The following is a 143,452-nucleotide window of genomic DNA, read 5'->3' on the forward strand; positions in this document are numbered from 1 at the left end:
AAATGTTTTTTAAAAAAGAAAAGAAAAAATAACTTCTCCCTACTTTCTTTCCTTGAAATATGAAAAGTCCAGTTTCACACGAGCTGGAAAAAATAAACTATATACATATATATATATATATGTGAATCCTGATTGTGTAGGACCTGCTATTATGGAAATAGATTAATGGCCAGTTTTGGGGGGTTTTTTTAAGCTGTTTTTTCTCCTTTGACACTTTGGAAATGCTCACTAGGAGGCTGTAACAAACTACCCACTGTGATGCACAGGGACTGGTGGATATGAGTGCAAACTATTGTCTTCTCATCAAGTGTGTGATGAGAAACCTTAAACTATAACATCTCGTGCCACTCTTCAGCGGTGGTGTTGTCCTTCAAATGCACACAGATCGTTTCCTCCCAAAGCATTTCTCTCACACAGACAACTACAATGTGGAGAATCACTGTCGCTGCGTTCGTCTGTATTCAGGACCGACTTGCAGCTTTTTCCTGCCACCATCTTTACTTTAAAGGAGGTGAATCTTTGGATGGTTTCTGTGGGTTATGAAAGCTTTTTAGTAAATCCTTCCCTGTTGTGTTTGCATCAGTTTTGTGTTGTAATGTCTGAATATTTAACTGTATTTCATCTTAACATAGTATAGTTAAGAGGCTAGTTGGTAGAACTAATTCAGGGAAAAAGGTTTCAGCTCAAATAATCCACTGTCACTGTTTCCAATAAAATAACCACAAACTCACTCTGCTTGCTTCATTATTCCACCCCCCCCCCCCCTTTTTTTATAGCACGTAGTTCCTGAGAAGTGATTTATCTCGATAACGTGACCTTTTATTTGCACAAACATTGTAATAGTCCTCCAGTCGTTACTATAAAGTGGCTCAGGTGACAACGACAACAAAAGAGATAAGAAGCTATTAAAACCTTTTCCAGGATACTAAAGCTAATAAATATCACGTTTTACTGCTGGTAAACACTTCCACAGAAATCTGCACAGGGACGGTTTGTTTATGCGACGGTTCCAGGTTATATTTGCTTTTATAACCAAAGTCACACTGAGCCACAAGATCACCAGTAGTTGATACGCTATCTTACTAAAGTATTGGAATTGTACAATAATACGTATTTACTCAATTTTCTAGTAATTGTTTTTGCGTAGTTGAACGTGAGAGCAGTGAGACGCTTAATGAAAGGCCGAAAGTCAACGAGCTAAAATGATTTTACATTAGTTTGAATGCACTGAACTCAGTCCAGAGATGTCCTTCAGTGTTTAATATAGAAAGACTTTGTTGATAAGCGGTGTGTGTTTTTTGTTAACAGTTGTATTTTTTTTAAATGCACATAATGTGATGAGATTAAATGTATCTAACCTGAAAACAATAATGTTTTATATTCCAAAGTAATCTCAGCATTCAATAATGAACACTGAAGCGTTTAATCTTCGTGTTTATTAAATGTGAAAAATTTTTAATTTGTGAATAAACATTATGTGTAAAGATACACATAATGAAGCTAAATATGCACATAATGAAGCTAAATATGCAATATTAGATCAAAAAGTCCACGATTGTAGGTCAGTTGAAGTATCAAAAAACAATGAAGCCACCATGAGAAGTCTTCCATCTCTGAGCACACACAAACAAAAAAATGAATGATGCAGAAATCAGGAAGTGTTAAAGGTCCGTAATCCGTGTATGGTTCGCTCATACACGGATTTTCCGTGTACGGATCTGGTAATTGGATTTTCCGTTCTGAAACGGGTACTGAAAAACAAAAAACGAGTGGTTATTTGATGTTCGTTCTAAAATACAAAAATTAAAATTGAAATACAAGGCGTTTTTCCTTTTCATGATCAAAAAGGGATATACGAAATTTTAAAAATGCTTTGATTTTCATTTTATATTTAGAGTAATAAAAAAATAAAATCAGTAAGAGACAGAAACGAAAAAAGGCCCGTTTTTTTATTTTCTGGGACCGGAAGTGGTCATCAGCAAGTGTGGAGCCAAACGACAGCAAGATTCTCAGAGGGCGGAGCCAGAGAGCAGTGATTGGTCAGACTGACTGAGAGCCAGAGAGCAGCGATTGGTCAGACCATAGATAATATAGGAGACAGCACGCTAGCGTATCTAGTCTATGTGTATCTGTGGTCGGCACGTCTGGTAGCATCTCTGGCTGCTGTTGATCTTGTTTTTGGAGTAAAACACGGTAAGAAGATAAATACTTATAACCTGTAGCGTTGTTTTGTTGTACGTTAAGTCAGCGACTTGTGAAGAGTTGTGTTTTGTCGTGTTTGAGCAGTTGGTCCGGACGCGTTAGCTAGCTAAGCGGCTAAGTTAGCTAGCGGGCTAATTAACACAGGTGGCTAACTTACCTCTGAACACTTGTGTTAGTTGCTGCAGCAGCTGTCCGTCATTAGTAGAATGACCTTCTCAACCTGTATTTTTCTGCTGTGTATTTTAGCTTTTAAAAAAGATCGTTGTTGACTTCAGGAGAGGACACACCCAGCATGCTCCTCTCAACATCAATGGTGCGGCTGTGGAGAGAGTGAGCAGCACCAAGTTCCTGGGTGTGTACGTCTCAGAAAATCTCTCCTGGACCAGAAACACAACATCACTGGTCAGGAAGGCACAACAACGTCTCTACTTCCTGCGTAAGCTGAGAAGAGCCAGTGCCCCAGCCCCCATCATGTCCACCTTCTATAGAGGCACCACTGAGAGCATCCTGTCCAGCAGCATCACAGCGTGGTACCGCTCCTGCACCTCCTCCTGCCGCAGGATCCTCCAGCGCGTCCTGAAAGCAGCAGAAAGGATTGTCGGTGTCTCTCTCAACTCACTCCAGGACATCTACGGCACCCGCCTCACTCGCAAAGCGCTAAGCATTGCAGGTGACCCCACACACCCGTCCCACAACCTCTTCAGCCTGCTGCCATCAGGGAGGAGACTGAAGAGTCTGAGGGCCAGGACCAGCCGACTGAGCAACAGTTTCATCCACCAGGCTGTCAGGAAGCTGAACTCTCTCCCCTCTCTGCCCTCTCTACCACCCCTTTCCACCGCATACACAAACTCGGGTCAATAACCACTGATCTGCACTGAAATAGCACATTCAACCGTCAAGCATATTTGCACTTCTTGGACTGTTACTTATTTGCACTGTTCTGAGTATTCTGCACTAAATCTGTCACTTTATCTCATGGTCATGTTTACATTTCACTCAGTTCTACTTTTCTTAGTTGTTGCTCGGCTCTAATTTTGCTTCCTTTGTTCTTTTTGCCCTTTAATATCTTATTTTTTGTCTTTATTTAATGTCTACTGTTGCATGAAGAGAGTAACGGAATTTCGATCCTTGGTATGTCGTGTACTTATTGAAGAATTGACAATAAAGCTGACTTTGACTTATTTTACGTTAAGATTAACTGAAACCCGTTGAGCTGCACTGAAGTTTAACATTCAGCTGGTTTGAATTAAACTGCGCTTAACTTAACATTGCGCAACATTACCTCTCTGAATCTCCATAATTTCATTAAATTCCTTCTCTCTTCCACTGCTCAAGTTCAATCCAGTATATAAAATGACATTAATAGTGAATAAACTAACAACCAGCCATTGTATTTATTTATTATTGCATGTATTTGTAGTAAAACATGAGCTGAAACATCCTACTTTTGGATCTAGAACTGCACAAGTCGTTCATTTTCAGTCACCTGATGAGTTAAACTCCCCTTTTTATGTGAGGTTGAAGCAGAAAGTCTGAGTTAACAAAGAAAGTTGTGTATAATTTGCGATACCTGTTATGTCTGACTGAGGCTTTAGTTTTTGTTGAGCTGATTTACACGTAGAAACTTTGTTCAGGAAAATTGCTCAGTCGCTCAGAGGACAGGCTGCTTTTTACACAACCTTGTAAGAGAATGTCTGTCAATGCTTTCAGCAGAATTTAGAAACACAACACTTCCTAAACAGATATTTTGAGGCTGTGAGGTTGAACGTTTGAGAGTATATCAGTGTGTGTGTTTGTGGTCTTTCTGTTTTCTAGGTGGAAGCTGAATTAGTGAGGATGACTCCTGCTCCTGTCATCTCTAAGCTCCTCACACATCTTTACCTGCACATGAGGAAGATCACTCCTGTAGAATGCAGGTATGTTTGTCATTATTATAAAAAGATGTTGCCTGGTGACCTGTCAGAAACCCATTATACAGAGTCAGCCAAAATAATGTTTACACACATCAGGAAAAGAAAAACTTCCATAAATATTTCAATACCAAATTTATTCAGACATCATGAGATTAATAAAAGTTATCTTTGGCCTCTACAATTACAAGAGGTGCTCAAAGTGGTGGCCACTGGCTTCCAGACATTTCTGTTCTGTTGGAGACGTCACTTGTTGATGCTCCATTCATGAGGGTAGCGCCATCTGTTGGGAAAACATCGTACAACAGGACACAGAGTTGTCATGATTTGATCAAACTTAGAAAGAGGAATCTATATGTATAGAAGTACTTATACAAATGAAATATTTATAAAAGTTTTTCTTTTCCTGATGTGTGTACATTATTTTGGCTGACTCTGAACTTAATGAGAACAAAACTGTCATTTAATTGTTGCTCTGAAAGCTTCTTTAGTGAAAACCAGCTGGTGTTCTGCTTTGAAACAAACTGCTGTTGAGGTCTGTGTTTTTAGGTTTAACCCCACAGTTTCTGAATGAACTGATAGTTTTTTTTTTTTCCTGATCAATGTGGATGTTATAATTGATGGTAACATTTACTGATCATATAATCAGCATGACAATATAACAGTATAACATTCTGACCACCTGACTAATACTGTGTTGGTCCCTTTATGCTGCTAGAACTCCTCTGACCCAGTGGTTCATCAGAACCTCTGGGGATGTCCTGTGGATTCTGTGGATCCTGTGGGTTGCAGGGTGGGTCCTACCTAGACCAGGCTGATCCTGGACCATCCCACAGATGCTCCATCAGATCTGGATGTGGGGAGTGTGGAACCCAGGTGAACAGCTTAGCTCTGTCGTGTTCCTCAGACCACTCCTGAGCAGTTTAGTTTGTCCTGCTGAGGGAGGCAGCTGGCATCAAGGACTGCTGTTGCCATGGAGACTAGGGGGTTGTTTGTCCTGCAGTGTTTAGGTGGTGGTACATGTCAAACATCCACATGAACGTCAAGGTTTCCCAGCAGAACGTTACATTAGAACAAGATGATGGATGTTGTTCTCTTCAGCTGTCAGTGGTCAGAATGTTGTGGCTGATCAGTGGATCTGTCTGCCTTTACTCTGACATCCAGAGTTATACAAAAGTGTAGTATGTGTGCAGTGCAGAAGACATTTACTTTATTGTATGCTTTTTTTTTTTTTTTTTTAAAGGGAGAGCATTTTTTTTATCCACCTGAAGAAGACCTAATCTTTCCCTTCAAAGGATAGTTAATAATTACCATGGCTTCCATAATGGTTCCATCAGAGAAAATCATATCTATATACAGATTTTTATTAATTCCAGGGCTGGTTCAGTAAAGATTATAATAATAACTACATCAGATAATTCTTTGTCGCAGTTGGAATTTTGCAGACTGAGAGATGGTTGAGAAGGTTTGCAGTTCTTGTTTAAGCAAAATATGTTATAATAGAAGATCTTTATTTTCATTGTACATGAAATTATCTGCAAACCAGCAAAGTGCATCAGTCTGAGGTATCTAAAAATAAATAAAGAAAAATGCTTCTAAAGCCAATAATAAACAGAATATTTTGAGGGAATATTCTAAAAAGGAAAGAAAAGCTCCATTCTCACTCCTCTCAGGATAAACTGTCATTAAAATTGACTTTAAATTTAGCTTCAACACGAGATAAAAACATTTACTTTCATTATTGATATTGTCAAGTTTTAATAAAGTTCATGCTACTTTTATAAAATGATGAAAGTGAATAAATTGTATTTCTGTGATCTGTGTTTGATTTCTGTCTTTTCTCCTGTCATCCAGATGTTCAGAGGGAGATGATGCCACATCTGGTCCAGCTGATGGAAGGTCTTGAAGTTCTCTGACTGGCCTCGACTGAAGATGGTCGTCTCACTGGATTTAAGGTTCAGATGCTCAGTAACAAACTCCACCAATGTGCCAACAAGGAAGCTTTAGGTTAATTAAATGTTGCTATGAAGGTTTCACTGTTTTTCTTTGTGAATGCAATGTGCTCCAACTGAAACTTGAATTAGAACTTAGAAGTAAATCCTTCCATCTGAAAGGATTTAGTTGCATTAATAACCTCATAACATTCTAATTTTTATTCCAGTGTTGGTTGGAAATAGAATCTCTGTATTGATTCAGGTAAAAACTGAACTTCACAGCATGTTGGAGCAAAACAACCAGATGAAAACTGTGATGGTGTTGGATTGTCAGACTGTAATGTTGCAGCTCAAAGCAGCTTTTCTATCTCAGTTCATTCTGACATTCAGCTATGAATCAACACAGCAGATGGTGATCCATGCTGTGGAAGTCTCACATCTCCTGATTTAATGGAGCTGCTTTGCACTTTTTACACTGTTTATTCACCAACACTTTATTTAATAAAAGTCCCATCTAGTTTTTATGAGGAATGTGATGTTTTAATTTCTCTGTGAATAACTGCAGTCTAATGCAACAGCTGGAGTTGTAACATCTGTCCTGATATTGATCATGAAGTATTGATCAGAATACTTATGGTTAGCAGTCATCCCTGAAGTTTTACATTAAAATCTTTACTTGTGTTGTGAACTTTGGTAAGAAGCAGAAATGTTAGCGTTGCCATGGATACATGAGTGTTAAATTCTGTCCATGTTTCCATTTTGGGAAATTCAGTCCAGTTCCAGAATGTGGAGGAATTTAGTCTCACAATCACAGACAACAAATATTCGGGTTATTGTTGTTTATCAGCACAATACAAAAAGATTAATGTTAGAAATATTCCAGTTAAGACTCTAGAATATCATGATTTATGTAAATTTACCTCAATAATATGAATGTTCAGGTTAAGATTGTACAGTGATATTTATTATGTAAGTTTAGCTGATTAAAGTTTATGACTGCACTAAAATATTATTTAAATTGACATCATTATTATAATATTTAGGGTCAGACCCTACAGTATTGAGATTAAGAAATCAAATATTCTATAAAATGTAAATACACTGAACTCATTTGGATATATTTAAATGAGACTCTACAATATTATTTGACACAAATCTATCTAAATCAAAATTTTAATCATTTTTACTCCAAACATTTACTGGACTGATTTAAATATTAAAATCACTCCTTTCTAATCCTCTGCTGTACGTTCAAACCTGAGGCCTTAAATAGAAACACACAAGTATCTGTTTGAAGGAACTTCTGCAGAGTCCTGGTTCCAGAACATGATGATAGAATTATAGACAAACTTTAACAAAAGCTGCCTGAGAGTTTACAGGTTTTTATGTTGGATTTCTTCAATAATTTAATGAGTTATCAGCAATAATCAAGTGTTCATTTGATGAACTTCATTTCCTAAAACATCCAGAATTGGAGCTCATATCTTTGACAGCTGTAAAGTTTCTGCTCCTTCAAAGTTCACAACACAATGAATGAATTCCTAAAACACTCTCAATGCTGGAGAGCGTTTGTGATGCTGAAGCAGTGATCAGTTTTTCTGTTTCTTCTCTGGAGATGCACAATGAGGGACGTCTGCAGAGACTGAGAAAGAGTCTCACCACATCCTGACATGAGGAAAAAGACTTTATTGAAGACTACAATGAGAAAAACTATCAGACAGCAGACGGCTGCATTCAAGGTGGACTCTGAACATTTAATCTGGAACAGGAATTCAATAACGGCAGCATGAGCTTCATTTCAGTCTGTAGCTGCTGAATTCATGGATGAATCATCTGGCACTAGAGAAGAAGACCATCAAACATCCACGTCAGCTGATGGAGGTCCAAGAGTCTCACCGAACAAACAACCTACAGAGTGAAGACCTCGAATCTGATTGGACGACCTCCTATTCAGCCACATGTGAACAAATGCCTCTAAGTTGATTTGTTTTCTAAAATAAATCTAGTTTGAGTCCTAATCTATGTCTGTGTGTTTGCTTCTTTACACCGCTGTTAACAGTTTAGGCTGTTAGATTGTTCCAGATAAGACAAGTACAAGATTCTTCAGAGCCGTTCTACCACGAGCCTGACAGGAAGAACTCCAACAGCTACTGAATGTTCCTGTGGTCCCCTCAAGGCTACAAGAGGAGCCCTACGAGGACGAGCCGGTCCACCTGATGGCGGCCAGTCACTGCGGTTCAAAGCCAACACCGACTACGTGGACTTCTACTGGACCACACGGAGGCCTTCAAACCGGACCAACAAGTTCACCGACTCCCCGACTCGTGGGTCTGAGGACGCCGCCAAGCCTCGGCCCAGCCGGCCTCCTGTCTGTGGGTGTTTGAGTGCTGAGAGGTTTGTGGATGCATGTGAACGTGTCTGTGTTGAAACAGCAGCTTTGGACTCAGTAACGCTGGGAAAAACCAAGAGCTCCTTTATTTGTGACTTCCACTAAAAAAAACTGCTGAAAATAAGTTTGCCAGGGTTCTGACCAATGTTCCCTGTAATTTTTCATGAGTGTGAGCAAACACACAAACTCCCTGAGCGTCCCTTGAACCACTGTGACCAACATCAGACGTGTGCACTGTGGTCACACCAGCATCACATCCATTCAAGTTACATGGTTCATTAAAAGAATCAAATTACAGCATTTACATTTCTGTTAAAACACTCTGTCAACAGGAGCCAGTTGAAGGCTGCAGTGATTTTAGTGACACTACAATGTATAAGAGTGAAGTTATTGAATATTTGTCTCTCTTTACTGTTGCAGTGGTTTTGCAAATTGCAGATGGACCCTGTTCACTCCATAGACACCAATGTTATTCCTGTAGCTTGAAAGACAGCTACTTTTGATAAAACTGGGCTTGTAGCACATTGTCTGCCTTGCAACAATGGGAAAGAGGCACCGTTTATGTTTTGACAACCTGTATTTAATGAGTTATTGATGCTGGAAGTCCGAATCTGTGAATATCTTTCCAACTTTACTGAACTTGGGGCCACTACCACCTAAGGAGTGATATATTTAATTTTGAAAAAAGCATTTAGCCATACTTAAAGCTTTAAGTGCTTTATTAAGACGGAACTAAAAATTTTGTATTGTTTTATTATCACAGGTTCTGTCTGAAAAGAGGTGGCATCATTTTAAACAGTGAAATCAAACTAACAAAATGTAATGACCAACCAGTGAGCAATACTGGATTCTGCAAAAACATAAACAACTTTTTAAAAAAAATCTAAATCTTATCTTAGCACAGTTAATGTATTAACTTATTTATGTGTGTATGCATGTATTTATTGATTTATTTAGTACTGTTAACATATCAGAGTTCTGAGTGAGTTTTTCTTAAGATAGGCAAAGGCCATTTATTGATTACATATAGGCTCTTAAATGTTTATTAAAAACTAAAAAGCATTAAAAAAAAAAAAACAACTTAGGCATTTATTGAGTCACTAAAATACTGTAGAGTACAGACCACATCAGCATGATTATAAGCATCCTCTGGTAAATTAACAACCAGATACTGATGTCTCTCACCATATGGACTTCAGGAGATGACTGGGGGATGATAAACTGTGACCTACTGGTTGGGTTCTCTCTGTTCTCATGTTTCTTACATGTTTGTCCCCTGACAGCCGGGTCCTAATGTTTTTTGAGCAACACACCATACTATGATGTTTTTACAATGATGGTTCTACTATGGAACCAGTTTGACATGTTCAGGTGTTCTTTGTGTGAAAACTCAGAGATTTCAGGTATCAGAAGGTGGTTTTCAACTTTCTTTGTTAACTTTCTGCTTCAACTTTAAACTAAATTTCCTTCACTCAGCCAGCCCTCTGGACTCCCAGTAAGCTGTGTTCCTATTGGCTGTCCAGGTGGCTGCTTGGTGTTATCAGGAACACCTGAGCAGCTCAGTGTCTTCCTGCTTTATTTAGCTGCAGACAAACATTTCCTCTGCTTCTCTTCACCACAGAACCGGGTTTAGCTCCATTGCTTCAGTTTGTTCTTTAGGCATTGGCTTGCAGCTTCCAGCAGTAAAATAGGCTTTAATGTGTTTCTTGGTGTGTTTTAGGGCTTTGTACCGGATAGTTGTCTTGGTAAATGTGGTTCTTTAGCCACAGTTAGGACATGGTGCTAATGTGTGCAGTGATTAGTGGATTTGGTGCAGCTGAGTTGTGTCTTTATCTTGGCTATAGTGAGTCTTTAGAGGTTTTTGGTCAGACACATTCTGTGTTCTTGTTTGAGAACCGATGTTGATTGTCCAGAAGGTAAGAGTTCCTGTCCTGATTCTCTGTTCTCAGAGGTTCTCTGGTAGGTTGCAGGAGACTTTAGCGTTTGGGTTGTGCTAGTTTGGTTTTTGTACGGTTTCATTTGGATGACTATCTTGAGGCCCCTCCATGTGGTTTAGTGAGGTTTTCTGGAACAGTTCTACAAAGCAACCTGCAGCAGAAGAGACTTTGAGAGTTTTTAGGAAGTTCTGGAGACCAGACTTTAGAGCAGCAGAAACATTTGCCAGCAGTTTGAGCAGGAGAAGGTGATCTTCAGAGTAGAAATGAGACGGAAACCTTCTTGACCCGTGTGGTGAGGTCCTGTACCAAGAGTTTGAGCAGGTTGTGAAGAATCTGTAATTCTTTGGTCTGAAAGCACAAGAAGAGTCGACTCATTAAAGGAGAAAACAGGAGATATTGTTGGTTCTTCTGTCACTCTGCAGTTTCCTTAGACTGAATATCAAGTTTATGTTTAAATGATTTACCATGTGAGCCCAAGAAGACTTCAATAAACTCCCTCCATCCCCTGGACACAACATATTTTATTACCATGTCAAATTTTTTTTTTTTTTTTTTTTTTTTTTTAATGTTTTTGAGTTTTAATCATAGTTTTAGCATAGTTTTTTTTTTCTCTTAGCTTGTTTAGTTTTGTCATCTGTGTAAAAGGTGCTAAACAAATAAAGTTGAATTGATAAACTGAATAATTGACTAACTAATGATTGTGACAACAGAAGTATTTTCATTGTGATTTAAGAGTTTATTTAATTTTTAAGGTTGGGGTTAAAATCTTGACAGAAAAAGAAGATTAAAGAAATAAACTACATTTAAAAAAGCAAATCAAAGGGGAAAAAATTTAATACCATAAAACTTTTAAAAAGGTTTATTATTAAAAAGCATTTTTTGGATGATTTTAAACAATTTTGTTTAATTTCATAATTACATGTAATGTATCTTGTTTAATTATCTAATTCAATATTTTGTCTGTTTAATATAGTTAAACATTAAATACAATTAAATTCTATTAAACAGACAAAATATTGAATTAGATAATTAAACAAGATACAATACATGTAATTATGAAATTAAACAAAATTTAATGTTTTTTTCTTTCCCAAACTTTAATTTTTTGATTAAATCTTGAAGTTTTTTCTTTTTAAATATTTCACCACTTTTTAATGTTTAATTTTCTTTTTAAATGCTTCATTGTATTTTCTGTTTAATTCCTATTTGAAGTTTTATTGTCTTTAAGATGTAATTTTCTAATTAAACATTTATTTTTTTAATTAAATATTTTGTATTTTTTTAAATGTTTAATATTCTTCTTGTTTAATTGTATTTTTTGAATGTTTAATTATCGAAAATATTTTATCTGTAATTTTGAACATTTGTATTTGAAAAATTCTGTTTAATTTCATAGCTACATGTATTGTATCTTGTTGAATTATCTAATTCAATATTTTGTCTGATTAATATAGTTAAACATTAAATACAATTAAATTCTATTAAACAGACAAAATATTGAGTTAGATAATTCAACAAGATACAATACATGTAACTATTAAATTAAACAGAATTTTTCAAATACAAATATTCAAAATCGTCACAAGTTTTAAGGCTTCTGTTAACCAGAAAGTTCAAACTAACAGAGAAGTACTGAGAAACTTTTAAAATTTCAGTCCTCAGACTGTCTGAAGGTTCAAATGAACAGAGAAGTACTGAGAAACTTTTAAAACTTCAGTCCTCAGACTGTCTGATGGTTCAAACTAACAGAGAACTACTCAAGAACTTCTAAGATTTCAGTCCTCAGACTGTCTAAAGGTTCAAACTAACAGAAGTACTGAGAAACTTTTAAGATTTCAGTCCTCAGAGTGTCTGAAGGTTCAAACTAACAGAGAACAACTCAAGAACTTCTAGAATTTCAGTCCTCCGACTGTCTGAAGGTTCAAACTAACAGAGAACTACTCAAGAACTTCTAAGATTTCAGTCCTTGGACTGTCTGAAGGTTCAATCTAACAGAGAACTACTGTGGGACTTAGAAAATTTCAGCCCTCAGACTGTGTGAAAGCTCAGGTCCTGAGGACTCGGGAGGTGTGGAGGCTTTGGAAAGTCTTGGAAGTGAGGGTTCCACCCTCCAGTACAAAGGCTGAAGCCCAACCTCCTGAGAAAAACGGTCTCGCCGAGACCCGAGTTAAAAAAAAACTCGAAAACGACAAAAAATAGATGATAAATGCGCAAAAAAAAGAAGAATTAGTATCTGAGCGAATAGCTCAGGGGGATAAGAGGATGGACTACCAAGCGGAGGGTCGCAGGTTCAAGACCCACCACCGGCAGTTTTCTTTCTTTGTCTTTGTCAGGATTTTGAGAAAATTTAAGAAGTGTCTGGTCTTGAACCAGCGACCTGCAGCTCCATAGGCAAATCCTTAACTCACTGAGCTACAGATCAGATGAAAAGAAATAAATTCGTCGTCCCTTTGACATCGTAGTTCGTGAAGTGACCACATGGGCAGGGCCAAGGCGGAGTCTGGGTGGAGTCAGGGCGGAGAGTAGGCGGGTAGGTGGGTGGCGGCCTCCCCCCTCTACTCCCCCACCACCCACCACACCTTCCCCCACCCGACGAGTTCTTCGAGTCTCCACGAGTTCTTCGAGTCTCCACAGATTTTCCCGAGTTTCTGGAGTTTCCAGGTCGGAGGCAGAACAAATTGTCATGAAGAGGTGTTGAAGTCGGCCAGGATGGACTGACTTTTTACAGCAACTAGAAGGACGACGACTAGAAGAGCAGGTCTTTAACCACCATCCATAAAATCCATGGAGTCGCTCCAGAGAAATGAAGGAGGGTCAACTTTTATCAACCTCCATCCAGATGTTCAACTTCATATCTTTACTTGGAGATTTTTAGCACCACAAACCTTTAGTATCACACTTTATTATCATTTATTAGGACTTTAATGGAATCCACCAGCAGATTTAGTTTTTGTTGAGAAACTTTATTCTTGTCGTCGTGGGACTGCAGTATTTAAAACTGTTCCTTCTATTTGACCTCATGTTTATTAGTTTTAGTGGAGAAAGTTATTTTAGTTGTCGATTAGTCTCTTAAAAAACAAATAATAAATTGGATTAGTCAAGAGGTTTAAATTTCTTACATTGTCATATTTTAAATATGACAAAAAATATAAAAATAAAGCGTCTTGAGACAATTTGACCTGTATTTGGCGTTATATAAATAAAATTGAATTAAAATTGTATGTATCTTGTAATGTTGGAGTAATTCAGCCATATATGTTGGAAAACACATTTTCTTTGACCATTAATCTGTTGATTGTTTCCTCCAGTAATTCATTTCTTGTTTTGGCTTAAAAAATGTCAAACCCAAATATATTTAGTTTACTGTCATAAAAACCAAAAAGATTTACATTCATGATGCAGGAATCAGGCAGTTTTTCACTTTTTATCTTAGTTTAGTCAGAAAGATAGTTAATAATGTGTGAATTGTTGCAGTTTGTGAGCCGTAAAAAGTTTTAATCTTTGGGGCCAAGTGTCAAAAACACTTAGAAACAAACATCAGCAAAGTACTCAAAGATTTGAACATCATTTGCATGACAAGGTCAAATTGAAGGACATTTATTTCCAACGTAAATGTGTGACATTCATCCTCTGGAGCTTTCTCTTCACATCGTCTTCCACCTGGACTGGTTTGGTCGGGAGCATGTGCAACAAACATTTGAAAAACTGCACTTTAACATCAATGAATGACACTGAAGTTTAATCTCTACATAAATGAGACTGAGTCTGGATGTGTTGCTCTTTCATTAACTCCTAAGTTTAGGGAAAGTTAAAACAAAAGAAGACAGTTCAGATAAGACTTGAGAATGAGCTTATTTTGAACAAACATCTCAGACTTTCAGCACCTCTAGCAAGATATTTTAACAACAAGCAACTCAAGAGATCCAGAAACTGGAGAGAGTTAGCTTTAGCTGAGCCAAAGAACATGTGGGACGCTAACCTAGCAAACATTTCAGACTTTTCTCTGTGAATTCTGAGAAATAATTTACTATTTAATGACAGAGCTACACATCTTAACTCAGTCTCATGAAAACAGACTCTAATTCAGTGTCATCCATCCATATTAAAGTGCAGTTACCCAAAATGTTTGTTGCATGAGCTCCAACAAAACCTGTCCAGGTAGAAGGCCACTTTGACAAACAGGAAGTGGACGATTCCAAGCAGATTTATAGAAGGGGGAACCGGACTGTACTAAGTGTGGTCCAGTATAGAGGGGTGTTTTGTGGGTTTTTAAGGCTGATAATGATTATTATTGAGACATTTGGAGTAGATATTCATTTGCAGTAAATGAAAGTATTTAAAATCTTGGAGATAAACTTACAAGAACACAAACTAACAGAAAACTCTGTTGATAGGTTTTTGTTTTGTTTACAGATGTTAAGTTAACCCTTAAACATCCTCACCAAGAAAAAGGCAATGAAAAAATTATTTCTTTATATTTCTTATCTCTTTGGGGCGCTAATAACAACAATCAATGGTTTCTTTATGAAGAGACCCAGCGATTTTTAAAATATTGACCTCTACCAAACGGTTGAGAAAAATTATTTTACCCTTTTAAATCTTTTTTTTTTACATTTCAAATGACACGTTTGTGTTCAGCAACTCCTTAGGCACCATAATATGTGAAAAGTATTACTTTACCTTTGAAAATCACAGCAAACAGAGGCCTCATGTGAGGAGTGATTTTGCTCGTGCAAACTTCCTGTGAGCAGACTAACTTGCTCTGCATGCTATTTCAAAACACAGTGACATCTACTGGACTTTTTTTTGTATAATGTACCTTAGAGTGGTACCTAATGAGGGGTAGAGATGGCTGAAACAGGTGGACTTAAGTAAAATATTTTTCAATAAGATTTAGTGTTCAAAAATGACATTTTTGGCGTTCTATGGCGTTTTTTTGCGCCAAAATTCGTGATGATTTTTTTTTTTTCAAAGAAAACCTTTCTGGAGTGTTTTTCACGGCCTCCTTTACATTACTTCATCATATGGCACGTTTTTACAACATGTTGAAAAATCGCATTTTTTTCCGACATAGTATACTATGGCGTTTTTTTGTGCCAAAATTCATGATGATTTTTTTTTTTAAAGAAAACCTTTCTGGAGTGTTTTTCACGGCCCACTTTACATTATTTCATCATATGGCATGTTTTTTACATGTTGAAAAATCGCATTTTTTTTCGACATAGTATACTATGGTGGTTTTTCTGCCAAAATTCATGATTTTTTTTTCAAAGGAAACCTTTCTGGAGTGTTTTTCACAGCCTGCTTTACATTATTTCATCATATGGCATGTTTTCACAACATGTTGAAAAATGACATTTTTCGACATAGTATACTATGGCGTTTTTTTGCACCAAAATTCATGTTGATTTTTCTTTCAAAGAAAACCTTTCTGGAGTGTTTTTCACGGCCTCCTTTACATTATTTCATCATATGGCACATTTTTACAACATGTTGAAAAATGACATTTTTTTTCAACTCAGCTGCGTGCCTTCGTCCACCCGGCCTCCGTTGACTCGTCCCGCCTGCCGTCTCTGGAGCTGAAGCTGGATTGGAACAGACCAAAGTACAGTCCAATCACGATGCCAGCTGCCTCTCAAAAGGCTCCTTCATCTGGCAGGTGGCGGCACTTCTTCTGAGGGGAAGCTGAGCTGGCCCGGCAGAACTTTGGAGATGTGTTCCAGTGGTTGGTGGATGTGTGGGGAGATAGAGAGGGACATTTGAATTGTTCAGAAAGGAAAACAGGGAACCCATTGGTAGTTTTAGTTTAGGGTGCTACTGCGGTGTGTTTTTGGGTTTTAAGAGGTGAACAGGAAGAGTTTTTTTCGTATTGATTATCTTTTACTTGGTTCCTGGTTGGAATGCCTATCAATGTCAACGTGAAGTTCACTTTTAGTTCTGTTTATTTATTTTTATTTTACTAACACCCATTTGCTTTTAACCCCCTCACGTTGTGTTGTTGTAAACTTACTCTTTCAAATAAATACTCGTCTAACCCTCTGAAAACCAGCGTTTGGACTGTTTTGGTGTTGCTCCTCACCTACTTCAGACAGCCGGGACATAAAAACGTTTTGTGGACTAAAGGCTATACTATGACGTTTTGTGAGCGACATGCTATACTATGACGTTTGTTGAACGACATGCTATACTATGACGTTTTTAGAGTGACATGCTACACTATGACATTTATTGGGCGACATGCTACACTATGACATTTCAAGAGCGACATGCTATACGATGACGTTTTTTGGACGACATGCTATACTATGACGTTTTTAGAGCAACATGCTGTACTATGACTTTTTAGAGTGACATGCTATACTGTGACGTTTCAAGAGCGACATGCTATACTATGACGTTTTTAGAGCAACATGCTGTAGTATGACGTTTTTAGAGTGACATGCTATACTGTGACGTTTCAAGAGCGACATGCTACACTATGACGTTTATTGAGCCACATGCTATACGATGACGTTTTTAGAGCGACATGCTATACTACGACGTTTTTAGAGTGACATGCTATACTATGACGTTTTTTTGGGCGACATGCTAAACTATGACGTTTTTTGAGCCACATGCTATACTATGACGTTTTTAGAGTGACATGCTATACGATGACGTTTTTAGAGCGACATGCTATACTACGACATTTTTAGAGTGACATGCTATACTACGACGTTTTTAGAGTGACATGCTATACTATGACGTTTTTTGGGCGACATGCTAAACTATGACGTTTTTGAGCCGCATGCTATACTATGACATTTTTAGAGTGACATGCTATAGTATGACGTTTCAAGAGCGACATGTTATATGATGATGTTTTTTGGATGACGTGCTATACTATGACGTTTTTTGGGCGACATGCTATACTATGACGTTTTTAGAGCGACATGCTATACTATGACGTTTTTAGAGCGACATGCTATACTATGACGTTTTTAGAGCAACATGCTATACTATGACGTTTTAAGAGCGACATGCTATACTATGATGTTCTTTGGACTACATGCTATATTATGACGTTTTTTGGACCAAAGGCTATACTATGACGTTTTTAGAGCGACATGCTATACTATGACATTTTTAGAGCGACATGCTATACTATGACGTCTTTAGATTGACATGCTATATTATGATGTTTCAAGAGCGACATGCTATACTATGAGGTTTTTTGGGCGACATGCTATATTATGACATTTTTTGAACCACATATCATACATGACAATTTTAGGCAACATCCTATCATTTTGCACTTTTTGAACCACATAATAATCAGTTGGGTTTTTTGCCAACATGCTATACTATGAACTACAGGCCATACTATGTTATTCTTCAAAAGTATACTATACTTTGACATTTTCTGAACTACATCCTACACTATGGCGTTATACACAGAGTGCTTTGGTTACATGTTGATTTATAATCTAGATTTTTTTTCTGTTTGTTTTTTGACGGGATTACCACAGACCTGACCGTGAACACTGTTGACACCCACCCGAGGGAGACGCTGCCTAAGATCTCATGGCTGCTTGGTCGTGGTCTTTCTGGTCCTGCTCCAGAACGCCTTCATCAACTACGTCTTCTTTTGAAGAGGCCCTCAGATGCTGCAATCTCTGACCTTAAGGAGGAACTGCCGCTTTCACTCTGTAATGAGACGGCGGTTATTTTAAAGACCCAGCTCCTGGCAGCTTTGAAAGAAATTTTAATATCCATCAAAACAGAACTACAGACAGTTAAATCTGAGCTGTCGGTCAGTATTTCAAACATCAAGTCCGACCCGGATGCCCTAAAGCACGCTGTGGGTGAAACGGAAACTTCACTCTCCACATCACCAACGACATCGTCACACTCCAAAGCAGAGCACCTGTCTGCTGAACTTTTAAAAGTGGACTATAAATGTGAAGAATGTTAGCAGCAGCAGACTGTGAGCAGCGGAACAGATGTGATCAGAAAGACGTCATTTTCTTTTTTCTTTTCTTTCTGGTTGACTTGATGATGTTGGAGCTGATTCTGATCTTTCAGGATAAAAAGCTGCTTTTCCTTCACAGACTTTTCAGGAAATTATTCTCTCAGGTTTTCTCTGCTATTTATATTTTTATTATCTGTGATTATTTCATAATTTCTTTATTGTAAAAATAAAGTTTGAGGCATAAAGACTAATTTAGTTATTTTAATCCTGAAATCTTTGATGTAGCAGAACTAAACTTCCATTTTCTTTGTTGTACTTCTGATACTAGAACTAAACGTGTCTTCAACACGGATCATCTGCTTTTAATGAATCAGCAGCAACATCACAACAACAAACGAGACAATTTTCAACAAATTAATTAAACTGATGTCATTTAAAACTATCAGAGTCTGTTTTAGTGTCAAATTAAAGCTGATTACTGACAACTAGAACATTAACATTACCGTTTTAATCACATTTAAGTTTCCTGAACATTACATTAATGTCAACCAGCCACAGTTTTATGAACTTAATGAACCACATTACAGGCACACAACACACTTCAGCTGTTTACATGAAACTCAACACATTAGCTTGATGCTACGTTAGCTTTAGTCAGGCTACGACTGAGCAGCTAGCTCGGTTAGCATCGCTAACATTAAAGCTAATATTTACTATGCTAACTTTCTTCTCTGGTCAACACACACTGAAACAAACTCCACCAACATCTGGAGTGCATGGCACACATTACATCTGACACTAAAGCTGCATATAAAGTGCATTAAAGCGGCACTGATACGAAAATAAACATTTATTTACCGAACTATTAGAGTCCTTTCAGTGTCTCCTGGTAGAATCAGCCGAAGGTAGAAAACTGGTTAAAACAAGCCAACGGGCAGGAAAACTGTCTGTGGAAAATGTTGTGCTGCTCCGCCGATAAATAAACCAACAGTTATTATATCAGAATTAATCCAAACAAGGAGAGCAAAGTCTGCTGCCGCCTCCATAGGACCTGTCAATCGTTCCAGACCGGACTGTCAATCAAGTACCCCCGCCCCCTGGCTTCGCAAAACTTTAACGCTCTATTAAAAAAAATCAATATTGATTTATTTTAAGATCGGCCACCTGATCTCTCATTTTGACCATGAAAACTCACCAAAAAAATGTATGTACAGTCTATGCACCGTACTCTGTTTGGCTCCACACTTGCTGATGACCACTTCCGGTCTCAGAAAATGAAAAAACGGACTTTTTTTTTGTTTGTCTCTTACTGATTTTACTTTCTTGTTATTCTAAATATAAAACGAAAATCAAAGCATTTTTAAAAAATCGTATATCCCTTTTTGATCATGAAAACGAAAAACTTCTTGTATTTCAATTTTAATTTTTGTATTTTAAAACGAAAATCAAATAACCACTTGTTTTTTGTTTGTCAATACCCGTTTCAGAACGGAAAATCCAATCACCAGATCCGTACACTGACCGTTAAATCCAGAACCTGTTGCTGTTTGTTTTTGTGGCACAACTTGTCACATCTGCGCAGTCAGTTATGAGAGTTGAGCAAAAATAACTTTTTTCCCAAGTTTGTAGGCAAGTTTTTAATATTAAAACTATTCTGTATGTTTTGTATTATTGTGACGTGCAATTAAGTGTGGTTCAGAAAATATCCCTCTTTAACTTCTGCTTTGTGATTGTTTTTGATAATTTGAGCACAAAAATGAAACCTTTTATGATGGGTTCATGTTTCCTTCATATTTCAACTCACCCGTAATCAGACAATATTTGATCTGCTTTTCCGGTATTGCAGATTCTAAATGTCAGGATGAGAAATAAGAGTAATTATTTCAGGATTTTATTTTTAATAGTGCAACACTGTCATTTAAACATGGATTCAAATTTCAATGTATTGTTTGTTTGTTTTTTAATTATCTTTGGAAAATATCAGGCTAAAATTTCATAGATATCTTAATACATATCTATAGTTTATGATAATAAAAATGGCTCCATTGGAAGTCTGCACTTGATCTATTTAATCTTTTCTTTTCATGCTTAAGTCTTATGAAATCAATAAAAATGTGCAAGTTTCAATTTGTAGTTTTCCATCTGACAGAATCAACAAAGAAGCAAACACTGTTTCTTTATGTAGTGTATATGCTTTTCTTTTTCTCAAATAAAACAAACAAAAAAACAAAAACTGGACCCTAGCCGAAAAATACTTTTCAACAGCTTTTAATAAAATCGCTCCCATATTTGGATAAAAGAACATTTATTCACTGATGACATTTGTTAAATAGTTTCGAAATGTGCACAATTGTCTGTGACTCAGACAATGTTCTAGACAGTTCACAGTTATGATTCCATTTATGCTCATGTTACACACCTGAATAAATTTAGAGTAGCTTTGATGATATGAATCCTTCATACCAACGATACAGTTACAGACTTCATATGCACATCAGATCAGATTTTCTTTCAGAAGCTCAAAATGCATTTGGTCGAAGTGACAAAGCAGTTAACAATACATTGCAACTGTACAATAAATACTATAATACATATCTATAATTATTTATTTTTTATTTATATATATATATATATATATATATATATATATATATATATATATATATATATATATATATATATATATATATATATATATGCATAGAATTTTATATATATTATAATAATAAACATTCACAGCAGGCCTATTACTACTGAATGACTTACTTGAGAAGACTTCAAGATGAACTGAAAGTTGATTTGTTGATATTTTTCATTAGTTTCACTGCAGTAAATCATAGATTCACAAGTCAGAACTTGTATACTTAAAGTCAGTGCTGTCCTTGTAGAACCACCTCCAGGTTCAACACAAAAAGGACTTGAAACTTCACATGAAGCTGTTCTGGACTTTGCTCCTCACAAAACACAAACGTAGCCAGTCCTTTACTTTGAACCGTGATCATACACTAGTCCCTGAGTCATGCTCATATTCATCAGGTCTGTCAAGTTAGGCATGTCAACAACGGTGAGTGAAGCTGGAATTTCTTGTGGCATTAAACTGTCAGCAGCCGTCCATGTTCCCTCTTTGCAGCAGCACACAGCTGAGCAACTTTTGGAGCGTTGATGTGAAACCAGTCGGCCTTGAAACAGGCCTAAAGAGAAAAAGAGGGAAACAGTTTCTTTAGCTATTAGGCTTCATCAGTGACTAGCAGGTACAGTACAGAAACTGCAGCACAACTCCTCTCAAAGACATAAACTAGCTACTTACAGTGTTGGTGTGATGAGGGGTGTCTTTGTGTCTTTCAGATCCTCCACAGATCCATTTGTCCTCGCCCTCTGCTCCTCTGCAATCTGGTCCCAGATCTCAGTGTTGACCCACAGGGCTCCGGGTAGGGTGAGGCTGGCTCGGGTGCAGGTAATCCAGCGGCACAAGGGGCAGGAGACGGTGTAAATGACGCCCTCCAGCTTGGACATTTTTTCCAGGCAAGGGGCGCAGAAGGTGTGGTTGCAGTGGAGGACCCGTGGGATCCGGTGGCTGCGCGAGTACTCGTAGCAGCACACAACACACTCGAGCTCCTCATTTTGTAACATGGTGATTTCAGCAGAGTGGAAGAGTCCTGGTGATTTATCAGAAGCCTGCAATATAACGTGACAGAAATAGTTTAGTGAAATAGATAAGAAATACTTTTTAAAAGTAACTGCCCTGCAATAACATCATCATAAAGCACATTAGTATTAACTACACACCTAAGAGCCATGTTAAGACACTTACTTGGTTGCAGGATTGAGACTGCTTTGTTACTCCAAGTGAAGCCTCTGCTGCTCTGTGAGGTCTGCCGTCACCTCGTCAAGCTCAGCACTCTTAAAAGCACACTTTCCTGACGCAGTCACATGGGGAGTTGCACCTTTCCAAAGAAGGTTTGCCTTCAGGCGTTCTCTGGAATTCCACTGTTTGGCTTGTGCACAGTCGGTTCAGGAAGTAATGAATCCACATCTGCATTTCTTATGTAGATAAGAATTATAACCTTTGTGGGCCAGACTGATGATTCAAATCGCATTTTCCTTGGAAGTAAATAAAACATAATCTCTTGTCATTGAGTGAGACTGAAGCAGGGTTTTATTAAAGGCCCTGCCAAGCAGGGTAATTTATTTGCATTTACTATGAAAACATACAATGTCACACAAGATTAACTGAAGCATGGAGATTTGGGCATTTGCTGTATAATCACAGAAACACACTCCCATCATCATCAGTTTGTCTTTTTTTTAAGATGGTGCCAAGAAGAGCAATAGACAGGAGAATCTTCCGCTTTCCGACCGTTTTTCTGTTGAAACATTAGATACACAGTAGAACCAACTTTACTAAATGCAATGCACAAGAGTAAATCAACTGCAATTATGTGAGCCGGAGCTGCCCCCATGTTTGACTGTACTGTCCTGTTTAGCAAACAGACTTTTCCTTAGAACCATGGCAGCCAAGCCAGCTGTTTCTATAAATAAAGAGAACAAAAAAACACAAAAGAAAAAAATTATCAAAAAGAAAATGTAATATACAGAAACAAAATGTTGGTTCTCGTCATGTGTCTGCTTATTTCGACCTATATAGACTGGAACTATACTGGTCAGCTAAGCCAATTTCAAAAAAGGTACTGGTCTCTGTTTACTTCTGTGCAGACATTGCTTGGCTCATGAGTTGACTCGAGAGAACATCTGGACTCAGATCAGACTCCGTTTCAGAGACTGATATACCTAATTTGCATTTTATTCATATGTAAGAAGAAAAACAGGTATTAATACACCCATCAGTACTCTGTTGAAGGCAGACTACTTATGTAGCATCATCAGTTGCATGCACTGATGCAGAAAATAGACCCTACCGATGAGATAAAGCAGTACTGACAATTAAATGAGGCGTAATTTGTGCCACATAGTTGTGTACTAATTTTCACTTTTTGTGTATTGCTGTTGTACATTGGCTTATCGTTTGATCCCGATTACCAAAGAGCTCTCTGATCTTACATAGGTCATCAATCACATGATAAATTTTAAATGATTTAGAGCGCTTTCCAATGAGACTCAGCTTGTGCTAAAAATACAAAGATGTATTCTTGGCACCTATTAAAAAAAATAAATTAAAAAAATGGCCTGACAGTCTTGGACATTTATCTTGTATACAAATGGGTCACGTGAACTTTCATGTTTTGTGGCGTCTATAATCTGTGTGACTAACTGCTGCATTTCATGTGGAAAACCATCTCTTTGAGCCAGATATTCTTACATATGCAAACTGCTCAACACTGTATACCACCTGGGACGGGAAATTCCAAGAGCAAAACTGGTTTTTGATTGGCCATTGCAGATTATGAAACCTGATGCCCTGAAGCTCTCTCATGGAAATACATGAGTAACGTTGTTACAGGAGAAAAATGGTGCTGATTATTTGTCCTCAGTAAAGCAGATTTCCGGTGTGACAGGCCCATCAGTATGTGGCAACAAACTATGACCTTTTTGCAGTCCACAGTTCTATACTTTTTCACAACCCATGAGCCAAGTTTGCTCCTACGACTGATATAAACCACTGAAGCACTGAAGATTGATCACAACCGTTTTAATAAACCCCTCCAATTCCCCAGCCCTACATCCACTCCCATCCACCACCCCACCTCCTCCTCTCAGTCCTTCGTGGGTGGGTGGTCTTTGAGTTTCTGTCTTCCAAAGTCCATGGTGGTAGTAGGTGTGGTGGTGGTCGTGGAGGGGTTTAACCCAGGACTGAACATCCCTCCCCCACATAGTGTATTTGTAGAATGTGGAGTCCACTAGCTGGCTCACCGGGGGTGGGGGGTGGGGTGGGAGTGTTGCCCTACCACACCGGCTCCTCTCACTCCTGGGCTATGCTCCTCAGCACGTACTTGACCGTGTAGGCAAACGCCGCAAAGCCTACAATCACAAACAAATTGGCTAGAGCCCCTCCTAGAAGTCCATGGTTACGGTTGGCCTGCTGCAGGCCCGGGGCGGGGTTGGCTCGCCCCAGGGGGACAGGACCTCCGTTGAGGGCTGGGAGGCCATAGTGGGCGTGTTGAGGGTCACCGTCAGGCACCACATCAGGTAAGGGGAGGGGCTGAGTGCGAGCGCTTAATTCCTCCTGTGCCTTTTGCTTCTGCTTCATCTCCTGGTGGAGAAAAGAGATCACAGAGTATTAGGTCAAAAGAGAGGAGAAATTCCTGAACAGCTTCACCTACTTCCAAGCAGCATAGTCCCTGATGAAGGCCACAAGACTAAATTTGTTGCTCAAAGTGTTACCAGAGTTGTACTCTCTTCAAAATATCAGACCAACCATATGAAAAAGGAGTGATCTCCTCACACTTACATCGACTACATCAGGAAACAGCTCACAGAACACTTTGTCTTTGAGGTTGAAGGCCAGGCTTTGGGCTGACAGCTGTCTTTTCTGGAAAAATAACAAAAAGCACATTAAATATTTGAGGCATCACAAGTGGTGAGGTTCTGCATCTGTGACACTTTTTTTAATCTCACCGTGTAGTCAGAGGTCTCGATGCTGCCTAGGGTGGGTCCTTTTTCCACCATGAAGCTGAGCAAACCTGTGAGGATGGTAGAGACGGACCACGCAGGGTTCCATGTATCCGGATGAAAATCTGTGATGGACAAACATAACCTGCAGGGACACAGAAAACGTTTCAGTAGAGTTCTTAAAAAGCAATGCAAATCGTTGAATGAATAGCAATTCTCAAGTTGAATTAATTTGAGAAATCAGGAACTGTATCCTTACCTTGTGTTGCACTTAAATCTCCCATTTGGTGTTATCATATAGATACTTGGCGGTTTAAAAGGAAACTCCCGAGGAAATATAAGTTTTCCATGATAATATCCTCCTGAGAAGCAGGTATGATATCACAAGAGAAAGAGCAAGAATTTAGACCGTGTGACTCAGTAAGGTGAGTTCACTGGTGCCACCTTTGTGATGATCAGGAGGTATTAACTTGTCTAAACTTGCTCATTAACAGATTCATAGGTGTTTATTAACTGTCAGGATGTTTTACCTTCATATGGAGTTTTCTCAGGACCTCTGACTACATAGTGCCTAAAGAAGACAAAAAAGATTTCCATTAGTGACGTTTTTACAGATTTAAAAAAATGACACAACAATACACATAAAGAATTCATTCAAACTCCACTCACTGGTTTACAGCTGTGCTTTTTTCATTGGTCTTAACTTTTTTTCAGGCACAGTCACAGTGACTGGGTAGTTAAGATTTCTATTAAATGACTACAAAATATAAGATATCGACTTTTCTGCTCTAGATACAGGTATGTATATCACTGTTTGAGACATGGAAAACTTCTAAACCAAAAATGTACACATTTACTCTGTGTATACGTATATATGGCATTGATAACCATTCGAAACATGACTGCTTAGTTTGCAACATTTGCTGCCACCTTGGCACAAATCACGATCTCAACAAGACTAATGTGCCCAAATAAAGAGTAAAATAAAAGCTGTCTATAAACTGAATCATCTGTCTCTTTTATTTTTTTAAAGCAATTAAATATAACGTAAGTGTAGAACAGACACATAAGGTCGAGAATGAGGGTAGCAACCACCACAGCCAAATACACGAATACAGTAAACTACACAGAGAATTATTGTCCAAGGTTAAAAACAATAAGAAGAGAAAATACAACCTCATCAGTATTCATTTCTTGTAAGTAACACTCATATTTCTCATCCTTGCCATGCTGTAGACAGGTGATGTAAGTCATCTTTTCCCTGAAAGTCTAGACAGTTGCAACACCGTCGTCTCACTGTTAACAGGACATGTTCTCCTCTTTCTTAAAAAGGCTAAATATGTGAACAATAACAAAATAAGAGGGCACAATCCACTACTGCTCCACCCTAGCAATATTCACTGAGCAGACAGATAATCCCTCAGGCATGGCCAAACCAGGCCCCATCCCTCCCTCGGCAGCTGTCAAGCCTTTTAGTACTTCAGTCTCAATATTAATGAGTAGGTTTATATCTATTTAGAAAGAAGTAGCTTACTGCTTCCATTCTCTTAGTCAAGCTTAATGCATACTACTTATAATCTGTAGTCAAAACACTTGCCTCTTATGGTTCACCTTTATTTGGTATCAGTATGATAAGGCTGATAAAGCGCTACCTCCATCCGCAAAAAGACAAAATACCTCAATGACTTCACAAGAATTCCAAAGAAATTACTGAATCAAAAGGTAAGTGGATGATGAGGTAAAACATAGATTAGGCACAAAAATACAATGGCTAATATGTTATATTTATTTAAATATTAAAACATATACTGTATACTACATATACTGAGTGCTTTTCTTGTTTATGAAGGTATAGGCATAATTAAGGGATAGCATGCATATGCATGAACATGTTAATAAAAAATCTGCTTGGCACAAATCACAACAGGAAAATAGAAAGGAAGAAATCACGATGGTAACATGACAGCTTTTATAAGGTATCATATCCTTGTTAATAAACAACTACACAATGCAATTGTAATTTTCCTTAGAACAGGAAGAATTGCCAGGCTATAAACTATGATTTTTACTACTAGTTTTATTTATTTTATTCACGTGTGAAGTGATATACACACACATCTCAGTGTTTTTTGTGATGTCCTCTACTGGTATGTAGTATATTGATTTGGTTTTACAAGTCAATACTTTTTAGAAATCAGTCACCCCTCACAAGTGGTTACTGAGGATATCCAAAAACAACACAATGTTTGGAGTTTTTATTTGGGCTACTTTCTGACAAAGAAATTGCCTGAGGACACAGCTGACAGTGTGTGCTGTCAACACTAAATCTGGAAAGACGTGTAATTGTTGAATTCTTTTGTGTAAAAATTCAGTGCAGTGGGTAGTACTCAGAGCGTCAAAGACAGCTATCTTCAAACATGGGCATATATAATTAGAACTGTGCCGACAGCTAAATGCCGCTAGAGATATGTTAAAAATATTTATTAAATAAGAAAAAAAAGTTATCATTTGTAAAAAGAATCAATCTTGTAAAAAAAGGGTCCTAAAATGTTTAGATATCCACTATTTTATCAAAAAATGCATATATTAGATGGAATGAGAGAGAGAGAGAGAGAGAGAGAGAGAGAGAGAGAGAGAGAGAGAGAGAGAGAGAAAAGTTGTTTTTGCAAAAATGTGACCTGTTTTCAAGCAGTGAAAATAACTCCACTAATAACACAAAACAGTCCAAGTTAGAGTGCTAGAACTGTGGATATTTCCTAGTGATGGTATCTGATGATAAATCCTGCCAGACCAGAGCCCTTACCATTCTAGGATGTTGGAGGGGAGAGGTTCTGCACAGATGTAAGGCACAGGGTCTTTCTTTATCCTGAGGTAATCCTGCTTAAGTCGCTGAGTGGCTGTAGTCGGAGCTCTCTTATTCCCGTTGTTGTTCATCTGAAGATTGAAAAGGGATCAAAAGGGAAATACTGAAATTACCACTATCAGGATATATTCCCTCACAATACTAGGTTAAAGCATATCCTTCTGTTACTGCGAACATTTCAGCTCTGCAAATATTCCACTTGGACATAAACTCAACAGCGTGCGTGATGCTGTGGATCTTTAACACACTCAAACTATGTGCGCTGCTTCTTTTGAGATGACATTTGGTAAATTTTCAAAAGAAAGAGAAATACAGCATATTACACATTATTGAGCTTTGGAGAATGTATTTTTCATTGTACCGATAATTGCCTCTTCAATTACAAAGCAGTCATGATGTATCAATGTCGGTAAACTACAGTTAAAGACAACATATTGTGGTTTTATCACACTGGCTGGTGGGATGCTAAAATTGTGAAACAACAACTGGAAAATGTAACTGCAGCTTCAGAGCAGGTCAGAAAACTGTGTCCGCAGCTGGTACTGTAACCTGACTGTCAGCTGAAGGTGACTGCTTGGTAGAGACTTTAGTTGTTATTTATTTATTTTTTTTAATTATGGTAACCGGAGTCATCTTACACAGTGTTGCTGGTATGTAGTGACCATAACAGATTTTATTCTCAAGCAAAACTGCTGACAACAAGTTCTGCGGACTATTTAGATTACACAGTGCACAAGAATCCTAAATCAGCACATAACTCAATTTTGACATGACAGTTTGGTAAGTTATTAGTGCAATTAAAACAAAACACATAAAATTAAACATGTTTTTCTACAAAAATTAAATAAATAAATAAAATGCCGATTTACAATAGCTGTGTCTTTTCTTAAAAAGATCACCAGTAAAGAAAGTAAAATTAGATAACAAATAAACACTATTCCAAATAAATAAAAATTCATTAAGGTGTGTTAGAATATTAAGTGTCTAACTTAATTTTAATGCATCAAGTAATGAACTCATCTTACGTTTTGCACTGAAGTTGTCAAATTAATGCAGTAAGAATCCCCAAATTTAATACGATTGAATCATATCTCTCACTGTACTAATATGGCACTGCAACTTCTGTTTTGTTTGTTTATTTTTACATTTCAGCTTCTTCTTTCACATTCATCTATATTCTATTCAACATGCCCAAATGCTTCTGATTTTGTTTAGTCTTCATTTTCTTCAACATCATCTGTAAAACATTTTGAATTGTGTGATAGTACTTAATGTACAATACCATGCCATTCCAATACAATATATAAACCTTGCTCTCCTCTCCATTGAACTATGTTCCACCTACTTCATGTATATAAAGTGGAAAACACCCTGTATTTATTTTTTTAAACTCTATTTATCTGTATCATCAGGTCCTGCAGAGTTTGCACTTAACATTTGGGTAACTTTAAACATGCTCTTTTCCATATATCTAAAGCTGCACACAGCAGTTAAGGACTATTTATTTCTTTAACCTGTTGCCCTTATTTACATGCATGAGTGTTTTGTGTAAGCAAAGAAACCGGAGTCAAAATCCTTAATCATTATAGTGTGCCTAACATGTACTTGACCAATAAAGCTGATTCTGAAAAAGTAAACATGTAAACAACAGTGGACTTCAAGTATTAAGTCTTAAAATGGAAACACGTAATGTGCTAATGGTTTGAATGTACTTTCAATTGTCTGTCCATCTGTCAGTCCAGTTGACACAAAAGTATAAAACTGCACCACTACCTGCCGACACACTGCCCCGTGGATAACAGCTGACATGTAAAGAGCTGTGCGTGGGCAGTAACAGCGTCGAAATGAAGCCAGTTTCACTTCCTCATAAACAGGACGCTACTTAACGCAACTTATGTAGCTCAGGCTAATCCGCTACTTAGCAAGCTAAGCTAATGTTAAATCTCCGGCTACCTGAACAGATCGATAAGTTCGGACAGTTGCTCAACCTCACACTGGAAACAAACATCACAAACAAACGGCACTATAGCATTACATCACATGTGGCCCGGAGGCTTTGAAAAAAACACTATCAGTTCAGCCAGCTAACTTGGATAAAGGTAGCAGGAGCTAACTTGGATAAAGCTAGCAGGTACAGCCGGTTACAAGTCCAGTCTGTTTGTTCAGTGCTTAGTATCTACTGTAGCTAAACACAGTTAGCAGTGGCCTACGGGAGCTAACGTTATCTGTTAGCTCCCGTAGGCCACTGCTAACTGTGTTTAGCTAGCTAGTGTTAGCAGAGGCTAGCACGAATAGTACTGTTACTAACGAGAGTTGAACCCGACATCTCTCACATTTCTTAACCAGAGGACGTGTAGAAGAGACGTACCTCTCCAGAGACCCCAGTGGAAATGGGTATTCGTGGCTGGACACGAAATAAGGTTGTTGTTTCTGTTGTCAAACCCCAAACCGATAAGACGATGACACCAACGTAGCTTTAGCTATCGCCAGCAGGAGGAAACATTACGCTTCCGCGTTTCTTCTTCATCCGTGTTACAGCTGCTGAAAATGACTCGGAGAGGACTTTACTGTCACCAGCTGATCCGGAATAATATGTCCCATTCTAATCAGTTAAAAAGACCCATACTATTTAAAAATATAACCTAAAAAGGGCGTTTTTCTTGAGAAGCATCGTAACCATACTTACATTTGTTCAATAACCAAGTGATGTTTAACGCACTACAAAGCCGTCTGCGTCAAAGGTGAGGATCTTTATTCTCTACTCCAACTTGGTGCTTTATGTTGCTGCATAAATTTTCTTGTAGCTTTAATAGTCAGGTAGAGTTTAAAAAAAGACAAAGATTGAGACGCACAAAAACATTCCACAAGAGCTCTCTGACTTAATTCTATTTATTTTATTCCTGACACCAGCTCCAAAACAGTTTCTAAATCATTTCTTAAGAGATTTGCAGTTGACAAAATAAATCTATGGCTAAACACTAAAGGGCTACTTTGCTGATTTTAAACACTGAGTTTAGTTTACTCATCACAGAGAGTATGATCAAGAATAAGAAAACATTTACATACTGTCTAATAAATAAACTGATTTACCATCATCACTGGGGTTACTTTGACTTCACCCTGGAGTTCACAAAATTCAGAGGACATAGAGTGGAAGCAAATGTAGGATCCAGTCCTTTGAGAACTTGATCGTTGCTGATATTTCAATTTTGAAGATGCTTTTTGTGTTATGTGTCTTTATTGTCAATTTAGGTCTCCACATCATCTGACATGATGACTCTGCAGCCAATACACTGCGGTTAACAAAACTGGAATCAGGTCAACTGAAATAACACCAGTGTAACATTTTGAAATAATTAATATCTATTATTCAGACATATTTACAAAGACAAATGAGAACAGCTGAAAGTCTGTTATAAAACAGTTTTTACTAGTGCCTGCTGGGGTTTGACCATTTGCTTATCCCACCCAGCATCAAAATGTCTTTTTTAATAGCTTCTCTTTTAATTCCAAAGTGACTGAAGCGTGTTCAGATGAAGTGGTGGTTGGCAGTAGTCACGATGGTTTCTTGTAGCGGCTGAACTGTATGCTCCTTCTCCTCAACTTCTCGGGCTGGAGAGACGCGAGGACAGAAAACTCGCGAAAGACATCAACACAGGAGATGTTACCTGCAACAGGGGATACTGGAGTCAAAGGGTTTGTCCCGCTGCGGTGCACCATAGAGGCTGACCAGTCTGGCTTTTTAAATACAAGACATGAAGGAGAGAAGCCAGCAAACATTGCAATCTAAAAACTCACATCCCAATAGTCAGGAAAAGAGAGCAGATGAGCCTTTATGAACCCATTAAAGAGCAAAGTCCCCAAAGCATAGCCTCACAATGTATCGTCCTGTATCGTTTCCAGGGGTGCAAAACAGATCAAAATAAAATCTGTGTACTCTCCTGTGTAGATTCTCAGTCATCCTGATCACACCAAACCTTAAACCTCCAGTAAAAAGTAACTAGACCTCTCTTTTTTAAAAAATTTCAAATGTTTCACCTTCCTTAAGTTAATGACTAATGATTTATTATCAGATGAAGACTCACAGGCCTCGACGTGTGAACGAAGACAAAAAACGGTTCAACCTAATAATAAAACACCCACACACAAGCTGAGTAATGTTTTCTACGCAGGCTAACGCAGCGAGGCCTGCACAGACCTATATGTAGAGGAGACTAAACAACACAAATGCATGGTTCAACACATGAGAACCAGCACCTCTGGACAAGATTTACTCAGTCTCCAAACAGAGGAGGAGGTTTACGACAATAATCAATCACTAACAATGCAGTCTTGAGACCTCGCCCCAGAAAGTTTCACAACCATGAACATTTTGTGTTATCCCCCGACATCTTTCAGTTTCACAACAATTTACTCCTCCTCATGTCAGTCTTGGGTTATCAACCATGTGAGTTGTGTGTTGCAATATATAACTTCCCCATCTGTGAGTTAGAACTGAGTTAGCCTCTTAAATAAGAGCTGTAATGTCTTAAAAAGGCAAAAAAAAAAAAAAAAGGACAAGTCCAGTTGCTTTTTAATGTAGCCACCGGAACAATATTTATACTCTACTAAATGAGAATCTTTAATAGCTTGTAGCAAATGAGGCGCTAACAGGGAAGTAGTAGTGAGCATCCTGCCATTTTCACTCCTGTTACCCTGGCTCAGACACATTTCCTAATGGAAAATGTTTTACGCTTACCTACACCTTGTAACTTACCAACTCTCACTTAATATTTGTTGATTTAAGTAAACTACATTTTTTTAAAACTACATAAATACTCCATCACTGCTGTCCTCGGACATCCTTTATGAAGACAATGTCCCTGCTCGGAAGACTTACTTCGAAATAGCTTATTTACGGAAAAGAGAGGCAAAAGATTCACACAGCTCCAAATATCTTCCCAGAAAGCACGTTCAACAAACAGGGAGACAGACCGAGACAGCTTGAAGATCACCCACAACCACCAGAGCAGAGAGAATCACAGTATCACACTAGTCTCCCAGGATGCTTCACTCACTCTATCCCGAACATCCTTGGGTTTAACTCTCCCGCTGCCCGTGGCAACCCCTGTGGTAACAGAAGCAATGATACGTCAGTCAGTGTTTATTTACTCAAGTGGACATGGGTTGTTTGCCTTTGGTGTAAGTTGAGGAATTAAGACATTTCTGGCATGTGGGAAAACATTGTTCGGTGACGGTGTAGTGATGCTTGTGAGGTCGCATAAATGTTTAACACACTGGAGACACTGAATTATTCAAGGCACAGTGTTGCTGCTGCAGGCTGGAAGCTGAAGCACTGTTCAATACCCATAAGACTCTAAAGTGATCTTTAAATAGAGCGCTGGCAGTCTGGAGGCGTTCACATGTTCACCTCACTTATAATTAACATAAAATTAACCATTTTATTGCTTTGAATAAGCCAAGTGCTGCCCAAAGGTTTGTCAATCACCAACACACCAGGTCAGGTTGTACAAAATAGCATTCTCCCAACATCTGAGAATGTGTAAATACAACTTGATATCTATAGTTTAAAACCATTATCATTTTATGAACTGATCATTTACAACAATTGGTTCCTGTAAACTGCAATGTTGGGAGAATGTTACACAGAAGAGACGAGACAGGGAGAAGTAATGAGAGCAACAAGCAGGAAGCAGGGTTAGTTCATCAAGACTTTCTCAGTTTTATTGTATGCATTTTGTTTGTTTTCCCTTAGTGCTTCTAAAGACAAGGAAGAAAGTATTCCAAAGATATCCAAATGTCAGTAAACAGAAGAAACACCTCCAAGTAGTTCAGAACTGTGGTACAGTTCTGTCTGACAGGTTGTTTTTTTGGAAGATAATAAAAAGACAAACATAAAACAGACCAGACAGTCAGGATCTGTGATAGAATGCTGAGAGGCAGGCAGTTGGCATCGAGTTAAAATACACAAGTGTACTATTTACAGCATGTTTGCTTTGAACAGCACCTTTAACCACTCTTAAGTCAATACACACAATGGACACAACATTTAATACTTCCGCGAGGGCGACGGTCCTGAACAGTTTGGTCACAGTAGCTTCACATCAACCCCTAGACTGGTTCTACTTAGAGTACACTGAACTATTGCATCTATCAGGTAAGTCACATCTCTGTAACCACTTTTGAACATGTGAGTACACCAACAGTGTTTCTACCACTCTGTCACTTCAGAAAGGATGGTAAGACTATGCTGTTATCTACTCTGAACAATTTCAGCTTTAAAAAAGAAAAACAAACAAAAAAAAGATGTTATACAACAGTGTGAGACACTTTCCCTTTAAAAAAGTCTTTGGCAGGGGAAAATAAAACTACAACATTAAAAAAAATAATTGAAATCACTGTTGACAGAAATGAAGAAGTCACCACAGATTTGTTCTGCAGATGGAAGAATGGCACAGAGGTGCAAAAAGGAAGAAACTTCTGACACCAGACGGGCCATGTTGGTACATGCTTATTCCACAGGACTGCACTGCACAATGTGATTAAACAATAGAAAAATATTTCATCATGCTCAGAATGCAAACAATATTGAACTTCCCAAGAACAATTCGGGCAAAGCATACAGGGAATTCTGTTAGCACTGACCAGCGAGGGAAGCCAGATACACAAGTCCTTTGACCACGCAAGTGTTTAAACTGTTAGAAAGAAATGTGCTCCATAATCCCACCATAGATACTGTAAGATGGATGAGTATTTACAGGAAAACTCAATTCACTCATCTTCTGTAAATGACAGTGAACAGAAGAATTCTGCGAAGGTGAGATGTAAATCCAGTTTTTTTCTACTCCCTCACTGCACTGCATGACTTGCTGCTCTGGTTTGTCTGCACATGACCTTTACAACTGAGCAAGTTCTCCACCAATACATCACTTCAAGTTCATCATTTATTCACTGTACCTACAGTAGCCTGCAAAATCTAACAAACAGTGAGATGTTTGATAGCCAACAATGTACTCATAGCAATCTAAGGCCATTCCAAAGTGAAAACAAAAGCTATACATCTTTTATGAGTGCTATTACATGATGCCATCTAAAGACTTCTGTCATAAATTCCAGGTAATGCTTTTAGATTAAAATGACAATCATTAACAGAAATGCAGATCAAAAACTGCATCCAAGAATGCATTGCACTGATCCTCTGGGGGAGACAAACATAAATAAAAAGACACAATGAAAATAGACAATAGATAGACAATACCTTGACTAGACAGGAACAATGTAAAAACTAACTGAAAATAAACAAAATTATAATACTGTATACGGGAAAAGTGCACAGTTTCTTTTTTTCTTAACATAATGTATCATATCATATTATTTACCTCTGTCTCTCAGTATTCTTTAACACATGCACTCATTTACGCTCCGGTTCACTCACTCACCCATCACATCACAAAGTATCTTACAAAGCAGGCGAGGGTCTTTTCCCCACAAGCCCTTCAGTATTTTTTGTCACAGTTTTACATTTAATTTCCCTTCCTGACCCCTCTTTATACACAGTTAACTACCCTGCCCACCTCTACTGTGGCTTGTCAGTTGCTCTTTTTCTTTTAGTAATGGAATAAATACCATTTTTTCACCTCATGCCACAGTACAGTTTCTAAACTTCTATATATGTAATATTTACATCTCTGGTCAAGAAGAGATGAGTAAGTTCGATGTCACATGGATGGTCTGGATAGATATAAAGTGTAGAGGGGTTAATGCAGCGTGATTCTTCAGAGGTAAGAGCTGTTAGGCAACAGTAAACCCACACCCTCACACAGGATTTAACACCACGTTATAAGTTAGAGGATAACCCTGTCAGCAAAACACCAAATAGCAGATGTAACTTTACTGTGTGGGTCGTGTAGCTAGCGTAGCACGGGTGGCGCCAAGTAATGGCAAGCAGAAACATAGTAGTGATGCAGGAAAATGGAGGTGGTGACTGCATTGTCAGTAGAGTTAGAAAGGTCCATCAGGGGTCTCCCTATGACACGACGCGTCCCACAGAGTCACTCTCAGAAGAAGTTGCCTGTAAGCCTAGATCTACGGAAGTAACAGCCTTGAGATCAGTGTCTAGGGGCAACTTCTACACGATTATGTTTAGGTTCTCAGTCAGGAGGGAACAGGTATATAAACAGAGCTATGCTCCCGGGTACAGAAGTGACCACTAGCATTCGTCTATGGTGAGGCAGATGAATTCCTGGATGCACTTCCTATACTGTTGCTCAGTGGGGCTGCTGCTGGGGTATTGACCTGGTTGACCCAATGGAGCTTCCGCCTCTCGCATCTCCTCGTTCATCCGTGCTAGACGCAACCTGGAGGAGACAGTTGAGAAGTGGGGAGGCAGGGGGAGGCAAAAGATAGAAAAAACATTCGGAAATATAAAATTAAAAAAGGATAAATGAAAGGTGCGAAAAGATATATATATAAAGGGTACGAAAGGATTGAGATGATGAGATGGGAGAAGATCAGCACAATGGAAATGTGGTGAAGTGATAAGAAGTAATAAGGAAAGACAAGAGGATAAGAGGAAGGAGAGAGGAAAGAAAACAGAGAGAACAGGTAAAAAAAATCTGTCAACAGCTATGAGAGATCATCAGCTTTCATAACAACAGAAAAATCACAGCAATTACAATTTATGGGTTTTTGTAGCTTCTAAGTACATAGTATACAACAACTACTGGTCTTCATTTGCAGATAACAAAGGTTTATGAATGATTTTTTAAAATCATAATACATTCCAAGTCACATTTGGTGTACAAACACAGTCTTGTGCAGTCAAATGCTTCAGTTAGGAAATCATCAGGAAATTATCCAAACATTAAAACCGTAATAGTTCAACTGCATCACTGTATTTATCATGACTCCTTTTAAATTTGCCGAAACAAACCATTTCAATTTACAGTTTCTGTTTTTAAAAAAAAAAATTTAAAAAATAAAAAAATCTGCACTTCTGAGTGCAACTGTAAAGCTACAACTGACTCAGGCATGACCTAATGTGACAAAAATTCATCGACTTTTCAGTTGAACTGGGCAAAAATGCAGACACAGAACAAACAGGAGACTAGCATGGAAACATACAAAAACTGTATGCAGTAAGATACATTTAATATATAGAGTTACCATTTAAATTGTATTTACTTAAAGTCATGGTTGTGCTGTTTCAATGGTCGTGCAGGACTTTGTATTGCAGTGAAAAATGAACTTGCAGTGAAAAAGAAATGCGACGAACAAAAAACAGCTAGAAACTGCTTGGGGTTCAAAAATGAATGCATCAAATCGGTGATGTTTAGCGAAGTCTGTTGCTTTTTGTCCTTTCTCAACTAGCTTTGATTGGTAACTCAATAATTTCAACCAGCACATTTCAAACATAAATTGCTGACAACGTGGGAAAGTTAATCAGAAACTTGGTGAGAATGTCTTACAGGGTGACGATGTCTGCGTTGGCAGCCTGGACAGCGATGCTAAGAGGATCATGACCCTGTTCATCCACCTCCGTCTGCGATGCTCCTCTCTTAAGGAACAGACACACCTGACTATATAAACCAAAGACAAAAAATACACAGCTTAATACAACAATTAACACCAAAATAGGACACATTTTGCATATTAGTTCTGAATGTACGCACACACACACACACACACGCACGCACACACAGAAGATAAAGATACATGTTCAGAAGTTGACACACTGATTGACCTGCAGTTCACTGATTTGCATAGGCAGGGATTCATTATATAAGCTTGCAGATATGACCTGTTGGAACATGATTTGCTGGGAAGAACATGCATCATGAGAATATAGATTCTTCCCTGTAAATAGCATAAAAATCTTTTTGTTTTGCTGACAGTGCTCATTTTTACTTTTATTCTTAAAACCTCACAACGAGCCCCACTTACAAGGCAAAGAAGACCAAGAATTTATCACCTCTGAAAGCACAAAGCATTTGGAACAAGAGGTACTCCTGGTGAAATTCTGCTGAACTTGTTTTTAAAGGTGATGCAACGCTAGCAAGTTCAACCTTTATGTAGGTGATTGACTTGACATTTATCATTACAGAATGTTCCAGGATGGAACAAGACTGATAAAGAGACAGTTGAGGTAGACATCTCACACACTGTTTGTCCCCCAGGCGCTTCTTACCCAGTATGTCCCAGGTATGTAGCATGATGCAGAGGGCCTCTGCCTCTCATGTCTCGCTGGTTCACATCGGCTCCATTCTGCAGCAAGAACTCACAAGCTATCAAGGAGCCCTGTCAGAGAGACAAACAGACGGAAAGAGTTGCTTAATTTAGCTTGTTTTCTATGAGAAGTGCAGCTACTGGTCACTGAAGCCAAGTTTTCTTAGTTGGCTTAGCATCAAAGACTTTCCTCTGCCTCAAGAGGAGGAAGAGTCATGTGAGTGATGACAGCAAACAATAATTATATCCTTTAATAAATATGACCGGAATTCTACTTATATAACATTTTGGTCTGTGACCTTCAGCATGTCATCTATTCAATTTTTAACTCAAACATGCTCCATAATAATCAAACAGCAAATCTGTTTTCATTCAACAGAATGAAAACAGATATTGGTTGATTGATTTGGTCTCTCACCCCGATCACAGCCTGAATGAGCGGCGTTTTCCCCTCCTCCTCCTCACTTGCAGCGTGTACGTCAGCACCGTGGGCCAGTGCCTCCGCCATGAGTGGCAGGTTGTGGAGACGGGAGGATCGGTGAAGAAGCGCCCCGGGGTGCAGCTCCCTCGGGTCCTCAGGGTCCGAGGACACTTCCTGATCAATCTCCACCTCACCACTAGAGGACTCCTCTGACTCCTCCTCTGTGGGGGAGCAATTGAATAGTTTAACAATAGTTGTTTAGGCTGTCCCTCTCCTTTACATGAACTATGACATCACATGATAACACTTTCATTTTCACTTTTGTTCTGTTTGGTAGTACAGCTTTATACAGTTTATATTCTGCCATTGACCTACAAGCCCACATACCTTCCTCTGTTACACTGTCCACCACTGAGCCAAAAACCAGGATGTCTGTGCTGCCGTCGGTGCTTCCTCCCAGCCCACTGTCGCTGCTAAGACCTGCAGGGCCAAGCATCGCCAAGCCACGGACACGTTAATCATTACACAGCACAGACTGCGCTACACAAACATGTATCACCATCACATCAGTCAAAAGCATGTCAGGAATTGCTGAAAGAACTTCAATTTCTAGCGGACTTACTGCGAGGACCAGAGCCAGTGTCGAAATAGGAAAACAGTGAGTCCAGCTCATCTGGACAGAACAGCGAGTCCCGACGAAACTTTGCTGCTGCTGCTGCAGAAGGACAGAAGATCCGAACAAGATTTCAGTCAGGGTTTAAGAATGTATTGGTACAATCTCCATGTAGGTGTTATGAGGACAGAGAAGTTAATTCTCTGCTCTGACCTGCTGAGAGGTTTGCAGGTGAGGCGCTGCCAGGTTCATAGCGGTGGTATTTCCTGCGGGCCTTGTTGGGGGCCCTGACAGAGCTGTTGTGTCGCTGGCACTTCTTCACTGTCCAGGGGCGGGACTTCCTTTCACCCTCCACCAATGCCTCACTGCCACTCATCTTCTTCAGGAAGCGTTTCTCCACATATTTAGACTTGATCCAAGCCTCTTTCTCCTGTCTGGATGGTGATGATCATTGGAGACATAACATTATCAAACAAATAATTGAATGTAGCCTAGTTGTCTGTATATTATTTAGTTCCTCAGGACAACAGGACAGTGCACCCCAAAAGACATTTTTATGAACCTAACTGGCTTTAGAGCAGCTTTAAATCTACTGACAAATCCTGCCGCTAGACTAAGACTGACCTTGAACTGGAGGGTCCAGGTTTTTTCGCTCCCAGCTCCTCACAGCTTCCCTCATAAATCTGGTTGATTACTGTGTTCCCCAGTTCACACATCAGCTAAATATAAAAAAAGAATAAGAAAAGTGGACCAAGATGAGAGAGAGTGATAAGGCAGCAAAGGGAACGCATTAAAAAGGGTCATCAAAACTATATCAGCAATGCACTGAAGAAATAAGAAATGTAACTCTGTTGGGAGAAAAAGCATGGCGCAGGCAGGATAATCTGAAGGCAAATGTGTTTGGGAGACGCACCTTGAGTAACTCTGGTTCCCATGAGTCTAGCGTCAGCGAACGCACTTTAGAGCAATGGACGCCCAAACTCCTGGAAGAAACAAGAAGAGAAAGAGAGGGAGTAGGAAAGTAGGTGAAGTGTGAGAAGAGTTTATACAAGATTTTGGCACATTTTTACTTTGCTACTCTTCTTGAAACTGCCTTGGGTTGCAGACATCAGAAGCTACTGGAAAACTTTGGCTGTTTCTCTGCACTCAAGAGACTCTGGAGGTGTTGAAAGCTTTGCTAAAAACAGCATTGTCTCGTTCAAAGCCAGTTTAGACTCCTGCAGATTGACACAACATATCCTGTTTTTTTTTTTTTTTTTTTTTAAATAAAGTCTAGCAGATACCTTAATGAAAGTTAGTATATCTTTTAAATCTACAGTAGAGCTTTGATTGATGAAAAGTAATGGAGTGGACTGGTGTTACACAAACACCAGCATACCAGGGAAGGCATGGCAACATTTTCTGTAAATGGAATAGATTCCATGGGGGTGGTAAAAAAAAAAAAAAACAAGATATTGCACAAATGTCATTTATGCAACATTTTAGACGTGTGTGAGGAGGAGTGTCTTCTTTGTGAAGGTAAGACTAGTTGTAACCTCAACAATAGGCTGCTCTAAAAACAGAAGAGGGATTTTTTTTTAGAAAGTTTTATCAAGGATGCTTTGAGCTATCTAATTTCCTGGAACATTTTCCGTCTATCCACAGACAAAACTAAATCACAAAGCCAGTTTATATGGTAAAAAATGTGGTTATAAAAGGTACATGAGCTTGCCTGCAGCTTTCATCTGCACCACTAAACAAACTCTCTTTTCGAATTAAATGCAGTTACCTGTGGATCCCGGAGCACTCGATGCAAAGCAGCACTCCCAGGTTGATCGAGGCCCAGCAGGGAGCCGTCTGGCCACAATCACTGCACAGCTCGTTGCCTGGCAGACTCTGTACCCGCTGCAGGAGGCTTTCTCCTCCTCCCCGAACTCCCTTATCAGCCCTCTCCCCCCTCTCTCTGGGCTCACTGGCAGAGTCGATGCTGCTGGTAGAGGGTGAGGCTGTCCGGTCCAAACGCTGCGAAGATGGTTAAAGATGGAGATTCAGTAACATCAAAGGAGCAATTTGCAATGAAAAGAAAGGGTGTTTCTGTGTTGCAGTATTGAGACTGTTGCTGTAAGTGTTCGCAAGTCTGCATCTGTACCTCAATGTAATAGTTGTCGGTGATGTCTTTGTAAGCAGAAGCGATGCTCGCCTGCACTGCCTGGATCCAAGCCTGTCGCAGCTTCTCGGATTCAGCCTGTAGCATGCAGCTCCTACAGGTTTACAGAAGCCAGTTACAAGATGCCACAGCTGTCTAATATTAATGTCCCAGCATTAGTTCAGTCAAAATTGCATAGTAAGTAATATGACACCTAATTAGCAGAGTAAAAATCTAGAAGATCCACTTAAAATGAAGCCTTTTATTTTGGTAGGACAAACACACTTACTTAGTGGGCGAAACCACCTCAAAGCAAAACCTTCTTTCATTATCTTCACATGGTTTGACAGAGCACAATCTCAGATCCTCAACCACCACTGTCAAAGAATCCTGTTGTCAGAAGTAAGGAGAGATGCAAGAAGTCTGACTCATTACTATAAACAGCACACATTAGGTTAGTGTGCTCACAGCTGCCAAGACAAGCCAAGCCAGTGCACACCCCCACTCTTCTCTGCCAATATGCAAATTCTGAATAACTAGATTGGATCAAGACCTTTAAACTTAATTAAACTTAATTTAACTACAGTTGTAAATAACTGTTGTATAATTGTAAAATGTACCTTGAGTTTCTTTTGGTAAACCAGCTGGCTGTTCTGTATAGAAAACCATCGCCTGGAGGGGACACAAGGTATGAGATTAAAGCATTATCTGGGGAGAAGCATGTTCAGTGGAATGTCTATAAGCCAAAGTTAGCTCTGCTGGGGCCAGTGGTAGACATTCTTCACCTTCTACAGTCATTGTACAGAAAATTCAAGAAGCTCATGGGCAACCAAAAGTTTTGAAATTAACTAATTAAGGATTCTGTCATTTGGAACATAAAAATATTCTCATTAAATCTGAATTAACAAACTAACATTTCATTTTTATTGTTACATTAATATATTATGCATATGTATGTGTGATTGCAGAACTGTGCATTGACCTCTGCTCTGCTTTCACTTTCACTTTACCTGTTCCAGGTCTTAAAAGCATTGCTGGCCCTCTTGAAGAGGTAGCCCTCCATGACCACACCATTGGGTGCATCCACGTTGAATTCCAACTTGGGGTCATCATAGGAAAAATCCTGCAGAGAGAACAAAGGAATTCATAGCTAGGACATAGCTTTCTTTCCATGGTGGGATCATATTTTGAGTGAGTGGCCAATAAACCGATAAAGCCACTCTTAAGGCCAGACTCCATTAAAAACAACACTAGTGCAACAACCAGCATCATCTAAGTCTATAAACAACAAATAGTGCCATGATTTGTCACAAGACTACGATGGACTACAGACTGAATTAATCTACTGCATAAACATTACGTCAGAATATACTGTAGAGCAATGAAAGCAACGTCCACTTAAACATAACAAAGGGAGATAAGGGCTTATCAGCAACGCATACAGTAGCTGTGACGGCACACAGCTGCTGCTGAAGTGAGCATGTGTGTGATTTCTCACCACAATGCAATTAGTTTGCAGAGAAAGATCACGTCAGGGCTTCCTAAAACTGTCAGCTAAAACTTTTCTCTATAATCTTATCTGTCTTGCTGAAAGAATTCTTCAAAGTCAGATGCCACCTGCCCAACGTAGTGCAAAACATTAGCCGAGGCTGAGGTTAGGTTTCACTATTGTTACCGAGGTCTTTGGTTTGTGATAATGTAATATTGAACATATGGTGAGCTGCAGACACCAGCAAATGACTGCGCGCACACACACACACACACACACACACACACACACACCTTCTTTTGACTGCATAATAGCACACTGGTGCTACTGTGTATTTTTGTGGCCTTTTCATTTTACTAAAAACACTGAGTCCTTATCATAAATCATCTCAGAGGAAACATCACCAATTCACCTCATATTGTTTTTTGGGAATTCTAATAAACTATCAATCTTGAGCAGCACCTGTGTTTTTTTTAAGTGAAAATTATCAGTCCACAAGATGAAAAAAACATGGTGGAATAGCAATTCTATTCAATTGTGTTTATCCTAGTCGTCCAAAAATGCACTTTATGATTTCCTCCATAGATCAGCCAAGACTAAAAATCTAGTAAACATACTTAGAAACATTCCACTGAAATGGAATTTCCCTTTAGTTTAGAAAGCTATGGAATGTGATTTAATTTTTTCTTGATGTGTATTTGCATTGATATCTAAGATTTTTCTCTTTGACAGGAGGTCAGAAAGAAACAGCAAGTGTTAAGTGTAAAGAAATAAATAAAGAAAGAACAAACTGGGATAAAACACAGAGTATCTCCCTCCTGCCGGCCGCTGAGGTATTCCAACCTGTAGGTATTTGTAATAGATCTAAAGGCCACACACAGAGGATACACAAAGGCACCACAAACATACCAACGGATACACTAACTTTCATCGAGTTTGTGGAGAAACATACTAAGAATTAAACAGAGCAGCATCTACCTATATGGAGACACAAAACTGTTGGATTCTGATACATGAACTGCTCACTTTCATGATGGAGTCTCTTAGCTCCAATGTTCATCCATGTCATTAAAGTCATATGAGTGATACCAATTTAAAAAAAAAAAAAAAACATTCACGAACACTGACCGCATTTAAAAAAAAAACACACAAATCAGTCGCCTCACCAGGTTATAGTCCAGCCTGCCAAATATCTTCATCTTTACCAAACTGGCATCCAGCAGCATTTTCTTATACGACAACAACTAAACAAATAACTTGATAATTAATAAATAAACAAATAAATTAACCAGTGCTTCCTAATATCCCATAGACACCGGGAGGAAAGACGCGCATCTCACGCGAGGTCAGATGAGAGAATGTCCCACGCTCGTGCCGCACCTGCGCACTGACCGGCCCCTCGCGTGGATGCGGCGCGAGCCCCTGCCATTAGCATACAGCTGTCACGGAGCGCTCGTGCTCCGGTGACCTCAGCGGATCAAACGGATCGTTTTACGGCTTCGCACCTCGTCCCCGCCCCGCGTCGCGATTTAAGGCTCCCCTCTAACCCCGGAGAGGGGCTTTATTCTGGGGGACTCAGCTTTCCATCTGTCTGCGGCTCTCAAAACTGTTCCTGCTTAATCAAGCTGATATTATTGCTCCCCGAGCACCAGGCCGGAGCCCCCTCTTCCCACCTTAAATCAGCCAGGACCCCGCAGGAATCCCGCAGCAGCAGGAGGCCGCAGCACAGCCTGGACCCAAACTCACCACTTCACATGCTGCGTTCAGGACCCTTTCAGACAGGAGACACGTAACATTGCTGGGCTTGACAGTGTAGTAAAGTGAGGGCATCCTGTTTTTCCATTAACATTCCTTTTCCTCAGACATACCATCACAGCTACAGAAACAAATATTTAGGCTCAACAACTGCAACAACAAATAATGCAGACGTTTATATCAGAGTTCTAACTTCTACTTAAATTATGTTCAACCAATAAACTATATTGAGTTCACCACATTAGTCTTTACAATAGGTTGTACTTTAAATGACTGCATAATAGGTAGCATAAATACAAGTTTTTTCATTTTGAATAACTTGAAATCCTGAAAAATCAGTAGTGGAAAGTGCCGTCTATATATATTTTCAAATGCTGAAGGTATATATCATTATGTGTTCACTTCGACTCTACAACAATTATGTGCCTCAGCCTATTTGAGTTCTAGTAACTTCTAATGAAATGATGCTCAGCTAACAAATTTTATTGAGTTAACTGAATTAGTCTTTCCTCTATAATCAATTGTACTTTAAATTACCAAGGTATTTCATAATTGGTGGCATAAGCACAAGTTTGTAAGAACTTGAAATCCTGAAAAACTTATCTATTTGCAGTGGAAACATCATCTACATGTGTGTGTGTTCTCAGATATGTTGTCTTCATTTATCCATATTTATCTATATCCAATGCATATATGTGTATTCAGAAGTTATCTATAGTGCAAATGCTCTAAAAATCATCCACAGTTACCCATTTATATTTGTATTGATATGTAGTCTAGTTTAATCTATGTACTGCAACTCAGTTGATGATAAATGCCAATTAGTCAAAAATCCTTAAATTGCATAAAATATTAGGCTGAGCCAATATTATTTTGTAAACACAATCAAAACAATGTTTGCATTAAAAAAAGTTTAATAATAAAAGTTTAATTTAAATCAATAAATTAGAATTACACTCTTGAAACTAATGTTTAGACTCAAAAACAGCTTGGAATTAAACTGTTCAGTGAACAGGCCATATTGAGTTCACTGAATTAGACTTTCCTCTACAATCAATGGCACTTTAAATTACCAATTCTTTCCAGTTCACTGACAGCGTGATGTGTCAGCCGGCTGACACATCACGCTGTCAGTGAGACGCTTCTGAGGAAGGCGAGAGTGTTTGCCAAAACTGTCAAGCGAGGTAAATAACATCTATCCATTCACCTAATGTCTGAACAAAAGAATCAGAAACTAATAGAATATTCTAGTTTATTCATTATTTCCTAAATATTGAGAGTTCTGTCCATAACTGTTGATGATCTACTTTACCAACGGTAAAATAAAAGCTGTGATGCAGCTCAGAACTCAACCTGAGGACAGCAGCTGTGTAACAGATGATTTAACTGCAGTTTATAAAGTCTGAGTCTGTGTTTGACATGGCAGTTAAGTTTTGTTTTATGGACAGTGCAGTTTGTAGATTAACAGATGTGAAACTGTAGAGCAAAATGAATGAGAAACTTGACACGTGTACTGTGTCAGTTGCACTCTGCAATGTTTTTGGACCAATATTAAGGGTGAGATGTGGTAAAAGCCTTCCTGAAATCACATGCCGTTCAGACTAGTGCCACGTTGTACCATAGGTGATGTAAGAAATATTGCTGGGTCAGACCTGGTAAGACTGTTGTCCCAACACGTTCAGGAGCTGTCAGATTATCAGACAGAAGTGCATGTCTGAAAGCTATTTTGCATGTGGTGAGATTAAAAGAGATGCGATATAGTTTCTGAGGAGCTGTAGCAGCCTGTATGTGCTGATTTGCATATACAGCCTGTCATCTCAGGGGATGTGACATAACAAACACACCTGTTGGCAAATCGAGTGCAATAAATCATGCGACTGACAGACAACACAGGAGTCTAACGCTGCTCCTAAAAGAAAGCAGGCAGGACTATACTGAATTACAAGACATTATGTATGAGGCTGATGAGTTCAGATCACAGTAATGTTGAACGCTGCCCTGTTTGTTTGCAGGTTGGTGTGCTGTTTGGAAACAGCTGACATTATTGTCCTCATGAAAGTTTGACAGTGGAAATTGTTTATCAATATGTCTTTACACTACTGTTAAAAGTTTGGGGTCACCCAGACAATTTCATGTTTTCCATGAAAACTCACACTTTTATTCATGTGCTAATATAATTGCACAAGGGTTTTCTAATCATCTTTCATCACCATTAATTAACACAATGTAGCATTAGAACACAGGAGTGATGGTTACTGGAAATGTTCCTCTGTACCACTATGTAGATATTCCATTAAAAACCAGCTGTTTCCAGCTAGAATAGTCATTTATCACATTAACAATGTCTGGACTATATTTCTGATTAATTTAATGTTATCTTCTTTGAAAAAAAATGCTTTTCTTTAAAAAATAAGGACATTTCTAAGTGACCCCAAACTTTTGAACAGTAGTGTATATATCTCTGGCACCACAGTTGTTGCAGAGGTTTCAACTTATCAGTAAACACCAGTCAGGATTGTTGTTTCTTGGTTTTCCTTTAATGTGCACAAAATCTTTTTCTGCACCAGAAGAGATAGTCACTGTGACATTGACTTTTCCACTCAAAATGTACATCTACAGTGAATTTCCACTACAGTTATAGTGGTCATATTTCAGGACAAAACCATTAAATGCTCTGATTCTAATGGACAATCTGAGTAATGTTCCACTCTGTAAATAAGAAGACTGAGAAAGTTCTGTGATCAAATTTAGCCTGTAGTGAAACGTATAAATATATCTGACCTGCAAAATGTTCAGTAACATCACTTCAGCCTTTCTTTCTGTTTACCTCACTCTGACATAAAATGCTACACAGCCAAAAACCTGAAACAATGGAGGAGGAGAGAGTGGAGACAACAGTTCCCCTGGGAGCTACAATGAAGTCCTGCACACATAAAGGAGGCTGTGAAAGAACAGAAAGAGGAGAAAGAGGGAGAGCAGGATCTGTGGGGTGAGATGGGGTGATTTAAAGACAGGGAAGGGAGCCAGCCGTGCTAACAAAGCAGGGGTGAGGTAATGATAGCGACAAAAAAACAAGAAGGGGGAACAACATTGACAAATCAGATATGGAATGATTAAAATAGTTTCTCGCTGATGGCAAGATTACTGCTTTGGCTTCAAGGCAACAAGAATGTCTTGACTGTCAAGTCAAGTGAAGGCATTCTCACTCACACACGCATGTTTTTATCAGTTCTGACGCATTTCTAACCTTCATACCATTCCCACTTCAGCAAAACTGTCACAGTTTTTACATCTCTACGGAGATTAGACTAGTTTGCGTATCTTGTACCTTTTCTCACTAAAAATAACTTCTGACTAAACTACTTTTATGATCTTATTTTCCTGAGGAGGACTACTGCAGTAACTTAGTGGCCTATTAATAAAGAATGTATAACATGTATAATTCACAATTTCTGCTGTCTCATGGCTTCTTCCATCACTACATTTGCATAACAATTGAATAGTCTGTAAAAAAAAACATGTTAGTTATCAGGAAGAAAATCTAATTTCCTCATGGCAACATTTTCTCCTCTATGTTTTGATCCCTTTGTGTGTCTTCTTGTCTTTTCATCATGAAAAGTTTTTTTTAGACACAACTACAAAATAAGATAGTGGGAGACAAAGGGATATCCACCCATGTAACTTGAAACAGCATTGATGTTTTCCATGCCTTATCACTGACATGACACTTTATCTCTTCTTTTACAGTTTTTTTTCTACATTTTTAGCTTTTCTTCTCTCTATATTTGTGCTCTGCTCTTTGTCTTCTCTCTCTGTCACTTGCCTTCACATTCACCCTCCTACTGTGTGTTGTAATGCCATCTGTTGACTTTGGCTGGAGCTGACAGTAGATGGAGGAGGAAGTGGGTAGAAGCTGGCATCAGGCAGCGCTACATGTCTGAAATCACTGGTGACATATTAACCTCTCTGGCTCTGTGGTTACCGGAGTTGGAGCTACATTAGAGGAGAATATCAAAGAAGTGATGCAGCTGTGGTCAGATCATTTTACTACTGCTTATTTTATTGGATTAACCCTCTAAACCCCACAAATCACCAACGGGTTTGAAGAGAAGCTGTCTTTAAAGAAAAAATTACACCAATTATCATTACCAGAAACTGCTAAAACAGAAAGAACACTTGGATTATTAACTTTTATTATGGTGCTTGAGGTTCATTCCCCCAAGAAACTTAAACAAACCAAACTTAAAATAGCAAAATTTGATCAAAATCGCTTTATTCTACATGTCTCATTTAAAAATTCACCTCATTTTTTTGTTGTTTTAACCAGTTTCTATAAAAAAACAAACAAACAAAAAAATTTAAATCTGAGGTTCTTTGTGCAAGGTCAAAGTGCAGTCGTGAAGCCATTAGTGACTCAGCTGCAACGTGACAAAAAAATCAGGGAGTTTTCCGCATAACTGGGCTGAACCACAAGCTTGATTACACAGAGCAGATAGGAAACAAATACAGCAACAAATTACAATGTAAGTAGAAAATATTGATAGAATGTACAGTCATAGTCATTCATCTGGTGACACGTGAAAAAAGATGTTGCACGTGTTAAAACAATTTTTGACCCCATTTTGTGCTAAGTAAGTAAAACTTTTCAAAAGAATATTTTTTTTTCTGTTTTGTATGATTTATGGCCTTATGACTTTATACTCCAGTGTAAAGTTACAGTGAGTAAAAACGTGACCGGAGCAGAAGATGTCCAGAAACTGCTTCCATATCTTATTCTTACAATGGCTGAAATAAAGACAGTCAGGAATAACTTCCAGTAAAGTTTAGACTCGCAAGGAACTGCACCAGAAGCTCGCTGATGACAGCTCTCAGGGAATTATCTGACAACTCAAAATAAACTTCAACAGAAATCTGGGTTATCATGGGCACTATTACTTACTCTGCATCTTATACTACTGTTATAGTTGTATAAGAGCAAGTATGCGGCATGAACTTCAAGAAGTGCACATAAGTAATTCCACACAAAGCTTAAATACCAATCTTCACCCAAACAAGTGCAAATTCCAACTCTCAACTGTATGCTGCACTGTTGGATTTATCAGAGGCAGCATTTTGTCAGAGGAATAGACACAAAACGTCCTACCGTATTAGAATTTTCAGATGAAACTTAAGTGGAACTGCACAGAATAAGATATTTCGGAAAATTCAAAGAGATGTATTCATCAAGGACAGAGATGCGGAGAAAGGACGAAGCTTGAGAAACAGCTTGTGCGTTTTCAGAGCTATTTAGGATGATAGAACGAGTGTGTGATTGGAAAGAAATCCAAAAAATGGAGAAGAAAAAAGATCTGGAAGACAGAATACAGCAACAGGATTTGTACGATGACAGTTCCTTACACAGATTATCGGCAGGGTGTAAGAAAGCATCACGTCAGTTGTGCTGTTGGTCTTTGTGAACAGCTAAGATTTGCTGGACACAAAGTGCAACATGACACAATACAAGATCCTATACTCGATTGTCTCCTAATGGAAATTTTTCTCGGGGTTGTGTTTATGCATTTTCGTTTGAAGCGAAACTCACCAGTTTCAGTGACATGAAGTCGCAGTCGTGAGGTATCATCATGGGTAAAAACCCAAATCAAAACACCTAACTGTTGTGTGCAGACAGGCTGTGCTGGCGTGTCCACACAAGCATGAGGAGCATTAAAACAAACATGTTTTGTCTCCTGCTTCCTGATAAACACAGTCACGCACTGAAAGACAAACAGATTGCCCCACACACAAAAAAAACCACAAACTGTCTGCACTATGACTCCGAACAGACGACATGGGGTGACCATAAAACCGCTCTCCATACATCAGTCATTCAACCTATTCCACATTACTAAACAACAACTGCTACTGCACACGCATACACAATGAGTGGTGCCCGGGCATCTGCTGGTACACATTGTACGAGATGCTCTCCCATGTGCACATGGAAGCTGAAGTTTGGGATTAACAAACCAGAAAATGTGGCTTCTTTGTGTGCAGACAACGTGATGTAGAGCTCAGAGAACAAACTCCAAGAACCACATGTGAAAGTTTAATCCACCTAAAGAAACTCAAAACTATGGACCAGAAGCTGCAGAGTTCTGCTATGTTTCTCCTGAAGGTTTATACAATGCAACATTCTGCAAACAATTTTAGACTTCCACCAAGAAGACATTTTGCACAGTTCATTTTCAACCAAGAGGGTGGTGATAAATTAAAGGCTCAAAAAGAAAGACAAAAATGAACTCACCTGCATCAGAGTCTGGAAGAAGAAGATTGTGGCCATGTAGGGAGACAATGAAGAGAGGGAGAGAAGATGTTTAAATAAAAGATCACCATTACATTCATTTAATGATAGAAACTAAATATATTTAAGTGTGAAACATGTACTAATCAATGTGTGGAATGTCTTGACTCACAAACTGTCATTAGTGACAGTGTTGTGGGCAACACATCAATGTAAAGCACCACTGTTATTAAATTTATCTGTTTCACTGTAATTACTGTTCATAAATGCAACAATTACAGCACAGTTACTAATCACGCCTTTGAATTTAAAGCAGTATCGCCTGCAGCTAGTGCTGCCTTGATTCTGTGCAGTGCTCTTTGGGCTTTTTTATTAATGTTGCTGTTAAGTTGCCGCAGTAATTCATTTATGCGATTTATTTCTGACATGCCACCGCATCACAAAGGCTAAAAAAGAAAAATAAAACACACATAATGAAAAACAAAAACAAAAAACAACCAAACCAAATCCAAAATCTAAAATTATGTCTGAAAACGAGTAGGATGAAGTTAGACTTGTACATCTCATATCTTACACTTTCCTGTTTGCGTCAAACCTTTATAGCTCTTTACAAACTCCAAGAACACATTTACTGTTTCACATTTTTATATTCTTCAAGCAATATTTTTTGCATTCTTTTTAGAAATTATTTTATAGCTGTACTCATTCCAGAAATTTATCCCATAAACTGAAAGACATCTACTCTTCATGGTGCTACGAGCAAATATCCTTTTAAAATTGAAATTTCTTCTTAATTCACAGTTTCCAATGTTGCTTCTTAACAGTTGTTGTATGTGCTCAGGGACTATCTGGTTATTTGCTTTGAACATTGTTTGTGCAGTTCTAATTTTACTATTTGTTTTGGAAAACAATATATTAGTGTGTTTATTATGTCCCACATTGTGTACTATATTTACAGATTCTTTTGTAATATGCTCACTGGATGTAGTGTAGTATTCTATGTGTTACCCACACTTCTGCACATTATATATATAAAAAAGTAATAAGTAATGGATTTTTTTGAGTTACAACCACAATCCTGCTTAGTTCATAAAGTTCTTGAAACCCAAATGGCCTCTGGTAAAAAGTTGCTCCAACTCTAATGAAGATCCAGCTGACTCTTAACTACAGCAGGTTAGACATGAAGCTTTGTTTATTAGTGCAGAATAATCCAATTCATGCAGCATCAAAAGGAAGGCTTCCTGAAACGCAATTAGGCAGTGCTTAAAGTTGTTTGTCAGGTCTGACAGGATGCTGCCATGTAGTAACTAAATCAATCAGAAGCAACGGCCAAGTCGGGTAAAAAAACTGACGTGTTTTTGGCATCTCCTCCAGCAACAGATGGATGATGTTCCGACGTGAGTGTGACCGCTGTTTTTGAACGGTTGGGTGGATTTAAAGTATTGTTCTTGCTCAGCCGTGTGATCTGTAAAATAAACATATCTGACTGTCTTTGTGGGGGAATGCTTTCTGACTTTAAACTCTAAGTTTAGGCCTGAGGAAAAGACAACCCACATACAACACCGATAAATTTGCTCCTGTTATTATGTAAGATCTTTCTGTACCTCGCTGGATTTAAGAAACACAGAATATATGACAGCTCAGGTCACAAAACAGACCATGTACAAGTAAATCAGAGCTTCTTTGGAAAACTTTTTTTTTTTGCCAAACATTGATGGCAATGTAAGATAAAATTTTTGTTGTTGTCACAAAACCTGTTTTAGATTCCAGAGAAGGCCATTATCAGTTCTAAATTCAGTGTTTCCACTGAAAGAGGAGGAGCTTGTCACTTTAGAGTGAAAAATGTTAAAGGAAAAATCTGGTGTAGCAACTTCTAAGAAAACTTTTATAACATTTTCCTGAAAAGCATGAAAAACAAAACATGGACTTTCAACTATTCAGATTCAAAGTTGTAAATATGATAGAAGACAAGTGTTTAAATGTAACCAGAGGAGAATCAGGATTTAAGAAAAAACTGAGCAGTGTAGCAGCGGTACAAGGAGCTTGCATGATTATGAAAGGCTTTACTTGAACATAATTTATTTAGCAAAGGAAAAAAAGACCGAAAATTGTCGTAGCACAAACTTTCTCACTTTTAGTTTATACTGTAATCACTTTCACCAGTGAAACAACAACAGAAGTTTGGCACTAAAGTTTTAAAAAAATATTGTCATGTCATGTGTTTAGTAACTTCAAAATGACTAGTAGAGAATTATTCTGATCAAATTTGCAGAATATGACGAGAAATTATTCCACAAGCTGTCGTGACTGTTTTTTATTTTTAATCTGATGACTTTCCCTGGCAGAGAGGAAAAAGTGGAAGAGAAGAAAGAGAAGGTGAAGTTGCGCTAGTGTTCCTCTGAAAAGGAGAAGTAAACAGATTTAGTGCTGATAGGTAAGACTGGTGTTGTTGTCTCACTCTCTGCTGGATGAGGGCATGTTTGTGCTCCAGCTCCCTCTTCTCCATGGCGGAGTCAATGACCAGCTGATCCAGCTGCACACAACAGAAGACAAGAGCACAAAGCAGCAGGAGTCAGTGGAACAAAAGCAAGATGAAAGAAGAAATTAAAAAAACCTCAAATCCTCTGTGAATTCACAATCACAACTTGAATATCTGGGTAGTTTCATTATTCCAATGGGTATGTTATTTGCCAAATAAGCTGTTATTAATACGAGGCCACAGAGTGACTGCAGTAATTGTGTTTGCTTTGTTTCTTCTCACTTGTGCTGCCAGTTTTTTCATATAGGGGTCAATCTCGTCCAAGATGTTAAAGCCTTGTTGGAACAGAGTGTACTGGGCTCGCATGAAGGACAACATCTGCAGGAGAAATGAGGAGAAAACCAAACGGCATCAGCATGGACAGACATACACAGAACATCACGCTGTCAGGTGTAAAGACAAAGGAGTTGAATCTGAGCTACTCACTGCATCCAGGATTTCAAACTTTTTCTTGGCCTGCAGCACATTAATCTGTAAAAAAACAGCAAAGAGGAAAAGCAAATTCGACATTTTAGGATCCATATTTGACATGAACAGGAGGCTTCTTACATGGTTTAGTCAAAGTAAAATCCACCACCTCAGCTGCTCCTTTCTCTACATTCAAGAGTGTCAAGGATGATGAGCTTAGTGTTGATCGTGAGCGCCATCTATTGGACATCGCTGGTACTATAACCTGTAAGTGTGTGTCTCACCTGTAGCACATAATCCAGGGCCAGGTGTCGGAAGGCTTTGCGGCTCAGGATGAGGGCCTGTGTCGCCTCCTCTGCCTCATGCACTTTGTTCCTGGGAGCCTGTGCGTTCTTCACCTGGGCCAGCTCCATGTCCTCACGCACTCGGTCAAACTGCTTCTTGGTGTCCTTGAACTTGCGAACGTCCCTGATGGAGGCGACAACGAACGGAGGCAAAGAGACAGGCATCACGGCATTTATGCAAAATCTCAAGAGCACTTAGGTGTCGTAGAACTCTTGATTCATGTTGTTACTGGGATTTTTTTGCACATGGTAACAAAAATAGATACCTGACAGACCAGTAGAAGGCTAAGTATAAATCTCACATGCTATTTCTCAATGAACATGTGAAAACAGCTCTTGAAATGCAACAAATTTTTGTGAACATAAACAGAGTGTCCAAAAAAGTCCATTTGCATGACTTCATCACTTTGCACAAACTAGAACATGCATTACTTCTTTCCTTTTTGCAGTCAAAGGAGGCTACTTCATAACCTGTGATGAGATACTCACTCTTTGATGAAGGTGTGAAGCTGCTGTTTGATCGACCTCTGAGCCTGGTCAAACAAAATCTGTGGGCAGAGAAGCCAAGAGAGGTGGAAACACAAACATACTGGATGAGCCACAGTGAACAGCAGTCAAGGAGCTGATTGTGAAGTGTGATAACTGGAGTAAATCTGCAGATCTGCAGTTAATGCATCCCACCACAAGATGGCAGTACAAACCCTTTAACATCATAAGAAGATGCCACAGGCAGATGAGAGGAAGTGAAGAGAGGTGAGGACAAACGCACATGTGCATACACTCAGCTGCTGCTTCAAAAGACTTTTAGACCTATAGGATCCCACATTTCACTTCCTGTTAACTATGGGATTCCTCCTCCTCTTCCTTCCTTTCCTCCCATTACGCTTTCCTTCAGCTCTCCTCTTCCTCCATTTCTTGTGCATCATACCATTGGATCTTGCTTCTGTTTCTATATTTCTGTTATATAATGAACACACACTGGCTGCTCGTGGACAGACCGTCTGTCTATATTAAGGAAACATGCAGCGTTGTTGATTTATCTGTCTGCAGGGACGACAAGAACGCCTCAGTGCACACATTTGTATGCACACACAAATGCACAAGTCCAATAAGATTGTGTTCGCTTCATAAACATACAAACACAAACAATGTATAGAACAATCCTTACGGGCAGTCTGTGGATTAAACGTTCTATAGCGGCCCCTAGTTTATAAACATACACATTGAGGATTACAGGCTTAGTCTACGTATAAGCCTCCGTCCACATGACGCCTCTGCACAGCCGGATGCTCCAACTGGATCAGGTCTTGGCTCTCAGATGCATTGCTTGAGGTGGAAGTTCATAAATTTCTACAAATGCAGGCTGCACTCAGTGTTGAAATATGAATCACCTGCTATCCCTCGTTGGCTGTAGAGCTTATAAACGACTTTTTAAATGGTTGCCACACTGTAGAAGGCATCAATTAGACAGTTAAGCATCAGACATTTTATTTCTTTATACACATCTGTAAACCTGCAGTTACTTTCTACAAATCATGTCTTGCAAATGTTGTAATATTGATTGACCGATATTGATATTGATCCATTCATGTCTCTTGCAACACTGTGCCTTTATCAGCACAAAGCCGCTTTTCATCTTAGACTCCTCACACCAGCATCTGATGAAAATGTATGTTTGGTGAGGCAGTGGATCGTGTAAACCGTTAGTGAAATTAAAACCATGTGAGAAGTTTAGAGGGAGAAATCACTGTTTGGTGGAGTTGTCGACAACTCAGATGTGAAATATGACTCACATTGACAACACACGCCTAAAAAAAACCCACTGGTTTAATCTTTAATAATAATTTAATAATTTTTGCAGGGGGTGTGTGACAGAAAATAATCAAATCTTCAAAACTATATTAGTCCCAGATATTAGACACACATGGAAAAGACTCCAAATGTTCTGTCCAGATTCGCTTTTGTTCACGGTGACCCAACCACACCTACATGATGTCTACTCTCAATTTCACAACACACTCATCCCAGAGTTTAAACATCCTTAGGGTCCGCAAAAAGTTGCATCAGCTGTCTCTCCTCTATTTCAACAATACAACTGCAGAAAAGCAAACAAGAATGTTGGTTTTCCAGAGAAACATCACTGTATAGAAAATGTTTCATATAGTACATGGCAAGCTCACAACAATCAGCTCACTTCCAAAAAGATTTTCTTTTTAATCTCTTAAGACTTGCGGCATTTAGGCATTTTTGAAAGTAAACACATTTGCTCATCCTATGATTTACTGGGAGACCCTTTTGTCTGTTTCAGTGCCTACTTATGTGTCTTCCAGAGCTGAAAAGGTGCAGAAATAGGCACCAGTGGGTGGTCGAACAAAGACAGATTTCCCTTCACTATGTCTTTCCCTCCCCTTCTTCCACTCCGCCATTCATACTGTCTGCCAGACAAGCTATTAGTGTAATTCCTGGGAGTTAGAGTGGAGGACTGGGACACCTCTGCTGAAGGGTAAGCGATGGAGGAGGAAGAGAGCCGGAGGACAGCGAGGATGGATGGAGAAGCAGAGGAAAAGAAACAGGTGGTGATGAAAACCAACACAGGTTCGCCCATCAACCAGCCAAAAGCTTTACTGCTGGGTTTTTTTTTTAATGTGGTGGGCAACGTGATAAGACTTAAAGCTAGAAAACATCAAACATGTCAATACATATAATGGATAGGAAGACAAAAATAGTCAACTGCTTTTTTCAAAAAAGAGAGAGAAGAGAATCGCATCAGTCGGATGTGACTGATGGATCTTATGTAGTGTGCAGCGCTTTCATTTAAAAAGGTCGGGGTTAAACTAGCTTGAACTTAGTGGAGCGAAGAGGTCAGATAAGAAGGGACATGAATGAAAATTCTGGGAAAAGAACAAGACAGATTAGTGAGGAATATGGGATACTGGCTTCTATGTTGTGTCTGTGACCTACTCATGTCTGTGTCCAACTTAGCAAACTGAGCTGCTGTAAATGCCCTTCAACTACATAAGCCGAGTTCATCTGTGCTGTATAACCAAGTGAATTTGTTTACACAAAGGCATTTACTTCCCCTTACAAAAAACTGGAAAACTGAAAAAAATTTATATAAAACTCAGTTATACTGTAGAGGGCAATAATGTGGCACATACTGATACAACTAGCCAGAGTGGCAAATCAGAATTAATTCTACAATAAGGGGAAGCTTTAACGGACAAAAATGGGAAGATAAGAGTCTCTGATAAGGTGAAAGCACAATACATAAGGGGAAAGGTTAGACAAAAGCTGCTGCTAAGAGTAGTAATACCAACATAAGACATAGTTTTGTTAAAAAAAAAAATGTATACACCTGTACAAGCCAAGCCTTGCAGTATAGCTCTATGGATGGTCTGTCAGCCATTTCAATTACTTGAATATTAAATGGATTCGCATTCAGTTTTAATCTGAATCTCGATCGAGTAAGTTTTCATCTAATGCCACCAGGTATTTGTAACTACTGATACTCATTAAATGTGTGTTCAGCATGCTAAAACTAAAGCACATAGACAATGAATTTAGACATCTAAAATGCCCAAGTACACCTTCATCTAGTTGATCATGCAGTAAACTGTTAAATCTTGTCAATCAGACATACAAGGAAAAAAAGGATCATGATCATTGTAACTGCTGAGCTTTAAAATCAAAGCACTGAATAGGAAATACATGAATCTGAGTGCTAAAAGATCTTTATGTCAAAGCTTCAGCCGAATTTAATTTGTCATGAGACAAAAATTATGCTCTTCCACCAAAATGGTTTGTCTAAGGGACAACCTTGCAGATTTCTGAGATAAGGACCAGAAATGTGCCCTGAATTATTCCTTTAAAGATGCAGAGCCTCGATCATTATGTCTCTTTGCCGCGTCCACCCTCTCTTTGCATTTATTTTTCTTTGCTCACTCACACACACACACACACACACACACACACACACACACACACACACACACACACACACACACACACACACACACACACACACACACACATATATAAAAAAACACCTCAGAACAAACGCTATCTCGTTTCACCTCGTCATGACTGAAATACAGTTCTCCGAAAGCATCTATTACATGTTACTGTTAATGTTGATGACTTATGGGTATTAAAAATGTCATAATAGCTCTGACATGCAAATTTGCCTTTGGGCTCTCCAAACCTGTACCAGCAGTTTCACAGAGTGGGAAATTTTCTTTTCATGACACTTAGTCATGAGGAGAAATCACTGTGGAGTCATTAGGGGAAAACCTGTGTACGTGTGTGTGGTTTGTCTAGTATAAAAGTGAATGTTTTTGAGTTACAGCGTCTAGCTGAGCACGTGGTTTGAATCAGAGACACTCACCAACCAGTGCGGACAGATTCATGACAGAGTGATGTCACAGTTAGATCATATGTGTATGTTTGTGTGTGTAATGCAGAGACCAGGGGAGGACTGAAACATGTTAACATGCCAGGAAAACCTGGGCGTGCCCGAATGCTGCTCTACCTCGACCTCTCGCCCCTGGCTCAGTGTGTGTGTGTGTGTGTGTGTGTGTGTGTGTGTGTGTGTGTGTGTGTGTGTGTGTGTGTGTGTGTGTGTCTTACCATGTGGTAGTTGACAATCTCCTGGAGGCTTTCTCCACACTTTTCAAGGCATTCCTGCAATGTTAATATACACACACATGCAGTGTAAGCACAGGTCTCCATATAAACCTACATCTCTTTTTCACAAAAGATTTCTGTTCACAAAATATGTTGCAGATCGATGCTTATATGTAACCATTTGGAGACTTCTTGTTTTTGGAAAAATAATGTCAAACTGCTGCACCCTGAAGCTACCAGTGGTGACACGCATACTGACAGGAAATCCAGTCCAAATGTTTTCCTAAAAAAACCATAAAGCAGGTTTCAGATGTCTCTGCTTGCAGCCATGTAAACTGTCAGCATAAACATCTCCTGTCTGCATGTGGTCACTTCTCTCATGCTTACAACAGCTGCACAACTCTGTGTCTGGACAGCACTGTTTATACTGCTTTGCTGTTACTATTCATGTGGGGATTCACTGGAATGTCGTAGAAAAGATAGATGAGTGGTCAGTTGTTGAGACTCTGACCCTCAAACATTCTTCAGTGGATACACACACTTGAGCTCAGTTTTGAAGAAATGCTTGCTGCTACCCACCGATATCGTCTCCTCTTTCTTGCACTGCTGGGACAGGTCTTTGATGCCATTAACAAAGAGCTTGTTGGCGCTGACGTAGGCCCTGCCGGCCTCAATCATCCCGCTGCACAGCTTCACCAGCTAGACGAGGGCATAAAAAAACATCACTTTTAATACCCAACAAGAGCAGCGTCTATTTAAAGAGTCCCATGTTTTACACAAGGCAATGCGAGGATAATAATAGTCGCAGTGATGACGTGAATCAAACAAAGCTTAAAGGAACTGGTAGTCACATGCATAGTGTGAGAAGACACTCAAATTTAGAATAATCCTCCTTTTTGTTTTGAGGCCAGTGCATGAGGCGGGTGTGTCTGGAATCCAAATGAGAAGTGAGTATTATTAAAGAATTGAGATAAAAGTCTATATTAAAAGACACATACAGTAAATATATGGCAAAGCACTCATCGTCACGCATCCAATATAGTAAATAGCTAAAATAAATTGAGATTATAAACAGCTGATCATCATTTTTTGCCACACCATTGACAGGTGCAGGGTTGCATAAATATAATTTCATGGACAAGTGCACATTTTTGTTCCTTTGAAAGAATTTTTGATGGCACTGCAATAAATCGCAGTTTTCAAAGTGGGTACCAGGGCACCTTGTGGTGTACGGTGCTTCCTAATTAGTTAATTTGCAGTTTTTTCATGGATTTTTTTTCCTTACATTTCACTACACAGGACAATAAAACTAAATTTACCTAAACAACATTTCTAGGTTAAATAACGTCATTCCCATTCTCTCGGTTTCCAAACATCTTCTCTGTCTCTATTGTAACTGTCAAATAAAGGCAATACGCTAAAATTTTTTTTTTTAAAAAATCCAACATCACCTGCTGACCTCCAGTCACCACATCTGTCTGTACTAACTTTCTATAGAATCCATCTAATATCTATTGAGATATTTATTTACTTGCAATTGGTGCATGTGGAATAGAAAGTAAAACAAATGAACTCAAACACATCATGCTACATCTTACGTCTCTTACATCTCTCTCTCTGGAAAAAGAAAACTCAAACAGTCTTCATTTTCCATGACTAATCTACAAAGAAGACTGTGATATAATTTACTGTGATTTAAGGGGTCTTGCATACACTGACTTTTATGATGATTATTTACAAGACAGAGTTTGTTGACATGTTGGCTTTACAAGTGCACAACTAAATGAGTAAGGAACAGGAGAGAAAGACTGACGAGGAAGATTTCGTTGCAAAAAACAGAAATCCAGCATCGAACCATGGAAAGGATGATGTTAACCAAGGACCGTTACTCTGTCGGCAGTGTTTCATTTGTGGTCACTAGATGAAGCAACACAACTGATGTGTTTGACCTTTTATATAGGCACCACAAAGCTCTGTATGATGACTGCAAAGCCAGATCTGATCTGACCACACCATCCAAAGCAAAACGTTTTTTTAGATGTCTTTGCCAGTGTTACAACGTATGAGAAAGGCCAAACGGCAGAGAGAAATCACTCATGTGATAACTTTTCACCTCATGAATACCATGATACAAATGAATACAGCTACAGGGTCCATTTGCTTCAGAAATGGTGTGTAACACCATTGTGCAACTATTTTTCTCAAGCTGTCATCTCAGAGCAGTATGAAAAACGCAGGGCACATGTTGAAACAGAGCTGTCATGAGTGGAATATTTTGAAGCTACAACCAACTTGTGGTCCAGTTGGACAGAAGAGCCTGAAGTCTTACTGTCCACTTTAATAAAGAGGACTTCCATTTGAAAAATCTCTGTTTGCAAACAGAATTTTTTCCTGATGATCATAAAAGCAAAAATTTGCAACTATGATGAAAGAAGCTTTGGCTGCCTGAGGCTTCGATGAGAGATGTCAGGTCTGTATAACAACAGAAAATGTGGTGAACATGAAGTCTGCTGCCCTAAAAAAGTGGACCAGGCTGCAGTATTTTGGCCACAGACTGCATGTTGCTGTTGAAAAGTTATACACACGTTCTATTTAGTAATTTTGTTGTGTCACATGGCAATGTATGTAGCAAAACAACTACATATTGCAATGCTTTTTCCAAGATTGCACCGTCTTAGAACATATTGTTTATTAGGTTGTGATTTGAGACGCAGGCTTACAAGAGCAAAAACGTAATTATAAACACATGACTGTAAATGTATACTACCAGGTGCAGACAGTTCGCAGAGATGGTATGCACGCCTTTAAACACCACATGAACTGGCAACCGCTACACTTGCCCACTTTACGGGTAACATGATAAGCTACAGAGCAGCACGCTGTCATTACCGTGGCACTAATGCAGCTGTGTGTACTGCAGAATCAGAACATGTGTGGAAGAGAGAGTGTAGTAAACCTTTAATTATCTCATTTGGTGCAGGAGTTCCCAAGGTTGTCACTATGTGAGTGCGGATTACTGGGCGGCTGACAGCAAATTCTTCAATCTGTAGAGGGTGATAACTGCACAAAGTGTGACAGCGTGAACACTGCTGTTGGCTTAAAATGTGTGAGTCAAATGTAAAGTGTGCCCCCTCTGTATGTCCATATGTAGGTATCTGAAGTGCATCATGCAGTTTAAATGATCATGTGTACACGACAGACACTGGTATGAATCCAGAGGAAATGCAAGGAGCATGATGCTGCTGCTGCTCCTCCGTGGCTGGTCTGAGAGCAGATATATCAACAAATTGGCTGATAGGAGGAATCTGATCTCATCGTGTGCTGTACTGAGCCTGGGGGGGTCTGAGCTCGACTGTTAGAGGCACAGTATATGTGTCTGGATCGGTGAATAAATGGGCTGGAAGAACAACAGGGGTCCACTTGGAGCCAAAATGCCACATCTGGTGCCACACGACAGACCTTGTTGTGTTAATTGACCGAAAGAGTTGGAGAGTCTCTGCTGGGCAATGAGGTGTAGAAAAGGTCATTGAAAAATTTTGGTTCATTATGAACGGTCCACAGCAGTGATAGTGTATTTCCAGTTGCTGGGTCACAAAGAGGAATACTGAGTAACAAGCAAATACCCGTATTTTATACAAAAATATAATTTATAGTGTCTTACGTGGTATTGCTCGATCACGTTTTTAATCTATTATACAGCGAATATTGAACTTACATTGACCTTCGTCTGTCAGAAAAATTGAAATTAGGTATCTGCCCCAAATAGTTCCGGCCTAGTGGAGAGCACTGAATGCTTTCACAATTGTCAGAATAGTTCAGTTTTCATCAATCTTGTAAATATCCTCCTCTAAGGGCCTTCACTGTCATCAGAACAGGCAGCTTCAGAGCTTCCTAACAGAGCACCAGGAGGACCCCTGCTGTATCGAGCGGGTCACTGATGAGAAACTCTCACCTTCGACCCTTTTCATCTTTCAGTGGTGTTTAAATAGGGCTCAAGGCTCAGTGGAGGGTCCTGATCCGTCGGTGGCAGGAATAATCCGTAGATGTGTGCATGTGCATGTATATTTTTAGTCTATAAATTTTTTTTGAAAGGGTTTGGACATTTGTTTGAGATTTTGGCAAGCTTCTTTTAGCATGACGGACTGCAACAATGAAACTCAGTTTTAAATCCAAGATAGATATGTTATCAAGAAAACATCACAATCATCTACATTTTTTATTTTCAGAGACTGGGTTGTGCAAAATGAAGGATGTTAATGCGCTGTATTATTCACAGGGTGCAAAAGATGGAACAGTTGGATACTAGCAGATATTTTGCAGAGAGAATAAGAAAGAAGGTGTGGTTACCACTTAGCCACAATAACAATATCTCTTCCTCTAAAGTCTGTCTGACTTACAAGTCTATTAGTTTATCTGAGGAGGCATGATCTCAGCTCTCCCCCTGGGGACTGTTACCCATCCATTCCTGCTGATCTTCCACACAGAGACATCTTTATAGCTAATAAGGTATAACAATGACGCAGCTAAGACATCTATTTCAAATATCCCATTTGTTTTCAACCCAGTTTAAAGCATTTTACCTCCTATTGTTCCACTAGCGTTGCAGATCTTCAACACAATACTAGTAAGAGTAGTTACATAATTCTGAATCTGTAACATTTGCATCAACAAATAAATAAACCTTGTCTTTATGGTCATTGGAGATGCTTTAAAAAAAACACATTTTGAAAAAATAATACAGGTGCAATGTACTTCGGAGCAGATACATCTTTAAAAATGTAGTGTCTCCAGGGAATTAAACTGTCAAACTGCTTCATTCCATATCTCACAAAACGATTAATGATACGCTGTTGCTGTACTGCTTTTAGAAAGGAAAAGATATCGCAGATAACAGACCGTGCTGTTACAAGCCTCCGTTACATTAATGAGTGTTTGCTCAGCGTGCTTACTGTGTACCAACTCCTGCATTTGTATGTACGTTATCTAGCAGTGTCACTAATAATAGTAATAAGTAAAGCCTGCAGTGCTTCCTTGGTTTAAATTGCCTTGCTAGTTAGATAATAGTGAGAGTACAGCAGACAGAAAAATGAAAAACAATCACAAAAAGAGACAAACAGAAGATTGTGTGCTCCAACAATAAATGCAATATATTGTCTGTACTCTGTGACATTCATATGTTTATGTATTACTTTTCACTAAAAATGGTTGATAAAAAACCTGTCAAAAACACAGTTATGACTGATGCATGCATTTCACAGATTTGATTTTGCAGCGAGCAGCACAGTCTGCAGAAATAACATTAGAATGGTTCATACCTTGTCTAGCTTTGCTTCAATTTCCACCACATCTGTCTCCACATCATCAATACCAGCCCTGCAGAGAGAACACAAAGCCACACACTTAAATCAGATCTGCTTTTCAGTAATGCCATTTCTGAGAAGAGCAACCACATATTAAGCTGACAAACATTACAGTGACAGTCAGAGCAAGATTCAGACTCTTGTTTAGGAGAGATTCTTAGATTAGTGGTAAGCCACAATATCACAGTGGCTAACAAGAAATAACCAGAAATCATTTCATTGAAAAGTATTGTGTCTGTGACATTTGAAAGAATCAGAACAGAGAAAATAAATGGCGAGAGGTCATGAAAGCACAACTGAAAGAAGAAAGTTTTATATATAAAGTCATGTACTCTACAATATTGTACTGTATTTACAATATCTGTATTTTGTCCTGCTACACATTAAAGTGCAATCAGCCACCGCACATCACAGTCTCATGGACTCCAACATTAATCCTGATGATTAGATCGACAAAGGCATCACTCTGGAAGATTAGTGGCCGCAGCTGAGCAGTAAAATCAATGAATGACATCATGTAGAGACACAGACCGGCAGTCATAAGGTGAGCTGTTAAAAGAGACAGCAGCAACACAGGAGGCTTCATATTCAGTACCAGCAATTCAGCATTTAGTAAGCAGCAATAACAGAACTAGAACTCCTAAATATAGCTTTATTTATTTCATTTTTATGAACATTAAAAGTGAAGATAATGGGGCTTGATGGCCCTCAGCAGGGTGTGTGTCAGGTGGTTTGGGGGGTGAGGAGCCTTTACCATCCTTCCCCTCAGGGTCTTCTTCCATTAGTGTGCAAGTACACTCACACACACAAATACATCCATGACCACATTGATAGTCAGTTGTTATGGCAACATCTTGTATGTGGGCCACAAAGGTTGTACATGAGGTCTTATTACATCAGTTTTTGTACTTATTTCTCTGAAATGCGTCTGCAGCCACCAAAACAACAAAGATCTCCTGAGTCGTCTCTTCAGGATCAGCTGGAGCTTACTGGAGTTGTCTGATGGAGCCAAAAATCAGCATCACACCCCGCATTTGCTGGAACACGTCAACCATAAACACTCAGAGCTAATGATCTCACCACGCAGCCACAACCCCACCCTCAAGTCTTTTGTACCCCAGCAGCTGATCTTTTACATCAGAGATGAGATGTGCAGAGTTGGAGCAAGATAAGCAACAAAACCAGACCAGCTGGTTTATGTTATAAAGGCTGTAACTTTGCCTGTGCATGCTGCAGAGAGGACGAACACAGCGGGAGGTTGATGGTACTGGTGGTGCTATTGGTGGGGGAGCTAGCAGAAGTACATTTAGTCAGTTAGAAGCGTTAGCACCTGCTCCAGAGAACAACATTCCCAGAATTCCTTTCTGCTCCTGAGATTTTCAACAATGCTCAGAGATGCTGATTGTCGACTCGTGTCTGTCTTGCACTTGTCTTCTTCTCTCATCCGGAACACACGCTGTTTATACAGACTGAACGTTTCTCAACCACAACGTGACACTGAAACAGCAAATAGGTATGTGTGTGGTCTGCACAGATGGCTGATTTACATTGTTGTAAAGAGAGAAAGAGAGAATGCAAACAGAGGTGATGGGAGCTCAGACCTTTCATTAAGTGACCTGTGTAACTTGATGACTGCAAGTAGTGCTGCTGCAAAAATTCTGGCAAACATCCCTTTCTGCTCTTTCGCTGGACATCAATTAGAAACATCATTAGAAACACAACATACTGCTCCAAGCGCCACTCCCAAGCTTTGCGTCAAATCCCATAGCATCATGTTCTCCATTAAGTCACTCCAAGCCACACACATTCAATGTCAAACAGCTGTTCAATCTGGAGGATAAGCTCATTACAAGAGTGCCGTGTCTCGTGCAGCACACGCTGCCAATAAACACTGACTGACACTTGATGACTAGGATGCACAGATGACATTTGATACAGCAGCAGTCGATGTCCGATCTATCAAAGTTTCAAGTTCAGTACAAGATCACTGGCACTTGAGCTTAATGGTGCAGGTTTGATGCTTATACTATTTTTATCCAGCATGTTCTGAAAATGCATGTTTGTATGTGCATGTCGATTTGTAAGCACTCTTTAAAAAACATAAATACAATATATAATCAAAATTAAAAGTAATTTTCTATAATTACAACACATTTTCTCATGTTAATTCTACATTTTTAGTTTTTGTTTAAATGTTTAATGAAGGATAATGACGTGTTAAAGCAATTAAATTAGCTACAAAATGTACAATTTTTTTTGTTTTGATAACAGAAATTTGTCAGTCAACAACAAATCTGTGTACAGTTACAGAATCAGCTGTTCTTTTCTTCCTTTTTATAGTCACTAACTGTAAGTAATTTTAGAAATATATTTACAGCATTAAACTTAAATGCAACATTTATTTAAAAAAGGAAGTATTTGTGAAATCACTTGCAAATGTAAATTAAACCATTTTATGTCAAGAAAAATACATTTTGAAAATGTAATAAAAACATTCAGAGTTACAGGTTATTAATGATATTTTAGATTACACATGTGAATTCACAATTTCAGGAGTATTTCTGTGTATTTCATACAGTGCAAAAAGATTTGAAAATCTATTTATGAAGACTGAGGCAAAAGTGTGTGTGTGTGAGAGAGAATGAGAGAGAGAGAGAGAGAGGGTCAGTGATTTTTTTGTCCTATTTACCTTTTTCCCTACAGTGTAGTGAATCTTATAGCTATTAACGTGTTTCCTCTAACTGAGTGCACCAGAGAGTTATGGGATTAAAGTGAAATGCAGTAAGACTTATTCCCAAGGAGGATTGTGGGTAATGCTGCAAAACATGATGCCTGCATGAAGAATCAATAATGCAGATGAAGGGTATGTGTAAACGTTTTGCCCCACTGACTCTTTCTTCTTGTGTGTGTTTAGTTCACGTAACACTGAAGCAACACCCCAAAGCAGCTCCACTCATGATGCACGCCTGTCAGAACGGGGGGATGGGCTCACATGCACCGCCAGTAGTAGCACACTGTACATGGTTGACATCACCAGTGAGGGGGGAGGGAAACCTCACGTGCACTAGCTCCACGTGCACTCCCATCAGACCCAACAACTATCCACACTAGTCTGTAGTCTATTATTGTCCCCCGCTTTGTTGGTCCTTTGTAGCATAAAACTTGCGTGGGTATTGTGTCGCATCCCCTCACACGACAACCAAGTGCACGCACGCACACACACACACACACACACCAATTTCAAAGCCCACAGATGTATCCGAGCTCCCCCATGTCTTCCAGACTCAATGTGTCACATAACATCACATCCACATCAGCACTGCTTCAATAGAGGCTGAGGAAACAACAAGTTGTCTGATGCCAGACAGGCCTGAACCCACTGGCTAAAATACTGACATGCAACGAGACATTAACAAAGATATTAACTGGAACGACATGATACATGCGTGTTTCACATCATGCGCCTTGGGTAAAACAAACATGCATTTACGATGCAAAATGTCAGCCTGTGAAACAAGAGGGCTGAAGCAACTGAGAACAAGTTACAAGAGAAAATTATCTGCCATCTACTATAAAGTTATCTAAAAAGGCAGCTTTAAGTCTGACAGGTCATTGATGCAAAGGGTGTGTGAGTGCATGAATGTGTCCTGGATATGTCTTAATTTAAGATCAAGCTGTCAACCTGTGCCACCCTCACATTAGTCACTGACCTAAAATGCATGCATATCTGTGCGTTATTTGTGTGAAAGATGTGCATAATTGATTGAAAACAAACACACTGCATTTCATATTACAAGAGAAATAATTTCAACATCAACAGCTTGTTGCTCTTGTTGCTGTTTATGTGTTAATATTTGCAAGCTGACTCAGCAAAACAGGCTGTGATGAGCAATAACCATTAACACCAGGTGGATGAAAAGCAAATCCACTGTCTCGTGTGTCACACCCACCCAACCACACACACACACACACACACACACACACACACACACACACACACACACACACACACACACACACACACACACACACACACACACACACACACACACACACACACACACACACACACACACACACACACACACACACACACACACACACCAATGTCGTCACCTTAAAATTAAACGATTTTCCTTATGGGGACTTGATTTTTATCCCCATAAGGAAGCAAGACCCAGATAACGCACCTGTTGAAACACACTTTGGTCCCACAAAGTAAATAATACCTGGATCACACACACACACACACCCAGACACGGAAACAGATAAATGTAAACGAACCAATTGTATGACTGACTACTCACATACAGAGACAGACAAACTGAAATAAACAAGTGAATCAGAAATAGAAAATGATGGTTGGGAAATACACACACACACACACACATACACTGACCCAGAAACCTACTATCAGGAACTCCGAGCTTGCAAGGACAAAAGCCAAAGTTGAGTATAGAACATACAACTTACCAAATTTTGTTAAATTTACACAAGCAGGTGCCTAAATTTATGCTACAAAGTGAGGATGAATAACTTATGGACCTCTTGCTGCTGTGTGAACAGTCTGTTTGCTTGCAGCTGTAAAATTAACGCAACAATTTCATGCCTCCATAAAAATGAATACATAAACAGCAGCGAGCAGAAAACCATAAATAAACTTACTTAAATGGATCATCATGCATGTTATGCTGCTGCAGCAACAGCTTCAGGTTGCCTTCTGCACATGCATGCTTAATTGTGCGCAGCATTCGTGGTCTCATGATACACTAATTAGCACGACATCGCTGAGAATGGATATGTCAGATACGCCACATGTAGGAGCTGTGGTTGATGTGTAGATAACATGCAAATTTGTCAACTGTCAGAGATTTTGACATACTATTTCTATCTGTTCATCACTTTAATATTTCTATTAGGCCATTGTGGGAATCAGTAATCAATAAACTGGGTGGTTTATCAGATTTTATCATCAATTAAAGGATCATACTTGACAGAAAGTTATTTCACTATATTAACCAAAAACAGAAACTCCTGCCCAGCTTGTTCATTGATTAACAGTGTTTCCATTGATTTTCCAGAAAATTTACAATACCATAATCACAATTAAATCATGTATACTATGATTGTTGAGTTTACCCACCAAAAAGTTATATTGTCCTTTTCCTACCATCACATTATTCCATGTAGTACCATAAAACATTAAAATTTGCAATACAGAATATATATACATATACATACATAAATATATATATATATATATATATATATATATATATATATATATATATATGTAAGAATTTTAAAACTTGAAGATGACTGGGGTTCTTTGCACTACTTTATCTTGATATTTTTTTGTATTTTGAACAATGACGTAAAAGTGAAATGTTTATAGAGTAGGATTGCTTCTGACTTATTCTAGCATGGATTTTAATTCCTTTTATTCTGGTGTGGCCACAGTCGTGTTATTATCTCTATGTACACACACATTCAAACTCACACACATTTATTATGATTATAGGGTTTTATTATTCTCCATCCACAAGTTCAGACTGCACACACAGACATACGCACGTCAAAATATCCCTTCCCAGAATTCCAAGTAGCGAGCTCCATGGCAACCATTCATTGACCTCGATCACCATGGCAACAGGCATCAGCATTACTCACGCTTTTTTTACTGACCAATTTCCTCTTTGTCTGACGTGTCTGTCCCTGTACATCTCCCCATCACCCTATTCAGCTTCTTCGCTTTTCTGAAATGCACATTATCCATTGATACGAGCTCTTTAGAGTGTCTCTTTTTCTCATCAGCCTACTGATACAATCTTTGTCACTGACGGGCCAGTGTGTTACAGCGGTGAGCTGGTGGCTGTAGTGCGGCTTGTGGTGCATCTGCAGTGCCCGCCGCCACAGGCAAAGTGCCCTTGAGTAGCATACTGATCCCTTAAAAGCAACAAAGACTCTGTGGTCAGTGCTGCTGATGACAAACACATTCATCATAACAAGCCATTTTTCTCTAAAAACAAATCTGTAGGTTTGTATCTTTCTGCTTGTTCTGATTTTGAGGTTTTGAGATTATATTTCCTGAATAAGGGGACATTTCTTTTATAGTAATGAGCTACAAGAGATGTTTTTTTTTTTTTTTTTTAAAAAAAAGGTGAGACATCATAAAATTAGCTCACTGTGTTTGCAGATGGAACGATTTCTATGGATAATTTCCTTTGTCTGTTGCCGCTGAGCAGACGCAGGTGGTTTTTGGGTGGGGACAGTAATGGCAGCCTATCCCTCATTTCTTTGTTCTTCCATCCTAAAGCACAATCAGCTTTGCTAAAACCTATTTTAATTGAGTCAAACAAACACTATTACACTGATCTTCCTCACTGTGTTGTAAAAATATCCGTTGTAGCAGGGTTCTGAGTCCTTGTGATGCTTTCTGAAATAGTCTCTTGCTCTAATTTTTCTCCATGACAGCATTCTACCCCCCAAAACTCATATTCCTCGTCCATTCTTTGTTTCATTTGTGCACGCCTCCTTCTGTCCATCTGACAGTCTGTCTGTCTGCCTGCAGTCTGTCTGTCTGTCTGTAACGCTCCTTCGTTAGCTGATGGCACAAAGACAGTGTGGGTTTTTTGGGGGGCTTTTTGTGTCTGTATATAACAAGATGAACTAGAAATGCTCTGAACACATATTTCTGTGTATATTTATTGTGCAAACTCAGTCGTTCTGTGATCACATTTAAAGCTGAGTTGTGTTTAAGTCTCACATCCAATGAATTGCAATGTGATTCAAGACTCAATGCAACGAAAAGCTCCGACACGTGCTCAGACTCAATTAAAAGAGCCTCCAGTAAATGATCCTCACACACGCTGGAAAAAAAAAAGAGAAAACACACACACTTGCCTAAACAGACGGCCTTTTCACACCCAAAACAAGCCAAGCCAAACACTAGTATCTTATGTGAAGGGAACAAAGATGCCTTCACTGCTTCCCCTTAAAGCCCCCTCCCAACACACAACAAACATCACCCTCATTCCCTGAAAAAACATTTGACTGCGCCGATGGCTGACGAGACAAAGAGACCAAACATGATGCTCACAAAAAGGACAACCCTCACTTGTAGCCTCGAGGTTCACTTTAGCAGGATTACAATCATCCAGAGCTCATCAGCAAAAGTCATCGAGCCATTCAGATACAATTTGTCGAGCTACTGCTTCAGGATAAAGTTAAAAATGGTTGGAAAATGTGATTTAGTGCACTATTGCCAAGAGAGAAGTCAGATGATTTTCTCACGTTTGTTTAGGAGGTACAGGGACAGCCACAGATTTTAAAAAAACAACAAAAAAAAGCAGTGGATCAACACCTCTCAAGTTGACAAATTAATAACTGTGGAGGAAATTGCAAGAAGTTACCACAATGCGCAAAAAAGTCCTTCACAGAACCCCCATAAAACCACAGCTTGGTGTTTTCACTCTTTGGTTTATGGTGTAAAGAAATGAGAGCTTTATAGTGATGGTGGAGGCATTTCCCAAAGTGCCAAGTGTTTAAAATAAGGATTCTCTTTTGTCAGATTTGATTTTCACACAAACTGTTTAAACAATATTTTTTCACCAGTACAATATTCAACTTGTTTTGGCTTTGGGGAATTTGTGAGAAATATTGGATGGCATTTCATACAGGATCTTATGGACACAATGTAAAAGAAAACACTATTATTTATTTTACAGATTTACATAGTTTTGTTAAATCACAGATAATTTAATTTAAAAAATCAATAAAATATAGTTTTATAAATGTTAATCATAAAAAAAACAGGCCAAAACTATAAATGTCTCCATCAGAAATCAGTATTTTTATTACGAGCAAGTTATTCTTTTATACGTGACCATAAAATTACTTTGTTTTACAGTATTTAAATCAGCTAAAAAAATATATATATAGAGAGAGATATTTCCTATTATTTTTACATTTTTTTTTATTTTTTTTTTTTAAATGTTACAATAGTCCACCAATAGTCACAGATTTATTATGAATATTTCTGTGCAGCACTGCTTAATGGACAACAATGACATTCAAAGTGTCAACCTCACCGTCTCCCTGCATATTTGTCTGTGTAGAAGCTGCATATTTCAACAAAGCATCACCATGAACACTCTAATAGAGAAGACATAGTTTCTCTGTTTCCCAGCAGCTGTCGGACCACCTGCCTACTGGCCCACTAAAGCAGAACAGTCACCCAAATATAATGTATCACTGTTATCTCAAGCAGCCATCCCATACAACGCTCACTATAAACACAATGCTTTTCTAAATATCTCTGGCGAAGCGGTCTGGGATGTGGAAACGTCATTATATCATTCCAGAGTACATTCCAGCTGCAGGCCAACAGGAAGTGTGCTGGAAAACATTCTGGAGCTCGAGTGTGAAGCAGACAGAAATCATTTTTCTCTAATGTATTGTAACCGCAGCTCAAGCCAGGTGGAACTGCTTTTTCTTGGAAAACAACATTTCCTCTCCTTTCCCTGCCAGGAGAGGAGGGAAGAGGGTAAAACAGGGAAAACTCTGCAACTGTTTTCCACAGGAAGCCACTCTGCTGACTTTGAGAAATGCAACCTCAGTTACATCATTGTTGAGTGACACTAATTGCCCCATTGCTGGAAAATCTTAAACCTGTGTGTGAACGAAACAGTGGGTCATGGAGGTAAAAACCACGATTTGATCAACAAAACTAACTTCATTATTTAAACAGATGCATATACACTCATTGCAGTCTCGCTGTGCATTAAAGTGATGCCAAATTTCTCCAAATTCACTCGTTGTAGGTAAATTCCAGACTAGGTCTGACCATTATTCAGAAGAAAAGATCCAACCACAAGTTGATAGCAGGCAGTTCTTAAGCCTTTCTCATGTCATCCAGCTAGCTACCTGTCATATTAAAACACTAAAACTTGCAAGCAGCACATATATACAAGGCTTTAACTTGACACAAGCCAGGCCCACACAGCCTTGTGCCCTCTGTCAGAAAGAAGGGGAGCTGTGATCTGGGCGGAGCTGGAGAATTTTGGTGTTGTACTATTTAGGACTCAAACACAAGTTTGATCATGCTCCAATGACACAAACAGGAATCTGCGCTCACTGACTCACAACCCAAGCACCGAAAATGACAGCCTTTCTTCTCAAATTAAGGGGTTAAAGAAAGAATTGAAAGACAGACAGATGAACACACTCCGATCAACCACAGAAATGTTGATACTGCATAACTGGCTGCAATGCTCGAGTCTTTTCAAAGCAAGTAAGGTGCGACCCAGTCTGAAGTTTGTGATTTCAGCGATGGCAAAGCTCAGCAAAACATAAAAAGACAAAGAAGAGCTGCACTGAAATAAGTAGGAAGCCAAACAGGACAGTATAAAAAGTGAGACTGCACGCTCATCCAAATCTCTATCCTCTTTAACCTTCGCTGACCTCCTGGTGGGGTGTTTAGCTGCCGCTGACATGCACGCAGATGCAGCTTTGTATGAGAAACGCAGAGGAGGAAGAAGACCCCTGTGGTGCATAAGCACTTTGTTCCCAGACCCCCTTTTGCTTCTGTCCTCTTCCATCCCACCCAAAGCCTGCTGATAGTTAGAAATGTCAGAGTAAAGCAGCAATGGAGTCTCACTGGAAGACAATATATGAGCAGACAGATACTGGCTGTCCATCCTGTCTGGAGTCACAAATAATGAACAAAGTGTGAGACAGACAGACAGACCTGTGTAGTGTCTTGGCTCTTGTATTAAAGTCACAGCTACATATTAACATCACCCATCTGTGTATTTGTCTGGGAGGGAGTGAATGCAGGAGAAACAAACAACAGTATTCAGTGTAGAACAAGCAGTTCAGTTGGAGCTGGTGATCCTATAAAGGAGCAGTATCAGCATACAGCTTGTTGAACCATGAATTGATGTTATTTTGTCTTTTGAATGTGCATTTAGCTGTACAGTGTCACGGAAGGAAGTGCAAATGAAACATTTTAACCATCATTACTAACTTTCTTTTGATTAGGTAGAGTAATATCTTCTAAAAGCACAGTTTCACACTACAAAACATACTCAGTGGTCTCTCGATACTGCGATGACTCGAGCATCAACAGATATTATGACGTTGTGATGCCAGTGACTAACCAAGCTGTGTATTACAACCCCCACATGCCTGGAGCTGAGAGCCAGAGAGAGAAACTAAAATCAGAATGAAAGTGCATGTTGTCCTTTAGGATATTTCAGCCCTTTACTTTTCACAAAAACGGGATTTTCAGGACATAGTACATTAAGACAGAAGCAAGGAATAGTCCTCCCTGAAAAACAACCGCAGTCAGCTGCCAGGACACTGTTTAGTGCTGACTCATAAATTGTATCTTCATCATATTATGAACATGGGCAACAAAAACATTACAAAAAAAACCCACTTTAAATCTAATGAATAAGGAAACTCATTTCTTCTTACACGTACCATGTATTGATGGAGTCCTGTTACATGGGCCACAGATTCACCTCATTTGACCAATCAAATATCAGATTAATTTGTGTTAATTTGATGGAAACTGCAGGACGTCTGAGAAAGAGCAGAATGAGGATGATGTCAAGAGATGTTTATGTGGAGATTAGAAGAAAATATTAAAAACTGAGCACCTGGAAAAGAAACTTTAACTTCTTATAGTTACGGTGTCTTACTCAAACTTACGTTCTACTAAACTGATTCGGTATTAATGTGCAATACGTGCAATACCTGCATAGATACATTTGAGGATTGATGCATTCATCACAAGACATACTGTCGTCTTAACACTGAAAAATGTTACTCTACATTGTAGATTGTTCTCATGTCGTGCAAGCCTACCGCTGTCAAACTTATTGAAAAAAAAATCTTGACTGTGATATAGAACGTGATGAAATATTACCACATGAGACAACAATTAAAGGCTGACTGTGTCACACAAGCTGGACGGCATTATTTCACAAATCCATCGACGTGACAGTTAACCCTGCAAAACGCATGAGGTGTGGCTTCAAAATAATGAGACAGGGCTCATGAATCACAGCATGCAGCTTGAACCATGTAGTGCACACTGGTTACATTTAAATCTGCTCGAATTAAAAAAAAAACTGGATTGCAGCATTAGTTTCATTACAGGAAATGGTAGCAATATACTACTTGCATTGTTTCAAATTGCCTTATTGATTAGAAAATAATTAACCCTTTCACCCTTGTCATCACTACTTGTTCCCAGCTGATCTTTAAAATGTCCAGAAATTACTGAAGAGGATCCGGTACAGATATTAACGGACCGATACGGACAGGTTTACAGGTGAACTGCATTCCTTTGGCTTTGCTCAGCACAAGGAGCTACTGTTTCTGCAACTCAGCACAGAGAATGAGGTCTTTCTTAAAGAATGTCTGGCATAGATAAGGCTTGCCTTTTGTTTCACCCCTGACACACATGCACATATACATATATGGATACGCCAACACAAATACAGTACATATTGTATTAACATAGCTAGAATCAAGCACACACACACACACACACACACACACACACACACACACACACACACACACACACACACACACACACACACACACACACACACACACACACACACACACACACACACACACACACCTGGCTGATTGTCAGAGTCAGAAATCTGATCCCACATGGTGACTGCAGGACATGTGATATGTTCAGGCCTGTTTAGCTGTAATGTTGAAAATCAATATTACTGTTTGGAATCCCTCTTTCATTGACACAGTTGAAGACATTGTGGATTGAGAGAGTTTGTTGAGCGTGGTATGTGTTCATGCTATTTTGACTTTATTTGACAGTGCGCAAGAAATTTAAGGAGACAGCAAGACACCATGTGAAATGCTGTTCTTCAGCCTGATTTAAACCAGGTGCATCACAATGTCAGCAGGAAACCTCCCTCATCCAGGAAGTCCTTCAAGCTGGATGTTTAAGTTTGTCACACTGTATGGGTCTGGTTGGGTAAGAGCTGTGCGTGTTAATATTTGATCAGAGCTCTCCTCCCACACTGACCCACAGGAGCGGATTTGCGCTCTAAGTTAAGGTGTATATTTATGGCTCTATGTGCACGTGTCTGGGTGTGCATGTATGTGTTTTAATGTGTGATGGAGAAGCTTTGAACCAGCTGTGCACAAGAAGATAGAAGTGCGTCGGCTTCCCTCCTGTTATATGTGGCAACGATGACTGGCCATCAGCAGAATAAGCCTCCTGCTGACACCACAGTCAGATGTGCCAAAGAGGAAACAACCACAGATTTACTCTTTAATCCATCTAAGAATGGTCCATCGATGCCAAACACTCTGGGAAGGTTGGCAGTGATCATCTGATCATGTACGTCTCACTCACGCAAATCAATCAGAACTTGGCCAAAAAACACTCTGAGGTCTGGTTTTGGTTTTATGGCTTTGGCTGCGGTGTGTTGATGTACTGTTCTTGGATGTGCATGACTTTTAGGTTAATGCATGTCATACAATAACGTCCATTCATTCATTGGTTCTGTAATGGAAAACAAATGGTCATTTCTTTAAGTTTATTTGGCCATCTCTGCATATGGTAGGAATTTATTAGGAGTCATTTCAGTTGAGTGTGTGTGTGTGTGTGTGTGTGTGTGTGTGTGTGTGTGTGTGTGTGTGTGTGTGTGTGTGTGTGTGTGTGTGTGTGTGTGTGTGTGTGTGTGTGTGTGTGTGTGTGTGTGTGTGTGTGTGTGTGTGATATAGGGACGGAAATGGAATCCGCTGAGGAGGCCATGAAGACAATGTGAGCTCAGACCAGACTAATTTAGTTTGGGATAAACATTTATACATCTAATGAACACTTGGTCCATCCAGCAATTTCCATCACTGTAATTGTGAATGTCCACTCTCTGTGTTCCTCATTGGGCTCATTCACTCCGAGTCCGGTCGTTACGTCTGAATGTTGGATGAAAGCTGCAGTGACGGCAAAATGACAGCATCATCTGACCTGATTTGACTTTCTAACAATGCGCTACTGAAGCATTTCCACCAGTTTGATTATGATGCCTGTCAAGTAGGTTACATGTGTCACAACATGATCGTGTTACTAATGATGACACGGGATGAATAGTTTTGTTGTCGTGGGAAAGCAGTGTGACTGGATATAAAGTGGAGGGAAAGTCCAGAGGTTGAGAAAGAATGAAGAGACAGGTTTACATTAACACGAGGGGTGGTCTTACGCAAGACCGTCACACACTGAGACAGCTACAGAAACACAGCAGGACGGACAGAGAGCCTGGCCATGTTAGCTATACACAGTGACATGGTTTTATGTCATGCTTAGAAATAAAACAGAGCTGGAATGATTCTGACTATCAATCACATTTCACAGGTAATTTCTCTTAATTTCCTACAAGTCTGCTGAACAGAACCGTGTAACATGTTGCTATGATGCGGTTAAACAGAGACAATATTCATTGTTTGTTAGAGTTGTTAATCTTGCAGGGGATATTCTCAAGAGTTCAGACTTTAATGACTGGAGAACGAATAGATGAACTTAAAGTCACGTAAATCTTCATTTATCACTGGAAACTCAATCGTTCATATTCTAGTCTTTAGAGAAAAAATTTAATTTCTGAATGTTCGGCAGACCACCTGGGGAAATCTCTAGGTTACACTGGAAATGAATCACAATTCATTACTTGGAAATGAATACTCTCTATTCTCTGTATAATCGCGGCTAAATTGCATAATCCTTTCCAGGAGTTTTCCTTTGACTTTAGGGCTCGGTTGCTTTCTAAGAAATTATTAGAGAACTAAAGCATTAACAGATGGTATTGGCTGTTATTTGGATCATAGTTACAAAAAACCTACAAAAAACAATGGTACAACTTATTTTATGGACCTACAGGTGGACCACGATGTTAATCGACAAACGTCGAAAATACGCAATCAGCTGTTCTTGTTTACATCCTCAGCTGACCGTAGTATAAATTGCTCTCACAAATGACAGCATCAGCATTTTGACTACAGGAGGGCTGATGTAAAGTTGCAAGAAAATGGTGAACACATAAAGATTCACATTATCAACGGAAATCCTCAGGCAGCTGTACCGGCCTTAGCTACACGTAAAAAGTTAGTATGCATGCTTTGTAGCATTCTTGTGGGGTTTAAATGGGCTTGCCTGCAGTGAAAATGGAGCCTTAACTGCCCACTTTTTGATCTGGTTTATTACTCTCTTCTCCAAAGTAAACCGCAACTTGCAGTCACCATGAAACTTCTAGTTATGCTTGTTTCTTATGGAGTTGAGCCTAAATCTCTGTGCTCTGTGGCCAAAATGTCTCTTACAGAACCTCCCTGTTCAGCTCGCTACATCTGTCTGCTCTACAGTGACATATGCACAAGCACTCTCCAATTCCCGCCATATCTCTACACCCACATGCCAGAGCAATGGTATATATAACATGGTCATCCTTCCTTCCTGCTCTAAGACATATTGTCCATTATCGACCGATGACTGTGGTTCAGCTGTTCTGATTTTCTCCACTTGTACGTAATGGGCAATCCATCGAACAAATGGAAGGAAGCACTCGCCTTGTGAAGGAGTGCAAGTGTGCGTGATTTTGTGGGGGTGGGAAAGATGGATCCAAGAAAGTGTGGGACTGCTGACATGGCAGATGGGAATGTTTTCATTTGGTTACAAGGAATTCCACAGAGATCTGAGGCTGGGATGCAGGCTGAATAATGTAAAGAGGGGGAATGTGAAAGAGGGGAATCCATTGGTTTCTAAGAGAGCAATCAGAGCTCCTGTCTCCTCTCGTGTCTCTGCAGAAGAACGACTTGTCAATCACACTTGTGGTTTCAGCCCTGCAGGTGTGTTTGGATTCAATGAGGATTAGTGCTGGTGGGCTGCCAAACACTCAGCGAGCCTGTGTCAACAACCTGCGAGAGCACGATAAATGATGAATGTCATAACACACACGGTCACTGAGATTATAGAAGAAAAGCTTAAAAAAAAAAAATGAAACAAATCAAAGTGCCTAAACAAGCGGGTGAATGGAGGTGTTTACTAAAGACACCGGAAGTAAATGTCAGTGGTCCAAAGTTCTGACGCAAGTCAGCTTAGCTTCCTCCAAACGGCGTCACATACGGCCTGAGGCAACAGGAAGGTGGGCGGAGGAAGAGAGAGAACTGTGGAAAGGCAACAAAGTAAACAGGAGGAACAAACAGCATATTAAAGCTGAAAATAATAATAGGATGTAAAGGAAAGTTCACTAAACCAAGAGAGTGGAATTAAAACAAAGGCAGAGAAAGTCGGGCCAAATCTGAACCAGCTGCTCAAGTGGATCCCAGATGTGAGGGAGTCAGAGTCAACACACACACACAAACACACACCATCTCCTCGTCTAGTTTGCATGTGTGCCAGAGTGAAACACATGACTATTTCATTTGTCACCTCGGGGAAGCTCTGTCCGAGCAGCGGCCGCCATTCGACAAGACAGCTGTCCGCCTGTCCTATTGGACTCCAGCACTGTCCTCTGTGTCTTTGTGAGATTTTTCTGGGAAACGTTGTCGGCAAAGTGTGTTTTCATTCATGTTTAGGTGCCTGGATGTGCAGCCAACCCACAGAGCAACCCATGACGCATGCAGTGTGCTAATGTATGAAATATCCGGCAGGTTACCAGGACAACAAGGCGCTCTCGTAACGATGGAGACCATGAATCCTTCCCCATTCATCCCTCCAATCAATCCATCTTTCTCCCTCTGTAAGCCCTCCATCCTACAAACAACCATCCATCAGTTGTCCTCCATCTTCTGTTCCCTCCAGCCATGTCACTTTCTCCTCATCCACCAGACAAACCGACTCAGGTAATCTCCTGAAACTCAATCCGCCTTGCTGCCGCAGCCCTGACACTGATTCATATCTACCCCACACCCGCACCACCAATAAAAGAGGCGGAAGAAAAAAGGTTAAAAGAGCAAGAACAGGATATCAATCCTGTACATGACAAATGTGTGCAACTAGTGCAGTGAAAGAGACGACAGAGGAAGAAGAAAGGATGTTGACACAACAGACCTCTCACTCTTTCTTTTATCTGCCACTCGGTTAAACCAGTTGGGTTGTTGTTTGTGAAAGCATGCAGGGCTCAGCAGCACAAAATAATTCCCACATTGTGTGTGGATGACAAATATCCACTTGTGGCTTAAAAGTCTCTTTTTACAGGAACACAACTATTAGTCACAGCAGCGTCAAGGGCAGGGATTTCTTTGACTGGCTGTGATGGTGAATTATACACCGATAAACAACAGAAGAATGTCTCTGTTTAACAGACAATCTTGCAGAGCAAGTTTCTTCTTCTAATACTCTTAAGTTTTGACATAGGTCTCCTGAACAGCATGCAAACACTGGGGACTACCGTTGATGATTCATGTAACGGTTTAGTTTTAAAGCGGTTTCTCCTGTCCGAGACACGTTTCAAAATAAGAGGTGATTCACTGATCTTTCAACTACACTGCATAAAAATGTGCAGAGTTGTTTATGAAATATCCAAAACAAACAAAAAGCCACCATAAAGATGAAAGTTCTGTTTCTTCTGACAGAAACAATCACTGCTTGGAGACCTTTTCTTTATGCCTTTTGGAGACACCATGTTCTCCTCTGGAACCTTTTGATTTGCAGTGTGAGAAACCGTCCACTGATTGACCCTTTCACCCTGCGGGACACGACCTTGTAAGTGGAAATGTCACACTATGGTACCATATGCTGCATGCCAGTCTGCGCACCAGTCTTCAGTGTGTGCTGACAAACACATGCTGCTGCATGATTTACTGCTTCATGCATGTGTGCTTACATATACTAATGTCTTGGAGCTTTATCCATGCATGCCTAAATGTGTGGCAGCCAGCGCTGCAGTCTGGCCACTGCAGATGCATTCCACATATTACACACCGGCTGGTTCTGCTGGTTTCCCACTCGTGTGATTTAACGACTTCCTGGGGAGTGAACTCTCCACAGTTCAAACACAGCTTCCATTTTGAGTGCTTAACGTCCGCGCACCTAAAGCTTGTTTCTCTGTTATGACAAAAGATATAACCGCCACAACACATCAAACCGGCACACTGGGTTTTGAAAGTAGAAAAGCTTTAACATCTGCGGCTCAGTTAGGACAAAGTAAGGCTTCAAACTGGGCAGGAGACCCAAGGATACACAAAAATGTCTGAGAAAATACATTGTATTGCCAGGATGAAGAAAGCAGCCCAGGAACAAGATGCAGGCAATTTATTTAATAGGTTTGATTCGAGTTTCAACAGGCCTTGGCAGGATTTTAACAAACTCTGCACCAAATGTTGATCTCAATGGGGAGGTTATGAACGATGAACTATGAGGCGGCATGAGATCTGTGAGAAGGTTCAATTCCTGCCACATTTTTCACTCTTGTAACTCACGACAAGAACCTGATCTGTTCTGAGCCTTGACGGTTAGAAGCAACATCTGACCTTGTAAGAACGTTATTTCACATGAAGCCCAATGCCCTTTTCACAGTGTCTCTGATTTGAGGAACTTTAATTAAAAGTTTCAAAGTAGCTGCTAATCACCCTTTGCTTACCTACCCATCCATCATTGCTCTATAGTAGGAAAACAGAATTCAGAAAGTGAGGCATTATAGTCATGATGATTGAATGACCCTTTGCTCCACCATAAAATGTGTTTGTTGAGTCGTAATTTCCAGGACTCATCTGATTTATTACTCTCTGGGCCAAAGTAAACCCCAAGTTGTAGGCGCCATGAGACTTGAAGTTATGCTTGTTTCATGTACAGTTGAGCTTTAATCTCCTCTCTCTATGGCTGAGCGTTGGGCATAGAGCCGTAGCAACTTGTAGCCTAACCACAATCATAACCAAGTGTTATTTTTAAAGTTGAACAACAAATCATTATATGTTGGGATGACAGGTTACATTTATGACCAACACATCCACTGCTTTGGAGCCAATATGCTGCTAAATCAGTGTGTTACGGTGACATTAGTTAGCAACATTCTGCTTTTCTAACCAGATATATCATAACATCTATTAAACATATTGGCAATGTTGGGAGCTATGAGACGCAGGGCTTAGTAAATGATAAGATGCTTGCATGAAAACCTTGTGTTGTAAGTGTAATGTGTTCAAATTAAAATTATGACTCCCTTACAACACTCTTGCTCTGCTTCTTTTGAATTTTGAATGACAAACTGCTCTGTTGCTCAAAGATCCTGCTGTGGAGTATGACATTAACTTGATCATGAGGTCCATGAGGACAGTTCTTAAAATAACACAAACTAGGTAGGCTAAAGCTCAGATTGATATGGATAAAACCAAAAGCCGCTGCAAATCACGTGAGGCGGTGAGACACTGAAATTGCCAACGAGCACAGAAATCCTCAGCGGACAGATCGAAGGCTCACACGTCCTTTGAATTGAATCACACACTAACTGTGTCAAACCATTTCTAGAATTCTATATCCTGAACACTATGGAAAGGGAAATTGCATTGCGGTTCTCAGGGTAAGAGGCTGATAGTGTGTGAGCTTTAATAGGGTGTGTAGGCTATCCAGTTGATTTAATCAGCGAGTGTGGTTACTGATAATCCTATTTCATATATGGGTCCCACACTAAGTCTCTCTCCAACACGTGCAGCAGAGCAGCAGAAAATCTGCTGCACCGTGAATTAAGTGGAAGTGTCCACGTGCTGGACTGATGCTCTCTCATGAACATGTCCAAGCACTGTGTGCTTGGATCGCTGGCAGAGGGAGGAATATGAGGAGGTGATTAGCCTACATGCTAGCCAGTGGGGGCATACATGCACGTGTGACACAAATGCAAACCAGAAAGAACAATAAAAACCACCGTATTTGCTTGCTATAGATTTGTTTTTTGAAATCAGAATGGGGCTTCACTAAGTTGTGCCATCTGATCTTGTATCTGGTAAATATCCAGTGTGATGTGAGAGGAATCAAGCAAAGCAGGAAAACCGGATTTGTGAGCAGAGAAACAAACCCTGATCTGTTTTCAAGGAAACAGAACAGGAGCCATATAAGATGCTGCGTGAGCAAAAATGCAGCTTGCAAGCTTTGGGAATGTCAAAAAAATACTTCCGGAGAAAGTATTACTGGCTCCAACCTTTTGGGGCACAATAAACATCTGTAGACAGAAACTGAGTTCAGCCTCTTTCTGCATTTTGTCATTTTAACTGTGAACTGCAGCAGCATGCTCATTTTATCTGGCGACATCGATTCAAAGCATATATGCTTGAAAAACAACTCAGGTGTGGCTGCTGGCTTTATTCACCTGATCCACTGTCGTTTTACGGTGACTTTTCTTTGGTGAGGAGAAAAAGAGCACCACAAGTTTTTATACTGGATGGTTAGACAGCACATCGATGTTGCGCTGCCAACAGGACCAGTCCCCTCGCTCAGACACACAACTTCTACATTCCTTTGAAGTAGCCACAATTTTTCATGCGTCTGACATGACAGACTTTGTTTTCTGCAGCTCACAGTTGGAGCGTTCCACCGAGGCCTTCACCTTCACACACACACAGTGGGAACTAAAATATTTATGTGAACTTACAGGGATGTCAGACATTTTTATGGGCCCAGCCATTCTGTATTGTCTTTTTGTGACACTCGCAGGTTAAAAGAGTTTAAAAGGTCAATGGGTAGTTAAACGCTTGTGTCGCAGGGAGGAGTTACCGATCTCATCGCAAACACTGTTTGGAGTTTACAACCAACTAAGCACCATATTGCTGTCTGACTGGGATCCTCAGTCTGCTCCAGTTTAGTCTTTGTGAAACTATTAACAAAGCTCAAAATAATTCAAAACTACTGCATCATACTGTATGCGTACAACAATAAATGTAAAAACACCATTGACATTTTCATGTTTTAAAAATTTTGAAAATTTAAGTACTGAATTGTCAAAATCCTACATTAAAACGAGTCTATACTGTCTGACATGTCCGTTTATATACTATATTTTACACTATATACACTGTGTGTGCGTCTCACTGCTGGAAAAACAATGCAAATTGAAGTTGAATCCTGGTAATCCTTGAAATTATTTGCATTTGACTACATTATCCAGACGAAGAATTACTTTCCCCATGGATGTATGTTCATGTATTAGACCCAACACAGAGATTTTAAACCTACATAAATACACCTTCTCTATATACAGGACCAAATCAAGCCTTAATGAATTGTTTTACCTTCCTATACCTTCAAAGGTACACCTACAGCCTTGGAGGGAAAATCCCTCAAGATTAGGGCCAAATACAAGAGATTTGTTTGCTATTTCATGGTATTTGCCAGTAAACACCGCTGGACATTCTGTAACAGAGCGGTTTAGAAAGCGGAGTTCTCAAGCGGAGCAATTTTGTTAAAGCTGTCTTTAGCATAAAAAAACAGGACTGAAAAAGCTCTAAAATGAATGCAGAACCTCAATATACGGAGGGTAAGAGGATAGGGATTGTAGGCCAGCAAGGTTGTTTCCTTTCTGCCCATGCACATCTCCTGTGTACATGGATGCATTAGGGAGAGTGGTTGGAAATGAGTGTCTTGACATTAGCAACTTAATGTGAATGGTCTGGAATCTTTCTAAACATTTTGATGTTGCAGAGAGGATCTATTTCTGGTGGAGTTCAAAAGGTTCCAGCCTTCCAAAGAGATTTCCCCCAAAATAAGTCACAGACGGGCAGACAAGGTCATCTGGGTGTACAGTTAAAAAGCTTCATACTTCCGTGGAACTATCCTGGGACATTTTCCAGGCGGCACAGTATTAGCAAATACGCAGTTCATCACTGTCAGCTTACGTTGGCAACAGGTAATCTTATTCAGCACTTTAATACATTTTCTCATCTACTGTAAAATCATCTCCTCTGTTCAAGGTCGCCATGCACCGCTCCAGTTACTCTGCAAGTAACACAACTGTGCTCTCTCTGCTGGCACAAACACTGCGAACAGCTGTGTGAGACATGGGTCTCTCCCCATCCTTGAATGAAACAGACAGACAGGTAGTTTCCATGTCTGCCAAATCCGCTGGTCACTCCTGGCAACAGCAGAGCTACGTTCCTCCCTACCTCTGGGAAAAGCAGCACAAGGCGTATTTACATATTTCATAGGCACCTGACCAAAAGGAATATATTATCTCAAATAGAGACGCAAAGTTATGATGTGTGTAAAAGGAAGATTAGAGGTAATGATGGAGAAGGTAGGGAATAAAAATGCAGACAGGGCACCACACAGATATCTAGAGCATCAAAAAGCACTTAAATCTGCCAATAAATGCAGACATGCTTTTAAAATAATGCAGGAAAACAGATATTAGAGGGATCAAGAGCCTTTTTTATATTGCCGAAAATAATTTACCAAATCCAGTTTACTAATGAATAATGTCATCTTAGGGCCTTCTCAAATCTATTATAATATAGATTATCTGTACTGAGACTTTCAATACCATTTATTTCATAGTAAAAGGACTCAAACTCGTAAAAGCTATAGATTTATGTCAACTGATGGGGCCTAACACCAACAACAAGAATCAAAGGAGCAGCACAAACAATCATACCTTGTATAATTCTCCCAGAATACGATATTTAAGACCTGCCTTCATTAAACAAACATACTGAGAGGTTGTGACCTCTATTATTCCAGCCTGTAACCATAGCAACCAGCGGGGAGATAAGTACCTGACAGGAGCAAAATAGACGGAGTGTAAATCAGACCTGAAAGGAACAAGCAACAGTGCTGCATAGACATGACTGGATATTTGTGATTTTTCCTGTGAAAAATCTGATACAATCATTTTTTCCTGGGAATAAACTGCGACATGTTGATACCTGATGATGGAAGAGAGATTTTGAATATGAGGTAAAGGAGCATGAATGTGCAGAAACAGGTTGTAAGAGAAACACAATCCTGTGCTGTCGTAATAGCTGATGATTGCTGATAGTCTACATGGTGATTATTTTCAGATAAACTGAACATTTTAAGATCTACCCTGGTGAAAATCAACTATTTTAATTGTCGACATGTTTATAAGATGCTTTCTAAATGCACATATGAGCGAAATAAGCAGCCAATGTCATGTCTGAGCATTTACACCTTGAAACTGTCGTGTAACATCAATCTGAGAAACACAGATTCACACTGATAGTGCAAAATAACTTTCCACTGTATGGCATAGAGTAGTTTTACAGTGTTTGAGCAGACTCATGAGTGAGCTGGGGTGCTCGAGCTGCAGTGAAGAGCAGACTGGTTATAGAAAAGCGAGGCAGGGACTTCATATCTGCATATTGTAAAGAAGACAACAGTGTAGAGTTTCATCTAAGCTATTCTAATGCACAAAGAGAGTATTTTCATAGTGAAAAAACACGGAATTCTGATACCAAGAAATTAGTTTTTAAAGGTTTCATCAGTGACAGGAGAGGCTGGTGCGAGGCTGTTTAGTGGTAGATCCTCTGCAACAACTTCAGTAAGGTTTTGTTTTTTCTGTCTGTCTTACAGGATGTTGCTGTTTGAAGAATAAAATACAACACCGATTAAAACTGAATGTCACGTTTGCAAAAGAACAACTCCATCTGCTGCCTCCACTCTGTTTTACTGACTGGACGGCCTGATGTTGAATACTCTATCTTGGTGGGATGGAAAAGGACTGAGAAAACGGACAGAAAGAGGCAAAAAGGTGCATCTTGGTTCTCCATTTCTGTAAACTCTCAACTGCACACAATGAAAATGCCCATTGCTGGAGTCAACATTTGCTATTTTCCATTTTCAGTTTTCTTATTTTGTCATTAGTTTACATATCACACAGGTGCAATTACAGAAAAACAAAACAGAAAGTCCACAGATTTGTTCTGAGCTGAGAGTAATGACAAAATGCTTCAGGCCAAAACACACAATGAAATTATCCTCTTCCACCAGTGAGACTCTGAATAATGACAGCGTGTTTTCAGAGCACCCACTCTCCTCTTCCATTCTTAAATTTTCTGTCCTCTTTTCTCCCAGATTTCAGTCGTCTCACTTACAGCAACCGTTGCTAGGCAACAGCTCACACCCACCCATATGCATATTAATACTTATATCACAACAATACAGTCAATGAAAAGGATTTATATAAGTTTAAAAGGATCCGGGGATATATGCTTTAAATTTAAAGTAACTGATGACATTTTTGCTCATTCTGTTATAAAATAAAAATTTACATTAATGTGCTCCAGTCATTTGTGTGTATTTGGTAATGTGTTGGTTTTAGTTTATCATTACGACTTTGCCTCAAATTTGTCCTTCAAACAAATGAAACCACATGCAAGATAACTTCTGTGGACAGAGTATAGAGAAGCCACAAACTGGAGCAGCGGTGGCAAACATCTGACAGCGAAGTGCCTCAAGGAAATCAGATAACAACCATTTAACAGCAACAAATATAGGCAGGTGCACAGGAGTGATTAACATGTTTGGTTCAAGAATGAGTGAATGAAGCAGGTGACTGCTGAATAAAGAGGCAGGTCAGAGAAGAAGCCTGGACAAAAAGATGTGTTTAACAGATACGCAGGCATACCTTTAAAATTCTTTCATGCTCACACAATCACGCATACATGAATACAGCACTGGTACAAGTTGAGACCTGCAGTGAGAGGGTGTGTGTGAGCTGTTTTAGCAGCATGAGTGGGAAGACAGACAGGACTGGTTCTCTGCTCTTCCTACTCCTGTTTCTCCGCAATGACACAACGTGGATGGAAAATTCTGCAATGCCTGTGTTTAATTATCTGGATAAGCCGTGTACCACTGGCATCAGACCTGCTGCTGATTTTGGAGTAAATGATCATTTCAGAGCGTGCCAATCTATAGGATCTGTGTGGATTGTGGAGCTTATACAGATTGAAAAAGAGGCTTTCAGGGACACTTCTCAAACTTTCCACAGCCAAGCTAGTTGCACTTGATGGTCCAGAATGTCCTCAGGATTATTGTCTCCGTCCTCATTGTCAATGCTGTCACTTCCACTGTTCTAACAGGCAGATGTTTGTCATGTGACTTTGCCTTAAGACAATGCTGCCTTTACTTCTGTAGTTCTATTAGTGTGTTTATGTAGCTACATTATATCCCCATTTTCTAGTTGAAATAGTCTTGTTAATTGGATAATGTCATGTAAACTGGGAAATGAAATCCATGTAAAGATCTTATCCCAAATATGATCAAAACCACAAAAACACTTTACAGAACTGTGAAATAAATCCACTGCATCTCAGCTATATGTATGTAAAGGACACAATCATCATTCTTCATCTTCTACATTATAATTATTGCATTGCACAACATTAATTGTTTCCTCTGATTCAAGAAAACAGCAGCATCAGTTTCCTTTGTGAGGGGTGGAATTTTCCAAATAAAACTCTCCATAAGATCACGGGAAAGTGAACCGGCAGAGAAAAGGGGAAACATCTGAATGTGTGCTGCTACTCTTTCTCTTCCTGTCCTTCTGTCTCTCAGCCATCCATCACTGCTGAGGTGGGATTTGAGAAGCAGATTGGATGTCCGTCTCCATCAGACTCTGTCTTTTTTCTATTTCTCTGCTTGTGTTCTCACTCAGATCTGTTAGTCTGTGGATGTATACAACTTTACACCAACAAAATGAGTTGCTAGTGAGAGAGATAGAGGAAGAGGGAGAGGGAAGCAACAAAATGACAAACAGAACAGCACAGAGAGCAAACACAGATGCTGACATGGAGAAACAAGCGGAGGCAGAAAAAAAATCTTGCAACCCGATGTGATATGTTTCTTTGTCTGTAAACAGATTAAATGAACATCCTGCTCTTTTTCTGCTGAACACATATCTGCAAACCCATCTAACAGACATAAATAACAGGGGATCCCTGGCCTACATGTCTCCTCAGCTTCTGGTCCCACCGGCCTACACAGGAGTGCAGCCAGACTGGCACGTGGACTGAGTACAGCTACAAGCCTCCAGCGGGCAGGCGAAGGGGGCCGAAGAACTGGATCTGTGCCCAGGAAACTAGCTCCGGTGCTGCAGAGAGCATGCACTCGTCTCTCCCTGTTGTCTCAATGCCAACCTGGACTTATACTACTGCTGCTGCCTCGCCTGCAAGGGCATCTCCTCTCCAGTGTGCAGACAGCTGGTGACTGCAGGCCCTCCTGTTACAAATGTAAGGATTGCACCCCAGAAGGATCCCCCTCACACACTCACAGTGAAGGAGTGTCCCTTATTAGAGGGTTAACAAAGACATGATACCAGCACTTATAATTTCACATTCAAGCAAAATGGATCCTCACTGTGCGCGGCAATGAGAGTCCCTCCTCTCACATGCACACAGCAAATTCAAATTTAAAAATCAAAACCATCACTTAAGGAGCACTGACACTTTTGGAGAAAAATTATCACAGTGTAAATAAATATCCAAATGGTGAAGTGCGGAAAATTCCAAGAAATGACTGAAGAATTGAGCCAAAATGCATAAAAGGGGGAATTAACTGGGCAGACAAACGGCATCCTTGTTGAACACATGAGCGAACCAGACATTAAACACCACATCCCTTCATTTACCCTGTTGATGCCTCCACAAATTCCGCATGAGCGAAGCGTGCTGGCCCCCGTGTGTTAAAAAAAAAAAAAAAAAAAAAATCATGTCAAAAAAAAAAAAAAAGGTGTGCCATTTTTTGCGCACCGCTGTGATGTGCCGGAGAGAAGCATCCTTACCTGAATCGGGGGGAATCTTTTATACATTCTTCAAAGTCCACCGTCATTTTTGCGTTTTTTCTCGTGTATTCCCACTTCAATCTGCCAATGTCATTGCCCGCGGCGGGATGTCGCTTGAACCGTGCGGATGGTGACTGGTGTCCCCTGACGCGCAGCAGTCTGTCGCCCCTCTCCCGGTGGCACCGTGACACAGAATGCGAGCAGAGTGCGCGGCGGCGGGCAGATTACTACAACACTGCTCGGAGAGAGGCGTCGCTGCACCGTGGAGACTGAAGGAGGAGGAGAGAGCCGAGCAGACCCCACCAGCAGGAACACAATGAACCATGGGAGAGAGAGAGAGAGAGAGAGAGAGAGAGAGAGAGAGAGAGAGAGAGAGAGAGAGAGAGAGAGAGAGAGAGAGAGAGAGATAGATAGATAGATAGATAGATAGATAGATAGATAGATAGATAGATAGATAGATAGATAGATAGATAGATAGATAGATAGATAGATAGATAGGTTTTTCTAATAATTTCACAAGTGTAGACTTATAGATCATATGGAACTTCGGAGTACTAATCCTAATAAATGCATAATAGTAAGAGATAATTATAAAAAAATCCTAAAATATTCACCACTGATGCAAAATTCTTCTAATTCTTTTTAACCACTTGATATTGCCATTATAATATTGTCACAGCTGGAAAAATTAATGGGAAGAGAGACCAAGGCAGACAGAGGATGAAAATGATAGACTGACATCATGGCTACAAAAGAGAAATGATCATGTACGCTGACTGGCATGGCACTCGATTGATTGAAGCCTTGATGTGATATTTAGGCTACCTAATATTTGGCATCAGTATGAACTTTTCTGTCTCAAGAGAAACGGTGCAGCTACAGGAGACACAAAATACAAATATTTGACCATAAAATGCACCAACATGTATAAATTGTGTAGGAAAAAATATGAAGAATGCAGGTAAAAATACATTGATTTTAGAATAATAGCATAATAAAATGAAGGGTCAAGAGAAATTTGCTTCCTTTCAGAAAATGATCCATAGTCTATAGAATATAGAATAAGCCAAACATTAATATTTTGAAGGTTTCAATGTAATCAGTAGCCTAGTAAAAGCTCCAAATATGAGCTACCTTTTTAATAACTTTGCCAACATGTAAACAACAAATTCCTTAATATTTTTTATCTGATGTATCAAAAGAAAATGTCTATTTCAGCAAAGGCATGTAGCCTGTTCATCATTTTTAGTTGAAACTCCTTTTTTTTTGTCTTTGGAGCTTAAAAAAATAAATAAATAAAATAGTGTATCGTGTTCAAAAATGTTTTATCTCAGAGTTTTCTTTTACTTGATTCCAGAAAATCAAACTTAAACTCATGCAATCAGCATTTGTGAATATATATTTAATAATATACCTATAGTAAAGCGAAATAAATTAGGTTAAAGTGCTTTTCTTTCCATTTTGTAGTCCAACTTTGACTTAATCCTGTTGAATCGGCTGCTCGGGTTGACTGTCTTTGGCTCACTTGCAGCTGGTACATCTGAAACATTCATACCGTTTCTGGCTCCAACGAGTTTGAAGGAAGGAGAAGACACACCTCCTCTGTTCAGGGTGACGTAATCAAACAGCGACGGACAAGACAGACAAAATATCCAGCATTTAGACTTATTGCGTAAAAAATCAAGTAAAAACAGGTTTGCATTGAACTAATGTTTAGATTGTGGTCATTCTGCATTGAATTCATAGCTGTCAGAGCTTGGCGACAGCATTTATCATGTGAATGTGTGGACAAACCTGTTAGAGGAGGGGTGTGCTAATGCGCATGCGTCATTTCAGTTGCGTCACATGAAGGTTACCGCAGCAAGTCTCTTCCACACAATGTTTTCATGTGTGTTAATTTATTGACCTTACACTAAAATGGGTTACTGACATGCCCTGCTGATATACCCACATAGAAGCTGACTGTTACCGAGATTTTTGCTGCACTTCCGGACTACAAAAGTCTCCTGGACATTGACTGTGCTGCTGCAGTCTGTCGCATGTGTTCATTTCCAAACACATGAGCTCCGCGGCAGAGCTGTGACAATCGACCTTCAGGAACTTCAGACACACAACCACGAGTGTTTGTTGTGTCAAAGCTAGAATGATTTTCCGGTGCAACGTTTCTCCCTTGCAAACATTATGATAAGATGTGCAGACAACATGCACAACTTGGCGCGTTACCTCATCTTTTTTCAGTACATCGGGACCAGATACAGGTAAGTCGCATGACAGGATGAGGAATTCCACTTTAAATCCGCGTTATTGCAATAATTTCATTTAATTCTGATTATTTCTGCAGGGGTGCAACCAAAGTGCCTTCACATCAGCATGACAGGAAAGGAGTCCAGGACCACTTGGAGGTAAGTTTTAACTCACTTTGACTAACAGAAGTGCCTGGAGACATTCTGCCTCCGAGCTACTAGTGTTAAATGTAATGAAGTAGATAAAATGATCCTAATCGACCATGTGAGTCTACTCTACAAGTGAACATCTGAATAGCTTCATTGTGACTTTACATCCTCTGCAGTTCTGTTTCACTGATCAAAAGCAGCGCCCTTTACTGGGAGATACACGCTGAAGAGAAGAGGCTAAATTAAGCATCTCACAGGTCACTGTTATGTGGTGTCTGAAAATCTTTTAACACAACTACATGAATGACTGGTTCCGCTGCCGACTTTACATCCATGACTTTTAGGAATCCTAAAATTAAAGCCAGATTGCTCAGACAGCTGTGTGCTGGTCACAAATTAAGATACAGCTTTATCTTGCTGAATATGAAGAATAATAAAGATTCAGGTTTTTTTTGTTGTTGTTTTCTTTAGTGGTTGCAGTTAACTCAGTCTGCATCAGGGTTTCCGCAGAGCATTAAATCAAATCAAATCAAATCAAATCAAATCAAATCAAATCAAATCAAACTTTATTTATATAGCACTTTTCATACAGTTAAAAATGCAACGCAAAGTGCTTTACAACATTAAAAACATTAAAAAGAAGAAAACCCGTCCCTCCCTCCCTCCCTCCATATATACATATATGCACACAACTGCAGGAGCATGCACACATACATACACACACACACACCCACGCCCACAGACACACACTCCCACCACTGACAGTAGGGAGATTAATAGTCATTAAATTGATTTTGCGAAAATTAAGGCCTTAAATGGCATTAAAAATCATTAAATTTAATTCTCAGTGGCATTAAAAATTCTTTCTGCAGTTTTCAAGAAAATATTTGACAATAAAAATATATAATTATAGACTGCGATTCGTCAGATATATGCCTCTGTGTAAATATGCCGAACCATTGTGATAACTGTTACAGCCGGTTGGGTACAATTGCCAAAAACTGCATGTTTATAAAGTGCCCAGCTGGACCAGGTGGACCAGGTGGAGGAGAGCTGGGAAATGGGGAAATGCAAATTCCAGCAAAAATGGCCAGAAAATGTGGAATTCAGAGAATGACTACAGCCTGCTGGTGGTCAGGGGTGGTTTCCGGATTCAGAAATAGTGAAATGTAGGGACAGTTTTCATATAAAAATCATCTTTTACAAAAAAACCCCCCAAAACCGTGTAATTTGTTGAGTTCATGGTCGTGGCATTAAAATTTTTTTAAAAAATTTTTACAGTGAAATGGCATTAAAAAGCATTAAATTTGACTGGTTGATATCTGCAGAAACCCTGTGCATTTTGTTGAGCCTATGATATGAAGGACTGATTAACAAGATGGTCCTGTCTTACTAACATGTGATACCATGTTTTTTATATGCTGGTAAGTATATTGTGAGTGAAATAAGAGGTTAACATCATGGCTGAGTTTTTCTGTCTCAAAACTGCAGTGTGTTGATTACAGTTTCAAAAACATGGATTCAGACTTCTGGGGTTATAGACGTCAAAAACCTAAGGAACTAATCCTGTCAACTTGTAGGGTTTGACTTTCTGTGTCAGTATTCCTCCTTAAAATCAGCTTTTGGTTTGAAAATGTTTGGCTGAATTACTTGAATATTACAACTTTTCAATTTCTAGCCTTCAGCAGTTTTCCAGTGTTGGAGCAGAGTTGTAGGTGAGCTTGAGCTGCAGCAAGGACAGGAAAGGTTACTTTCATGGAAAAAAGGCAACTTTGACCACCACCTAATTTCTTGGCAATGAAGAAATGGCACAGGGGTGCGATAAAACAGTAAAAAGAAAAGTCAGTTTTGTTCTTTGTGGTTTAACTACAGGCTGTAAAGGCTGATAGGCTTATTGAAATCAATCAGATATTTTTGTCTTTTTACTGCCGAATAAATGTGATTGACATATGAGCTGTTTGCACGGTTAATTACACAGACTATTCTCAGTGCACTTCTATAAGTGCAATACATGTCTCCATCTGGTTGTGGTCAGTCGCACAACAGGCAGCCAGTCAACAAATAGCAATACTACCTGTATACACTATGACTGTACACAGTGGTGTGCAGTCAATGACCTGAGAGGGAGTTCAGGTATAAACCACATTAAACAACGTTCCTGGTTCACATCCAGCTGGAGAACTTTGTCGCATGTTTTTGTCTCGTTTCACTCTGATCTCTCATTTTTTATCAGCCTTCTACTGTCTGTCTGTATCTCTAATGAAAGCATAAAAATATATTAGAAAATAAACACTCACACACTCAAAGAGAAAACACGGATACACAGCAGAAATGATCACAGACTGTCCGTCACGTCATGCTGCTGTTTGCTGCTCTATTTGGTATCTTTCTGATGTAACTTACCCGCCTCTGACTATTTGTGGTAGACTGTGAAGGATTTCAGAAGCTTAAATGTAACTCTTTCAATTTTCTTTAACAGTCCATCTGCACTGAGCTTTTTATATCTCTGTCTTTGTACAGGATGCGATCCGGAGGCTGAGGCCGAACAACCCAGTGTCTCTGTCAGTGTCCAGCAGGACAGACTCTGGGGTCCACGCCCTCTCTAACTCCGCCCACTTTGACCTCCAGCGCATGAAGGACAAGCCGCCGTTTACTGAAGACGTTCTTGTTGAGGCTCTTAATTATCACCTCAGGACAGAACAAATCAGGTGAGTCGGGGTTCTTTGGATCAGTTTAATATAAACCTAAATGTTCATCCGTAGAGGCAAGCAAGGAATCTCTGGACACACTTCCACGTTCCGTTTGTTGACTGCCATAATTACTTGAAAATCTTTCATTGTCAAGTTTCTTCTAATCTCAGGAGCTTTTTCTCATCATTTAAGTAACTGCATACTATATGTATGACTCTGTTAGTCTTGTTCTGCTGCTGAGCTGTGTATAAAGTTGTAATTCAGCAAATACTGAACAACACGTTTCTCCATCATGTGGGATTTATTGTCGCTGAACAATTTCTTTAAACAATGACACATCAGAACTTATGGGATATTTTTTCCCTTGAATAAATAAATCTTAAGGTAATGTAGTGATTCTACATATAGTTCACTTCTAACTGGAATTCCAGAGATGACCTTTAAAGCAGCTTAGTGTATTATGTTTTCAGGTTGTCCATCTGTTCCATTTTTGTAAAGTTCAAGGTCATTGTGATCTCACAAAGCGTGTTTATGGCCATAACTTAAGAAATGGTTGGCTTCTTATGACAAAATTTCACACAAATGTCTAATAGAACAAAAGGATGAAGTCATGACATGTTATATCCAAAAAGGTCAAATATCAACCACATTGTGATGTTATAAAGTTCTGCTTAAAACGCTTTTTCTGGCTGTTATTCAACACCATAACTCAGCAACAGAGGGATGACATGACTGCAATGCTGTAATTCTAGGTCAAATTCTGTGTATTTTGTATGAAGTTAATTGATAAATGGATGCTATTTGTGGCATTATTTTTGCCTGTTCAAAAGACTTTAAATTATATTTTGTTTTTCTAAGCATGTATAAACATAATTTTACTGTGTTTCATCCATAAAACTTTGACTGATTAGCACAGGTTTTATAAATCTTCTCAATGATTCTCATTGATGAAATTGTGTTATTTATTCATTTGTTATGACTCTAAGTCATAAGAGAATTGTGCTGCAGAGAACTTATATTTATAGAACGCCTCTCCAGAGGATTTACCATTTTTAATTAATCACAAACAGAATCATGACTGAGCTAAGCAGCTGCTCAGAGGGTTGATCTGTTCACAAGTTCACCTGTTGAGAATTTAGCGGAGTAGACTTATGTGAGTGTCTGAAATCCTGTCTGTCCCATCTTTTCTTTTTCCACATCATGTTTTCATCTCTGCACTTTTAAACTTTATTTTTATTTTTTCTGTTAAAAAATTTTGCCACCCTTGTATATATTGTAAATAAAGCTGCTGTAACAATGTAAATTTCCCCTGGAGTGGGGAGAAATAAAGAACTTTATCTTATCTTATCTTATCCTTGCGTTACATCTGCGCAATATTCAAAGCCGCAGTCGGTTATGACTACTTAAGTTTACTCTGCTGGGATATGTATATTTCTTCAGTCAGCAGCTTTTCTGCTGAAGAGAGAACAGATTCCCAGTGCAACACTAACAGAGAAGGACAAAGGGGAGAGATGGATAGATGAACAGAGAGTAAGGGATAGAGAGAGTCATTGAGAGACACTGCAGAAAGACAAAGCTAGAGCAAGAAACAGATCACGATACACTGAATGAAAAAGAGAGAGTGAAACATTTGGGAAACACACTGAGAGGAGTGGAGGGAGGAAAGGGAAGCTCCCAGCATCCTGTTAATCCCTAAACCTGCAGAGGGAAGGTTAGAAAGGATTATCCTTGCTCTGCTTTTTGGTCTATAGCATCTATTAATACACACACAGATACACTCATCTAGCTAAATGGGAAGATACACTAATAAACTCACTTTTTATAATTTCATAGAAACATCATTGTTCATGGCTTTATATCTGCTTTATATCAATACTGCTAAAATAGTCAACCATCAGTATTGTTCATGCACAGAACCATAAGTTTTTATTCTAGATTTTAAAAAAAGCCCTAAAAACATCAGATCTGACGCCCCAGACTATCTCTTCACATCTTGCACAGAGGGAAGTGGAAACCAAAAGGAATTTTTTGTTACAGCAACGATCACAGTATGGCTCCTGGCTCACAGCTTTGGTCTGCCGCCTCCGGAGATAGAGAGCCAAGGCAAGATTTAAACGTAGGCTGCACACTGTAAAAAATATCTCTTCTGCTTCACTTGTCTTCTGCTGTGAAAATGGGCCTCAATTAGCCTAAAATGAACGGCTCTTTTCCCATAAGGGGAAACTGCTGAATAGCAACATGGTGCCATGCCAAACAATGCCCCAGTTCCCAAATGTGTGAGGCCATGCCTTGTAACACTGCTCATGAAAATTTGATGTGTGTGTGTGGTTTGGAGGCCAGGCGAAGGCTGTCACTTCACATCGGAGGAGCCGCTGAAGGCAGACGCAAGGGTTTCCTCTGCCACGTGTCACACCCAATCTCCTCCCCTGGAAACGTAACCTACTTTCTGTGACTGTGCACAGACTCACACACTGAGATAGTCGCACACATGCGCACATACATGTGATGTGTGCATTGTTCTTATACTTCCATATAGTCCTGCATGCTGACGTGCAACCACCACTTGTCATCTCCCATGTTCTCAAACACACAGTGAACACATGCATGAATGCTCTGAGTGCAGACACACACGTGTGTGGAGCAACACTATAGGATGCTGATGTGCTCTGAGCGTTCACAATCACACTGGTGCAGCTGGCTGCAGCTCTTTGTTCTCTCAGATGAAGGATTCTCCACTCTTCACTGTATTAGTAGTGTAAACTACTACGTCTTTGACTTATATACTACATTTTACTTTCTGTATCACCTGTGGAAATTTGACGAATAATAACAAAACTAGATATTAGATGACAATTGCTTTGATCAGACACAACCAAAAAATGCTGCGACAACAAAAACCCTGATCTTCCTCTACCTCACCAGGGTCCCATTGTGGCTTTAAGTTTAAGCTTTACGTTTATGCATAGTATATTTCCAAAGACTGTGAAAATGTATTCATTAACCACAATTATTTTGATTATAATCTAAATTTTTGTGGCTTGAAATATGTAGCTTAAATTTACTTCTTTTCAGCTGTTGTTGCAGTGTTGACATTGGCTTTTAGCTGGTCGGCCCACCATTGTGGTCGAAATATCTCATCAAATACTGGATGGATTGCTGTGTAATTTGCTGCAGACCCCTAAGTCAACATCAGGATGCACTTTGGTGATCCTCCTTGTCACAAGCAGGTCGGAATTTTAGTTTGTCTGACTTTGGTTGTTGATCGAGACCTGCAAAACCAATAAGATTCCTCACATTCAGCAGCCTTACATGTACTTTGGTTTTAGTGTTAAATAGCAAACATTCGGATGCTAAACTGCTATCTAAGCTGGCGAATATGATGAGCATTTCCACAACATTTTAACAACATTGCATTTTGAATATGTTAGCATTGCTATGTCAAAAGTAAAACCTCACGGAGTCTTACATTAGAGTGAAGAAAAAATCTCCCCAGTTTGGGTATTAATTCATTAGTAATAGTGGATTTCTGTAAATCTGCCAGTACATTCTTGGACATATTCAAAGAGATTGTGGAATTTGTATAATTGTTGCAGCATCAGACGCAAGTTCTCCTTTAAAAGTTTGAAAAGCCAGAAATACTCAAATCCTTTTTGTCTCCAAATGTATGATGTTTTATTACGCAGCACAATTTGGTTCATTGTTTCAGCAACAACAATTTGCACAAAGTAGATTAGAGTGAATAATTGGCACATACATGCAGAAGTCTTATCAGAAATGCCAGTGATATTCTTCATTCTCTTTTAAAATGTCAGACAGCTTCATGAATCGATTGATATAATTAGAGTTAGTATGTCTGTCCTGCCTCTGTGAGCACAGAAACATCAAGTGTCCTGTGTTATCATGCTGGAGTCACATCAGAGAGCCTCAGTCTGAGTCTGTTCTGATGCTAACTGTGTTACCATAAGTGCTTTGCTTTTCAGGGCTCTTGGCAGCCCTTTAGGACTCTGACAACGGGTGTGCCTTTGTATAAAAAGCTGCAATGTTGGCATTTTGGACAGTGACTTCTACACAGTTTTTCTTGCTGGCAGCACAATTGAGAGTTTTAGCACCATCTGTGTTTGGGGACTGTTTCTATTGAAGCAAGAATGAAACAATATTTGTTGTTCAGTGTTTGTCTAAATATCCACCAGACCTCAGATGTTCAAAGATGCCCTCCAGGGATTTTATGTCTAATATGGTTCTTCCATTATTAAGTCTTAACATATTAACTATGTCTCCCCCCTCTCTGAAAAATCTAAGAATATGTAAACATTTTTTTATTTTAAAATAGGAAAATGGACAATGTCTTCTCTATCACTGTCTGTTTTTAGTGTATGTTAAATGTAGGCTTCGAGTTTTCAAAACAAAGTGGTGTAAATTGCCTGAACTGGACCGTCATTGGCTTTCAAAGTAGCTGAAATCACAAATCCCGCTCACAGGAATATTGAGATAAAATTGACAACAACAGATGCAATTTTTGCTTTTTAAATGACTTTTTAGAATATATTTATGTATGAAGGATCACAGACTTCTGTGTAGAACATGTAATATATGAATAATACAATTTAGGAATTACTGCCAGCTTTAAAGACCTGAATGTATCTCAGTTTTCACTCCAAGTGCTCTTTTGCTTTCGCTTCCAGGGTCACCCATGCCCACCGGGTTCCTGATAACTTCCATGCCCGTCACCGTGCCCAGTCTCGCACCTACATCTACAGAATTGCTCTGGGATTCTCTAAACAGTCCCTCCTTCCCCTCACAGACTGTGAACTGTGCTGGAACCTCAGTAACATGTGAGTGATCCCGGTTCCTACACTCCTTCCTTCGTTCACTGCCGTCTCTTTTTTTTTTCTTCGTTCTTTAGTGTGCAGGTGCAGGATGAGAAATAGAACTACAGCTCAGACTAACTGCATACGTCACATACTCTCAATTAGCTCATGTCAAGCCTTGCAGAAACAATGGCACGTTAAACACATGAATAATCCACATGTGCCAAACCGGAACTGCAAATTAGGGACAGTCAAACAAAGTGTTCTATCTGAGCTGACATCCAAAAAACAAACAAAAGAGAGAAAAAAAGACAGGATGAATGGAGAACAAAAAGAGATGAAATAGCCACAAAGCTCAGTCGATGTTCTTTTAGCTGTGACTGGAAGGAAGGATCATAAAGAAAGAGTGTATGTTTGAGCATTTGTCTGCGCTCCTCTCTACACTTTTTTAGGGGAAAAGTAGGGCAAGATAAGCTGCAGGCTTATACACATGCAGAACAACACCCACGCATTTTTTACTCTGTTTCTCTTTTCTCTCTCTGTCTCTTCCTTTCTCCTTCTCTTAATTTTATTCCCTTCATCTCCTTCTATTGTCCTTCCTTCCTTAATTTCTCTCACTCTGGCATCTCTGCTTCGTTATCCCTCTCTCATGTTCAGCATTCATCTCCTCCTTCCAGCCCTGAGCGTCTCTGCCTCAGCAGCGTCTCTCGTTTCTCCCTTTGATCTGCCTCTCCCTCGTCATCACACCCACTGCAAGAAATATGAGTCAGATTATTTCACTTTGTTCAAGATTGGATGAATGCTGAAAATGAGTTATAGTATTGCAGCAGAATTTTGGAAATGACTGAAAGATTGATTGTGTGATGTAAGCAGTCCCTTCACGTATTTCTAGGTTATTTTTATATCAGATTTTCAAACTGAAATATAGATGAGTTCTTGGAACAGAGCCGGCTTTTAATCATCTATAATGAAAAGAAAGGGTTGGTTAATAAAATGCCCGAAAATGGTATCATAAATGCCTGTTACAGTTTAGCAAAATACAAGGTGATGACTTTGAGTTGCTTGACACAAATCTGATATAATAACTCGCTCTGTTTGTATTATTACTGTACGAACCTCAGCACCATTTAAAATGATGCTTCTCCCACATTGTGTTTTCCACAGTTTGAAATAAATGATGATCTATGATAATGTAACAAAGAGGAACAACAACAAATATAAATGGAACTGAGGAATATTTGGCATTTTGTCAATATGTCAGTCAACACCTCAGTTAATTGTCTTGCATTTTCAGGTCTGCGCTCCACTAATAAATTAATAAAATAATAAACATGAAACAAACTTGTTAAAGACAAATGCACATAAGTTAGCCAATTAATTAAATACAAAACAAAAAGCAGAGACAAAAATTTTGTGCAGCAATACTATTCCGAGTAGCAGCCTGCTAACATACAAATGTTTAGCAGAAATTTTTACCACATTCATCATCTTAGCTTAGCATGTTAGCATGCTAATTTGCAAAATGTATACACCAAGCTTATCCTGTTATAAAAGCATTTGCATGGGGAGGATACGTTGCTAAAACTTAACTGGAATTAAGAAGCTGTTTCTCCTTTTTGCACATCTTGATTCATGACTCATTTTCATGATCAAGATCTGAAATTATTGCATTAAGAATTTAATTAGTGAGTCTCTCTGCACACTCCTCCATTTCCCCACTCACTATCTCTCTCGCTCTCTCTCTCTGTCAGATCATATTTAAGCAGTGACAGAAGCATGAGACTGTAGAGAATCTGAGCAACGAGCCCACCACTGCCGCTCGCTGCCTTAAACGAGCCGCTCGTCGGCATGCTTTGCCCCGTCACGTGGCACTGTCCCTCAGTATTTTCATATTATATAAGTCCGCCAATAAATTATTCTGCTTGGAAAACAGGAACATGAAGGCCTGAAAACGCAGCGCACTTCTGCCTGACCAGAGAGGTCACCTTTTGGGTCAGAGTGCAATATCACAGTAAGCCTGCTGATTTGGAAGTCAGTTCACCTCAGGGGCTCGGATTTCTTTTGGGAAATATATTGTTGTTTGTTGTTAAAATGTCTCTTTCTTGATTCTGTCTCTCATCAGGGAGCTGGATGTGGAAGCCATGCATAAGGCCGCTGCCATGCTCGTCGGGACTCATGATTTCAGCAGTTTCAGGGCGATCAGCACTGACACGCCGTTTAAAAGCCCTGTGAAGACGCTGGATGTGGTCGATATACAGCCAGGAAGCTCCTTTGCCAGTGCACACTTTCACAGGTAGACTACAGTATGTCCTCAAGTAGATTAATCACTCCTGCTACCAGCAGTCTGCACATCTGCCAACTTAAAAAAATGCATTGATTCACACATTACTAGATGTTTTGGGTACAGCACAACAATTTGTGGCTTCCTGTGGTTGGAAACAACTGATTAAAGCAGTGAGAGTAAACTAAAGCTGTTTGAGGCATTAAAACCAAATCATTGACCTGAAAGTCACTTCAATGGTACATCTGAGGGGAACTGCTGAGTTAGATTGTAATTCTCTGTGGGTTTGTCACTACATGCAACACACTTTTACACTGCATGTAGTCCTTTTATCCGCTGTTCCACTGATGTGTCCACAGCAGTGACGGAGAGAACCACGGCACATGCCAGATATTTGTCAAAAAAATGTAAAGGAGGGTAAAACTTGGACTTATGTTCACCAAGTGCCCAAAAACACGACTGCACTCCATTCCATAACTGCAGCGTTGACTCCTGTGGTGGAGCTGGTTCTCTAGTGGTTGTAAGGTTGGTGGGGAAGAACCCCATGTTGCTGATAATGTACCTTCCAGTAACTTGCATGGCAGCTCTCCTGTAAATTATGTGTGTGTGAACAGATGAATGAAAGGCAAAATTGTCAAGGTTTTGCCAACAAGTTTGCCGCATCAGTTTAAAAATAAAATAAATTATTGCACGTTTTAAAAAATTAGAACATTTTAAAAAGTCTCACAAATTCTAGATTTTATTTTATTCATCTTGATGCGCTTTCTTGCTTAGAGTCAGATGAGAAAATCAATACCGTAAATTCTCTCTGGTAGATGTAGATATGGAGCAGCACTGGTTAGCTTAGCTTAACTTAGCTTAGCATAGGGGGGAAACGGCTTGCTAAAATCTGCCAATCAGCACTTCCACTCATTCACCAGTTGCTATGTTTTGTAGCTGCTTCCATGCGTGTCTTCTAGTAAAATTATATCCGACATCACTGCAAGATATAATACAATATAATACAACGTATAAACAACAAAAGATGTGCGTTAGGAAGCCTTGCTTAAGACTGCAGGTCAACAGATTCATGCATTCTGACTTAATAACACATTTAACTGTTGGATCATACAGATAGAAACACCGTTTGTGTTAATGAATGTATGTGATTGTATGTCAAGCAGGTTTATGTACTTGAGACAATAAGGATCCAACATAATCCACAGAGGAGAGTGAGGGTGACAGAGGGAGAGAGGGCCATGTGGGCTTTGGGAGATTACCCGTCCTTGGGGGTCGCTCTGCATGCCAAATACCACTTTCATGGGCATTAATTATTTGCCCTGAAAATATGGTGCACAATATGGACATGGACAGACTGTGAGCAGAGTAAATGTCACACAGTCCCTTAACCCCAACACATGTGATGCACTGATGATCCGTGAGCACCACGGTTACAGATCTGTAACATATTTCATAGCATATTTGCACTCAAACACATTTTCACCAAACCAAAACCTTTTCCCTCTTTTACTCTTGACGGTCCCATGAATGACCCGATCTGTGCTAACATTGGCCTCCGTTAGGTTACTGAAAGCCTACAGCTGAGCACCGTGTTTATTTTTTCATGAGGGTCACTATTCTAAGTAACGGTGATAAAATGAGAAGAAACTGATGAATTATTGAAAAGCCAAAGGTTGACCTAAATTTCTGATCCTAAAACAGGGAGATGTGGGATGTGAGGCTGAGTTCTTTGGTCTCCATTTGCCACAGAAAAAAAATTGTTTTTTTTTTCCTGAAATAGTTTATCTCATTTTCATGCATAAAGGAACAGCTTTATGGAGGACATACTGGTTTTTCACTATAAGAACATTATAACTTTTGATTTTTATTTATTTTGATTTTATTTTATTTTTTGTTTTATTATAAAGGTAATCTGCTGACTGGAAAAAAGAAGTTCAGCCTCTGAGAAACAAGTACAAGAAGGATGTGATGGTATTTTTTTTGGATGTAGGTGTAAGTTATATTGTATGCATGCACATTGTTGTAGGAATTAAGTTACAGAACTGCACCTAATGTAACACATTTCGCTTCAGTCTCTCAGTGGCTGCAACTTGAATTTATTTTCACAACTGATTCTTTTATCAGTGATCTTTAAGCCTCTGCACCAGCATCTGAAGTGACTGGGGGAATCGTGTTTTCATGCTGAAGAAATGTCATCAACTTTGGTGCAAACGATCATTTCGATTTAAGAATGAACTGATTAGATTTTGGTGTTCAAAGGTCACTGTGACCTCCTATAACATGTTTCTGGCCATAACTCATGAATTAACACATCATTTATGACAAAATCAGCTTCTATGCTCCGTATATTTGGAACAAACTCCCAGAAAACTGTAGATCAGCTGAAACTCTCAGCACATTTAAGTCCAGTCTGAAGACCTACCTGTTCTCAGCTGCTTTTGACTAAGTTCTTCTAACAGTTATTTTAAATCTTATTTTATGACAAACTCTGCAGTGTAACTTTTAAAATGTCCTTGCTTCCCAACTTCTGTTTTTGATTCTTTTATTCTTCTGCATCCTTAAATTTTAATGACCTTTTTAATGATTTTATAAATGTTTTCTTTCTTTTTATAATTGTGTTTTCATCTGCTGTTTTAATGTCCTTGTGAAGCACTTTGAATCACCTTGTTGTTGAAATGTGCTATATAAATAAACTAACTTTACCTTTAACTTTAAAATATCACACACGTCTAATAGGATGATATCAGAAAGGGACGATAAAGGCCAGCTCCAGTGTAAATTATAATGTTCAGTAAAAACACTTCTCTGACCAGTACTCAACACTATAACTCAGGAGAAGAAGAAGAGTTGAATTTAAACTGCGACTTGGCTACTTGGCAGAGACATACACCCACAAATTAATGCATATTTAATCCATCTCGCTGTTGTAGAGTGTGCACTTTGGTTCAGACATTCATGCTCCATTTAGAACAGGAGTCACCAACCTTTTTGAACCCGAGAGCAACTTCAAGGGTACTGAGTAGTACGAAGGGCACCTTGTTTGATACAAACTTCCTCAATAGCAAACTTGCGCCATCATCTTTAAACAATAATGAAAATAATGAAAATAATATGTAAAAAGACTTTCTGATCACATTTATGTTAATTATTCCTTACAATAATTATTAACAAAGATTCCCACAACAATGACAGTAGGAAACACACACACACACACACATATATGGAAATCTGTTCCAATATTTAAAAGTCAGAGGTATCCTATCTCTGAAACTTTGGTAAATATCTTTCTTGGCAGTTTTGTATGAATCAGCATATTTGCAGCATTTTGTTCAAAATCACACCAGTTACATTTCTGTGCAAACTGTCACTTCTAACAGTTTTAGGAAATCATTAAATCATGCTTCACTCGTGCAAACCACTACCTTTGTAACAATTTTGAACAATTCATGAACTCTGTCCCATGTTTGTACAAATTATCAGTTATTTAAGAAAAAAAATCAACTCTTTCAGATTTTGAAATGAATCCTATCACATTAGTACTAATCACCAGCATTTTTCACCAGCATTGCAACATTTTTAACAGATCATAACAAATCATTACATGTTTTCAACAAATTATTTTTCACATTTTTGTGTAATGGCACGGTGTTTTGAATGACAACATGTTACCTCTTTCTCTGTCTGTAAATGTGTGTTAGTGGGAAGCCTGGCATTGCAGAGCTTATCATGTCTTACCTTTACCTTGCAGCTCACAGTTCAGATGGTTCAGTTTCCCAGTGATGTCTGTTAAAAATGCAAGGGCAAGAATCCACTCAGTGTCCTCTAGCAGCAAGGTGTCTTCCCCTTTGGATTGCATCAACTCTTTGATTTCGGCCAACAGTGACAAAAAAAAATGCTGCAAAACTGGTCCCCTGCTGATCCATGGGGTTTCTGTGTGTAGTAACAGGTTACCATGATCAGCTGACAGCTCCTCCAGCAGCACCTTCAATGTCCTGGTTGTTTGGCTTTGGAGCCATTTATGATCTTCACGACACCAGTCATCACATGATCAAATCCGGCCACTTTTGTACATACATATGTCCTGCTGGTGAATGCTGCAGTGGTAGTGTAGGAATGTTGGGAAGTCTGGATCACCTCTGCATCGTACAATGAAGCCTGCATGCCGACCCGTCATGGAGGAGCCCCATCTGTCGTCACTAAAACAAGCTTTTCTAATGGTACATTTTTCTCCACGAAGAAACTTTTCGTCGCGTAGTAGATGCCAAAGCTGCCTTTAAGTCCGGGGCTTTTTCTGTCCGTAGTGCGCATCCAGTCTATGTGCGCTAGCAGGTGGCTAGTTAGCATGGAAGCTTTGTAGCGGCTAAAGTGGCGTCTCTCCACATTGTGCCGCTTTGCCGACGCAATAGTCGCCCCGCAAATAGGACGCATATCTTTCACTGTCGTGAAAAAGAACTCTTCCTCCCAGTCATCGTGAAAATAGTGTTTTCTCTTTCACTTCTCTGTCATGTTTTGGGGGATAAAAACCACACCTAGCTTCCCGAAGTGTCTGCGTCCGGACGCTTCAGCAGAATGACGTATAGTTGGACATGCGCAGTGAACTTTGACTCGGTCAAAGTTCATTTACACCGAAGACGTTGTTGTTTTTTTAAAAAAATAAAAATAAAAAATTATAATAAATGTTGTAATTTAAAATCTGCATTAATGTAAGTATTTCCGATTTAAAAATAACAGCAACTATAATTTTTTTATAAGGAATTTCATGGTGACTAGTGTTATTTTTAGAGCATGTGTAGGGCAACTCACGTGGTCTCTGCGGGCAACCAGGCGCCCGCGGGCACCGTGTTGGCTACCACTGATTTAGAATGAATTATAATCAACCCTGTGATCCAGAGCTGAATTCCCCATCAGCTCAGTGCTGCTGTTTGCGTAATAAGCATGTTCAGCCTCACAGACCATCTAGCACTGGTCTTAGCTGCCTAGTTAGCTGCTCTTTCTTGTTTTGCTTTTATCAGTGTTTAGTTTGTTTGAACTGATACTGTAAGCATGATAGCATGTTGATGTTAGCGCAGAACAACAAGTACAACCTCAGCGAGCTGCTAACATGGTTGCAGACCCTAGAAATTAATTTATTGGTGATAAACTAATTGATTAATTGTTGAATTACTCAAAACCTGAGCAAAATCATCAACAGAATTGCCCTGGTGTTAAAACCGTTGAAGAAAAAACACAAACATATCTTTTAGACAATTTCTTGCACTGGTCATTACCATATTATGTGTGTCTATTTGTTAAATTAGTGAGATAGACAGAGAAATACATGTGTGTTTGTGCAATTGTGTGAAGAAAGGACAGGCAAAATTGACCAGCTTTTTGTTTTTGGTATAAAAAAAACTATGTAACACGGGCCTTTTAATATTGAAATGTGTAAATCAGTAACTGTTTGCTAACAAGTCCATAATATCAGATTAGATTGTGAATGCTGTGTTTACAACTTGTTTCCACTGCAGAAAAAAAAAGTTCTTGCAGGTTTAATATGATAAAAATCCAAACATTTTAGAAACCTTTACAAATTCACAAAATACTCTTGTGTTGAGACTGGAAGGGAAAAAAATACAAACATATCTTAGAGTTTGTGGCACTGAACATTACCATATTATGTGTTGTGTCTATTTGTTAAGTTACTCAGACGCTGCATGTGCGACTGTGCAGCTGCTTTATTCTCATCTAAAGATAACGTCCCTCACAGAGTCCACGAGCTAACAGCTCTGCTATACAAATCTGTTTCTGCATTTCTTACATGTCACATATAATCAGACAGCAAGCGCTGACTCAAATTTGCATTTGACCCAATTCTTCCCATGTGCCTGTTTGCTGAGTTCACTCTTCTCCCCAAAATAAAAAAGTCAGGGAGTTTAGAGGAAGATCCAGAAAGGCTGCTTGGACTTAAAATTCTGAAATAAACATCAGAAAAAGAAGGTAAATGTCAAATTGCAAAAAAGGGGGAAAAAAGATTCATATTTTCTATGGCATCATACATAATCCTGTTGGGCCTAAGCTGCAGTGCCGTATTCAGCATGTGACATTTAAACAAATCTGTGCACGAGGAGAGTAAGGGGCTCCATCAGATGTCTGGCATGAATGTCACATCCGCCTCAGTCCACACAGGCGGATGGCATTGAAATGTCTGACAAAAGAGACAAAGGAGAGACACATCTCAACACATAGTAGACGTGAGACAGGACCCTTTTCAGCTGAAACGGGTAATTTTCAGAGTTTGATCAAGACCAGTGAAATGTATTTTCAAAGAAACATTTAGATTTGTTTTTACTTATGCCTTTTCTCTCTTTAAGAAATAAATAGGTGTGCTTTTTTAGCTATATTCTTCATATATAGTTGTTCTTATGAGACTGAATCATCTGATAGCCATTCAGGATGTAGTGGCGTGACACTTTAACCCCTCTGGCAACATTTAACCTTTCTTTATTACTGCATGTTCAGTCAGTGATGCTAAGTTGGCTTCATGCCTCCTGGATTTATTAGTAGCATTTCATGTGAAGTGTTTTAAATGTGCTGTAAAGACATGACATATATTTTATTTCTTTTTCCAGAGAGATCCCATTCTGGGAGCTGAAATTTCAAAGCAGATCTTTTCTCTATAAGCAGGTTTGTTCCTCTTAATTTCTTGAAAGCCTGTTTTCTATGATGTGTTTCAGTGTAAACGTGTTACAGGTTATTGTGAGCAGGTAGCACCATCTGCTGGTGGGGACTGAAACCTGTGGGATCATTCAGCATAAAGTGATCAAGTCATGCAGTCCCTTGTGATGTAGCTATTAAGTACATGTAAGAGTAACAGGTGTTGCTCTGGCTGGCAGGTGCGGAGGATGACGGGGGCCCTGGTAGCTGTAGGCCAAAGGCGACTCTCAGTGCCCCAGCTGAGAGACATAATGGAGGCTCGAGACTCTCTGATCTACCCAAAGTGTCTGGCTGCTCCAGCCAACGGCCTCTTCCTCGCCCGGGTGGACTACAGAGAGGAAGGTAAGCAAGTCAGACAGAATAGATTCAGCAAAGCCCCAACGTCACAGTTATCTTTTAATACAGAAAAAAATATTGTTTGTATTCGACGGCAAGAAATGTATTCTAGGATAATGTTGCTTGGAACTTTGCAAGCTTGAAGCAATCACTGATCCTTCAGTAGCACACTCAGTAGGGTAACTGAACTGAAACCCCTGACAATGTCCGAAGATCAAGAGCGAAATAGGTTCCAGGGTCTTTTGCCTCCAGAGATGCAAAGGACACAGTGGATCACACAGCAAGTCTTGTGTTGCAGGAAGATTGAGAAAGATTTAAAAAAAAAAAAAAAAAAAAAATAGAATTCTTAGTTTTATCTTTGCCTTCTTATGAAAATCTGTAGTTTATTCAGACTTGAACAAATCAAACAATCTGAAAAAAGTACTATAGCAGACATTTCTTAGAACAATAGAGAACAGACAACTTGCACAGACCTCTTGATGAACACCAATCAGCCACATTTTCTACCAGAATAACTCTGACCCATAAAGGCATTGACTTCATAAGACCTCTGAAGGCATCCTGTGGTATCATGCACCAAGACGTTATTAAGATCCTTTAAGTCTTAAAAAAGGTACAAAGTGGGGCCTCAATGGATCAGACTTGTTTTTCTAGTACATCTCACAGATGCTTGATTAGATTGAGATTTGCACATTTTTGAGGCCAATTCAATATCTTGAACTCTTGGTGATGTTCCTCAAACCATTCCTAAACAATTATCGTGCTACAGTAGGTCACTGCCATCAGGGAAAGCTGTTGCTTTGGCAGGATATATGTGGCCTGCAGCAATGCTTAGGTAGGTGATACGTATCAAAGTAACATCCAAATGAATGCCTGGAGTCAAGGTTTCCCAGCAGAACTTTTACCAAAACATCACACTGCCTGAGTCGACTTGCCTCCTTCCTGCCCCTCTCTCCAACACTATATGCACCCAATTGTCCACATGATGTGAAAGAAGACAAGATTAACCAGAATGGGTCACCTTCTCCCAGTTAGATTCTGTTTTGATGCCCGCTGCTCTTTTGGCCGTGAAAAAGGGGTCAGCATGGACTCACATCTGCCGTTTTGGAGATGCTCTGACTCATTTGGCGATCGCAGTTTGGTTCTAGTGAAAGTCACTCAGATCCTTACGCTGCCTGTTTTTCCTACTTCCCCTTTGACAGCTGCCACTGTAATGTAAGGAGATAATTAGTGTTTTCACTCTACCTGTCAGTGGGTTTAATCTAGTGGCTGATTGCTGTATGTTGTAGATCACCAGTTGCTTTTCAGTTGTCTACCATAAATGGCAATATTTTGAGCATAAAATGTAGTTTAGTATTGACTGTAAGTTTTGATACAAATCAGACATATAGTCACTTTTGAGGTTGCCATTGATGCCTTAGGTGCTCTTTTGTTAGGAGTTTACATGATTTGTGTCACATTTTCTTTATCAGAACATATCTGAGTTAGCTCTTTGTTCCTGCCTCCTCAGACCTGCATCCATCTACAGGGAACTCAACGGACTGATGCTACTTTATTTCTAAACTATTGTGTGAAATTATGTTAATAAAGTTTTTTACTTTATATGTGTATTTTTTCCACAAACGCAACACCTTCACTGTGAGTCAGTGATCGATATTACAGTTTCCACACTTAAAAAAGCATTAGGCTCCATACAGATGAACATCTACATGTTCCTTTAATTCAACATATTAAGAATACATAACTGTGTCCATGAACGCAGCTCAGCTACAGAAGAACCACACACCTTGAACCTATCATTGTCTACACATGACCTTCAGGTTACAACTTGCTTTAAGCCTGGTTAGGCAATGTATACATTTGTGAACTGGGTTTTGTAGGTTCTCGGTATTATCAAACAAGGTATACAACATGTGGGGAAGAGTGTTAAGTTCCATAGCCAAAACTGCTTTGTCCTCTCATACAGTGGCAATTACAATATGGATCAACAAAGTGCACACACACTCTCACTGATAATGTATACATCCGAATGTCCAAAAAAACACTGCATACATTGCTTCTTTACCCAAAAAATCTTGATAGACCATTCATGTGGATTTTCAACACACTGTCACTTGCTTCTAATTTGGCTGCATCTCTTCACTGAGTTTAATTATTTTCAGCAAGTTGTCCATAAATAGTCCATTAAAACCGGACAACCACCGGCAGTCTTCTCTGTGCCGCTGGGAGCCAGATGAGGTTTGTAGAAGGTTCAGACTGACCAATCCCTGGTCTTAAAGTTCCAGCGCTTTGATCAAATACACCAGACATCACACATTTTCTTGATTTTGTACAGTCACCCAACTGATGCGAGGTTAAGCTGATTTAGGCTCACTGTATTCGAAGTGCTGCGTCTGTCAAAATTGAACCTCATGAGGAATGTTTTTTGCACTTCTTAGAAGTGACAAACTCAGTAATTCAGTAACACTATTTCTTTAACATAAAATTTTAAATATGTACACAAGTACATGTTTTCTATCCATGCGACCATGTTGGAGCAACACAGTGAATCTGATTAGCATAGGTCCTCTGGTCCTCAAGTCAATTCAGCATTTGGTTTCAAAAAGATAATTCACACATCCTAAAGACGCCCATAATTCAATATATAATCAAAATTTCAAGTGTTAGTCAGAATATTAAGCCCAATGTCTTAGAATATTAACAAAATCATATGTATATATAATGCACTTGAGGAAGGCATTGTTTTTTTTTTTTTTTTTTAAACTCACAATCCGTAATAACAGCACAGTCTGGGTGAAGAATGTAGCTGAGCTATAGTCCAACTGGAGACCCTGATTGAAAAGATTGTGTGGGACAATGAGACACAAAGGAAACAGATCACATCAGACCTTAATGGTTTTACATTTGGAACCAAAATGAGATTTTATGTGAAAGATGGAAAAAAAGAAGACCAATGATTAATGCTCAGCAGCGGCGCCAAGTCTGTCCTGATGATGGCCATTTTGGTGTTTTAAAATGATATAAATAGCATGCGAGTGAGATGTGTGGTTGGCTCATGATTGATTACTGGCTAAACACAGAAACATCTAAATGTCCATGACTTGGAGTTAGTAGTGTGTTATTACTCTAGGCAGCCTGTTTTGGCATTTGACTACACACCCTGATGCTAAAGCTGAGGTTATTTCAGGATTAATTTGTGTCACGTGAATACAGGTTGATAGTATTTGATAATAGCTATCACAGGTTGATAAGTTTGCATAGACCCTTGAAACCCCAACCGTCACCATCAAAATTACATATCTTAAATGATTAAACTACCACTCAGAGCAGCATACCCAATTTCACCCTTTGTACCGGTTTTGGTAGTTATAACAAAGCACAATAAAAAGCTGTAATAGTTCACATGATACGGTTACATTCAGTTATACTTGGTTACTTGTAATATTAAAAACTTTGTGGCACATAGAATGCTTATTTTTCTATTAGGTTTTTTGTGAATCTCTTTATAGAATTGTATCATGCCACCACTACAGCAAACACTAAAAAGTGTTGTTTAAAATCTATGCGTGTTTAATAAAAAGGTCAACTATGCCTGCTTTTACAGCATCACAATACACAGCAATAAACTCATAGACTTTATTCAAAGAAGTACAAAGAGTGAAATGGGGTATGTTCCAGAGACTTACAAAATATTTGTCTGAGAGGAGACATATCCACATGTAAACATATGCTGTGTTTGTGGTTTTGCTCATTTCTCCAACAGCTAAAAAAAAGATAAAAGCATAAAACACTGTAGGAGCATACAGTCCTTGGAGAGCGGAGAGGGGATGGGTAGTTGGGCTGGCGTCCTTCATGCGTTCACGCCGTTTTCTTTAGCTGGCAATTTTCTCAATTTCATCCAGATCGTCTGTGTCTAGTTTTTCAATTTTTTTATCTGTAGAAGGAGAGATTATAGATTATAGGAGGTTTCATTTAGGGGAGATGACATTTGGCTGATTACTGTAAGCCACCATCTCCCTAAAGGTTTTAACCAGATCTACACTTGACCAAAAATAGATGTAATAAATGCTGCCTTTAAACTTGATCCTATGGGAGTATTTAAAAAAAGACACGTATGATTCTGTTGTCAGACTTACTGAAATGCTCTTGGATCCTGTTGAGGATGTTCATGCTCATCTTGCTGTCCACCATGTTGATGGCCAATCCCCTTTTCCCAAATCGACCTGTGCGTCCAATCCTGTGCAGGTAAGTCTCGTTGTCGGGATTTCCATCCTTGTCGACTGGCAAGTCAAAGTTGATCACCACAGAAACCTGCTCTACATCAATACCTGAATGTAAAACAAGCAGTAAAAAAGACTGAATATTACAAGGAAACAACGCACATCAGCAGTACAGTGATGTTTGAATTTCACACACTTAATCTGAACTTCAATTCTATGTCAAAAATACTGAATTTGAATGGCAAGATATTACATGTAGGCATTTATATCCCAGCTTTCACTTATGATAAGTTTAGAGGTTTATATGTAGGACAATTGTATTACTCTTCCATTTCCCAGTAAATTTTAGCTCCTTTCAAAATGTACCTCAAACAGAGCAGTTTGCAATTAACACTAACAGTGTTGTTTTAGCTCTGTATTTGTGTATTTATATTTAATAATAATTTACATACCAAACCAATGAACCAGGCTGAAACTAACTCTTTATATACACACACACACACACACACACACACACACACACACACACACACACACACACACACACACACACACACACACACACACACACACACACACACACACACAAACACACACACACACACACACACACACACACACACAAGGGCTACAATACCTATGAAGACCTAATATGAATGTAAATCCTCCCCCCAAATACAGTAGGTTGGAGTAGAGGCAAAGCAATAAAAACTCATACCGCTCTGTAATATTTTGACTATAGTTTGAGAGATTGATTATCGGATCCAATATTCTGCATCTTTCTGATTATCAGTAATATTATATTTTAGTTTGATAGTATTCTAAATTTTAACATTAGGTTTTTCATTTTTACTACAAATGTATCGTGGTTGCAAATATCACTTGCTGGAAGACTTGTCCTGGATTAATGCTTAATAAATGTTATCGCTAGCAGTCCTGGCAAAACTTTATCAGTCGCTGTACTTGTGTACATCCATAAGATCCATGTTTTTTAAAAAAAAATTTCTTTCTGATCCATATATACAGATGTTGCCCCAGATTTGTGAAATTATCATTCTCAAGTGTAAAGCTGTGAATAAATATGGAGAGAATGCACTTTCTGCACGCAATAGCTTAATAAAGGTCACATGATGCGAACTCATTTTACCATTACTCATTCATTACCTCGAGCGCACACATTTGTGGTGACCAGGACCTTCTCTTTTCCGTCTCTGAAGCGTTCAATGACAGCAGCCCTCTGCTCCACCTGCATTTCCCCACTGAGCAGTGCTACCTGGTGGCCTTCTCTGGACAGCTCTCCTGCCAGCCAGCCTGCAGTCTTCCTTGTCTGGATTACACAGAAGGAAAGGTGTGCTGTAGCTACTTCACCAGAATGCTAGGTGATTGTTTATATGTATGTAACAATTTATCATATGTGAAAAAATAACTTGTTAACAGTCATCTATTTACAGGAAGAATCACAGTGTAATTACACCTTGGCAGAAGCTTGTAGGTGCTATGACACAGTGACTATTCCAGTAAGTTAGCCAATATTGCCAAGTTGTTCTTTCACTTCCAGATTACGGAGAAAAGGCTCAGCAACAAATACTGTAGAATGACAAGTTCTGATGAAAGGAATTTGCCAGGTGAATATGAGAGGCATTGTTTTTAATACAGGTCTTGTGTGAACTGAATGAACTCACATGGCAGAAGATCATGGCCTGGGCGATGGTGATGGCTCCGTAGATGTTACAGAGAGCTTGGAACTTCTCCTCCTTGCAGTTGCACAGCACATAGTACTGTTTGATAGTATCCAGCGTCTCCTCTTCTCTCTTCAACTTGATGATGTTGGGATCTGGCACAATGCGCTGAGCAAAGTTCCACACTGACTCTTCAAATGTGGCTGAGAACAGCAACATCTGGCAGTTTTTAGGAAGCATCCTGGGCGGCAGAGAGGTCAGGGGTGCAAGGTTAGCAACTTTAAAAATGCATTAATCTAGACAGAGGTAAAAGGTGTCAATTTTTTAAAAATTAGACTAACCTCTGGATACGGATACTCTGGTCCTGGTGACCCTGTGTGGCAATCATGACGTCGGCCTCATCCAGCACAAACACTTTCACCTTCTTGGGGTCTATGAACTTGAATTTACCACACCAGTCCAGCATGGTACCAGGTGTCCCAATAACTATCTGTTCCTGTAGTTTCATACCCCGCTGCACTGGAACAGACACAAGGAATGAGATGAACACACAAGGCTATCAATAGGAACAGTTCAATCTATGATAGTACAGATGTTGCAAAGAAGAAAGCAGAGAAATCTCACATTTATTTCCTCTAATGGCGTAGACTAGTTGGACCTCTGGATAATGTTTACCCATCTGCTCGATCACCTTACCAGTCTGAAGTGCCAGTTCATAAGTGGGGGACACACACAGGCACTGATAGAGACGGGCAAAGAGAGAAAACGGAATTTAGGAAAACGTCAATGCAATCGCCTGTCAGTTTAAGTTGGCAGCACCAAATAATTATTGAGAGAAACAAAAGGACACAGAGAGAATGCAAGAGGAGTATTTAAGATTTTGTCTAAAGCAAGTGACATGTATCAATTCAGAACCTTTCAATTTAATATACCAAGAATACTGAGGAAAGTAAAGGCCAACCTGGGGATATTTGTTGTTAGGGTCTACGTGGCTGAGCATGGCGAGGACAAAGGCAGCTGTTTTTCCTGTTCCTGACTGTGACTGAGCGATCAGATTCTGTGGACTACAGAAAAAAGGAGATTAGTTTGCAGGTACAGGCTGTGAATAAGTGTTTGATTTTAGCACTATAGATGACAGGTGGAGAACTAATTTATTTTAGTTATTAAGTTATTCAGTAACTTCTCGGTGTGAGGGATTTCAGTGAATCTAGAAACACAACAGCTTGCTAGAAGTCTCCACAAGATGTACAGAAATTGTAAGGTATACTCACGGTTCAGCCAGCATCATAGGTAAGGCAGTTTCCTGGATTTTGGATGGCCGATTGAAACCCATACCGTACACTCCCTGAAGCAGCTGTGGTTTGCTGCAAGGAGAAGGAAAAAGGTAAATGTCCTATCTTGGGCAAAGTTTTTTTGTTTACAGATTTTCTGAGATCACCTGCTCACTTTTTTTTGTAAACTTATTTTGGTGTCTGTGTGCACACTTCATAAACGACCTATTACACGAACTAATAGAAAGCACAATCCTGCTGCAGGTAAGGTTAAAGTTTTGGTAGGAATGCTTTCCAGCTACATACATGTGTCACTGAAGGTGGAGTCTGCATTTCTGTAGAGAGACTGTTGATATCTAGCTATCCAGCATGAGCCAGGTTTGCTGAGCTTCTTGCTTCCACTGCACCCTTATGAATGTGCACAGGAAGAGCTAAAACAGTGTGATGACCACTTTTTGTTCCCCTTTAACAGAGCCAAAAGAATGGACAGCAAAGACATATACACTGAATTTGACAAAAATATCAGATTAGAACTGCATACTCCACAATTAATGGTGTAACATGATTCCCATTTTACTGTAGGGTAAGAGGAAAAATAGGAAAATAGATTCACTCACAGTCGCAATTCTTCAAATGACTTGACAGAGTAGAGCGGGGAGTTGGGATCCTTCTGAAGAACTTCCACTTGATTTGTTGTATTGACAAGATTATTTCGGATCAACTTGTTTAACAGTGACTGCGCCGCTTTGTCCTCTGAAACAAGTGATGTGGCGAAGCCTCTTACAACACATGAAACAACCAGCCATTCTAATATATCTGCCTGATACAGAATTATGACATATTACAGGTTAATGAATATTTTTTTAAAGAATGTAAACAATATATTGCTCACCTTTGTCATCGTCATCTGTAGACTTGCCGCCTTCTCCAGCTTCTGACTTTGCAGCTCCACTGCTGGAGTCCGTTGCGTTTGCAGTCGTACCTGCAATAAATGATAGGAATATAAACTATTTTGCGCTTACTGATTTCTGAATATTGCATCCTAACCCCACTTCAGCTGCATGCACTCACCATTTTCCTCTGGTTTCTCTTTTATTTGAAGGCTGCCGATCTGTAAATGATAACATCATAACATTTTGTTATTTGTCTTAGAGGGAATAAAGCCGGGCTCGGTCATGGTCATTTCTTGGTCAGTGCAGCTACTCTGGAGCCTCTTGCATCATTTGCCTGCTAGCCTGCTAACCGCTAAAGCTAGTAGATCAGTGAGCACGCAGCATGTCAGCTCCAGCTAACTGAAACTTAGCTCTGACGCCAAGCCGGTAGTTTCGATTTACAAGCTAACGAAACTGAACGGAGACGGGCGGCCACGGGAGCCAGTTTAACCACTGACAGCACCCTCGCCGAACACTTCAAACAGTCCAAATCGAAAATGGACACATAATTTTCATTTACACTGTGGCACAGCAGGCCAAAGCATCCTCTAAACATGCTAACAACAGGTTAGCTCGTGTTGCGTAAGTTAATGCTCACCGATTCCGCCGCTGCTTCCTGCTCGTCCACTGCCTGCGCCCAGGAGTCCGTAGCCATTGTGGGTCAGTTTCTTCTGTAATTAATATACTCGTGATAAGTCAACTAGGAACAATAGCTCAGACTGTAGGGTCAATAATGAGAAAATAACTATTTTCCACAATGGCGTGCCGAACCCGATTCTGGACAACTGTGCAACCGTTTACGTGTCCCGGGAGAATCCAAGTGCCGGTAAATAATAGTTCCCACCTCTAGGTAGTTCCTACCCAGAAAACAGAAAGTCTCAGCAATGACTGGCTTTTGGATAAAAAAAAAAACAAAAAAAACAAACAAAAAAAAAAAACATAAGTATGTGCCATTTCAGAAACTTATCTTTGTCCATTTTGCTAAATATTAGCAGACTGGACGGAAAATCTGTAGAAACACTGTACTGCTGAGCCTGTGGAGGGAGCCAAACTGCCCTGTATAGACTGCTGATAAATAATGTATATGCCTGACTGTGGAATAGAAAAATCTGACCACACACACACACACACACACACACACACACACACACACACACACACACACACACACACACACACACACACACACACACACACACACACACACACACACACACACACACACACACACACAACAAATATACTGCAGCTCTTTTTATTTATAAGCCAAGCAAGAGCAAGAGGCTGGGCAGTTCACCTGCTCTTAAATGTTACTTCAGAAGGTCTCTGGTTATTCAAAGCACCATCGCCAGCTGAAGCACCTCTTTATTCAGAGGATGGTTCTTCACATACTTTATGTAATTCTGCAAAGTCCTAAATCTTATTCATTCCTATTACATTTATATGGTTTTGTGATAGGTAACAGCACAACATTACAGCTGTAATTCTTTTCATAACTGATTAATCATTTAATCTATAAAACATCAGAAAACAGTGAGAAATGTCAATCAGAAGTTCTCAAATCCCAAGCTGGCTTCTTGTAATATGTTACTCTGCCTGAATAACAGTCCAGGACCCAAAATATTAAGTATATCAGAATGGAAGGGAGTCAGAAATGCTGCAAATTCTTACATTTCAAGAAATAGTTACTCTACGACATCTGTGAGAACAGTTTTTCTGTTTCAGTTGGGATCTTTATTTTTCTCAACATGGATACAGTTATATTACCAACCAGGTATCACAGATAACAGACCCTCGACCATCTGGGCTCCAATTCCCTTTGTAGAAATTAATTTGTTGAAATTGCGCACCTACATCTGTCTTATTTGGAAATATACACCAGTGATGCACTGGATAAATTATTTTAAACTGGAAGGTGCTTTAAGGATGCTCCACCATTTTTTAATTTATTTTTTTGCCTGGTCTTCAGGACAAAATCTAAATCAAATACCTGAAATATTTCAGTCAACATTATGCTTTTGTCTTGAATGTTCCTTAATCAGAATATAATCAAACCAGTGCAAGTTATGTATACTGTCACTAACTGGGAGATTTGGTGTTGGCTGCCTCACTCCCCCTAGAGGTTTACCCAGAGCACTGGAAGACCGCCACAGCACTTAGATGTGCTGAGATAAATTGATTGCATCCCTTAAAGTCAGACTGATGTTTAGTTTTACCACATTTTCAGTTCAGTACTGTAACCATGAAATACACATTTATATCAGGGAACCTTCTGTGAATTGGTAATGCAGTGTATGTTTCAGAAAAAGAAGACTTTTGCTTCAAAGTTCCCATCCAAGTAACTAATTTATTTTAAAATTGAAAATACCATTCCTCTCCTCTGATCTCATCTCCATGGATCAAACTGAGTCGGGGTCATTATCGACAGCCTCATCAGAATAATGAGGGAGGAAATCCTAGATAGATAGATAGATAGATAGATAGATAGATAGATAGATAGATAGATAGATAGATAGATAGATAGATAGATAGATAGATAGATAGATAGATAGATAGATAGATAGATAGATAGATAGATAGATAGATAGATAGATAGATAGATAGATAGATACCGCAGGAGTGTGAATGAACTGCTGTGATGCAACCCCTGTATCATCATCATTAAAGGGTAACAAGCAGTCCTGAGTCAGAGAAGCTGGATTCCATGATACAACAAACTCCATTTGAAAGTGTAAATCATTGCAGTTTTTAAACAGCATGTTATTTCAGCTGTTTTCTAAATTAGAATTTTATTTTTCCAGTGCATTTTTCTAGTATAGCTAAGTCTGCTTTTAATTGATTTATTTCAGTTTTTTTTTTGACTGTTCTAAAATGTAAACCTTATTCTTATGCTTATTTCTCTTCCTGTCCCTGTGCTTGAAATGTGCTACATGAATGCTGCATTCTTGCTTTAATGTGATTTTGAGGTTTCCTTATTTTGATGGTAGATAGAAGAGAGATGGCAGGAAATGAAATAGGAAAAAGACATGGTTGGCGTTGTGACCCACTGTTAGTTATAGCTTCATAGTAGATAATAAGAGTAAGATCAGTTGTGTCATTTAACTCAAACTTTCCCTATTTTTAAGTGCTCAAGAAAGCACTGATAATTCTACATTTGGTCGAGTTAGATACACTTTTCAGCCATACCCTTTGTTGCACAATTAGGCACTGCAGCATAGTTATCCCAGTTTGGTGCTTTAGTGGAAAGTAGGTTATCAACCAGAGTTGGCCTCCACTAAGGACCATGCAGGAGCACTCGGGGTCACCTCTGGAGCAGGACTGCTGTGGCTGGCTGCTCCTTAATTGAATTCAGAATTGATTTCACAAATTTCTCCTGCTCCATTGGGACCGACAGATAGATAGACGATGACAGTGGCTTTGGACTGTGCTGAAGGAGATTACATTGAACTCGGTTCTGTTGTCATGCAACGCCTGCCCCGTGTGTGCGTCAGTTCAAGTTTGTCTGCGTACATGTGTGTGTGTGTGTTCATGCGTTAGTGGGTGTGTGTCAGCGTGCTGGAGAGGATGCAGCGAGCCTCTTAGATCGTCAGTTTGGAGACAAATTTGTCAAAGGCTTGAAAGAGCAGAGTTTATTGTTGCCTCCAATCAGCTGCCTTGCCGTAGGTAACCATGGCAACTGAAAGAGTAAAAGTAAGGTTTGAGGTCTCCAGAGAATTTGGAAGAGACACAGAGAAGGACTTTGTATTGCCACATAAGGACTCATTTCAAGCGCTGAATATGACAGAAAGGATATCAAAGTAGAGTGGTCACAGGGTGAACAATCTGAAGAAAATGAACACGCAGCCCACGAATACATAATGTAAGATCACTTAAACACTCCTCCATGCTTATACATTTACAGGCTGTTAGTGTTTGTGTAGGCAGTTTATATACGCACTTACATTCTCCATAAATTTAGACAGGAACACTTCAGCACTCACACTCACACCTTGAACTTGTGTCCTCAGGTAAAAGGATGATCAGTCTTCAGTAAAAATTTGAAACATGATGCAATAAATAGCAAAAAACATTTTTAAATGAGAATTTAACGAGAAAAAGAAGGTAGAGGAGAAAAAACAAGTATTCATGAGAGACATTTAAACTCTATAGTAATTTTTAGTACTTCTCTTTCAGTCTATCAAATAAAGAACATGAGTTGTTCATAACTGAGATGTGTTTGACCACCACATCTTGGAAAAATTGGACATTATATTGATGATGATGATTGCTTATGATGGAAGGCTCTTAAGTAATAAAAAGACTTAAGCTCACTTTTTCAGATTACATGGACAATGCATGAACATAAAAATGTTTTGCATACTGCACTGGTCTACATATTTGCCTACTTTCTTTAGGAAAATGCAAAGTATCAGGAATACAGCAATAATTCATTTTTATTTGTAACCTAAATGTCACCTACTGGGGGTCGTTGTTTCTATAATCATGTGTCATGTAATCCCATGTGGGATTGTCCATTTCAATGATGACACAAAAATAAAAAATTGATTCAGTTCATTCAATCATTCATGCATCGCCTCAAGGAGGTTCTGAACTGTGAAAGGGTGAACAAGCGATTCAGCAGCAGTCAGATGTTCCCTCAGCTTTGGAAGCAAATACTAAAGTGTTGGATAGTGTCAAATTAGAATTATTTGACAATTTATTTCCATTCTGAAGGTGCGTCATCATAACATTTCTTGGGCAGTGAGATTGGCTGACTACGACAGATGTGATATAAGATAACGATGAACCCAACTGCAGACTGAAGAGGCAGTAACAGTGTGGTAACATGGCAAATTTACAGCAAAACAGAAGGCTATTCTTGCAATAAGGGCTACAATCCATGCAGACAGAAGGCAACAGGCAGCCATGAAGCTGTAACAAATACACACAAGCAGAACTGAACAAGAGGTAACAGGCTTAGATGATTTAGCAACAGACAATCTGGGAGAAAGTACTAACTAATCTATACATACGAGGGCTGAGGAGCTGCTCTGCTGACAGATGATGGGGAAAGGTGAGACTCTGGGGCGATAACTAGTGGGCAGGTGCAGAATGACAACTCTGGAAAGATAGGACACATTATAGCAGGACTGCATGTTTACCTATTTTTTCATAGATTTTGATGCCTCACAGGTTTTTCATCTTGTTTGGCAGTTATCTGGTGAAGTTTAGCAGATGTTAGTCATATCCAATATTCACTCTCCTTGGGGTTTTGTTTGTTATACATAATTCCAAGTTGAATATCTGTAGGGTTTGGACTGTTACTGTGAAGAAATATCTCCTTTACACACTTGAATATGCTGCTTTTATAGAATCCACTTAGTCTGAAAGTTTTCCATAAGATTTTTCAAGGTTTTGTCTCTTTTAAAGGGCAAAAGGGCTTCCTCAGATTGATACCAATTAGATCATAGACTCATGTCTAAAGTATCACTGTATGTTGTGGAAATATATTTTCATTGAATGAAACTAAGTGGCCGCACCAGGACCACGACAAACCTCTCCAGTACATAAAAGTCTGCGGACATAACCATTCAGTGTAAACTAGTGCAGTGCCTGTTTACAACATGCAGTTTTCCATGTGCATCACTACAACACCTAAAAGTGAGCCTGAAGATTAGTGCTAATGCAAACACACACATCACAGATAGAGTTAAGTTGTTTAAGAGATGATAGTGAAGAATATGCTCATTAAACAGAGTAAGTGTGGTTTATTGTAAATAAATGATGTGAGCCTGTGAGACCAAGCAAATGCTACATGAGCCCACCACTACTAAATAATCCAACAGAAACTCAACTTTTGTTTGTCACTTACTCTCACATAACCACCTCAGTGATAAAACAGACAATGGGACAATTGATAGTTTCTAAAAATAGCATCCAAAACAACATCACATCGGGTGGTAATATGTTTGCATATTGCTGGAGTTCAGTTTGTGTCGTGTTTACGCTTGTTGGCTCCAGGTCCTAAAGACACGCTGAGGATGTTAGTGAAAACTAAAGACTACATCCAAAAGATGACCATAGATCCCAAGTGTGAAAAGAGGAGCCAACGCTGAAGTTCCTTAAACCTGCATTCTTTCCAAAGACCAGCAGGGGGCGACTCATCTAGTTGCCAAAAAAAAAAATGTCAGACTGTAAAGAAGTCAGAAAATGTCCCTACTTTTCACTTGATCTGTCTCCTCAGTAAACATTGTCCACATGAGTGTATGGTCTCAGGCTCAAGTTTAAAGTCTCCTGAATGCAGTATGATGTTCATTTTCTGAATTATATACCCAATTAAAGTAAAATACATAACAAAGCCCAGTATGCTTTCTAGTATGGTTAGCTTGTAACTGACAAGTGGCTACTGAATGGGGGTGCAAGGTGTCCTCCAGTGTTCATTCACATCTACTTCTTGCTCATCATGTATGGTTCTGAAAGACCAAGACGGTGATGGCGAAATTCCAACCTTGAAAATGCTCATCCACAAACCATGGTTTGTTGTCACTGTGTTTACATCCATCTTTAATACACTGAAAACAGGCTGTTTGCAAGAGCGTAACAGAAAGCAAGCTTTCAGCCAAAATATGAGTATTACTCAGCTAAACAACTTCACACTCAGCACTGCACTTCCTCGGGTCCCCAGCAACACACCAGCCAACTGTGGAGTAATTTGGATTGAATGTTTGTGGACGACCAAGGTGAAGAACACACACACATATAGCAATACCTTCCTTTCTCGTTAGATGAATTTATCAGGGCCCTGCCGTTGGTTGTAGGTCTGCTCCTTACAGTACTTGATAGTGTGAATATTAGTGAAAAGCTAATAGTCACGCAAACATTGCTACCTCTAATTATTATATTCATCCCTCTCAATGTGGTTACCATCATGGTCCCATTAAGAAAAAGAACAGGCTGTGACTGTGTAGTGAAGGCAATGCCACATGTAAAACTATGCAGCAGCTGGAGTCTGTCTCCTTTGCTTTGTTCGCTTTTTGTCTTTAACATGACAGCGTTTGGGTGTCCGTTGGCAGCTAATTAATCAGAATCAAAGGGAGACAAATCCTGTAAACATCGACAAGCTGTATGCACAGGTCCATAGGTGATGGAGAGACAAGCAGAGGGGGAGAAATGGAGATTAAGGGCGGATTCTCCCTAGACCTTGTCTCTCCACTTTCTTCTGGTAGAAGTCATTAAGATTCATACCCCTGATCCTTCACTGTGTGCGGCTCCTCTCTGCTTGCTCCATGCATCTCTAGCAAGAAGAAAAAAAAACTGAACCTGCACACCCACGCCAGAATTAAAATGGTGATGCAGCACTTGTTTTCTGTCAACAAGAGAGAGCATACTGAAAAAGAGAGAGAAAGTGAGATAGCAGGAGATAGGGCGAAAAGAATAGGGTGAGAGCGAGAGAGGAAGGAGCTGACAGCTGGTTGGTATTCTTGAGGCTTAGCCAGGGAGGCTGATGGTGCAGAGTGGACATCACCAAGGAATTTCAATGTGGAGACAACGGCTTGCTGTTGTCAGAGCCTTTACATATTGTATATAGTGTCTGACAAACTGCTGTGTGTTTAATACAATAAAATCTACTCCAATCAGTAATGAATCATCAGCATTTAGTTTTAACGCATGTATTTTACATGTATTTAATCTACACACCTCATGAACAGTATTTTTCTGTTTATTATATGTTTCATAAGACAATGAGACAAATAAGTTTCTTGGACACAACTTAGGCATTTTTATGGGCTAAAATTCCATCTTTATTGCTAATCCTGAATTAAATTTTAACCTCCCGCAAGCAGTAACGTTACTTGAAATTTTATCTACATTTCTTACTTTTAAAGCTTACAAAGAGTCAGAATCTGTCAGACAGAATTTTTAATCTTGTGTCTAAAATGATGCACAAACTACAAATTTGATGGAATGGTGCACCCATAGAAAAAAAACGAATATTTGCCTGTAAACATTATCAAACACTGGAAAAGTTGACACACAATGCACAACGCCATCAAATAGAGATGAATATGTTGATTTAACATAACATTTTGGCTTCTTAACAGAAAGTCAGAGGGGAGAAACTGAGCTATGGGGTTTCAATGGAGGACTAAAATTCTTTCCTCTGGAAATCTGTTCAGTATCTTAAATAAAATGCACAGAATAAGACCATTAACAAATAAAAAAATAAATCCCTGATTCTGGTTTGGCATGTCAATAACAGGACAAGTACAATTAAAAAAGACTGCTTGGTCATCAAAAGCAGTAACTACAATTCTGTGCATTTTAGGTGAAGGGATGCTTTATTGAATTTCAACTAGGAGAAATAATTTAAGCAGGGTTATTATCTATTTGAATCAACAGATCTCAGCTTCATGTTCAATCCCACCTCAACAGTGACTGTCAAATGAACAATGGATCAGTTTTATGAATACTCTCTCCAAAGAAATGCTGCCGTGTTACATTCAAGTACTTTACACTTTTTCAAGTGACTCATGCTACAGATCAGCTGGGTAGATGGAGTTATCGCCAAGATATGAGAAAGGTAAGATGGAAGAATCTGTATGTTCCACTCTGACTCAGCTTCCAGGATCCAGCACACTTTAAGTCCCAAGTTTGGCTGAGCATCTGGATGCAGCTTCCCTCCTTTCTCCAGGGAGGACCCAGCTCTAACTAATCCCAACCAATTCACTCAATAAACAGCTGGATTATTACATAACACATGGTGGGAGCTAAATAGCCCTGAGTTCTTTGAAAAACCTGAAAAAGGATTAAGCCGACTTCTCATTTGCTCATGCAGCTCGAAGTTCAACAGTCAGTGACAATCATGCGGCCATGTTCATTCATCTACTGGGGCCAAAGAGCTTCAAGGCTGTCAAGCCGCGGCTCAACAATTTTCAATTCCTTAATAATTTATTGATGGCGGGCAGTCAAATTGCATATCAATAATGTAGAAGGGCTCAGTACAATGTTGATACAAAATACCCTTTCAGTTGGGCTCATTCATGCTCACAGACCTGCAGACATATGTACTATGTTTAGTCCCACGTGGTCCGGTACTGGCACATTGCATGAATACAATCTGCATCAGTGAACTGTGTAATGTTAGTTGATGATGGAGCAGCTGAAATATGTCTCTCATGTTTACTTTTATAAATCTATTTTTGAAGATGTATGGAGGATAAAGCCCCAGAGGTGAGGAATTGAGCATTTAATGTAGTGGATGCAGAGAGCAGCAGACAGTTTCACTACAAAGACACTGATATGAAAATAAGCACAAATTACTGATACAATAGCTGTATATATTCTTACCCCTGCCTCCAAATTAATATTTCTTTGGTCTTTAGCACTGTATTTCTATGCAAACCAGCTGAAAAAAAGTTTGTGACATGTTTGCAAGATGGTACGCATACATGACCACCACTGCACTCGGACGGTTAGACTGCTATACTGCGTATTTGGGCCTGAGCCAATCACGCATGTAGGACAAATTAAGTGACCAATGGCGGATTTCCATCTAGGTCAGCATCTTTTATTCAAGAGGCACGCGTACACAGTTACATGCCATCCCGCCCCGGGGGCCCTGCGGAGACCCACTCTGCCATAGAGAGATGGCCCACCATTTTGTTCTGTTTTGAAAATGATCTCCATGCATGAGATTAGCTGGGGGGCCTGCGAGCTCTTCCCTTTGTTGTGCATCCCAGTTTGGATATTTCCCGGCTGGTGTCTGAGTGTGTGCAGGGCGCAGTGCATGCATGGTGCCAGGCTGCATTTGTGCATGAGCGTGCTTATGCTCGTGAGTGTGTTTAATGGAGGTTTTGCTCATTGCAGGGGCTAATACGATCTCGACGGAGACATCCGATGCCCATTCTGTGTATGAAACTGTAGCGCTCTGATTCTGAGCTTGAAGATAACACTCGTAGCATTTCAGTCTGTCTGCGGTGTTTAGAGCAATGCACACTTTGCTAGACAAATCCTACACTTTTTGTTTGCCTGTGTGTTGTTGGTGAGTAAGGAGGGGTCAGAGGTAAAACATGGTATTTATTGAGGTCACCAGTGGCTCTCGTGGTTGCCTTTTTCTTGAACTGTTCCTGACCCTGCACTGGTGTATTGTGTGGTAATGTATTCCCAGCGCTTAAACATACATAGGCTTTTGTGGGGGAACTGTAGCATGAAAGAAAGCCACTGAATCTGCAAAGCTGTCAAATAAGCAGTCAAAAAGACAACTAGCTTACGACGCCACCGAAAAAAAAAAACACATAATCAATGCATACGAGTGAGCACACAAGTACGCAAAGTTGGTTTTAAAGGTTTATGATGCCACTGCACCAAAATGTAAAAAAGCTGTCTCTCGCAGCCGTTGGTTTCCCTCCACAGACTTAAAGCAGCAACAAAGCAACTAGACAGAGAGACAGAGAGTGAGAGATAGAGAGAGAGAGAGCGAGAGAGACTGGGGAATGTGGTTGCTATGGTAACCATCTGGTGGGTCTGAACTGTTTCTCCCTGGCATTCATTTCATCATATTGAGCCCCTGTCTCTCTTCCTCTCTCTACCTCCACTCTCACTTTTGTTTATCCCTCTCTTTTCCTCGTTCTCTCCTGGCTCGCCATCTCTCTTATCTCCTCATCTCCATCTCGTGCCGTTCTCTCGCTCTCATCCAGGCTGGCTGCCCGCCGCCCTTCCTCCTTCTCCTCCCTTTCTCCAGCACGTTCGTTGCAAAGCAGCAAGAGAGAGTGTTAAATGTTAATGCAGAGGGGGTACTTCCATCTCTGAATTTTTGCCTCTCTGCTCGTTTTTTTTTAACTTTTACATCACCCTGCGCTGACAGACCCATCTGTTAGACTTGGACTTTTAATAACAAAGCATGAGGGGCAATATCCACAGTGCCAGAATTTGGGTGGGACTCAGGCTTATGGTGATGACTAAAAGCTGGACCGATGTCTGAGAGCAAACTTGCTTGAAAGATTGACGTCATCTGTAATCAGGATTTAGATGCAACCAAAGCGGCTTTTGCCATCATATCACAGGCAGGGCTGGTTTTTGGTCAAATATTTGAATACAGCTCTGCCAAAAAGGAAAAAAGTGACGTAAAACCCTCTTCTCAGGAGCACACAGAATTGTCCGGTGTGACGTCAAAACTGATATTTATTTATTGTTCCAAGCAGGACTGCATTTCCTTTTTCCTCTTCTATCAGCATTTGTCCTTGTGAATCCCCAGCAGAGTCCCAATCAGCAAGGGAATACCTGACCCCAATGCCAAACGAGCTCACCCGCCATGTAGACATGTGTGCACACAGACGTTTGTGTGTGTACACTCACAAAAAATTACAATACATATACATAAATCCGTAACCACAAAGATGCTTACGTGCAGTGGAATGAAATGCAAATGTTGCCTCATCCATTTGCATGCCGTACACATTTTATCACTGCGTCATATAAAGCCCATTGATTCACACCAAGAAAGAGAGAGAGCGTGGTTTTCTCAGTGAGTGGTTCAGTGTGTGAGGTCATGGCAGTTGCCAAAAACAAAGGTCAGATTCAGGAGTTTGGTGGATAGGAGCCTAATGCTGCATTTCCATCGTGCGAGAATCAAACAAGAGAGTCTGGAGTGTGTGTGATGTGGTGTGTGTGCAGCTAACAGTGACTTTGCAGGGTGTGGTTTTACCCCTATGTCAGTGGCCCATGAATATCCCCTTCCCAATCTTTCCAGCTTGATCTCTGTCTTCTTCCATCCTTCATGATGATATTCTTCTTCTTCTTCTTCTTCCTACCTCTGCTCCTACACCTGTCGGAGCTTATGTAACCAGCAGCTATCCAGAGTTTGACTTTCAACTGCCCCCTTTCACAGCGCTGGTGATTACTTCCTCATGAGTGCTCACTACAGAACCCATTTGCCACAATTTTATCCAAACAGTAAGTGAGTAAATGAAACTTCTCGACATGTTAATGACAATAATGGAGGATCTGTTTATTGTAATGTGTCTTCTAGCGAGGGCCACACAGGAAAATTCTGAGCTTCAATCTGCTGCAACTCTGTCTGACTCCAGCAGTCGGACTTGGTATCTAAATATGCTGAACGCGTCATCTGAATTCAAGACAAGTCTGCATGGTTATCCGGCAATAAATATTAGTTATGTAAGCTGGAAATAACACGCTATATGATCTTAACTATAGCTGGGAATTTCTGTTGAGATGACAGATACAGTGTGGCTGTCAGTTGTGTGGGAGACTGACAACAAGAGGGTAAATTTTTATCGAAGTCTCTTTAGTGATTAATTAAACTCCTAAAATAGCATCTATGCTTATCAAAACTACATATTTAGAAGGTTTTTTTAAAATAAAAATGATCCCTTTTTGCCTTAAAATTACTTAGACTTAACTCTGCACCGTTGCTTCCTCTAGAATGTGCAGGTCTACCTACGAAGTCGTTGCCTCTTTCTTGTCTCACTCATCCCAATTTGTGGCATCTCGAGCACACCAGCTCAACTACAGCCCTGTTCAAACACTGTAAAACTACTGTATGCTGCACAATGGCAAGTTATACTTTTGGAGTAACTCAGCCATATTTGTTTAACCTGGAGACTGAAGAAGAATAATGATACAGAAAGCCTGGGCCCACAACTTAACAGAATTGGTTTCCTTAGATTTGTAACATACAAAACCCTAGAAGTCTGACTCTGAAGACTGTCATCAGCACACTGCAGTTTTAAGGTGGAAATACTCAGTCATGGCACTGACTGCTGATTTTACACATGAGGTCTTATAGCATATAAAAACACTATATGGACTTGTTAACAAGGTATAAAACTAGATTTTCACAGGTGATCTTTAATGAAGTCCGTTTATGGAGGATTTTAATATACACTGCCAGTCAAAAGTTTTACATTCAAATGAATGAGAAAGTGTGTCCTAACGTTTAACTTTTAGCGTACCTCCACATCAAAATATTTGCAAGGAACAAATGATGAAGACAGTTTTAAATGGATATAACAGAGGGAAGTCAAGTAGTAGAATCAAGATCAAAGTCCACATTGGATACTTTTAAATAAACTTTCTGCTACAAATTGAAGCTGGATGAGACCTCATTTGATTCACTGTTTGAGGATTTTAACTGAATTTTAGTTTTAGTCCATCAGAACTAAAAAAAGCATGCATCAACTATGCACACTTGCATGTCAAACTTAAAGTTGAGTGTGAGCTCATTTCCAGGAGATGAGTTCATAATTCCAGTTGCAACAGTTAACTGAATTGAATAGTCTACTGGTTCTACTTCCTTCCCTATAGTTCAAACAGCCATTCCTGGCCCACAGTTACCTGTTGCACAGTTTTTGATTTATAAAGTGTCACTGTAAGAAATGTCTGCAATGCAATCAGATAAGCGATGTAGGAAAATATCTTGGGCCAAATAAACTTGAATCATACTTTAAATAAATACAATTTGCTATAGTGTTTATTGCACCATTTGTAACACATCTTGTTAATCCGTTTACATTTCAAATACCACATGTTTGGAAATCTGCCACTTCTTGCTAAATAATTCTTATCTGCTATAGATTACAACTGTTCACTTGTGAAGTTAATTTTGTTCATGTTTGCACTCGTGTGACACTCTGAGACTCTAAATCGACAGTCCTGACTGGACAATAAAGATTTTTAAATTCTGAAAGATCTGAAAGATCTGTCCACAGATCTTCGCACGAAAAAAGAAAAATTCATAAGGTAACAACACAGCAGTGAGCTGTGCTTAGATTCCTATTGTCAAACTGTGACAAAAAGTCCTCTTTTCATATAAATAATGCAAAAAACACAAACATCTCCCTCACACTCACACCAGAACTGTCACAAGAGTCTCTAAAAACCTAGGAGACACATACAGTACATAGCGTAGCCTGCATACATACAATTATACATACATGCACATACACAATGTGTATGTCAATAAAGCTACAGTTTCAAATGCTAAGAAGAAAAACTCTGAGTACCTTCTGATCCTCAGGGTCAATTCAAGGCAAACCTACTCAGCATATTTTGCTTTATAGCTTCATAAAGATTTTATGATTTATCTTTTAAGCTTCACATTCTTATGGGAAAACTGAGGATAAACTTGTTTCTTGTCGCAGTTACTTTCCCTCTAAAGGACATTTAGATATACCGTAAATGTCCTTCTCAGTACCTCTAGTTTTTAGAGACAATCTATCATGGAGCTCTACAATTCATTACAAATAGTGAGACCTTCTCAAACAAAGCAGGCTGCCCACACTGGGGTCAGCTCTTTCTTTTTAACCTTTTGCAGATTCTTGTTTTACAGCTAGCTCATATATGGGAACATAGAACAAGAGTTGAATCATTAAAATTAATAATGAGCCACTTATCAGATGAGACAGACACTGATATATTTGTGTGTGTTTTTTTTTAATAATAAAACAAGACAAAGATTGTTTTTCATATCAGCAATGCTGTATATCAGTCACACTATTTATAGCGTTAAAGGAGAAATGTGATATTCTTCACTTTGATGAAACTCACATCAGTATTTGTTTGAACGGTCAGATTTGGTGATTTGAACTGTTTTTGATGCTGCAGTTTGGGGAAAACCTTCCATTGTTTGTGTGTGTTCAAATATTAGCACATTTTCCTACCTTACTAATGTAATTCATCTGCCTTAGGCACTTTGTTGTTTTGTTTAGTGGGATGTGGCATTATTTTGCAGTTTGTGTAACTCATTCATCTGACTCTTAGGCATCTTTGTGACTCTGTTGACCACCTTCTGCTGCCTAGACAATCCACTCTTCCTTTCCCAACTTCTGTTAAAAAAGACAAATGCTGCCAATTACTCTTCTACCTCCAAGAAGTTAAAGGTGTATCTGCCTTCGGAGGTGAGATTTAAGACAAGCATTTACTACCTGGAATGCAGTTCTGTTGCAAACACTGCAAAAGTCTGCAAGCTGGGGAGCAGAAAAATTAATGCCCTGACAATAATATCATTAAACCTCACAGGTTAGGTTGTGTGTGAAAAGTACATGCGCCTGTTTGAAGACTGAGCAGAGCCAGGCTGAGTCCACCTCATCATATCCAGCTTTCACCGCATCATGTTGGATGAAAGGATCCACCACACAGACAATCATAAACCATTACTCACTAAATGTAACATCCTCTGATCCTATGAGGGGATAGGCTGCTACTGCAGTAGGCGCCACTGTCATGGTTGACTGCCATCTTGGAAGAAGGGACTACTTTGGCAGGATAATGCGGTCACGCCACTGAGTGAATAAGGGGTCTTGAGAGAAGAGGGCAAAGATAAGAGAATGGAGAACATTCCATTAAAGCTAGCGATGGTATCAAGCTGAGGCTCAGGGAAGACTATTCTGCACCGAAACCCTCCGCAGCACCCATCGAGTGCAAGGTGCATCTGTTACCATGGTACCCGGCACAGGCAGCCCCTTTCATGTCTGTCAAGATGGGGAGGGAGAGAGACTAGCAATATGTTAGTCTCGCCTGCAGTTGGAGCTGAAACGGACATGCGAGTGCCTATGTGTGTGTGTGTGTGTGTGTGTGTGTGTGTGTGTGTGTGTGTGTGTGTGTTCACATAGAGCAGCATGTATGTGTTCCCAGCAAACATCCAGGCAGTTGGGGTTTAAGATGCTGTACGCTGACAGAGGCTCGTCACACAACATGAATCATTTAGTCACCACAGCAGAGCTGGAAATGTCACGTCTCATCAGTGTTCCTCATGCCTCAGTGCCCCTGCACCATTTACATCTCTGGCATGAGAGTTAAAGGCAGGACTTGATTAAAGAGAGAAGCTGAGATTTTAAATGCAAACAAACATTTATTGCATTGGGAAGCAGTGGTGTACATATTCCCCACAAAATCATTTGCAGTACTGTAGCACTTAATGAGAGTCTGTTGTGCAGTTGTCCGAGCAGAACGTCTCCACTCTCCTTAAAACAAAGTGTGCATTTCAGATTCTTGATGGGTTTATTTGCTCATCATTCTTCCCATTTCTGTCTCCTTCCAAATCCGATCTTTCCAAGGAATGGGATGCTACTTCCTCACAGTGGAAAATGCTGACTTGACCTTCCTTGGCAGCCAGTTAGGCAATCCAATAACAACAGGAGAAACTGTACAAGGAACATGTCCAAAAGTAAGCCAAGCTATCTGCTATTGTCTTCATCTTTCTGATACAAAACTATATTTTCGTGTTTTTGCTACAGTTTTTAAAACAGTTTAAAAAACAAAAAGCAACATCGAGTACATCATTCCTTATTGTAAACCACAATCAACACTAACAGTAAATAGTACTTTGTCATAATCTTTATTACAAGATATTAGGCCACTGTACAAATCAGTGTGAATCGTACAGTACAACGCAGAATTAAGACTGTTTCTCGAGGTTTGTCATTCAAAGCTGTATACGAGGTGCTTCAAGAATACACGAGAGTTTCAGAATTTCTGCCATGCATGCATGATTTCATATTCGCCATGCATGAGTTGGTATTTCAGTGTTTTAAGAAAGAGCCCTAAAAAATGGCAAACCAATAAAACGACTGAACTGAATGATTAAATGTATAAAGCACAAAAAAGAACAAGTAGTGTGGTACAGCATATCCCTCATGAGATTTGGCACACACAATAATGCACAATGCAATATAAATAGTTTTATCAATAGGGTGTGTACAGTCAAGTTACAGTATCAACCAATCCAGGTGAAAGCCTGGGAAGCTTAAAAACAGGTGGGAGGTACACTGTATATAAATGACTCCTTAGCTGCAAAGTATGGTAACAAAAAACACTCAGGCAACATCGAGAATTGTTAAGTGAACAAAAATATCACTCTCACTTGCTCAAAGTTTTCTCAACATACAAAAAAAAAAGAAAACGCTCCCTCTGGTCTTAAGTCACAGCAAAAGACATATTCCAAAGGACCAATAATAAATAAAGTCTTTAACACAGAACAAAGCAGTTCACCAATTCCCACTTTGTGCAAGAAAATATGGGCTACCCTTTCCATATTTACAAACTCTGTTATTCATTTGCCCTCGATCAAAATGAAGAGCAGAAAGAATGGTTGATAAGACTGATAAGATATAGGAGAAGTGTGTGCTTTAGTTTTTATATTAGATTTACTTCTGTATCCTGTCCCTGATTTCTGCATTTCGACAGCGTCGCCTTCGTCGCCCCCCCTTGTTGTCTTCTCCCATATTTGGATTTATGGCGAAACCCTGTAATCGAGGGTGTGTATGTTTGTGCGTGTGGCTCTGAGTGCATACGTGCATGAGTGTGTGTGTGTGTGTGTGTGTGTGTGTGTGTGTGTGTGTGTGTGTGTGTGTGTGTGTGTGTGTGTGTGTGTGTGTTGGGGGGGTCCACCTGGGGGTCTCCTTTGCTGCCATCTCCCACCCCTGCCAGTGTGTGTCATCCAAACGGTCATGACTGACTGGGAGAGGAGGGTGTGGAAGTGCTGCTTGCTGCCACATGAGAGAAAGTGCTTATATACAGTGTCTTTGGATTAAAACTGGTAAATATCGCCATAAAAAATTTCAAGAGTGTCTTTTGGGGGGTAGTGAGCCTAGCGCTCTAAGCCTCTGCCGGGGTCTTCTCTGTTCCATTTTTCTGTTCGTTGTCGCCATTCTCATCCTCGATCACAACTGTGGATGACAGGGGGAGAGAGTTAATGAGGGGGGCTCATCTTGGTGTGGCGTCTTGAAAATTCACCGACTGACAGAAGGGCATAAAAGCCCACAATCATTAGAGCTGACATGCATGAGCAGAAGTGATGTGCATATGGATTAGAAAGTGAACGCATGCAAGAAGACAAAGATAACCCCGAGTGTGACTGCCTGCATCACATGCACATTTTTGGACTGTGCATGTGTGAATATGTGCGTGTCTTTGCTGTGCACCTACAGGTGCAGCACTTACATATCTGCCCATTTGCCATGTTGGTCCATGTTGTGTCTGTGCACTACTGTACATGTAACTGTATCTGTCTGTCTGTCTGTACATGTATGTGCTACTATAAGTGTGCCTCAAATTTCAAGGGCTATCTCATGGGATTCATTAGGAATGCAGGACACACAATGGAAAACACACAACCAAGCTGGATTTATCATGCAGTTACAAAAATCTGAATTTCACAGCATTTAAACCTCAATCATACCATCCATTCAAGGGAACATTCAGCATAACTCTGCTGAGCATCGTTCAGAAGGCATTTAACAGCACTGCGCATCCAAGTTGTGTTGCAGTGAGAATAGAATATTTAAAAACTAAGACATTGCATTGCATGCAAACAAGACTTTCTCTCTGATCTTTTACTGTAATGAAGATCATGCCAAGGCACCTGTGTTGCCGATCTGGCTCCACAGGGAAACATCCTCTATCATGGTACACTACAACCAATGTGCGCATTCACCACAATCACCGTACAGGCGAAAACGCCTTAATTATACAATTACCCCGTTTGCTCCTGCCTATTTGTCCGAGTTTCGGAGGACGTTTATTCTGTGAGCCACTGAAGAAGTTGTTGGTGTCTTGAAGACGACAGGTGAAGGAAAGGTGTCCCTCGTCGCCCTCATTTCCATAATGACTCATTTTTTCTTCGTTGAAAGGCAGCACTTCCGACATCTCCAAATGCGTCTTTATCACCAAGGCGCACAAACTGAAATGTATAGCTCGTCGCCAAGCTTGAACCCGGTCGTCTGTAATAAACAAAAGGGGAAAAAATGTGCGATCAGCTGGCACGACCTAGCCCTTTCTGTTTACCCCGAAGACACGTGTCTGTCTTCGTAGGTACGCAACAGAAATAACAGTAAATCAAAATGTCCTCAGTTTCCCCGCTCGTTGAGCTTCGGCAACATCGTTCAAGAATTCCAGAGGTTTTTTCTCTGCGCGTATTGCTTTGGAAATGGAGGCGCACGCACAATAGAGCCGTGAAGCGCCCGCTGGTTTCGAGCGGCTGAACCCGTCGCACGGAAAATCTGAGGAAGAAATGCAAATTGAGGAGCGATGCAAAACACGGATCCCGGGGAGACCTGGCGAGGGAGCTGTACGGGGGTTTTCTGGTGCAGCCCAGAGAAGCGTCCAGTTGGAGTCGTGGCGTGCCAATTCTCCACTCTCCGGGATCTAGATGCAATCAAACAAATGGCGATTTCAAATTCGAAGATTGGTGCGTAAATGTGAACCGATTCTTTGAAACGCGTCGTTTTCGCGCCACCACTCGACCAGTCAGAGATATGAAATCCTCAAGCCCCTTGTACAATTTCACAAATTTTGCGATGCTTTTGCCGTGATGTGGGCTTGGAAGGGGAACATCCACCGAGTCAGAGCTCACCATAGGATGGCAGCATTTTCATAGGCTGACATGTTGACTTTTGGCCCCGTGGCGCACTTTCAGTCCCATGCTGAGGCCCTGAGCTGTTTGCACATGATTTCATTGGAATTTCTTGAGAACTGCATTTGAAAGCCAATGGGTCCAGTGAATGGATATATAAATACGTGCTTTTCCAATGATATATGTTCCAGAGTTGAGGAAGTTCCAGCTTTATCTCATCAAATTAGACTACAGATTAACTTAAATATCAAAAAGAGGCTTGTAAAATATGATAAAAAAAAAAAAACACGCTAAAAGATATTATACATGTGACCTCCCTCAGATTATTGATATATATTGATAATACATTGATAATGTCTCATGTTACCCATAATGTCATCATGAAAGGATCCAGTATGCAAACATTTCGGTCTTCTGGTAGCACAGATTGTGAAGTTTCAAGATCAGAAGATGGTAAGAAAACTGTCCTGTTTAAACTTTCCCTCGGGGATGAGAAGTGCTTACCATCCACTGCTGCCTGCTGTTTACATTAATCTGTCTTCTGTAGGAACAGCACAAAGGATTGTCTTACAAAACAGATATGAGCATTGCGCAACAGACAGGTATTCAGTCTTAACACAGACTTTTAAAAGAGGAACTTAATCAAATATCTTTACACAAAGAAGGAAATGAAAGATGACATCTGAGCCTGCAGCGCAGCTAACTTTAATGTGCCGTCAACCATTCACAGTGCAGATGCTGTCATGGCACACCAAGGTCTGCTCCCTTTGGACTTGCAGTGGCTGTGATTTTATCACAGGATCCACCTTTCAAATCAGATCATTTCATCAACAGCTCTAAATTTTTTCACGATATCTGGTTATCTTGGTGTCTGAATTGGTCGTTTTAGGCTCCCAGTCAATTAAGATAAGCAGTAATTGGTAACTTTTGCACAGCAGCCTCATTCACAAGTTGTTAGATAATGTTACTGGATCTTTGATAATGTTAAAAGCAAAAACCTAAGGTAACAATAGCACAACTGGAGAAGAGTCACGGAAGCTGTGAACTGACCCAGTAATGTCACTGATATTGAAAAGGAAACCTAGCTAAAGATTGCCAAAATCAACCAATGTTAGGTTAACCTTCTGGTTATATTAGACCAAGCAGCATGGTAACAATAAACCCCTTAGAGTGCTGAATGTTCAAGGTAGGTTTTGTTGCTTATAAATTGAGCTTTTTATCTGTAAGAGCAAGTGTTTGTTATTCTGTTCTCATCTAGTCAAGCTTCAGATTAAGCTGCTGTGTTAATGAACAAAAGAGGACTTTGCTGTATGTGGTTTGAAGTTCTGGCAAACATGGTTTCAGATCCTAAATATTTCTGCATAGCATTTATGTGAAATAATTTCTGTTGCCAGAAGGTCAAGAGGAAACTCCGAAATTAGGATGGCTGGTCACTCCCATAAAGACATCTTTGATTTTTCTCAGTCAAGTTTCAAAACGCTTCCACTTTTTCATACATTCCTTGGGTCTTCTGAGTTCTGTTGGCATGAGTCAGTTTCATGTATTATTAATATTATAACATAATATAATACACCACTAATACTGGTATTATTATTGGTATAATCTGATAAAAGCTTTAAAGTTTCTCTCAGGTCACTGATTAAACCCCAAAAAACAATCTTTGTGTATCAAAGATACATATTTAGAAGTTTTTTTTAATTTTTGCCCTAAAATGACTGATGTAACTCAGTGAAGTCCCTGCTTGTCTCTCCTCTCATCACTCCCCACTTGCTGCAGCTCAAGCACACCAGCTCACCTTTGACCTTGATCATCTCTAAAACTACTCTGCACTGCACAATGGCAAATTGCAATATTGAAGTAATTCAACCACACGTGTACAAACTGGAAACCAATTTTGAAGAAGAATAATGACAAAAAGTCCCAACCTGTAAGTTTATGGAACTGGTTTCGTAGATTTGTGATGTATTAAACACCAAAAATCTGAATTCATATTTTTGAGAGTGCCAAGGGTACATTGCTGTTTCAAGATGAAAATGCTCAGTCATGGTGTGGACTGCTTATTTCTCTCACAATGTGTTTTCCAACATACAAATTTTTTTAAAAACAAGGTAAAAAGAAAAAACAGATCTTTAAAATGAAATTTTGGTGTCAGCCCAAAAGGAATATTGACAGGCAGATAACACCTACAAGCTAAAAGTCTACAAGCTTGTATGAAAATGTTACAAAAATATGGCACCATCTACGATTTAGTTGTTTGACCTGAATGTAAATGTGTACATTTCAAAAGCGTTTTAGTATGTTTGCACCTGCCTGTGGTCTGTCACGATAACAGCTGATACAATGATACATCATTTCACTACAGGAGAGACTTGATGTTCTCCTAAATTAGGTGTAAAAAATATCCACATGTATCTGGAATTGGCCAAGGTGAGTTGGCTGATAATTTTCTCCCTCAGGCCTGTCTGGGTGTGGTTTGATCAGGTTTGGGTGACAGTGGCGTCTCAAAATAATGCAAATGACTTCATGAGCTGGTTCAAATGTTGGTAAACCCTGATATGTTGGTCTGTAAGTTAGCAGCATCCACTTTCTTTGCACGTGAGCCCTTCTGATGTTGCCTGAAAATCTTGTGGGCGCACATGATGGCGCTGCTAAAAGTGAGAGACTAATTGGAATAAAAAAGGTTTGAGCTAATTTAGGATAAATAAGACCAGAAATTATTCTAAATGTTTATCAATAATCACTGACACAATAAAAAACCTTCTCTAAACTGCAATATTTATTTCCATAAAAGGATAATTACATGTACAGCAGCACAAAAGGGCAAACTGCAGTGAATCCCATAATTATAGTAGCTGACAAAGTCCAGTTTTCACCCCTAGATACTTTCAGAATATGAGCTGCGTTATCATTATATTGCTATTCAGATATTATCAGTATAATCAGAGCAATGTTTCAGAGGTATCACCTCTGATGCACGGCAGTTGAAACATTGTCAAGGGAATGATTTTTTTCAGGAACAATTGGCTACTTTCAGCATCATGATCGTCATCAGTATTTGGAACAGCGTAGGAATGACCCGTAGATGGTTTGATCTATCCATCGACGGAATTTGGACACAGCTGTGTAGACTCCAGGAAACTTAGCATCCCCGCAGCCGTTGCCCCAGGAGACCACGCCATAGACTCGTCCCCCACACACCAGCGGCCCGCCAGAGTCTCCCTGCAAAGGACAGAACCACACCCTCTTCTCAGTTACCATGTCACAAAGAGGCTCACGGAAAAGCTTTAAGTTTCACGTAATGTTGCTGTAAAGCTGCTTTAATGTCTCTGACTGCTGTCACAGGATACACTAAATTATACAAAGAGTCTGAACAGCAGGGTCTCAGAGGCAACTATTTCAGGAAGCATTCAGTATTTCTTGATGCCTCAGTCATGTAACATTAGTTGTGTGTTGTATAAAAGCTATAAACATCGAAGAATATTACTGTCAAAGCCCAACAACACCCGGTTGTCAGAATTGAACAATATAAAGACACTGAGTCCTCACAGAATAAGTATATTGTTACATATAGTTCCTTACAAAAAATCACTCTTGAAATCTATGTTTTCGTATACAGAACATGCCTGTTAGATTTACGATGTGAAATGCAGTTATGTAATAAACCACAAGGTTTTGTGTGGAAATAACACCAGGGGAACACTATTATTTTACATGTGAACTTGCTAACCCCTATAAAAGGCATAAACAAAATAGATGTCACAGTGTGCATGTTAACTATCTGAAATCACCAAATGTGTTTCATGTTTCATATGTGACAAACTCACATGTGACCTTTTCTTTTATAAGGCCTAGATTGTTATGGCATATTAGCAGAGGCCAACAGAGATGTAAGAAGGTCTGTATTCTCATTAGTGAAGGCCCAGTTTATTGTTGTTTTGTATTGTGAAATCTTAATCTCTCTGAATTGTTCATCTTAATCACTTGAAAACACACAGTTGCACACTGCAGCGTTAAATATAGCACTTTTTAATTAGTCATTCAGTTCTTTACTCAAGGCGAAATATAGCCTACTGGTATGTCACACATTGAATTTCATGTAATTTTCCCTCCTGCATCAAAGGCTGGGCAGAAACTCTTTCATGATACTAATAACCAAGTTGGTGTGTGCTGTGGTAGATGAGTTTACCTCAAAATTACAGCCAGGTTTTCAGTCCTGGTGCTATTTTAGGGTTGCTTTTCTATGTCCTCTACGACTATCATAACTAATATAATTCTTGAGGATGGACTTTGCCAGGTTTGCTTAATAAAAGCTTCCAGGAAAACCAACACTGACATGATTAACTGTATCCTCGCGCTGTCAGGGGGATGAGCTCCCCAAAACTAAGTTATTGTTTTGCTCTAATGTGAGATGATGAAGAGGGGATAGGCTTGTGCTATTTGGTATACACTGGGAACCAAGGCTGGTACCTTGGAGAATTTTTTTATATCAAAATGGATTTCATGTCTTTTCGAATATCAAATGAAAATGTTTGTCACTGGACAGCTGTTGCGTAACACCTGCTTACCTCGCAGCTGAAAGTTTTTGAGTTGCATGAACAAAGCTACATTTGTCTTCTGTACCTTGCACGCATCTTTTCCTCCAGCCCTGTAGCCGGCACAGATCATGTTTGCCGTGATGTTCCCATTGAAGGAGTCGCTGCTGTTGCACCTTGCACTTGAAACAATGGGCACTGTGACTGTCCTGAGCGTGACAGGAACCTGGCTTCCACCCGGACTACTGTACCCCCACCCAGACACCCGGCACAGATGGCCCTCGATCACACCGGTCCCCTGCCTGGGAAGAGGCACCAGCGACACGAATCTGTTCAGGACCATGGGGGCTCGCAACTGGACAGAAAATCAGAGAGCAGTTTCAACACTTGCATGGTGAATCATTAACAAAGTATACGACTGTCTTTTAAATTAGGAATGAATCAACAGAGAATGGTCTAATCTATTTTGAATCACTGTTTGGTTCTCCAGCCTTCAAACACTCCAATCAACTGAGTTTCTAGCAACAACAGGGAACTATTTTTAGCAAAAGATGCTACCTCGCCAGTACCAAACAGCAGACAGGCAAAGCTAGCAGTGGTAATATCATACTATTGTAAAACATTGATGAGGTTACTGCAGGATTACATCTCTGCAATGTTTCTGCTGTACCTTAATGAGCATGATGTCAGCGTTATTGGTGCTCCTGTTGTACAGTGGATGGGTGACCAGCCTGTGGGGTTTAGCATACTGCTCAGTACCCTCGAAGATATTTATTTTGTAGTCACCTGCCACTATCATCATCTGCTCTGCCCTAAAAGACAATGCATTTAAATTTTACATAATGTTCATCAACAAATAAAGCACAAATGGCAGATTTGATCATGACTGATGATTTCTGAAAGAGAACAGAGGATCTGCACAGGCCTCTTCATCAACACCGCAATATAGTGATGATTCTCATTTTACGTTTGAGAAAACAGTTTTTATGTAGTTTATTGAAAAAGTGAATGACACACGTGAGAAATTATGAGCAGTACACAAAGTCACAGAACACAGTGTGCACAAGAGATGACCGCGACCATCGTGAACTGTTCGTCGGCCAGGGAACAATGGCTCACTGTGAGCAGGCAGGGCTGGGACCTTACAACAGAAATATGGCCATTTTCGTGGTTCCAGACAAGATCACACTTCACTGTCTCTCTCTCTCTCACCCACACACACACTGATGGTGCGCCAAGGTCGGCTGACTCAACCGCATCTGTGTGCTGTTTGACTTCCAAAAGGCCCGTATGGAGGTTTACTTTGTGTCGCGATGAAGCGGCACCGTTTTTGACGCTACCTACCCGTAGCAGAATGAATGTTTGCTTTTAGGCATCTGGTGGGACCATCTGCTCACAATATATAAATCATGCCAAGTTAGCTTCTATACAGTGACTTGTAGTCCACTGAAAACTGTCAGAACAATGTCATTAAATGTGCAGGTGTTTCAGAAACAGTTTGATCCCTCCCAAGAGCAAAGTTAAGACAATAGTGTCAAGTCATATGTTAGACTGAAGATGAAGGCATTCAAGTAAACAGCTTTTTCTCGGTTGATGATAGTTTTTTATAGTTTATAATGCTAATATCTCTGTGAGGGCACAGCTGCGATTTGAGCTACTGTAGCTACATTGCACTGTTGAAAGTCTTGTACAAAGGCCGACACTGTGGTTACTTGGGATGAAAAAAAGAGAAAAAAAATGATTGGAACCAGGTGGAAAACAATTGCCACATTGTTAGCTTAAGTAATTGATCAGTAGATTAGTCTGTATAGCAAAGATGGAAATAGAGACTGGTATGACACCACAGAAGAGGAGGAGAAAGCCAGTTGATATGTGTGACCAGGGACAGGCTTATATCTACAGCCTACATACGCTGAGTCAGACTAACAAAAAATTGACATAACCACACCCACTGGTTGATGGACCACCATTGCATCTTGCTCTTAAACCAGATGTAATGAGCAAGGAGTGACTTGGACTGTAAATTCTTGAATGCTATAAATTTACAGTAGCAACCTGTCAATCACAAGTTATCCCTGCTGTAAAACATACTCTGCTTTATCATCTATTTTACTCTAAATGGTAAGATATATTACTAAATGAGCATCGTGCTGTATTGAAGAAGCCTTGAAACCATAGACAGAGTCCATAAACTCATTAGGAAAATGTTTACTGAGATAATAAATCAAGTGAGAAGTAGCATTGTTTTCTCATAGACTTTTATACATATGGGATTATTCTTGCAGCCTGAGGAGTCGCCTTGCTGGCCATTAGATAGAATGCAGGCATCAGGCATTTTTGCTTTGCCGTCCATATTTTATATTCAGTCAATGGTTGACACCTGCCCTGTTCTGCAGGTTGCAGCGAGAATTACTTGGATAAGTTAATAACTTTACCATTTTAATCTCCCAACTCCTCTCCCTCCACTTTTCTGATGATATGTGCATAAATGTGGATGTATCCTTTACAGATGTTATGTTGGGTGTAACTCATATTTCTGTCATCTCTTTGCTTATGTGTGGCTATGTGGAAA

General features: G+C 39.6%; 7 protein-coding genes and 2 long non-coding RNA genes across 20 annotated transcripts in view; 3 read left to right on the top strand and 6 right to left on the bottom strand.

The window, feature by feature from the left end:
- The window catches only part of hipk1b (homeodomain interacting protein kinase 1b), a 15,709-nt gene extending 14,979 nt beyond the window's left edge, over nucleotides 1-730 (top strand). For all 4 annotated transcript variants that reach the window (XM_023262315.3, XM_023262316.3, XM_023262317.3 and 1 more), the window contains one exon: nucleotides 1-730. This exon is cut by the window's left edge and continues 1,271 nt beyond it. The gene's annotated coding sequence lies outside the window, so the exon portion shown is untranslated.
- A 3,259-nt stretch (nucleotides 731-3,989) lies between these two features.
- Nucleotides 3,990-8,064, top strand: LOC129348888 (uncharacterized). 3 transcript variants are annotated; one of them, XR_008601628.1, is made up of 4 exons: nucleotides 4,005-4,118; nucleotides 4,847-4,988; nucleotides 5,967-7,785; nucleotides 7,849-8,064. It is a non-coding gene; the product is annotated as an uncharacterized LOC129348888 (long non-coding RNA). The 3 variants fall into 3 exon arrangements; XR_008601627.1 differs by having other exon boundaries at nucleotides 4,006-4,118; nucleotides 4,831-4,988; XR_008601629.1 differs by lacking the exon at nucleotides 4,847-4,988 and having other exon boundaries at nucleotides 3,990-4,118.
- A 5,889-nt stretch (nucleotides 8,065-13,953) lies between these two features.
- Nucleotides 13,954-20,985, bottom strand: LOC129349006 (uncharacterized). The gene is made up of 2 exons (XR_008601788.1): nucleotides 20,128-20,985; nucleotides 13,954-18,058 (listed from the first exon to the last, which is right to left on the bottom strand). It is a non-coding gene; the product is annotated as an uncharacterized LOC129349006 (long non-coding RNA).
- Nucleotide 20,986: 1 nt separating this feature from the next.
- On the bottom strand, nucleotides 20,987-30,280 carry ube2j2 (ubiquitin-conjugating enzyme E2, J2 (UBC6 homolog, yeast)). Its single transcript, XM_023298004.3, has 9 exons — nucleotides 30,122-30,280; nucleotides 27,694-27,824; nucleotides 25,421-25,461; nucleotides 25,150-25,252; nucleotides 24,897-25,035; nucleotides 24,730-24,810; nucleotides 22,135-24,531; nucleotides 21,631-21,998; nucleotides 20,987-21,514 (listed from the first exon to the last, which is right to left on the bottom strand). The coding sequence occupies exons 2-7, from the start codon at nucleotides 27,822-27,824 to the stop codon at nucleotides 24,241-24,243; spliced, it is 786 nt and encodes a 261-aa protein (XP_023153772.2). The 5' UTR covers nucleotides 30,122-30,280; the 3' UTR covers nucleotides 20,987-21,514; nucleotides 21,631-21,998; nucleotides 22,135-24,240.
- A 346-nt stretch (nucleotides 30,281-30,626) lies between these two features.
- Nucleotides 30,627-106,412, bottom strand: LOC111587883 (arf-GAP with coiled-coil, ANK repeat and PH domain-containing protein 3-like). 5 transcript variants are annotated; one of them, XM_055010931.1, is made up of 26 exons: nucleotides 105,605-106,412; nucleotides 63,890-63,947; nucleotides 59,154-59,273; nucleotides 58,578-58,631; nucleotides 54,441-54,499; nucleotides 53,892-54,075; nucleotides 53,626-53,670; nucleotides 53,422-53,517; nucleotides 53,119-53,193; nucleotides 50,664-50,675; nucleotides 42,147-42,259; nucleotides 41,757-41,808; nucleotides 41,426-41,526; nucleotides 41,140-41,251; nucleotides 40,780-41,012; nucleotides 39,925-39,994; nucleotides 39,636-39,730; nucleotides 39,225-39,445; nucleotides 39,020-39,113; nucleotides 38,786-38,886; nucleotides 38,396-38,619; nucleotides 37,940-38,049; nucleotides 37,221-37,331; nucleotides 36,049-36,110; nucleotides 32,811-32,860; nucleotides 30,627-31,421 (listed from the first exon to the last, which is right to left on the bottom strand). In XM_055010931.1, the coding sequence occupies exons 3-26, from the start codon at nucleotides 59,250-59,252 to the stop codon at nucleotides 31,353-31,355; spliced, it is 2,442 nt and encodes an 813-aa protein (XP_054866906.1). In that variant the 5' UTR covers nucleotides 59,253-59,273; nucleotides 63,890-63,947; nucleotides 105,605-106,412; the 3' UTR covers nucleotides 30,627-31,352. The 5 variants fall into 5 exon arrangements, with proteins under 5 accessions (XP_054866906.1, XP_023153777.1, XP_054866903.1 ...); XM_023298009.3 differs by lacking the exon at nucleotides 105,605-106,412 and adding an exon at nucleotides 89,698-89,973 and having other exon boundaries at nucleotides 38,786-38,878; nucleotides 39,021-39,113; XM_055010928.1 differs by lacking the exon at nucleotides 105,605-106,412 and adding an exon at nucleotides 89,698-89,973.
- pusl1 (pseudouridine synthase like 1) lies at nucleotides 91,524-110,500 on the top strand. Of its 2 annotated transcripts, XM_023298019.3 has the most exons (8): nucleotides 91,525-91,955; nucleotides 92,039-92,099; nucleotides 94,611-94,798; nucleotides 99,463-99,612; nucleotides 101,711-101,881; nucleotides 108,478-108,532; nucleotides 108,742-108,904; nucleotides 110,409-110,500. In XM_023298019.3, exons 1-8 carry the CDS (start codon nucleotides 91,879-91,881, stop codon nucleotides 110,441-110,443), a joined length of 900 nt encoding a protein of 299 aa, XP_023153787.2. In that variant the 5' UTR covers nucleotides 91,525-91,878; the 3' UTR covers nucleotides 110,444-110,500. The 2 variants fall into 2 exon arrangements, with proteins under 2 accessions (XP_054866907.1, XP_023153787.2); XM_055010932.1 differs by having other exon boundaries at nucleotides 91,524-91,955; nucleotides 108,742-110,500.
- Nucleotides 110,501-110,590: 90 nt separating this feature from the next.
- On the bottom strand, nucleotides 110,591-117,807 carry ddx19b (DEAD-box helicase 19b). Its single transcript, XM_023297997.3, has 12 exons — nucleotides 117,599-117,807; nucleotides 117,140-117,179; nucleotides 116,961-117,050; nucleotides 116,686-116,821; nucleotides 116,069-116,161; nucleotides 115,759-115,861; nucleotides 115,422-115,536; nucleotides 115,139-115,316; nucleotides 114,801-115,038; nucleotides 114,283-114,445; nucleotides 113,035-113,226; nucleotides 110,591-112,832 (listed from the first exon to the last, which is right to left on the bottom strand). The coding sequence occupies exons 1-12, from the start codon at nucleotides 117,653-117,655 to the stop codon at nucleotides 112,771-112,773; spliced, it is 1,467 nt and encodes a 488-aa protein (XP_023153765.1). The 5' UTR covers nucleotides 117,656-117,807; the 3' UTR covers nucleotides 110,591-112,770.
- A 15,020-nt stretch (nucleotides 117,808-132,827) lies between these two features.
- Nucleotides 132,828-136,311, bottom strand: camk2n1 (calcium/calmodulin dependent protein kinase II inhibitor 1). Its single transcript, XM_023297999.3, has 2 exons — nucleotides 135,474-136,311; nucleotides 132,828-134,663 (listed from the first exon to the last, which is right to left on the bottom strand). Exons 1-2 carry the CDS (start codon nucleotides 135,640-135,642, stop codon nucleotides 134,593-134,595), a joined length of 240 nt encoding a protein of 79 aa, XP_023153767.1. The 5' UTR covers nucleotides 135,643-136,311; the 3' UTR covers nucleotides 132,828-134,592.
- Nucleotides 136,312-139,106: 2,795 nt separating this feature from the next.
- Nucleotides 139,107-143,452, bottom strand: part of LOC111587877 (trypsin-like) — a 7,280-nt gene continuing 2,934 nt past the window's right edge. The window contains exons 3-5 of one of the 2 annotated variants that reach the window (XM_035942801.2): nucleotides 141,551-141,611; nucleotides 140,969-141,235; nucleotides 139,107-139,567 (exon numbers count right to left, since the gene is read on the bottom strand). In XM_035942801.2, the coding sequence (XP_035798694.2) occupies nucleotides 139,397-139,567; nucleotides 140,969-141,235; nucleotides 141,551-141,611 (499 nt within the window). In that variant the 3' untranslated portion in view covers nucleotides 139,107-139,396. Of the gene's footprint in view, nucleotides 139,568-140,968; nucleotides 141,236-141,550; nucleotides 141,693-143,452 lie in introns of both variants that reach the window. The other variant, XM_023297998.3, reaches the window with a different exon arrangement.

Source organism: Amphiprion ocellaris, chromosome 5 (genome assembly GCF_022539595.1).
Source record: "Amphiprion ocellaris isolate individual 3 ecotype Okinawa chromosome 5, ASM2253959v1, whole genome shotgun sequence".
Lineage (NCBI taxonomy): Eukaryota > Metazoa > Chordata > Actinopteri > Pomacentridae > Amphiprion > Amphiprion ocellaris.

What these genes read in the sequence shown, in the direction of transcription:
- camk2n1 (XM_023297999.3), bottom strand. Translation starts at nt 135,642, where the DNA reads ATGTCGGAAGTGCTGCCTTTCAACGAAGAAAAAATGAGTCATTATGGA. An exon ending in AATAGGCAGGAGCAAACGGG is followed by an intron (nt 134,664 to 135,473) that starts GTAATTGTATAA and finishes TGTCATCCACAG; the next exon opens with TTGTGATCGAGGATGAGAAT.
- LOC111587883 (XM_055010928.1), bottom strand. Translation starts at nt 89,744, where the DNA reads ATGACGGTGGACTTTGAAGAATGTATAAAAGATTCCCCCCGATTCAG. An exon ending in GCTTTTAAGACCTGGAACAG is followed by an intron (nt 41,809 to 42,146) that starts GTAAAGTGAAAG and finishes TGTCCCCTCCAG; the next exon opens with GCGATGGTTTTCTATACAGA. An exon ending in TTTACCAAAAGAAACTCAAG is followed by an intron (nt 41,527 to 41,756) that starts GTACATTTTACA and finishes TTCTGACAACAG; the next exon opens with GATTCTTTGACAGTGGTGGT.
- ddx19b (XM_023297997.3), bottom strand. Translation starts at nt 117,655, where the DNA reads ATGGCTACGGACTCCTGGGCGCAGGCAGTGGACGAGCAGGAAGCAGCG. An exon ending in TCATTTGAAGAATTGCGACT is followed by an intron (nt 116,162 to 116,685) that starts GTGAGTGAATCT and finishes TTCTCCTTGCAG; the next exon opens with CAAACCACAGCTGCTTCAGG. An exon ending in CGCCATTAGAGGAAATAAAT is followed by an intron (nt 115,317 to 115,421) that starts GTGAGATTTCTC and finishes TGTCTGTTCCAG; the next exon opens with TGCAGCGGGGTATGAAACTA.
- pusl1 (XM_055010932.1), top strand. Translation starts at nt 91,879, where the DNA reads ATGATAAGATGTGCAGACAACATGCACAACTTGGCGCGTTACCTCATC. An exon ending in TACATCGGGACCAGATACAG is followed by an intron (nt 91,956 to 92,038) that starts GTAAGTCGCATG and finishes TTATTTCTGCAG; the next exon opens with GGGTGCAACCAAAGTGCCTT. An exon ending in TGCTGGAACCTCAGTAACAT is followed by an intron (nt 99,613 to 101,710) that starts GTGAGTGATCCC and finishes GTCTCTCATCAG; the next exon opens with GGAGCTGGATGTGGAAGCCA.
- ube2j2 (XM_023298004.3), bottom strand. Translation starts at nt 27,824, where the DNA reads ATGAACAACAACGGGAATAAGAGAGCTCCGACTACAGCCACTCAGCGA. An exon ending in TGAGAAAACTCCATATGAAG is followed by an intron (nt 25,253 to 25,420) that starts GTAAAACATCCT and finishes CCTGCTTCTCAG; the next exon opens with GAGGATATTATCATGGAAAA. An exon ending in AGATTTAAGTGCAACACAAG is followed by an intron (nt 25,036 to 25,149) that starts GTAAGGATACAG and finishes GTGTCCCTGCAG; the next exon opens with GTTATGTTTGTCCATCACAG.